General features: G+C 40.0%; 2 protein-coding genes across 2 annotated transcripts; one reads left to right on the top strand and one right to left on the bottom strand.

The window, feature by feature from the left end:
* Positions 1 to 908: 908 nt before the first annotated feature.
* LOC149190437 (uncharacterized) lies at positions 909 to 52,427 on the top strand. The gene is made up of 3 exons (XM_089410513.1): positions 909 to 918; positions 1,074 to 2,329; positions 52,049 to 52,427. The coding sequence occupies exons 1-2, from the start codon at positions 909 to 911 to the stop codon at positions 2,285 to 2,287; spliced, it is 1,224 nt and encodes a 407-aa protein (XP_089266639.1). The 3' UTR covers positions 2,288 to 2,329; positions 52,049 to 52,427.
* A 2,009-nt stretch (positions 52,428 to 54,436) lies between these two features.
* On the bottom strand, positions 54,437 to 79,405 carry LOC149190436 (uncharacterized). The gene is made up of 2 exons (XM_089410512.1): positions 79,112 to 79,405; positions 54,437 to 56,271 (listed from the first exon to the last, which is right to left on the bottom strand). The coding sequence occupies exon 2, from the start codon at positions 55,322 to 55,324 to the stop codon at positions 54,437 to 54,439; it is 888 nt and encodes a 295-aa protein (XP_089266638.1). The 5' UTR covers positions 55,325 to 56,271; positions 79,112 to 79,405.
* Positions 79,406 to 121,896: the final 42,491 nt, after the last annotated feature.

Below are 121,896 nucleotides of genomic sequence, written 5' to 3'. Positions count from 1 at the left end.
GAAGGATGACTCACGCCCATGAGGAAGCTGTCACCGCGGGAGAAAGCGGTGGAGTCGCTGGTGTACAGGGCGGCCACCGCTAAACCCAGCTATAAAACCGCAGATAATGGGCTGAGAACAGGGGGGGGAAGAAGAGAGCAGAGGAAAACCAGAAGGAGAAAATCAGGAGGACAAACCAGGAGGAAGAAAATTGACCATTGGAAGAGCTTTAAGCAGTCTAAGGTTCTGGGCACGGGGGACAGTGAGCTTCTGTTGAGAAGCTTTCTGGATTGAGCAGCCAGGCTCTGCTCAGTCTGGCTGGGTGGTATTGGTCTCCCGGAAATTGGATCAGAATAGCCACAGCATCATCAACGACACCAGTTCAGTAGCAGTTCAGGTAAGTACAAATTTAAATTCTTTACGCTTCCTGTATTTCAGTTCTGGTTATTACATATGGTATATGGTTTGTCCATTAAAACCTTAAACCTAAAAACTCTAACCTCTGAACGAAGTTTTCTGAAAGGAGAGTGTATGTAACAACCCATCTTTAAATACACATATTATATGCTCCTGAATAAAATAAATGAATAAATAAATAAAAATGATATTAATAAAATGGAATAAAAATTAAGTATTAGTATCAATAATTACTTAATCTAAAGTTCTTATTAAAAACAAACATAAATAAAGTAAAAGTATACATAAACAAACATAAATAAAGTAAAGTTATACATAAATATAAAAAAGGCAAAAAAACAACGAATATGATAAGGTACATACCAGTGTTATAAAGTTATAAAAAAATAAGTATATTATAGAGTTCAGGCTTCTGTGATCGAGCGAACAACCCCTGTAAACTCAGCAACCCCTGTAAACTCAGCTCTGGGGTAGACTTCCAGAATCAAAAATTATCACTGGTATTAACATCAATGGCCGGAGGTAATTTATCTTGGTCATAAAAGTTTATTCCGCATTTAAGATTCTTTATTATAAGTAATTATTCTGCATCAAAGAATCATTGTTTATCGAACATTTTAAAGTTTGATTTTTCAATTTTTAATTCGGCATATTAAGAATCGCTGTTTATGCTAAAGAAGAAGAGGAGCAGCTCTCGGAAAATCAGGGTGTTTCCCAGAATTTTTATTCCGCCAGCGAAGGTGAGGTCGAACCGGGAAATTTATTGGAAGGCGAGAGCTTTATTGGAAACGTCGATCCCAGGGACAATGATTTAGACGGAGCTGCAAAGAACAGCCTCAGCTTCAGTCGAAATTCAGACGGAAATGATTGTTTCTTTACCGCTCTTGCTGATAACCCCGCGGATCGGGAATCAGTCGGCTCTAATTCAGTCGATCGCAGTGGATCGGTTACTGCTGCTTCTGCTGATGATGCTGCTGAGGTTAACTTCAACTTTGGATCCACCAAAGGAATTATTCGGCTGGCGGCCGATGAAGAAGAAGAAGAAGAGGAGCAGGTGTCCGATGACGACCCCGCGGGTCGGGAATCAGTCGGCTCTAATGAAACCCCCTCGGATGGTTGTCCTAGCATACACGCGGAGATGGAGGACCTGATGCTTGCCTTTAATGCCTGGGATTTGTCTGAAGTCGATGACGAAGAAGCCCCCTCGGATGGTTGTCCTAGCATACACGCGGAGATGGAGGACCTGATGCTTGCCTTTAATGCCTGGGATTTGTCTGAAGTCGATGACGAAGAAGAAAACGAGGATGATGAACAATGGGAGGTACAGGAAGAAGATGCGGTTACTGCTGATGATGCTGCTGAGGTTAACTTCAACTTTGGATCCACCGAAGGAATTATCCAGCCAGCGGCCGAAGAAGAAGAAGAAGAAGAGCAGGTGTCCGATGATGACCCGGATCGGGAATCAGTCGGCTCTAATACCACCCCACCAGATGGCTGGCCTAGCATACAGGGAGATCCCACTGATGATGCTGCTTCTGCTGATGATGCTGCTGATGATCCCACTGAGGATGTTGACGAGGAAGAGGATGGCGAGGGTGAAAATTTTGCAGAAAATAGTGATGATTTAGGGGCTCATCCTGCTTCCAGGGCTGCGGTACAAAGCTTGATATCAATGCAGATCCGTCAGGAAGATTTTGAACCTCAGTTGTGTGTGATCTGCCAGTATCCGCTTTCCGTGGGAGAGTTCGTAATTCCGCTGCCTTGTCGGCATCGCTATCATGCGGGCTGCATTCTTTACTGGTTAGAGCGTCGAAATTCATGCCCCTCATGTAGATACGAGCTTCCTACTGAGGGTCCCGCTTATGAAGAGGATCCCGCTTATGAAGAGTAGAGGAGATGGGGCATTCTTGCGAACATAATTTGTGCTGTGCAGGTTATCATTTGATCCTATCCCGTACCCTCTTTAATTTGTTTCCAAAAATATCTCTCAATTCTGTTTTCGGTTTCTTTCTTTTGCAGTAATTTTAGAATGAACAGTCATTTGTATATTCTTTTGCCTTTTTGTGGACAGATGACCTCTCAACAATGGTATTCTCTTATATTTTGTGTTGGCTGAAAACTACTTTTATTCTGTCCTATTTGTAGATATTCTTTTGAAGTACTCCAGATAAGATGCTGTTAAGAAATATGACTTGATCATATAGAGGTACTGTGGGCTGTTTTGCTCAAGCAGTACTTTTAAGATTGATTTGATTGGGGGTAACGTTGGCAGTAACTCCAACCATAAAATATCTCAATAAAAACAATGTGAACTTTTTCTATCTGTTAGTTTATTTTTAACCAATATTTTACCTGACAACATTTTTGGTATTTTTCTGGCAAGGATATGTTTTATCTCTTAGGTTTCTGCGATTTTCATAGGTGTGTAGATCATCTTCCGGATTCATCGCATTAGTATTCAACTTCTTGGTTTACATGATGAGTTTCTTCCAAAGTTTCTTGCCTGGCCGAGAAATAGGGTTTGATTGAACATGATGAGGTTATAACATAGCTCCTTACCTGGTTAAGAACTAGTATACTTAGTTGCAGCTAAAAGTCCTTTCGAGATAGTTATTACTAACAATAAAGCAATTTATATGTACGTTGTACACAAAAAATTCCTGTTGTATTCAAGTAAAACTTTAAGAGACCTACTATAGTATATCTTAGATGGAAATAGCTATTCAGTCAGCAGAAGCGCACTGTATGAGTGGGTGGGAGTGCATCTTGGTTTGTTGGAGCAGCTTGCCAATTTGAATGATGCTCTTAAGCTGAATAGTTCTCTCGCTCTCTCTAAGATACGGGACATTGTTAATGCATTTGGAAATAGGTTTTAAGATATACAATCTGAGATGAACTTCCTCAACCTATTGTTGTTAGTTCCTAGCTGGTTGTTGCGTCTGAATCTCTAGCAGTATCTCTTACCTCTTGTACGCATTGTCTTGATCAATAAGTAATATTTATATGAAAAGCAATCAAATAGAACAGGTAACTTGATTTTGAAATCTGTCATATTTGTCTTCTAGAATCTATATTCTAGAACTGGGATTACCCTTTTTTGGCCCATATGTAACAGTCTTGATAGGAAGGAGTAGCAGTTTCATGGTCGTAGAATTTGATTTAATTTTTGCACCTTACAGTAAATACTGCTTCTATAGAGCATTAGTTGTTCATCACTATGTTTTGCTGAATCTTATTTTCTCATTGTCCATGCATGATGACAAAGTGAGAGAGAACTGATAAAAGAAATGCAGATGAGGTGTACTATTGAAGATGTGCTTTGACTTCCATGCAATCTCTTTCTTGGATATTCTTTTGGCTATAAAATTGACTTCTTGTTATTCATGAATAACCAGTTTAGACATTAAATCTTATTGTGAATTAATAGCAGACTATTTCACATGGTTTGGGTTGATAGCCATCAGGTTAAATTTATTTTATAAGTTTTGGATGAGGTTCACCATTAAATGCAGCTACACACAATATAAAATAATAAGAAATCAACATTAATAAACATATATGTGTGAGAATCATGGTCAATAAACATATATGAGGAATATAGTCATGATAAAATCCAATCGTCAATGTTGTTCTTAAAATTTAGACATACACTTAATCATGATAAAATCTTATGTTATGCTTTGTAACCAATAATTTAATCACACTAAAATCCAATCATCAATTCTGTGAGTGAGTAATTACAGTGACATAGAGTTATTGGTTATGTTAACAACACAGTTCTTTCCGAACATGAATGAAGTTTGAAAAACAAAGCAGGCTTGCAAGTGGTTGATTAAGGTTATCAAGTTTGGGCCCACATTCTTGTAATTCCATATTTTATGTTTCTTTTTTTTTTAAAATATTTGATTTTTTTGGGGTTTACAAACATGGTCACACTCAATTTCAAGGGTAATTGTACCCATTTTAGGGTATATACCTAAAAACAACATGCATGCGACTCGCAAGTCTTATTTTGCATATCCCGCATCTAGGTATGTGTGGCAAAGGGTTTACAAAGATTGTGCAGTGGAATAATAAAGGAATTGTTGCGCCGGTATTTCAATAGTAAAGAGGTTTTGCATCGATCAACGATCTATCTCATCTGCCAAACATTTCACATGTTTCATTATTTTTCTTAACATTATATAAGGCAACGAAATGGGCAAATATGATCATTTCACTTCTATATGTATAAATGATAAAGATTTCCCGCTGCAGAGCTTTTTCCTTGAGAGTGGGTGCTCATGACAGGATTCGAGAAAGCCCTGTAGAAGCCACAACTAACTCCATGCCACATGGTGACAATCGAAGGTAGGGGTTGACTGAACCATGGTTGTCTGCTTCAGTGGTGCATCCAGTAAATCAATGCCAAGTGAAAGAAGTGCATGGTGATAGATCATAGGATTAGACGTTTAGAATGGAGTATTATTCGTTTTTTTAATATAAAATTATCTAAAAACAAGCCAGCGAAACTGCATTGAAATTTATCTTTCGTTTCTAACTCAGCAGCGGTTTGAGTTTGTTGGGGTTTAGTTTGAGGTTTACTGACCCTGAATGAACTTGCAATATTTTTTGAAGTTCAAATTTGGTGAACCCTGTGACATAGAGCAGAATTACAGATAAGCATATTGTTAAGTTTAGGTATGTTCTATGCTTAGAGCAATTTATTTCAATTTTCATAGTTAGCTCAATATCTTTTCCAGATTAGCAATCACATCAGCATTAAAGTAAATGGCAGATAGAACATAAACATAAATCACAGAAGACAAGCCAAGACAAGAGGACACAAGGTGTGGTGCTATCCAGGGACAAGCCCAATGTGGGGAAACCCTTGATCAATTCTTCTTGTATGTTCTTCAATAGTTCAGCAGAGAGAGAGAGAGAGATAGTACATTTACAACAAAAGTCAACACTTTGACTTATCTAGGTAAGAGCATAGATCATCTCTAAGAAGATGTTACATGAGATCAATTGAAGACAAGCTGCTTCAATTGATTCTCTATCGTGCTGCATCTCGTCATCATGCTGCACTCATTCACTGAGTTGCTCTTGTCACGGAAATGCAACCACTCACAGTTGTACCTGTCACAGTGCACTATGCTGCACCACTCACAGTTGTACACATACATGCTGCTGTACATACTGCCTCCACTATGCTGCAATCATTACAGTTGTACCTATACATGCTGTTGTACATACTGCCTCCACTATGCAACAGTTGTACCTATACATGTTGCTGTACATACTGCTTCCACTGCAACAGTTGTACCTATACATGTTGCTGTACATACTGCTTCTGTCCCATAATATGTCCAACATATCATACCCAAACATGGCCCTGCTGTCACCTACAACAACAACAACTAGGTGACCTTTCAGGACAACAACCAACTGTAGTATTGATCCTAAACTAGGATCCAACACCCCTGCAAAACACTGTTGAACTGATATTTGTCTGCGTTTGTGACAGCCCTGGTTAGGGCATGTGCTGCAGCCCTAAACCCTTATGACAGTCCACAAACCAACCCTCAAAGGTTTGCAGCATTCCTAGTGAAGCCTCCTCTTTGTCCACGTTGCCTTCTGAGGGGCTAGTCCACCTTAACAGCCCTCTACGCAGCTCTTTCTGTGTGCTAAGGCCTGCGGCCTAGCACTGTCATGAGATAGTCCCTACGCATGCCCAAACACACCTTCTTCTTCAACGTTTTGTCCCTCTAGCTCTTCGACCTTCACTACCCAGCAACTCGGCCCTTGAACAACAACTCGGACTTGTCTTGATAGCCCTCAAACAGTCCTAGGACAGTCCGCAAATCAACCCAGCAAAGTGTCCTCTTCTTGATCCTCTCTTGCTACAGCTAGGGCATCTTCATACCATCCTTAGGTAGGGCAACGTAGGGCTTCTCTTTGCTGCGGATTAGGGCCTTCCCTTTGTTGCGGATTAGGGCTCCCTTTAGCTGCGGATTAGGGCTCTTCTAGCTGCGGATTAGGGCCTCTTAGATCTGCGGCCAGATCTCCTACAAGTTTGCGGCTAGGGCTCTCCTAGATGACCCTTCTTTGGGCTGCGTAGAAGGCATCTCCTCTAGACCTCCTCTTCCACCAAAAACCCAAAACAAGTGGAGAGTGAGATCACAAAAGATGAGTCTAAATGACTTGAAGTCCTCCTTTTTTAATACTAAAACGTTGAGCACAAGTGGGGTTTATTTGGTTGCTGGTCGACCTTGACAAATTGCCCCATAACACTAATAAATTCATATCTCCATGAATACTTATCGGAATCGGATGATCTTTAGATCAATCCTACACCTCTCGATGAGAGGGATCCAAGAAAAATATCAGCTGCCATAAATAAGATGACCCACATGGAGTTTGGCCCTAGTTGCCAATTTTAACACCCCTCTCAACTAGGGAGAATTCCATCCATTGATCCATATGTCCGACTGTACTATCTCTGCCATCAGTGCCCTGCACTGCTGAGCTCTGCTTAGTTTTGCTCTGCTCTGCTCAGTTCTGCTTTGCTTTGCTGAGCTCTGCTAAGTTCTGCTCTGCTCTGCTGAACCATGAAGAAGAATAATTGATTGAGAATGTCTCATACCATTCTCTACTGACCCAAAGTCAGTTTCATCTTACCGACCTGAAGCCAATTCTATTGATCCTAGATCAATGTCACAAGAGAGTGTCTCAAACCACTCATATTGATCCCAGATCAGTTTCGTTGATTCCAGATTAATGGAGGTCATCCTAGCATAGGGAGTACGGTAGATACAATGATGCGTCCATCGATAGTACTACTATGGTCCCTAACCCCATTTTCTTACTCATTGATCAGATGAGAGGTACTTACCATGAGTCCCAGACTACATGGGTAGGATGCCTCGACAGGAGAACTAATCATCCTGTCCATAATTGCCACGGGAGAACTAATCATCCTGGCCCACAGGAGAACTAATCATCCTGTTCCATAGTTGCCACGGGAGAACTAATCATCACGGCCCACAGGAGAACTAATCATCAAGTTCCATAGTTGTCACGGGAGAACTAATCATCCCGGCCCACAGGAGAACTAATCATGCTGTTCCATAGTTGCCACGAGGTATCACAGGGAAAGGTTGAACCTGTCACCTTGTACATAGCGCACCACCAAGGGAGGGTGAGTCGCCTTGTGGTCGTATGTCGCTCCAGTAAGTACCCCAAGCCCCCAGAGCTCCCAGAGCTCAGTGCATGCAACATGTAGGACCCTTATACGAAGGTCTCTCAACAACTCCAAGTCGTTCGGGAAAATCACAGATTTGACCTTTCCCCGGGGCTTTGACAAAGTGTCTGCAACTTGTACATCAGTCTCAATGCGATGGAGCGTCCTTGCTTATTGGCTTACCATATCCCATATAAGGTAGTATTTGATGTCTATCTGCTGGAGCAATCATCGAATACGGGATTCCTCAATAATCGAATCCCACCTGGTTGTCACAAAGAATCACAGTGGTATTCATCATGTGTACAAATAGCTCACTGATGAGCTTCCACAACTAGGCAGCGTTACACGGGATCATACTCGTAGCTATGTATTCGGTCTTGGCCATGCTTATAGCCACTGACTCCTGCTTCCTGCTCATCCATGATATCGAAGCAGAATCTAGAGAGAACCAACACTTAGAAGTGCTCTAGTGATCCTCCACATTGCTTGCCCACTCGGCATTCGAATAATCACACAACTTCATATTTTTGGCAGTGTATCTCAATCCATGAGAGATTGTGCCCTGAAGATATCTTAGAAGATTCTTGGCACCAATCGAGTGAGGCTCAACCAAATATGAGCTCACCATGCTAACTATAAAGCATATATACGAACGAAAGTTCACCAAAAACATCAATGCAGATGAGTTTATGAAACTCAGAGGCATTTCCCAAATCTGGTCTGGCATCACCACCATATAACTTTTGAAAGTTAAGGTCCTCGAGGTAGTCATGACCTTGCAGTTTACCATTCCATATCTGGAATCCAACTCCCTCTTACTTTTGCAAGTGAGAGGGTTTGCACCTGTCAAAAATAGGTCATTTCTCAGAAGGTGCCGGTATGAGAGGTCTATCATCCACAACTTTCAAACAATGGTTTGGATCGACTTCACTTTTAGTGAATCTCAGCTTCATCAGACAGCTATCAATCCTCTCATATTAGGCCCGGGGTGTTTTACTTCAAGCCATAGAGGGCTTTCTTCCACCTGTATACATGAGATTCCTAATCATGAATCTCAAACCCCTCGGGTTGTTCCAAACCTGTGGACCCGCTACATGAGGGGAATGGTCCCCTTGTAAGATTTTCCTTCGGTACATCTCAGACATGTACCTTCATGCTTTTCTTGAATTCAGGTATCCAAGTCACCATCTGACTCACATCGGTTAGGACCTCATAAAGTAGATCTCAGGTGTTATAGATGAGATATGTCATGATCCCCAATGGACCATCCTGCAACTTGACACAAACTGCCAACCCTGAACCCATGAGTAAAAGCATCGCTGAAAATTTCAGTTTCAAACACGTACCTTTCCATCGATGAATGCCACCCTGTAACCTTTGACTTCCATTGTCGAAATGGACAATAGGTTCTTCTTGTGATCAGGTACATGAAAGAGATTCTGTAAATGAATCGAGTTACCCTCATTCAATTGAGGGGTAACATTCCCTACACCCTTTCTGGGATAGGTGGCATCAGCTCCAAGTATAATCCCACGATTATTTCCATCTCTACCAAATTAGAGAAAGCACCCTTCTATCTAATGAAGTGCCTTGAAGCACTATAATCGATAAGCCAGATTCCCAAAGAATCTGAAGGAGAGGGCCAATAGAAGATAGTGCTTCTTTATCTTATCAGAAACAACGTTTGATTCTTCATACTTGGGGTTCCTTGCTTTCTCTGAAGAGTCGGCCGTTTCCTTGATGACCTACATTACCTGTCATTCCTCTGACCATTGAAGATGTCCCTGGAATGATTGTTATCATCATCAAGTGATGTGTCCCTGCCATTTGTTTTTTTCTCTCATTTTGCAGACAATGGGCAAAGGTGAGAGCTAAGGAGGAGGAGAATTCATCGACAAGGGCAAGAGAGGAGAAAAGTGAAGGAATTTAGCATCCCAAGCAAAAAATTCCTAGTTTGGACCAAGTTTCTTCAGCAGAGCGTGGTGTTTAGGTATGGGCGTCAAATTTGGCCCTATTTTTTGTTTTTTTCTTGGGTTTCTATTATCCATATATTTTCCATGATTTTTGATTAGATTTGAATGTGTTTTTTTGGTCATTTTTGTTGCATTTAGTGGAGAGGGTTTTTTGGTCAAAAATGCAAAATTTTGATTGTTAGTTTTATTTGTTTAATTTCTTCTTGTGCCCTAGTTTTTTTTCCATGATTTTTGCTTGGGTTTGAATGTGTTTTTTTTGCCATTATTTTTTTTTTGTAAGCTTGGTGGGACTACATCTTCACCATATCCAATATATCACCCCGATCGGGGTGGGGAATTGAACCAGTGGCTTCACATCAAAGAGTGCCTTAACAGAGCACCCAATCACTGTTTATCCAAGACCCTATGGACGTTTTTTTTGCCATTATTGTTGCATTGAGTTGAGGTTTTTTTTTTGTCAAAAATTTAAAATGTTGTATATAAATTTTAATTTCATTTGTTTAACTTGCAATTCTTCTTGTGCTCTAGGTTCAAACTTCAAACTTCAATCTTACATTAAAACTCAAGATTCAACAAAGTTACAATCATGCCAAGGAAATTGGACTCTATGTGGGAATTTGGTGAACTTGATGGAGGGTTTAACAGATCAAATTTGACTTGCAAGTTATGTGGGGTAATACAGATTGAAGTTCTACCTTGCACAAATTCCTGGACATGAGGTAGGGCCTTGCACAAACACAAATCCAGAAATCATCCGCAGAGCCCTCAAATCATTGGAAGAAATAGAGACAACCAAAGTGACCAAGGCAGCTCTGAAGAGTCAATTGGCAGGGGGTGGAGTGGCAAGATTGGGAGGTGACCATGAGAGTGGTACTGGTTCTTCTTCAACATCAACATCTACACTCAACCCCATAACTGCCTCATCATTTTTTTTCCTAGGACCACACCTGGAGCACAACCATCTATCACATCAACTCTTTAAAAAAGGGAGAAGGAAGAAGCTGACAAGTTGTTGGGCAGGTGTCTTCTTTGGAGTGATATTCCTTTCAACATTGCCAGGAACAATCTCTTTTTCCAGCCTATGATTGATGCTATTGCTATTGTTGGCCCGGGGTACAAAGCCCCTTCGTATGATGACTTTAGAAGGCACATTCTTCAGAATGAAAAGGTTGAATGCACTAAGATATTGGAGGAGTTTAGGGGCTCGTGGGCACACACAAGATGCACTGTGATGTCAGATGGTTGGACCGATCAAAATGGTAGAACCCTTATTAACTTCTTGGGTAATTGTCCCAAGGTGTCAATGTTTATGAAATATGTTGATGCATTTGCACAAATCAAAGATGCACGGTTATTATGTGATTTGTTGGATGTGTTCATTCAAGAGGTGGGTCCACAACATGTCCAAGTCATAACGAACAATGCTGCAAATTATGTTGCTGCTGGCAGGTATCCTAACTTGTTTTGGACAACTTGTGATGCACACTGCATTGATTTGATGTTGGGGAGGACATAGGAAAAATTCCTTTTGTCAAGGATATTGTTGAATCATCAAAAAGTATTACAAAATTTATATATAATCATGCATCTGTGCTTAATTTGATGAGAACGTTCACCAACAACGAGTTTGTGCGCCTTGCCAGTACACAATTTGCCACTAGCTTCATATCTCTTTAATCTCTCCTAAATTCTATGTGGGATGTGAAGAGAATGTTTCTTTTAGAGTGGCATGCTTTGCCATAGAGCCGCAAACTAGAGTGAGAGGCCATATGCAGGCTAGTTCCATACCGGGAAAGCTTCTGGGCAGGAGTGCAAGAGGTGTGTAGCATTACTGAACCCTTGGTAAAGGTTCTTCGATTAGTTGATGGAGACAAGCCTGCAATGGGCTACTTGTATGAGGCCATGGATAGGGCCAAAGAATCCATTCACAGCTACTATGATGATAAGGGGGATGAGGGGTTTTAGAGACAACAATTCATATGGGAAGCGATGGAACAATACACTCCATCGTCCCATTCATGTTGCAGGGATCTACCTGAACCCCACATTTTCTTACTCCTATGGCTTCTTATTTGATGCTGAGGTCATGGATGGATTCTTCACTTGTGTTCAGAAGATGGTGTCATCTCCAATAGAACGTGCAAAAATCTCCAAAGAAATGGAGATATATAGGATGGCGGGTAACACATTTATCTTTGACATGGCTATTGTGGATAGGAAGACTAAAATGCTAGGTAAGCTTTAGTTTGTTTCAAATTTCATTGCTTCTTCATACTTTGTTTCAAATTTCATTGCTTCTTCATACTTTGCTTCAACTTTCAACTTTCAATTTTTTTCTTATGTTTATCTTATTTGTTGTAGATGCATGGTGGAGAAGCTATGGTGGTAGAGTACCCAATCTCCAAAGGTTTTCCATTTGACTGCTCAACCAAACACAACTCTAGATGTGAGCGCAACTGGAGTGTATTTGAAAAAATACACACCAAGACACGCAATAGGTTAAAAATATTCCAATTAATTTTTTGAATTCATTAGATAATATTTTTTTATAATTATTAATTTATTAATGTATGATCCTTGTATAGGTTGGAGTCCTCGCGACTTAATGACATGGTCTACATCTACTACAATTTTCGATTGTGGGTGAGACAACTTGAGAATACACCTGATGTGGAGGCCATCTCATTGGATGGGATTGACACCATTGTTGCATGGAGGGTTGAGGCCAAGAGGTCTATCATGGAGTCAACCCTTGATTGGTTAAAGGAGGAGGTAGTGGAGGGGGTAGCAACTACAAAGGAGGAGGAAGAGGAGGAGGAGGAGGAGGTGACACCACCTACCATGGTCACTAGTAGAGGATGTGGTCTACCTCCTATAGCTCCTAGTTCTTTAGCTTCTAGAGCACAACAGAGTCCAATGCCAGTGCCAGCGCGAACGCCTTCTTCATCTAGAGGGAAAGTTGTTACATTTTCTCGCAAGAGGGGTAGAGGAAATCAATAGTATTAGTTATTTGGTTCATTTCATTGTATATGACATTATGACTCATGATATGAGATACAATATTACATTTTTGTTGATATTTTGAGGCTGGGTCGGGACTCGAGACTTAGTATTTAGGGCATGATTTGCTGTTATGTGTGATGTAGCACTAGACATGATATTATATATCTTATATATTAGTTCTCTTTTCATATTTATGTGTCAATGCATTTATTTTATGTTGTGGATGCTTTAGATATTAAAAAAATTGAAAAAATGATTTGTTTTTTGTATTTGCCGATTTTTTCCGATTTTGGACCATTGTCGATTTAATCTCGATCGTTATGTTTGCAACATTGTGTAAATCTAAAAGTAAATTACTAAATTGAATCCATCATTTGACATTATGCAATTAGTGAATTTAAATGCCATTGTTTAACACTGGTGATTGAATAATAGCATGAAATTAAAATAAAAATAAAAAATACTATAAGAAAATTATAATACGATCATAGTATAACATAGATTTAAAAAAAATAAAAAATATACAAACACAGATTCGAGGTAAAAAATACTAACACATAATTCATGGCGGTTGAGTGGCTCACAAAGTTTGGACAATGGCTTGGGACGACGACTCCAAGTCACAAAGTGTCAAATGATAAAATGCAGCTCCGACCTCCAAATGATAAATCACACTCCAAAATCGCAACTCCAATCCAGTGGCTCCAAGTCACAAAATGAATATTGCAGCTCCAATCCAGCGGCTCCAAGTCACAAAATGAAAATTGCAGCTCTAATCTAGCGGCTCCAAGTCACAAAATGAAAATTGCAGTGCCAATCTAGCGGCTCCAAGTCACAAAATGAAAATTGTAGTGCCAAATGATAAATGATATGCGCAACTCCAAATGTCTCAGGTCCTCGGTTGATGGTAATCAGAATCAAAACAACTCGCAAATGGAAAATGTCGAGCGACGACAACAGGAAAATCTTGAGCGGAAAGGTAAAATGTCAAGTGACGATAGAAGGAAGATGTTGGACGAAAATGTAAAATCGTAGGGTTAATGGGAAGTGTTTTAAAATTTTAATTTATTGTTTAGTTTTTAATTTTGTTCGTATTTGGCGGGGGGGATGCCTAGGCGTCCCTCTGCGTTCTCCCCCACACGAGAGACACACTTAATCACCAAAAAAACATCCCCTCGGAGTTTCCCCAAAAAAGGGGATGCAGGGAAATGTTTCCCCATGAGTTTCCTTGTCTCGGGAGCGAGGAAGCGCGCCCCACACCCTGGGGGATGTGTCCCCGTTGAACACTGGTTGTCTTCCTCTTCCTGTGTCTTGGGACACTAATCTACAAATAAATTTACACCTACAGTGATAGTCACCTTTGTTGGTTTGCATTCCTGCATGTTAAACCTATATGCTATATTGTCTTACATACTTCCTTCCTTTGATTTAACTAGAGTTTCTTGTTTTCCCAATCTCTTTTTAATTTCCATGTCCAGAATAAAATTTGCAGCATCAAGATCCTTCGTGTCAAATTTAGAGGACAACTGTGTTTTCACTTTCTAGATGATTTCCTTGTCATTTTCAATCAACAACATATCATCCACATACAAGACCAATTAAATTAGACTATCACCAACTAATTTGAAATATACACGGTGATCCGTTTTGCTCCTTGTGACAAGTCCTAATATAAATATCAAATTTTTGATACCTTATCCTTGGTGATTGCTTTAACCCATATAGGGACTTCTTTAGCTTGCTCCCTTTACTGCAAAGCCTTTTGGTTGCTTCATTTAGATTTCTTCTTCTAGATCCCCGTGTAGGAATGTTGTCTTTACATCCATCTGTTCTATTTCAAAATCAAAAGCAATAGCAACAGAGAAAAGGAATTTAATAGAAGTTAACTTGGCAACTCACCAAAGTCAATTCCCTCTACTTGGGAATAACATTTTGCTACTAACAAAGCTTTGTATTTATCCACTTTGCTTTCTGCATTAGTTTCTTCTTAAACACCTATTTGCTGTCAATGGGCTTTCTTCCAGCCAACAACTCCATTAGATCCCAAGCCTCATATTTGTCTAAGGTTTCCATTTCTTCAACCATGGCTTTTTCCCAGAGCTTTCCATCCTTTGAATCCATTTCATCCCTAACAGTTCAAGGATCATCATCAATAATAAACAAAACAAAATTTGAATGGAAACTAGTTGGAATGTACCTTTCTGTTTGCCTTCTTTCACGAATTGATCTCCTCATCATTGGAGTGTGTGGTTTTGCTTTTTCATCATCCTTCAATTCAAACTTGTATCTTTTCTTGTTCTTTTTCCCTCAATAGGACTTCTTGTTTGACAACATTTTTGATTTCTCTAAATACCACATCTTGACTATATACAACCTTCTTAGTTTCTAGGTTCCAAAGCTTATAACCTTTCAGACCATATTATATCCAATAAAGATACACTTTTCATCTTTCTCGTTTTGTTTACTCCTATTCTCCTTTGGAACATGTACATAAACGTCATAGCCAAATACCTTGAAATGTTTAAGAGAGGGTTTCTTACTAGTCCAAACCTCATGTGGAGTCTTGTCATCTAGCTGAGGAGGGTGATCTATTTCCAAGGAAGCAACGTCCATTGTTTTTGCCTAGAATTCCATGTTCCAACCCGACACCACTGAGCACGCTCCAGGCTTTCTCCATCAATGTCTTGTTCATCCTATTTTCTATTCCAATTCTATTGAGGTACTCCATATGCTTTGTTGTACTGCACTCTACAAAATTCTTTGAATCCATTCCCATAGAATTCTTCTTTGTTTGATTTTTCAGAAGAGCCTTAAATTCTTTGAATCTGTCAAAGACTTCCGATCTCTTCCAAAGGAAATAAATCCATGTATTTCTCGAGGAGTCATATATACATGCGACATGTTACACATATTTACCCAGTGATGGAACCGACATAGGGTCAAACACATCGCTATGCACCAATTGTAGTATTCCCTCTGCCCTCGTAGCACCAGAGGAGAATCTTACTAGATTCTTCTTCCCATATAAACAATGTTCACAAAAATCAAAATCCAGAGAGCAGTTAGACATACCTTCTACCATACCATTACCCTGTAGTACTCGAAAGTCCTTCTCTTCGATATGTTCTAATGTTTGATGGGACAACATAGTCTTTTCTCTAAATACTGTAGGTGTTTTTTTCCTTAGCTCCACTCTTGGAACAATAGAACTATTGTACCCATCACTAACATTGTGCTCCCCAACAGTTTGTACAAAGTTCTAATCTAAACTCCCCTCAATAATACCATTGCTCCTCGAACCATCTTGTAGATATCATTTTCAAACATTGCTTTTACACATGCATCGCTCATCTTGCTTATAGAAATCAAATTTCTATTCAATCTTGGTATGTGAAGAAAACTAGAGAGTGTTCTTAACCTTCCATCCATTTGCTTCATCTTGACTTTTTCTCGCCCTATGATTGCGGCCGTTGAGTCATCTCTCAAGAAAACATAATCACCATCATATCTATAGACTATCATACTCGCAAGACTGCTCCTTGTGAGGAGTCATATGAAAGGATGCACTTGAGTTGACCAATCGAGCCTCATGATCTACATGTGTACTTGAAGAAGCCAAGTACACATCCCCTTCGTTATTTGAGGAGGTTTTTGTTTATATAGAAGGAGCATCATCAGATCATTTCCCTTTTTCTCAACAATTTTGGATCTATAGGATTTCTTGTAATGCTCTTCTTTTCCACGTCTCCAACTTACCATCATGAATTCTCGTAGAGATTTAGAGTTTCCTCTAGATTTAGATCTCCCATTTGAGGATTTATTTTTATTTCTATTACGTGAGCGTCCTCTTACAAACAAGGCATTTGTGTTCTGACTTTCCATGTTTTTTCATCTCATCTCCTATGATAACAAGGATGAGGCTTGTTGCCTCAAAATCTAACAGGTCTTGTGAGGGGAAAACTCACAAGACAAAAACTAGATTAAGGGACAACAATCAGGTGTGGCCCACTATCACCACAACCACTACCTCTAGCTCTTTTGTGGATTTCCACCTCTAGGGAGGCTTGCTTTTTGTAGATCACTTATGAGAGATGTGCTAAGTTCAAGGAATAAGGTGACAAGACAAGCTTATAGTGGAAAAATCTTCCTAGGGACAAGGCTCAAGCAAGGTTAAAGGCAATTCACATCCTCCACTGTATAGCCTATTAGGGCACAAGTAATCTAGGGCTTGCTAAATAGCAAACCTAATGGATCAACCTAGAATTGCAAGGCCATGAAAATGCTTTCAAACAATGAATATTAGCAACTAATGGAACAAAAAGCCTTCAATAAGCCCCAAGTTGAAGCCTAGGGCAAATTAGGGCTTTTCTAGGGCAAGATCTCACTAGGGCAAAAGAATTTAGTTTTGAATTGGGTGGATTAGCCACTAAAAGGGGCGGTTTTGAGGCAACCAATGCTCCTATCAATGTTGAATCCTTTCACAAGCCAACAACTTCAACCCCAGTCCAATTCATGCCGTAGCCCTAGCTAGCCGCTTGTCCTCAAGGGGGGTTGAAACTTAGATTAGGAGAGAGAAAATTAGATTTATGGTAAATTTTGTAGGTGATCAATAAAGTGACATGTCTAGTGCCTAGTCCTTGGGATGATGGAGTCTATGGATTGTAAAATATGCTAGATGTTGCCAAGGAGTAAGGGAATGATGAAACCCTAAGTCTCAAAACCCTAGCTATTACTTTTGTGAGGGAGCAAAATCAATTGGGACAGCGAGTTTAAAGATTCACCAATGGGATTACCATTTACATTCTACTAGTGTGTAATGCATATAATGCTATCATCTAGATTCCATACATTAGTTTTCAACAATAACTAGCACAGTAAAAGTCTCAGATAATTAACCATTCCATACATTAGACACAAGAATAAAAATTTATCAAATCCAAGGCACACTTACAAGATAGAATGCATGTACAAGCCTTTATTGCTCCAAAGTAACATCTCCAAGACCAAAGAAATAACTCCAAATAACAATGTATAACATAGAGTCAGATTTCCACAAGAAAACAAGAATGCCGAAATTCTCCAAGAGGGCCAAAATAGTCCAAGTAATGATGAAAATGAAATGGAGGTGACCTCTATTTATATGAGGTCTACCTCAAGTAATTGTAGCCTAATGAAGCTGATAATAACAAGTTTGACATAAAATGAACTTTGGTTACAAGCTAATCCACTAGCTTAATGACAAATTAGACCATAAATGGCCGCACGTGTGAGCCATAGCCTCTCATAATGCTAATGTCATGCCCTGTTAGTGCTCCAAATGCCATGTAAAGGTGTAATGAGGTGCCAAAATGTGTGAAGATGCCTAAATGATCCAAAATTTGAGGGATGGCCCTCAAATCCACCTCAATATCTCCTGTGGTGTTCCAAGTGCTATTGGGGTGCTATTAAGTGGCCTCCATGGGTCTCCAAATATCAAATAAGGCCTCCTTCTTTCCAACATTAGGGCTTTCTCTAGTGCAACAAGCCCTCCTTAGTCTCTTAATGGGAGACCATCCTCATTTGGGGTCTGAATTAACTCTTGCCCATCAGGCTGTGTCAAGACCAGCTTGGGGGCATACTAGGTCCAGTGGTATCATGAAGAATTCTCAAAGCTAGGTCAAAGTTTATCAACGTCCTGGTTCCTGGAGGTACTCTAGGACATGTGTCATGTGCTATTGCTGTTAGGAGGCTCCAATTTGTCATCGCTGCATCTGCTTAAGCCATGTACTTATATGAAAGGCCTAGGTACCTGTGGAGTGGGTGCCCAAAGCCTGGGTTGCTGAACCACTTGACAAGAACAACTTAGATTCTAGTGAAAGCAACCACTCGTTAGAGACTGAGATCAATAATGCATCTAAGTGAACCAAATTTGAATGTTAAGGGAAATTTAATACTTTAAACACAAATCCATTCCAAAATCAGGACCAAGTTCTCGCAAAGGTGTTTTCTCTCGAGGTAGGGGTACCTAATGGTCAACCTTATTAGGTGCTTCCAGCCCCTAAGGGGAAGTGACATTTCCCTGGTCCACCCTTCAATTGACAAGTGTTAGTGTATAACAATGTGGCAATGGAGGGGTGAGGACTTCATGGTCAAGTGCCATGGTCAAAGGGACCAACTGATGGGGGTGTCCACATCCTAAGTGTATAAATGTGAGGAGGGAGCATTCGTGGATGCACGAGCTACCAGCTCGACTTGCTTTTTCCATGCCTCTTGTGTGCCTTTTACTTCGTCTTGATTACTTCTTTGTATTACTGCTTATAGCTCAAGGGTTAAAGCTTGCTTTTAATGGTAGTAGTTTTACTACTCAAAGGTGAGTAAGTTTATCGCTCATCGGGGTTTGGACATGCAAGGGTTCCTCTTTGATGAGTTTCTTGATTATTTCCTTGTGTTTCCGCTTATAGCTCAAGGGTTAGAGCTTGCTTTTAATGATGTAGCAATTTTATTACCCCTCAAAGATGAGTTAGTTATCACTCATCCGGGTTGGGACATGCAAGGGTTCCTCTTTGATGAAATGGAGCATCATGTGCTCAAGCATTGACTGATGGCTATATGAGATTGGTAGAGCTCATGATATGCTTTTGCCCACGTGCTGATGTTTATGCCCCAACCATCTTTTGCATTTTGATTTTTCTTTCTTTTGTTTTATTGTGGCCATGATATGCTTTTTTCTTTTCTTTAGCTGCATCAACCTCCTAGGGCAAAGTTTCTGGGCCCTACTCAAGGTATGTGAACATATGAGTGCCAAATCCCCAAGAACCAATGACAAGTTGTACCTGAAGAATGGAGGTGAGATATGGGGCTTGTAATGTGGGATGGAAGGTGTTAAGTATGGCATAGGGAAAATGGAACATGCTATCTCAATCATGGCTTTCCAGGTAGTGCCCCTCTTATAACCCAAAGGGCCTTAAGGGAGGTCCCACTGGACTAGGGTAAAAAATTAATCACCTGGTAAGGTGAGAGAACAAAAATATTGTTAACGTCTATCAATGTTCCAAATCACCTTGTTTTCCATACTAAATGCCCAAAACAAACAAGTATAAGCACCCGATTGCAAAATGATCAAAGTACCTTTTGAATAGCAACCCACCTTCCTCCAAGTGTCAATGCTGGATGGTGAGAGGCACATGGTTGATGCAAATGGCGGAGGCACATGGCATATCACGTCTAATGGTGGCTAGTAGGGGTTACTAAGTGTTTGGCTGACTGGGTGGTTGTCAACTGTAGGAGAAAAAATTCCTCCTATGGGGTTACCCATTTTGGTGGGTAATGCTACCTAGGGAAACAACCAGACTATCCCACGAGTTTGGTAAAGAACACAACAAACTAATGCATTCGTCTTCATCTGAAATCTTAATATCAATAGATAGTAGTTGACTTACCATTGTATTGAAGGTGTTTAGATGCTTTCTTACCCATCCATCCTTAGGCTATATGACTTTTTCATATTAGGGACTTAGACTGATATAAAGCCCCTAACTTGTTCCATAATGTCTTCATTGTAGCTTCTTCTGAAGAATTTAGTAATACTAAATATGAGAGAAAAATCGTATTGTGCTCTTTCCCTTTCAATCCAACTTCATCTAGTCTTTTGTTGACTTCCCCGTCGGTGCAGTATTGTCATGCCCCTAGGGGCTTTGCATGGTTACAAGGCGCTTTTGATGCACCGTGAGCATGTGACACTGACATGTTTCGCAACTACCTAATGCAGCACAATGTTATTCCACCTAGACTATGCCTCGCTATAAGTTACTTTGTTTATGTTCTATACTAGTTACATAGTGGAATCTTATACCTTCTCAATATAGAACACACAATCTTATTGTCATAATCTTATCACAATACTTCAATAAGAAAAATTAATGATATCACTTCAATAATCACAAATATGCACAATCATACATAAGTACACAATTGTTATGGGACGACCCTCTGGCCTTACTGCTTTATTATACGAATGAAAATTACATACAATAGGAAACTCAAGATTTCAACTTGTTTCCTCCTTTACAACATGTAAAAATCAACCAAATGAATAATACCAAGTTTGCCTCCGAAATTCGGTTCACTATCAATTTGTTTCTTGCGCAAACCCGTCTTGGCTCATTAATCGATTGGACTTTTCACGTTTCATTCCAGGTTTGTTCGGTTTGGTTTGTCTCTCCTAGCCTGTTTGGTCCACTATACCTGTTCGGTTCACCCGATGTTCTCTCTTACCGCAAACCTGGTCGAACCTGTAAGACTTCCTTGTTGCTCTTTTTAGTTTCAGGTTTGTACTCTCGAACTTGCTCATGCTTCCTTGCTTGCTTCCCTTCCTCTCACTCGGTTTGTCTTTGTTATAATTATATGTGCTGTGATGGGTGTTAAAATATCTTAAAACCAACTATCTAGGCAAACGAATTAGATCTAGATATTTGTTAGTAACATTAACTTTTGCATGCAAGGAAAACGAGAAAAGCAATCACACAGTACCCAAACATTTCTACCCTTCTAGATTAGTTCATCATTCAAAATTTTCTTTAGAACTTACACGAGCTCCCTTACAGGGAAAAATGGCTTTGAGAATTTAATCAAATGAACAACAGACTTGAAAATTTCAGTTTGCATGGAAATCAAGGCAAGCCTGCCCTCAAATCTGTAAGGCTGTACTGAATTTGTGTGATGGTGTGGAATCCGTACGGACGACGATACAACCTACTCTGTTAGTTGTAAAGTTTCTCTTTTCCTCGCTGCTAAATGGCTGCCTGTCCTTGTTGAAGACTGACTACCTTCTTGCTGAAACACTGTTGGAATCCTCGCCAATGGCTGAAAATCAGATGTCTGATTTTCTCCTTCACTCTCGTGACTTGTGAAATGAATGTTTAGTGTGTCTTTGTCCTTTGCCCTCTCTTTCTTTTATAACTTTGACATGAGCCAAAAACCTAATCTTTAATGGTTGAGATCTAACCATGAGATCAATGGCTCTCTTTTAATTAAATGATAAAGTGACCCACTTTAGTCACTTTATTAATTAAAAATCACTTTTTGTGTGTGTGTGTAAAGGTTTAACTTTATTTTACTGAGCAAGAGAAATACATAGTGTTTTTCTTGGTGCTATGGGTCGCCCTGTTGGGAAACCGACCCAATAACTCATGTTGAGCTCCTTGAGACTGTGCATGTTTTCCTTAACTAGTCTATCTGGCAAAAAGTACTGATAATTTAGGCCAAAGCTACAAAATTGTTGATTACAAAATGGACGACTTCCCTTTGATGGGCCAACCAGAATTTGACAAAATTGAGTAAACATCTCCATAACTTTGCAACTACATGACAAAATTCTTAATGATACATTGGACTAACCATATGCCGAGAGTCGAAGGGAGTTGGGAAGCTCTGATTGGCACGCCTTCCAGTCTGAAGTTGCCAGCTTTACGTTGTCCTCGGTTGACTTCTGAGCATTTGCAGTCTCGACGTGAAGAGCCTGCCATCGATGTCCTTAAGGCTGCAATGGAACGCGCCACTGACTTCCTTGAGAAGGATGAGTTGAATTGTCAGTCTGCTGAGATTGATTTGCCATCCCGAGAGGAAATGTGACTGAGCCCTAAACTACTTGCTGGTTTCGACGAGGCTTCTCTAAGAGGCGAAGTAAATTAAAATGGTGCTATATTGGTCAAATTATCATCCTTAAAGGTGTATCACTAACTATTTGGGCTCTGTGGTGATTATGAAGGAGTGTGCCAACACTCTTCAATAGTGAATCGTGAGTTGAGGCCACGCTGTCATGCCAGGCACCCTTGAGCATACGAAGAGGGATTAGTTTGTGCCTATTTTTGTGAATTTTTTGTTGGACTAATACCTACAGACAATGATGAAATAGAGAAGCCGACTAGAGGGTGAAATGAATGATGTAAGTCCATGGGGCCATTGTAGATACGATGACCACCCTGCAAATTGAGGAGGCCAGGGATGTGTGAGGGCCACTCCCATTGCAATGAATATGTTCCAATGCCGAGACAACTAGAGCAAGCTTACAAATGGGCCAATTGTTGATTGAGAGGAGAGAATTAACATGAGAGGCGTTGTTCCTGCTTGTTACCACAACCAGACTCATTGTTGCCTTAGGCATCGGCTCATCCTGACACCATCGGCTCATCCTGACACCATCCCTGTGCTTCTTTGCCAGAAATTGTAATGAACCATAATGAGCCTCCATCACGATCCTACGAGTGAGCGACTTGAAGAGTACAGATCTACCAAGGCTTACCAGTGTCAGTATCATTTTGAGGTGAGTGTCGGTGTGCCAAAAGATTGATTACATGGCCAGGTGTCTTTTTTTCTTCGATGTCCTTGTACACTTGCCGACTGTCGTTGATTCTATGCACCCGTGGTGGGGGGAAGAGCCCTGCATTGCGTTGGAGAGGTAAGCATTTCGTAGTTGATTTGGGATTTGTTGGGATCATTGGGCGTCCAATGGAGGGCTCTCAGAATCCAGAGCATAATTGGCCAGACTATCTACAGCGTGTTGCCAGAACGACGAATGTGAAATAATAAAGGAGCTCGAATTTGATCTAGTAGAGATGCCACTTTGGACAAATGGGCCTCTATCCGCCAACTGTTAGAGATCTTTGAGAGGGGCATTCCACAACACATTTTTTGCAGGATTGTTATGATTAGTAGGGAGTCTCCTTCGATGAGGAGTTGATGGTAGCCCTGGTGAAGTGCGGTGCTGAGGCCCTGTTCCAGTCCCCAAAGTTCAACTTCATTGTTGGTTATGAAGCCCAGCTTGCCTGCCAACACCTGGATGATCTGACCTAAATAGTTTTAGAAGACTACCATAACTTGCAGGGCCTAGGTTACCCCTAGAGGCCCCATCAAAGTTGAGTTTAATGAATCCTTGCGGAGGCGGAGACTAGGATGAGGGGTTGATAGGGCGAGGCGCAAGAGAAGTACTTTGGGGGAGGGATTGGTTGGAAGATAGTCCCAAGTTTTGAGTATTAACTGTTCTTCAGATGGGCCCTCCCAATCTTGGGGTGTCCATTGAGAAGATGCAATAATTTCTTTTAATTGAGAGAGAGTGAGGATTCAGACTGATTCTAGAGAAGCAAAGGAGGTTTTAAAAATTCTAGCATTTCGTTCTTTCCAGACGTTCCAGGTGAGAAAGCATGGGATAAGGGTCTAGACTCTATTTAACACTATGTTCTTAAAGGGAGAGTCTGTCCAATTTTCTTGAGCGCTTATGATGGATTGCAATGACAATCTTCGACAGTGAAATGAGATGGCCAAATGATCCCAAGGTAGGGAGGTAAAGGAGTTGGTTAGGAAGAGATGAGTGGAGTCCTTTGCCTGGGTCATATAAAGGGAACAGATTAAGGGGCTTGAGAAGCCATGTTTTTGGAGATTATCCCAAGTTAAGGTTTTATGCTTCATTAGCAACCATAGGAAAAGAGTGATCTTGGGAAAGTGCCTCATCTTCCATAGATGTTTCCAATTGCGGTTGGGAGAGGGAGTTGAGCTTGAGTCCGTGTCCGACACGCCTCTTTGATATTGAAGTTCCTTGAGGGTCCATTGCCCTAGCGTAATACGCCCCTATCGATGTTTATTGTGATATTTCTTGTATCCAAGACTGGTGTGAGGAGCTATTGTTCCTCTATATGAGTTTTGGCGTATGCATGGTCTTGAATTTTCCAGATTCCATGGGAGGATCGTGCCAATATAGTGCCACCACAGAAAGCCCTCGCTGATGAAATTGTTCTTGGAGTTACTGTGAGTTGGCAAGGGTTGATTGTTTTTCCACGTTGCCTTCCATATGTGAGAGCCTTTGAGATTTGCTGACATTCTGACATTTTGCTTCGTATGAATGCCCTGGGCATATTTATTCCTCCGCATTTTGCACCAAAGGGATGAGGGGTTTTTGAGCCATTTCCACTAGGTTTTTGCACTAAGGGCTTTGCTGAGAGTTTTAGGATCATGTAGGCCTAGGCCACCAGTGAATTTAGGTAGACAGTTTCTCCCAAGCCATTAAAGGCCCATTTTCGATTTAGCTGAGCTCGTCTGCAAAGGAAGTAGCGTTGGAGGCTACAAAGCTTTAGAAATAATCACTTTGGGAGCTGCTAAAGCTGAGAGTAGGTAGGAAGGCATAGCTTGAAGCACCGATTTAAGGAGAGTAAGACGACCAACCAAATTGAGAGCTCGAAAAGTCCAACTGGAGAGTTTGGCTTCCATTTTAGTCAATAGCTCTTCCCAAACCGAGAGACACAAGGGATTGGAGGTGAGGGGCATAGTTTTAAAACTAGGCTGGTCTGACTTGGAATTAGCTTGGTTGACCGAGCCATACCGCTGCCTGGACCAACGAGGTCAATTATCCGGTTCAGCGGCCGGTTCATTACCGAACCGACCGTGTTGGTCACCGATTTGGTCGATTCGGTAAAGGACTGATTGGACCGACCGAGCTCGACTTAAATCAATCGATCTTGGCGGGCGGGAAAAAAAGTGGGCTTGGCGGACTTGAAATCATTTTTTTTTGTTTAAACTATTTCCTAGCCCCTTTAACCTTCTCCCACACCTATAAAGGTGACCCAACCCCCTCATATTTCCTCACAACTATCTCATTGCATTTATGTGAGCATTTGTGAGGAGTTTGTGAGCAGTCGGAGTTGGTTTTTGGAGCAACATTGAGGAGGTTCTTGGGCAATCTTTGGAGCAACATTAAGGAGTTGGTTTTTGGAGCAACATTGGTTATGTGTTTTTGTTTAGATCTCTATATATTACATGTATTGGACAATGCACTCGGTGCCATTTCATGAGCATGATTTGATCAAGTGTTGTATTGTCTCAATTATTCTAATGCTTTGAGTTTGGAAACATGAATGAAAATATTTAAAAATATGATTTTTCATTAAAATTAAATATTTAATGTAATTTTTACGAAGATCAAGTCATTGGAATTGACTAGTCTGAGTCGATACTGAGTCGGAGTTGACCTTCGGCCAGTTTCGAGTCCAAGTCCGAGTCTTAAAACTATGGTGAGGGGTCTCCCAGGTATTTGGATGAAAGGGGAGCTCTTTTTGAAACCGAAAATGTGAGAAATGTGGATTTGTATTGCCCGAGGGGTGTTAAAAAAGAAGATTTGAGATTTGTTGTTATTTATCTCAGATTCTTAGTGCTAGAAGCAACTGAGAAAGTATCTAAGATGTGATTGAATTCCAGGGCCTCCTGATGAGAGGGATGACCCATTAATAGGGTATCGTCGACAAATTGTTGGTGTGTCGATCATTGATGATTTGAGCCAAGCGGGAGACCCATTAAGCAATTGTATGAAAGAGCATGCCTTATAGAGTGACGTAAGCCTTCGACAACCATGAGAAAGATGTGAGAGGGGGGATCTCCTTCCCTGATGCCCTGGAAGGGATGAAGGTTGGGGAGGGTGATCCATTGACCAGAATAGAGAAGAATGCTTAGAAATGAGGGACGTTACCCATGAGATCCATTTGTCTTGAAAACCATAGGGATGGAGGGTGTCATAAATGTACTACCAACTTACCTTATCAAAAGCCTTGGACATATCGAGCTTAAGAACCATATCGGGTTGTTTAGAAGATCAAAGTGAATGAATGTGCTCTTGGGCTAGAATTAGGCTATCCAAGATTTGTCTGCCCTCTACATAGCTGGTTTGTTCAGGGGAGATGATTGAGGGGAGAAGCAATTTGAGGCGATTAGCAATGGTTTTAGAAATAATCTTGTAGATTACGCTGAAGAGTGCAATGGAATGATAATCCGCTGGGGATGAGGCAGTGGATGGCTTAGGCAAGAGGGAAATTAAGGAAGCATTGAAAGCAGTGAGGAGTGAGGCAGTGAATCTTGAGTTTTCTACCACCTGCCATACATCTTGGCCCAAGAATTTCCAGCATGATTTATAAAATTTTGGTCATGAAGCAGTTGGGACCTGGAGCTCAACCTCTTGGAAAGTGATCTCTTTCATGGGCAAAGCATTTTGTTCTTCAGAAATGCGTTTAGGGATGTGTTGAGTTACTTGGTGGATGTCCTTCCGTTTGCCCGGGATCTACTCTTTGAGAAGAGATTGAAAGTGATGGGATAATGTTTGAGTGATCTCCTCACGGTCCTCCACCATTTGGTTATGTTGGTTTTTGAGTCGACTGTTGCAATTTTGTTGCCGATAATTGATCATCGATCTGTGGAAGAATTTGGTATTTCTTTCTCCTCCTTGCAACCACTTCACTTGGGATTTTTCCTTATATAGAGGATTTCTTCCTGAGCCAACTGTTCATTCAATTGAGCTTTCAGAGTCTCTTCTGAAGCTTTCAAATCCTCTGTTCGACCATTGTTGATGATAATTTGCTGCATTTCTTTCATCTCTGCATCTAGTCGTTTTTTGTCCTAGATGATACTGCCAAAATCTGTTATTTTCTAGGCCTTTAGTTTTTGCTTGATGTATTTCAGTCTTTGTTGAAAGCGGTACATTGTGCTGCTCGAGATGAATACTGATTATATACACCATTGTTCCATATTGGTTAGAAAGCTTGGATGATGAAGCCAAAATCCTTCAAATCTAAAGGGCTTGTGCTTGGGGGATGATAACCGTCCTAGACCAAGGGAGATCGGCCAATGGTCTGATCCATGACTAGGAAGGATGAGCACCTCGATACTGATGCTTGATAATAGAAAGGGATTCTGAGCAAAGGAACTGATCAAGCCGTGAGGCCACTTGTTGGGAGCCCCCTCGCCAGTTATTCCATGTATTGATGCCATTTGGGGTGGGAATATGCACCATTTTGTGCTCATCTATGAATGAGTTGAACTAGGATGCATCTTCATCTAATCTACGGATTCCTCCTTTCTTTTCTTGTAGAGAGTGGATCAAATTGAACTCTTCCTCCAATATCCATTGGTTGGGGCCTACCAAGCGAACCATTGAAGAAAGGTTGGAGAGGAAAATTCGTTTGTCCTTAGGAGAGTGAGGACCATAAACATTTGATATGAAACCACTGTGAGAGGAGCCAATAGGTTGGAAGCGGGTAGAGAGTATCCTAGGAAGTGAGAAATAATCCTTCAGGGTGATCGAAGAGGGATTCCAAAGAATGGCGATGTCACTTGATGCCTTCGTGGAGCATTGGGAGACTATTTCACCATTTTTCCAGAAGCTATTGACAGAGTTGCGAAGATTTTCATGCATGCATTTGGCTTCTTGAAGTAGCAGAATGTATGGCGTTTCTTGAGAGACGATATTCTTGAGAATTTTTTGTTTGGTTTTGCCGTTAAGGCCTCCAACATTCCATGAAATTATCTTCATCATTGGGAATTGTGGAGGGGGGAAAAGGGTGTTCAGGGGAGCTACTTGACCCGAGTTAATTAAGAATTCATCGAGGTCTTGTAAGAGTTGGCTATTTGGTTTTTCTGCCTTTTTCTTGGGCTCTTTAGTTGCAAGGGTTTGGTCTTGAGGAGCATTGCGTTTGATTCCTTGTGAAGAAGATGAAAAGGATGGTGAGGGGGAGTTACCTTGCATTCTATTGATGAGCAAATCTTGATGCTGGAGGTATGCTTGGGCTACCATTGAATCTGCGCTTTTGGGATGGTTGTCGGGTCCTTATGCTCCCATTCCTTTGTTATTTGATGGAGATCTATGCTTGGCAGATCCAAATCTAGGAGATCTTCTTCCTCCATTGGAGGGGGGGTTTCCTGATCCCCTTTGTGGTGATGTTCATGGTGCTCCATAGTTCAGGGAGTTGATGCCGCCTTTTCTTCGTTGTGTTTTTCTTGGGCCTCAGGTTGTGAGGGGGGTCATTGGAAGGTGGAGCTTTTGTGGTCCCATTTTCTTCCTTTGTATTTTGAAATATATTGTAATGATTTTGCTTTTGGGTGCCTATCTGATGTGAAGTGCCACCTCGCTTTCTTGCGACCCTCCTTCTATTGGTCACAGTGGTAAAGTCATTGCCAGAGGCAACTTGCGTTGTAGGGCCACTTATTGGATCTGGTGATTGAGTCTACTGCGCTGGACAATCTCTGAAGAGGTGGTCATATTTATGGCAGTGACGATGACGAAAGGGAATTTGCTCATAGTCGATTGGTTGCTCCCAAATGACATCTTCACAGCTGAGAAGAATACTGGCTGGAAGGGGTTTGGATAGATCTAGGTATACGCAGAGTCTGGGATACACTGTTTACCTCCCTTGCTCAGTGATGTCAGAGAGCGTTAAAACTTCCTAATTTGCTGCCTATTTGGGCAGAATCTTTGGATCCCAGTACTCGTGAGGTAGTGAGTAGAGTCGAATCCAAACTGGGAGGATGGTGAAGTCTTCCTTTTGTGGGTCAAAGTGAGGGACCCAAGGTTTCATGTAAAGCCCTGCTACATTTAGGAAATAAGGCCAACCTTGAAATATATCATCTCGATCCTGAACATTATTGAATATGACCATGAAAAAGCCTCGAGAGCCTAATTTTAGTTCGACATCCCCTTTGATGACCTAGTTCTTCTTGATCTAGTTGATCAAGAGTTTCCCTGATGGCTAGGGTCCCAGGAATTTACATATGAGTGCATGCTCTTTCATATGCTCCAATGTATATCCCGCTTTGTGAGGAGGGATCTCTAATAGAGGTGGTTTTGAGGTCTGTGCATGGCAGGGTCCAATGGGTATTGTTGATTGTCTTGCGGTCGTGGTTGCTGAGGCTTGCTTGGTGGGATCTGCATTGGTTTGCTTGCTGGAGCCTGCAACGTCTGATTGGTGTTTTGATGCCACTGCTGTGGCGGTTTGCGCATTGGCTGAGCCATTAGATCGCCTAATTGGTTGTTGCAGTGGACGACCTGCTACGATCATTTTCAAAGAAGGGCCACTGCCTACCCCCCCGATAGGGGTGCCATGGCTGTGAGAGCTAGTTTCACTGCTTGTGTTCAGAACCCTAGGTTGGAGAGAGAGCGCCCAACTTAGTCACTTAAGTTAATTAAAAATCACTTGAATAAAATAATGTTCAATTTATTAATAATTATTAAAGTGAACTTTTGAAAAAACATAGGATACTTTTAATGATGATTTCCATAAGTAGACACCCTCATGGAAATACCTGTCTGAGCTACAAACTCTAACACTCCCTCTTAGTGAGGAAGTTATTCTCCACCACTCCAAGCATGTTTGGAAACCATATGAACTTGCCCTTCGCCAAGGGCTTGGTGAAAATGTTTGCCAACTGCTCCTCTATACAAATATATTGGAGCTTGACTACTCCCCTCAACACCATTTCTTTGATGAAGTGGAATTTGATCTCAATGTGCTTTGACCTATCATGAAATGCTGGATTCTCAGAGTGGTTGATACAACTTTAGTTATTGTAGTGTATCACTATCAGTTCAAGCTTTTGATCAAACAATCCTGTGGACAATGTTGCATGAACCCCCCCCGAAAGGATCCAAACTGGGAACCGCGTCCCTTACGGATCCGTGGGGGATCTGCCATTCAGAAATCTGGAACCGCTGATCAGGCCAACAAAGACGGATCCTGGAAATGCGGAACCATGCCGACTCGATCCTCGGTTCCAGATTTCCGAACTGTGGATCGAATGGTGGATCGAGCACCGATCTGAAGGGAGATGGGTGGTTCCACAGGGTTCTATTTTTTTTTAAAGTTTTTTCTTTGACTTAAGTTGGGTTGGGGCTTCTCAGATACTCCCAAGATGCTCCCTTGATGCTCCTTAGATGCTTCCTAGATGCTTCCTCATTGTAATGTTAAATTCTTAAAGTGACATTCATTTTCATCCTTTTACTTAAATTTTTAACATTACCATGAAATGACTCAGGATGTTTTAGAGTGGTTCCAGTGTAATCGCACTTCATATGGAGAAATAGAATTTCATATCCTATTTAAAATTCAGCAGACTTAACAGTTTTAAGGGAATTCAGGATCAATGGGATTGTGGCATTTCATTAGATTATATCATGTATCAGGGTAGGTGATTGGCATGTAATCAAGAGCACCAAGCCCAATATGTACCCTAGTGTTGGTGGTGTTAATTGTTGAACTCCTTTGTCATGCCCTTAGCAAAAAATTACCTTTCAATCAAGTCAAAATCATCGATCAAGCATACTAAACTTTTTCTACCATATTTTAAGGCTTGGATTAGGTAGTTTGATAAAAATTAGGCAATGTTGACATATCCCTAGACAATCTAGGTAGAGGCAAAGGCTAGACAAAAGGAGAAGAATCTAGATTCTAGATGGTTGATGCTCGAATAATTAATCATTAATGTACAATGGGTGCCATATCTATCTTGATTTATGTACAAATATGCATGTTTCCATATCGTCTACAACTAATTTGGTATTTTGGATTTTTTAAAATATAAATGCAATATATATATATATATATATATATATATCTATATATATATAAATATGTTGCTTCAGTTTGGGGTCAGCAGTCATTTCCTAGTTCAACAAGAAGCAAACCTCAGTAGCACTGAGTTCAGCTGAGGTAGAGTACATGGTGGCTAGTCTAGCTAGTTGTGAAGCCATTTGGCTTCGCAAGCTATCGATAGGCAATGTTGAACGAAGCGGGGACATTTTTTGGAAGCGGATCCGTGGAAGCGTCATTTCCCAAAAATCTAGGAAGCGAAGAAGCCATTTGGCTTCGCAAACTACTGATAGGCAATGTTGCACGAAGTGGGGACGATTTTTGGAAGCAGATCTGCAGAAGTGTAATTTCCCAAAAATCTAGGAAGCGGAGTGGGAAGCTTACCCTGGGCGTGGACTCCCTAGACAAAAGGTTGCCTAGAAAATGAAAACCCATCCAAGGCCATAGGTACTAACTCTTCACTTTTGAGGCTTGACCTCTATGGCATGCTGAATCCTGATCATGGAGTTCGCTAGTCTTCATTAAACCATTGACTATGGTATTTGTCATGTTCATATGTGTGGCTCTAAGCTTCTTCCTCAAAAACATCTTCTGATTGATGTTCTTTCTTTGATATATAGTGACTAGAGCATCAAACATCTTCTCGTTGATGATGTGAGGGATTAAGTTAGTTTTGACCAAGTTGAGGATGAATCACATTGCCTTGGACATATTCTTGGTATATTTAGCCAAACACGTGGGATTGTTAGACTCTGCAACCTTTGTCTCCATCAAAACCCAAAGATCAACCTCCTCCAATGGATTTCACAACGTATGTTTCAATGGTATAAAATTGGAAGGGTCCTTCAACATGTGACACTATTGAAGACCAGGACTAGTCATCACTACAGCTCTGGTAACACACATAATCCAAACATATCAGTAGACTAAAACAACCTATCATAGGTTCATGATGCTTTTCTCAATTACTAATCTTGGACATGACACCCCTAAAACCTTCCAACAACTCCCTATCTTGAGTAGAAGCCCTACGATCACCTAGAAGGTTTCAAAAAACACTCTTTCTTGCAAACCTGTTGGCCCTAGAAAGCTGGAATGAGGAACTTACAAAACTACTCCTGTATGTCAGATATGAAATCTATAGGCTAACTGAAAAGTACTAACCACTGTTGATAATATCGACGATATTCGAAAATATCGCGATATTTTCGGCAAAAACGATATATCGCCGAGAAAATATCGTGATATTTTGAAAATATTGGCAAAATATCGCGATATTTTGAAAATATCAGCAAAATATTGCCATATTTTGAAAATATTGACTATGTTTAAAAATCTAAAAAATTTGATTTTTTATGCTTGCCGATATTTTCTCCAATATTGCTGATAAGATGTTTTCTGGACCCTCGCCGATATTTTGCTGATACCGATATTATCAACACTGGTACTAACAACAACTACAAGAAATTGCAGCACTCAGAAAATCTTCTCTGTTTTCTCTATGAACTTAGTAAAGAAAGCCCAACACAGTGCACAAACATTCTGGTAAACTGAACGAATAATAAAACCAGTGGGGAATCTCTACTAGCATGCCCCACTTGGTAAAACCTTAATTATATTCATGGGAAGTGTGTGCAGCCTACACACACAAGTAATTTTTTGTAACTAGAGGAATTGACAAGTGGGCCGGTTTCGTACTTGCGTGACATGGGGTCAATTCCGACCACTACCACTATAACCTCTAGGTGCCTACGTACGCCCCTTTCGCAGACACAGGTAAATCAAGGGGATTTTAACCTTGAAACTCTTGGTACGTAACACTCATTATCACGGTGATTGCCAATTGAACTACCTCTCGGGGGCTAGCCTACACACAATAGTTGCTCAAAATAAAACACCTCTCTTTAGAAAAATGTGCCATGTCTTACACTGGGAATCTCATCTGCCCTGCACTTTTCTTCTAAATCAAGAACAATTAAAGGATAAAAATATTGCCTAAAATAGTTACTTTTAAACATGAACTGTTAGTGAAGAGATAAGAACTAAGGAGTGTAGAAATGTAGAAATTTCAAGAAATTGCCTTTTATTGTAAATTTAGTAATTTCACCTCAACTTTGAGGCTTCCCAGATCGATTTCTTGTGAATTTTTAGCCTTAGGGATGAATCCAAAATATCAATTTACTGCAGCAAATACTTCACTTCCTTTGACCCAATTCACAAAGCAGCCCAAGAAAATAAATACCAATCAAGTGTACTTCAGTACCACAAAGTTTCAACCCTTCAGATACACTTTCCAAGCATATTACATATTTGTGTTAAATCACTTAACAAATCTATCTCAACGTTATGTCAAATCAGCGTGCATAACTAGTGTTAGAATCTGCATAATAATTGCGATAACTTAAGCTGAAATTCAAATTGCATACAAAATTTGGACAGCTGGAACACCTCATATATAATAGAAATAGAAGCTGAAGTGTATGTACATGCCAATAGCTCAAGACAAGCTGGTACAAGTTAAGCTCTTCAAATCCTAGTTAGGGAAACCGTAAGAAAAGCCTTAGCCACCAACTCCTCCTAACCAATAATCATTTCCAATTAACCGGGTCACTCCACCAAAGATCCTCAACTAGCTTACATACACATTGACAAGTCCTCCTTGGCACTAACACTTGCATCCAAGAAGTGTACATGATTGTCTTCCTTTATCTTCTCCACAACAAGGAAACCAAATAGCACTAGGGTTTCCAATTTCCTTAAGACCCTAATCTCCTTCTCTCACAAGAATTACAAGATCAAATGCCTTTTTTGTTGTTTCAGGGTTTATCCCAAACCCTAGTCTTGCTTGTCATCTTTAGGGAAAAGGCTTAATCCTAGCCTTTCCTTGAATTTCCTCCAAGAATCCTAGTGCCTAAGGAAAAGAGAGCAAATACAAATAAGAAGAGTAGAAAGAGACTAGTTTGCTCTAGCTTTCACGTCTCTAAGATGAGTATGTGATTAGATTAATGAAAAACAATGAATATCATGGAATGACTCCCCCCTCCCCCCTTTTATTTATATGAAAGGTGAGGGTGGTTAGCAATAACAAATGTACCTAGTCCATTATACGCAACCTAACTCTTTAAAAGATATGCCCACATTTGGATCACTCCAACTCTAGGTGACACATGTCAAGCTCCAAAGTATGCATGTCGAACAAGTTAGGCTCCAAGACTGAATGCTCCTCAAGAATTCTCCAACACTTCTCCTTAAAAGTCTCTAAAGTTCCAACAACACCTCCTAAGCCATGTGTACCTCAACTACATGATCACTCCTCAATATAAGTGTCCTCGAGTTAAATACAAGCCTCTATGCAAGTAACCAAGTGTGCCCACTCTATCTGATGCTTAATGCCCTCCTCCAAAATGCCCATTGCTTCTCCTCCATGGTGAGACATTCTCCAATGCAAGCAACCAACATTTTGATGTTATACGCTATGAAGAAAGTTACTAATCCACATGGGTCTCATATGCTCCAAGGAAGTGTGCCATATAAGTATCAAGTCAAAGCATGGAAATCCATGAGCAAGTTAACTCCAAGGTGTATGCCCATCATGGTACAACCAAGGGTAATCAACACACCATGCGCCCCACACCACATGAATCTTTCCTAGGCATGGTGTGAACACTTTTGGAGTATTCCTGAAAGCTAACACTGCCTTATTTATATGGAAATTATTTTCACCAACACTAGTATGCCCCCTTTACAACTGAATCAAAATTTCTATCTACAAATTTGAACATGTTGTATTCTTGCAATCACCCGAAACATCATCCTCCATCAAGGCATCACACCTCACCCCATGAAAACAACTAAAAGGATCGCAAATGGAAGAATCCAATCTGATATGGGCATATCTCCTAGGAGGTATTCTCACCCCTATTGATGATTTGGGTGCTCCTACATGCTCCTGTACAACTTGCATTGTTTGAGTAAGCCATCTCTACTTCCTTTGTGTTGGAGTAGAAGGTGAGGGTGTATCCATCCCCAATCTCAACTCATCCACATTTGGATGTGATTCTTCTCTAATCTTTGAATCATAGTTTAAAACAACAACCTCCTCATTTCCCCCAATCATTGAAGGAGATATCTATGATCTAGAAGACCATACATTTTCATCGAAATTCACATCTTGGCTCACCACAATCTTTTGCTGTGTTGGATCCAACAAAAAAAAATACCATCACAACATCTTGAACCTCCAAAGAACACTAACCAACTATGAATATGAAGGAACATAACCTTTGGACCACAACAACCTACCAAACTCTAACATCTTTCATATCAATTTCACAAGCCATAATCTTTAGATAACACAGTATGAGTTGTTTACGACTTCCAACAAAGAGCATCACATCTGTGTGCAAGACCTAGGCAAGTGGATTAAATGCAAGTCCATTTATGTTTCCCTTTTGATGGTTTTCTTGGAACTTAGTGTTGTGTTTGTTGTTCCATTGGGAGGTATGGCTCGTATCATGTATAAGAATGGGTACATAATAATTAAGGTCAATCCCTGCCTCTCCCGTGGATTATTAGGATGAAATATGCAGATGCTACAGAAGAATTTATTCATGGAAGGGCTGAAGAAGCAATGGTTTTGTTGAAATTTGGGGCCAGCTTCGGGATGAATTTACCCCAAAAAAAATCCAATTTCCCCAAGGAAAAGCCCAGCTTCCCCCAAGGAGAAATTGTCTTGCCCCAAAAGAGAATTCAAAATTGGATAAAAGAAATATTATTATTGATGTATTTGGCACTCCTATCATTATTATTTGATGTGACATTTATTTGGGCAAGCAATCATCAAGGCATTTGTTAAATATATTTAAATATTAAGAAGGAAAAATTTAAAGGGCCTTTTCCTCAAGTCAACCTCACAAAGAGCATCACATCTGTGTGCAAGACCTAGGCAAGTGGATTAAATGCAAGTCCATTTATGTTTCCCTTTTGATGGTTTTCTTGGAACTTAGTGTTGTGTTTGTTGTTCCATTGGGAGGTATGGCGCGTATCATGTATAAGAATGGGTACATAATAATTAAGGTCAATCCCTGCCTCTCCCATGGATTATTAGGATGAAATATGCAGATGCTACAGAAGAATTTATTCATGGAAGAGCTGAAGAAGCAATGGTTTTGTTGAAATTTGGGGCCAGCTTCGGGATGAATTTACCCAAAAAAAATCCAATTTCCCCAAGGAAAAGCCCAGCTTCCCCCAAGGAGAAATTGTCTTGCCCCAAAAGAGAATTCAAAATTGGATAAAAGAAATATTATTATTGATGTATTTGGCACTCCTATCATTATTATTTGATGTGACATTTATTTGGGCAAGCAATCATCAAGGCATTTGTTAAATATATTTAAATATTAAGAAGGAAAAATTTAAAGGGCCTTTTCCTCAAGTCAACCTCACTAATTGAAGGGTCATATTGGCACATATGACACCCCTTGGCTCCTCTATCATCCAATATAAATAAGAGGCCTTGAAGCTCATTAAATACACACATCATAAGTGCTATGATTCTTGGGATAGAGATGATTTGATCTAGCCACAGACCTGAGGGCCCTAGCTGAAGTGAAAAGCATCTAAGGAGGATGTCTTCTAATCTGTGCTAGCTGCAGCCTCTGTAGGAGCATTTCCAAGAGCAGAAAGTCGAATTGTTTGGGTCTCTTTCTGGGTTTGGAGCAGGTTGAGCTAGGGCAATTGGATGACAATATTTAAAGGAAGTTTTGTTCATAGTCTGTTGGTATAAGTCTTTGCCAATCAGGGCTGAAGATTTCTGTAGAGGGTTGAGCCCCTATAACATTAGATCAGAGGGCTATAAGGCCTGTTTTGGGAGGACCAAAAGGCCTTACAAGTGGGTGGAGCAAGGCCTAGTTTGTGTCTAAGGCCAGTGCAGGGAATAGAGGATTGAAGTGGAAAGAATGCAAAGGTTTTGAAGGAAATGAGGCTGCAAAGAATAGGATAGTCGTGCGATGTTAGGTGCCCTAACCAGGCGCCGAAAATCTCAGGTCTGAAGCATGCATAGGACCGGGAATTGAGGCAAGATGATGACACGCTAAACAAAGGTATGCTGTCCTTTCAAGGTAATGATTTGATAGGTGATGTTAATTTTTGAGTTAACATGTTCTTTGCTTAGGTCAGTTACTTCATTAATCCATTAGCCCATTATTAATTACATTAATCCATTAGTAATCACATTCATAGTTTTAAAACTCGGACTCGAACTCGGAATAGGCTGAGGGTGGAGGCAAGATGATGACACCCTAAACAAAGGTATGTTGTCCTTCCAAGGTAATGATTTGATAGGTGATGTTAATTTTTGAGTTAACATGTTTTTGCTTAGGTCAGTTACTTCACTAATGCATTAGCCCATTATTAATTCCATTAATCCATTAGTACTCACATTCATAGTTTTAAAACTCGGACTCGAACTCGAAATAGGCGAGGGTTGACTCCGACTTGGTATCGACTCAACCTAGTTGATTTCAATGACTCGGTCTTTGTAAAAAATACATTGAATACTTATTTTTTTTTTATGAAAAAACATATTTTTAAAGATTTTCATTCCTGTTTCCAAACTCAAAGCATTATAATAATAGAGAGAAGACAACATATGATCAAAGTATGCTCATGAATATATCTATTGTATCAAAATGGTACCCGGTGCACTGTCCAATACATGTAATATATAGAGATCAGAACAAAAACACATAACCAATGCTGCTCCAAAAACCAACTCAATGACAAATGCTGCTCCAAAAAACAACTCCTCAATGTTGCTCCAAAGATCGCCCAAGAACCTCCTCAATGCTGCTCCAAAGATTGCCCAAGAACCTCCTCAATGTTGCTCCAAAGACCAACTCCAACTGCTCACAAATTCATCACAAATGCTCACACAAATGCAATGGGATAGTTATGAGGAAATATGGGGGGGTTGGGTCACCTTTATACGCGTGAGAGAGGGGTAGAGGGGCTAGGAAATAGTTTAAACAGAAAAAAGTGTGATTTCAAGTTTGCCTAACCCGCCTTTTTTCCTGTAACCGAGTCCGACCGATTTAAGTTGGGTTTGGTTGGTCCCGCCGATCCATTAACGAACCTGTTGAATCGGTGACCAACTTGGTCGGTTCGGTAACAGACCGACCGCTGAACCGGATAATTGACCTAGTTGGTCTTGGTAGGGGTATGTCTCGGTTAACCATGCTGATTTCGAGTCAAGCCGACCTAGTTTTAAAACATAGATCACATTAACCATTATCATATGACAGTGACTGATGAAAGAACATCAAACATAAATGCAGAAGACAAGCCAAGACAAGAGGACACCACGATTTAGGCTTAAAGCTAGGGAAAAACCCCACAAGGGGGAAAACCCACAAATCTTTTCTTCTTGATATTATCAAATGTTCAGAGGGAGAAATTCATAAACTATGGGCATAGGTTGACCTTGTTTGGACTTAAAATATTTTTATGGTTTTTCTAACTTTGCTAAGTTTGTAGCTTGCATTTCTATTTCAAAAATACATTTAGGCATTATCAAGGGTCTATAAAAATTTAATTTCTCAAAAATTTCTCAAGCATTGTACACGTATATTTTGTAAATAATTTTATTTTCTCGAAGAGGCCAATCCATTGCCTTGCGGATGATAGGCAATTGAGTGACCCAAAATGATGTGATATTTATGACAAAACTCTACCATCCTTTTTTATTTAAAAGCTGCTGCGTTATCAGTGATTAACTTATTCGGGCAACCAAAGCGAGACAAGATGTTATTTTCAAGGAATGAAATGATTACCGCATCAGTAGCTTGTCTGGTGGGAATTGCCTCGATCCATTTCGTGAAATAATCTGTTGATGTGAGGATCCATCTATGCTGACCGGAAGAAGCGAGATGAATTTCACCAATGAAATCCAATCCCCATTGCTGGAAAGGAGCACTCACCTCAATAGGCTTAAGTGGCAAAGGCTGTAACTTCTACTTTCCTTCGAAAATTTGACACTTATGATAGCGCTTGACCATCTTATATACATCAGCGAACAATGTCGGCCAATAGTACCCTGCTCTCAGAATTTTATTTGCTGTTGACTTCCAAAAAAGGTGACCACCACAGTCTCCTTGGTGGCAGTTCTCCATGACCTTCTTTGCTTCCTTTTCCACCAAGCAATTTAACAGAACGCCACCGGGATCTTTCCAATACAGTGCGGAATTAAGAATGCAAAACTTGGCAGCTTTCAACTTGAGTGTTCTCGCTTTGTTTCTAGTCATGCCGGGCGGTGGTGACAAATTTTTAAGCACATATATGATATCTGAATACCACGGAGAGAGAGCAAACATTTCAGATACCTGAATTGATGATGCTTCCTCATTCTCATCGGACATAGCAGCGATCAGATTTATGTCCAAGGCGTGCAAGTTTGATTCGGCCATTAACTTTGCCAATCCCTGTCCTTTAACCAGCTTTGTGGGCTTTATTTCCACATCATATTCCAACAAGGCTGCAATCCATTTGCCTCGTCTTCCTTCCGGATCGGTCTGCACTAAAACATCTTTGACAGCAGCGTTAGGAACATAGGCCAAAATATGAGAATGTAGAATATATACCCGGAAATATTTCAATGCCTTCACAAGTGCAAGGGCTTGCTTCTCAATGATGTTGTATTTTAAGGCTGCATCTCTTATAGATCCGTTGAAGAATGCAATGGGTCTTTCATGATCATCTCTTTTCTGCAATAACACAGTTGCCATAGTGTGCTCCGAAGCAAATGAAAACAATATGAAATCCTGAGTGTAGTCCGGGCTGACTAGAACGGGAGCTGAAGAAAGAGCCAATTTGACTAAATTGAAATATTTTACAGCCTCCTCCGTCCACTTCACTTCGCTGTCCTTCTTAAGCATATTTGTCATCTCTCTTAGGTGCTCAGCAAGATTAGGTACAAAGCGGCGTAGAAAATCCATTTTACCATTGAAAGATTGTATCTCTTTCTTATTCCGGGGTAGATCGATTTGCTGAATTGCTTGCACACATGCTGGGTCAATACGAATGCCATCTTTTGAGATAATGTGCCCGAGTAGTTTGCCTTCCTCCATGGCGAACAAGCTCTTTTTCGAATTCAACGACAAGCCATATTTTCTGCACTTTTGAAAGACAGTTTTTAGATGGTACATGTGCTCTTCATCAAATTTGGAAAACACCGTCATATTGTCCAAGTACACAACCAAAAAGACATCCTTCTCATTTGCAAAAGCCAAGTCCATTGCACGTTGAAATGTGGCACCCGCATTCTTTAAACCGAAAGGCATTTTAGCGTAATGAAAGATTCCCCATGGAGTGGTGAACGCTATCTTGTCTCAGTCATCTTCATGGACAGAAACTTGGTTATATCCAGAATAACCATCAAATAGTGACATACGAGACGCTCCCACTACTCGCTGAAATATTTGGTCCATTTTGGGCAGTGGATAATTATCTTTCAACGAAACTTTATTGAGATTTCTAAAATCAATGCATAAACGAATCTCACCTGTCTTCTTTCGTACGGGCACCAAATTAGAGATCCAATCTGAAAATCTGATGGGAACAATGATCCCTGATTTGTACAACCTGTTTATCTCCTTTTCAATAGATGGCAGCAACTTTGGATTTAGCCTTCTCAACTTCTGTCTAAATGGTTTTTGATTGGGCTTGATGAGTATAGTGTGCTGAATTATATTGGTATCATATGTCTTTAAGTCAGAATAGTCCCAAGAAAACACATCTACAAATGAAGACAACAAACTGATATATTTGTCCTTGATCTTTGGTGGCAATGCTTTAGACAATTTTACCAATTTAGGATTAGCAGTTGTTCCGACATTGACCTCTTCCACACCCTTCTCTGTTGGCTGCAATGTTGGTTTGCGGGCTACACCATCTTGATCAAAGAGTTCTTCTAAAGGTATCAAGCCTTTAGGAATAACGTTATTCTTTAGCTGCAACATGTCCATTTGATTGATCTACACATCATCTGTACCATTACCTTTACCATCGTCATTTTCTACATCAATTGAGGTTTCTTTTAACTTACCTTTGTTTTGCAGAAAATCATCAATCTCCTCATCATCTTGGAAAACTTGCCAATATCTCTAATTGTCTGGGACAGTCGGACGATGCTTGACATGGATTTCGAATTTACTACTAGAGTTCATTGGGATCTTCAAACTACTTGCTGCCTTAGCAAGAGCATCAGCAATACAATTTTGTATACGAGGCACACATGTCAAGGTGTATTCTGAAAACAATTTTAGGATGTCTAGGACTGCATTACGGTAAGCCCGCATCCGATGATGCTTTGCTTGATATTCGCCTCTGACCTGCTTAATCACCAATTCAGAGTCGCCATATACTGAAATCCTCTTAGCATTCAGCTTTCTTATAATCTTTAGGCCAGCAATCAGAGCATACTCAGCTTCATTGTTTGAACAATCAAAAGCCAACTTGTAAGAGCATACCCGCACATTACTAGGCACTTTGTTCGGGGCGGAGAAAGGACTACGTACCTAAATTCCAATTCCAGTGCCATCATTTCCCACTACTCCATCGAAATCCATCGTCCACAAACCTTCTTCCTCCTCTTGCAAGTGTTGAAAATCTGTTTGTTGTGCTTGGTCTACTTGCTGTCCATTACTTTCAGCTGATCGCTCAACGGTGCTTTGTTGTTCTTGTCCTTCTTTCTTTAAAACTCATCTGAAATTTTCTGTTATTTCCGGAATGTCATCTGCTTCTACTAACTGACTATCTATATCATTGAAACTATCAGAATACAAAACAAAAGTCTCTAAATCTGTATGTACATAATTAATTAGATGATTTATTGGTTTCTCCTTGCTTGTGATCATGTATTTCATTTTTTGTTCCCGATACAATTTCCTCATTTGGCCAAACACCAAAATCGTTGCATAGGAGAAATCTAGCTGTAGTGTCCCTTTCAATTTCGCTACCCAAGACTTGGAAAGAAGCATGCCAAACCTGGGAGGAATATCTGCTACAACATCCATCAAAACATTCTTCATTGGGAGCTGATCCAGACTCACAACCAAGTCTTTAATGAGTCCTATACATCTTACTCTGCTGGAATCAAATGAATAGAGATCATGGTATTGCCGGGTGAGAAGCTCCGGAATCGAACATGGCATTATGTAACACAAAATCATGCAACCTTAAACTGATATAAAAGGGTGGCACATCACTATCAGGAGACTCACTATTCGATGCTGGCCCAAAAATCATTTCAGGTTGATCGTCTTCGACATTCACCATGTCGGACATTGGGTCCAAATTCAACATTTCAGATACTTGCCCTCTATAACTGTTGTTCCTCATTATTTCAGTCAAGGGGATGGATACCTTTAATTTAGAAATCTGATTCTCTAAATTAAAAGCGGGAATCTTTTCTACCTCTTTGACCGGGATTTCTTTATTTTCCTTTTCTTTCGATGCAACTTGCTGATGTGATTGTTCTACTGATGGTGATTTGCTGCTCTCCGGACCGGCCGCCTCCTTTCCTTTCCTTTGTGTAACTAATGAATCATTCTTTGATGCCTCAACATCCTTCCTTTTCTGAATTGGTTTGACAGGCACATCTCTGTTTCTAAGTGAATATCGTTGCTGCTGGGCGGACAGAGCATTCATATAGCCTCTTTGGTACTCATCTGATTCTTCCTCCAAGACGGTGTCGTTTGTTAGAATGAAATCTACATCTTTGTGTACAGCCGAACTTTCTGCATACTCCTAATCCTCAGTGACATAAATAGGCAAATCATCAGGAGTAAAGAGGTGGTTTTCTTCACCTATTATATTCCCGTCCTCATCTAAATCCGGTCCATGCACAAAATTTTGCTACAAAGGTGTTTGTATTGGCTGTTGTGTTGTCTACTCTTGGGCTCGCTGGTCTCTCTGTCTTATTCTATATCGTGGTTGTTGCTGACCAAGAAAGTTAGGATTTCTAACTTGTGGCTCCGGTTTGTCAAGTTTCACCCTTTCAAGCATCTGCTCTACCTTCCGGAGTAATTGCTCTACCGAGGAAGACTCTTCTTTTACGGTGATCTTCTTCTCTGCCTTTGCTCTAGCTCTCTTGGTCAGCAGATTCGTTTCAACGCTAACCGCTATCTTGTGCATGTCTTCCATTGCGGCCGGTTCTCTCTCTCTTAATTGATAAGCCATGTCAGCGTCAAAACCATCCGGGAACTTCACCATGGCTAGTCCCAAAGGTGGCCTTAGATGATCTGGAATTTCGTTATAAACTAAATTGAATCTAACGCAATAGTCTTGGACCGACTCACCAGCGTTTCGTTTGATTTGCTCATATTCAGCCAGATTTTGAAGAGGATTCTTTTTCACGTCCCATCAGTTTAAAAATTGTCTTTGTAGGTCGGCCAAGGTAGCGATACGTGCCGCCGACAAACCTCTGAACCATTTCCTCACTTCACCTGCAAATGTCTGTACAAAGAGTCCCATTGCCACATTCTCCGCATTGATCTCATGAAGTTCATAGAAATCTGCCATTCTGTCCACATGTCGCTGAGCAGTAATGCTGTTAGGAGTGCCATCAAAAAACGGGATTTTGCTTTGATAATCTGCGGGCATATCATCTAGAACTTGAAGCAAAACCAGGGGTGCAAAACAGGCAGCCATCACTCTTTGTGGATTTGGCCTTGGAGGTGTTGGAGGAGTGTGCACAGTTTGTAAGGGGCTAGCAATTGGAGTTTGAAGCTGAGCTATAATGTAATTATCAATTGACCAGTTAGCCCTTTCCGTCTCCAAGTCTACAAGAAATTGTGGATTGGGGACAGTATAGTCAACAGCCCTTTCAGATTTGGTCTCGAACAATGATATTTCAAACCGCAAATCAAACTCAAGCTCTTCAAGATACTCAAAAATGTCAAGACATGAATGGGATTTGAACACTGGAGTTATAGTGCTCTCTTGACGAAGGAGTCTTTGAATCAAGTTGGGGTTTTCGTAAATATGAGGAGGATCCGAATCTGGATTGGCTCTGGTATATCGTCTCGAAGCCAACGTGCTATTTTCGAAAAAATCAGAAGGACATGAACAACTTACTCAGCCTATCAAATCCTAAACTTATCATCCGAAAGCTTAGAATTATCAAGAAGTAAGGGGATTAATTTCGTTCCCCATTATGGTCGCCACTATGTTAGCACCTAAATCTGCCTTAGGCTGAAGGAAGGCAAAATTCAGGGTAACCACAAACCACGCTCAGTCTGGTAGCTAGCCCTACCATAACAGGAGAGGGCTCTCTCAGAGTCACACTCAGCGAATAAGTAAACGGAATGGTCTAAGATGACTAACAGTGAAATATTGATCTTAGGCTAGTAAGTAAATATGGATACAAGAAGCAATTATTTATGAATGACTGAGTTTCTGGGATGGTATGGGACCAACGGACAGCAATGAGCAGAGAATTTAATACAAAGGCACAGATTACTTCGTGATGCAAGACAGGCAGAAAGTCTAGCGATTTAGTTTGAAATAACGTGGAATGGAGGAATTGCTTAGGAGGGTGAAAAGGGCATAAGTACATGAATCATTTTCAACAGAAGAAGAACATTGAACATGAAATTTTCCCACATCCAGAGCAATAAAAATGAATTCTACCTTATCTAACTTAGAAAATTTCACTGGAAATGAATATGAAATGAACTGTGAAACATTACGAAATGCATATGAAACATAAGAGACACATTTGCTACACTCACAACCACATGAATCTCATGAAACAGAGCCGCTGCCTTTCATTAATCCTCTGTCAAAATATACAATGAAAAACTGAGTTTCTCTCCCACAGTCTCCCAGAAATTACAAGCCAACCAACCCTTTGCAAATGGTTTGCATACAATAAATAGACTATGCCATGAGGAAATAGAATGACCAAGAGTTGGGGAGTTTTTCAAATCATTACAAAATGGAAGTGGAAAGCCAACCATTAGTTACAGGTGCAGCGTTACAAAAATGACAAATGGCTTGGGTGACTGCTTGCCTTCCTTTGCCACTTGGATAGAAGCCAACCTTGAGTGGAAATACTTTAAATTTTGCCTTAGGTGCCGATAAAAGTGTAGTGTAGATGAGCGGGCCCACTTGGAGAAAGTCAGAAATCGAAATTTCGCGAAACGGAGGTGAATTTGGCCCTTTTCTCTATTTGCGCCGCGCCCAATTCTATATGCACCGCGCCACTTTGGAGGTTGTTTTGAGGCACCTGTAGGAGTCCAAAATGTGCCCAAGTATACTTGTTGGAAAGCCTGGTCTGTCTACTTTCCAACCCAAGTGGAATTTCTGAATTTGGTGCTCATTTGCCCCTCCAAATCTTCATTCTCCCAAGACTGCTTCTTGTGTGTCAAAATAGGGGCAGAGAGGTCATTTTTTATTGTTTTTGACCTCCTGGAGACTCAAATTATGCCCAAATTTCTTGTCCAAGCACCAGTAGTCATGATTTTGCATGCTGAATCCAAAAATGCAAACCATTTGTGATTTGGAGCTCACAAGCACAAGGAGAAAAACCCTGTTTTGTGCCCAAAAATTTGTCACGTGACCAAAATTGCCCCAATTTTTTTGAAATTTGGGTTGGAGGTTCTCTATAAAGTGCTATTCTTGGCCAAAGAGGCTTCGGCTAATATCTGAAGTCGATCGAGCTCCCTTTGCCTCTTTTGCTTCTTGATTGCCTTCCTCAATTTCGCTTTCAAATTCCTGATTCGGGCCTTGCACACTTTGTTTCGCGCCATGTAGTGGAAAGCCATGTGTCTCAGCAATGCATGGTCCTTGTCGGCCTTGTCCAGCAGCCTCTCCAAGTGCATGTTAACTCTCTCGAGATTGGCCTCCCGATCCTCATTAATCTCTTGCTCCAGTGACGTGAGTTCAACTCTTCTCCTTTGTGTAGCTTGGTGATGCTCACGAATGTTTTGTAGCTCCATGATCATTTGTCAATCCTCAAGCTGTTTGTTCCTCTGCTCCAGATATTTCATGTTCCACTTAGCCCTCTCCAAGTCAAGGGATAAGGCTTTGATCTCTGATCGCTGCTTCTGGATGATCTCTTTACGCTGTGCACTTGGCGGATCTGTATCTGTATCATCATCGTGAAGGAGAACGAATTTGGTCTCTCGTTCACCTGAAGGCCCCTCATCCTGCATTGGCTCCTTACTTTTGTCCTGTACCTGTAGTGCTGATGTCGGAAGCGAGGCCCCTTCCACCCCGGGTGGAGATAACACTCGCTTTGCTGCTGCAAATAAATGTCTAGCACCCCTCTGATATGTGATGAAAATCGGCACACTAGCAGTCTCATGGCGCTCATAATGATGAGAAGGTTCACCCTCATGCTTAACCTCTGATAATACCTATGAAGTGTTGAAGAGGTCACGGGAGATGAAATCATCCCAAGTAATGCCCTGCAATCCTAGCTGATGAACCACCAAAATCTTAATAAGAGAAAAGTGATAAACACTATTGAGTCGCTGCTGAGGGGTCTTGTGCTGCATGAAGGTGTTCATCCTCTCTATGTTCTTGCAAATGAAATATGCGATGTTCATCATCCATACCCTGGTAAAGTGCATGAGCAACCTGATGTGATAGGCATATAGACGAGAGAACCTCCCCTCACAGCTGAAGTACTTCATGATCAACTTCGTGAGTGGAGCATATTCATCTTTCAAATATCGGAATGGAAAGACTCTTGTGAGCCGCCTCAAGAAACTGGCTTTGATGTAAGGCTCATAATGTTGCCAATCAAACTTTTGTTTCTTGTGCCATGGTTCTCCAACATTTGGTATGCCGGTTGCTAATGAGATAGTTTCAGGTGTTAGTGTGAAAATGGAACCTTGGCATCAACACCACAATTATGCAACCCTAGCAACAATGGCTTTTGGTGTTTTCTTGTGGTTGGTTTTATGAGTTTTGTTGCAATTAAACATAGCCATGAACCACCATAACATTCACAAAATTTGATGAGCAAGCCATGATATAGAGCCTACCTATTGATTTGAGGGGTTTCACAGGCAATTTGAGGCAATTTGGCACGGTTTCGAGCCTTTGTGGGTGTGCGCCGCGCCCGTAGAAATTTTGCACTGTGGGGTGGCTCTGTGTGCGTCGCGCTTTGTGTGTGTGTCGCGCCCCTCTATGTGTGCGCCACGCTCTGGAAAACGACTCCCACTCACTCTTAAACATGCACTTTGCTCTCCTAATCATTTTGCAACGTTTCTCTATGACCTTGATTTGCACAATGACCTTGTTTGCTTGTGGAAACCTCTATTTAAAGGCTTTGAAGTCATGGGTTTAATTTTTTCTTCTCCAAAAACCCACTTTGCTAATGTTTCATTTTGGCTTTTCTCACTGACTTAAAGCAACACTTGAATTTCTCTTTTCCCTTTGGAATTTTAGGTCAAATGATGAAATTTTCGGCACTCTTTGCAGGGATTGCATGACAGGGCATTTGGCCATGGAAACCATGACTGCACCTGAAGAAATCAACTGACGAATTTTTTGAAAATTTATCACAAATGACACTGTTTGACTTTTCTTACAGTCGAAATTTGTCCACATGACGATGAAACTCTCTGAATCATAACTTTGTAAGGGCCTCACTCTACCCTGCATGGCTTTATTGGACATGGTTGAAGACCAAATTGATTAATCCCTAGACCTAATTATCGAAAATGACTTTTGTCCATTAAAGGACCAGACCTTGACTGTCATGGACTTTAGTGATCATTGACAAAACACCTAAGCCAGCAAGAGCCAGACATGAGGGGAAATGACTAGCATGACCTTTTCCGTCAGATTATGGCATGCTCCTAGCGAAATGCAGCTGGGTGAATGGAGCGGGACTCCTAAAAATGAAATGCATAAAGAGTTTTGATCTCTAACGGAGCACTGACCAGACCGACTCTAACAGAGCGGAAGAGAAAAAGCACTCAATGGAATTTCTCAAGGGGTTTCTAGAGCCAGTTTCAAGACCATAATTTCCAGTTGCAGAGGTAGTTGCAGAGCAGATATGTGCATTCTAGGAAGGAGTGTGAGTAGCAGAGTAGGCAGCCAAGCAAGAAAGGGAGGAGATTCCTATTTATGTTCCCAGATTTGAGTTTTGCAGAAATGGCCTCAGCAGGACTTCGAGATCAAGATAAGCTAGATGGAGCCTCAAATTATTGTATCTGGAAAGCCAAAATGACTTTCCTACTAGATGAGCATGGTCTGAAGACATGCAAAAAGAGTTATAGCCATACCTATAGACCCGCATTAGCTAGAGAACTACAATAAGGAGATGGCCAACGCAAAGAGTATGATCCTCGATGGAGTTCGAGATCATATAGTCTCGCATTTAGCCACCAAGAATACGGCAAAAGGAATGTAGGATGTTGTCGCTAGCTTTTCTAGAATCCTTCCAAGAACTAGAAGATATTCTTAAAAGAGAAGCTGAGGACCACCAAGATGAATAAGGGTGAAGGAATTAATCCTTATCTCACTAGAATTCAGAATGTCCGAGATGAGCTTGCAGCAGTTGGAGAGACACCTCTCGAGAGTGAACTAGTACATACAGCTCTCAACGGTTTGACCAAGGAGTGGGAAACTTTCGTCCAAGTTATTACTGAACGAGATAACCTACCTGGATGGGATCGATTGTGGGTCGATTTCACTCAGGAAGAGATGAGGCTTGCTCTGGTCGAGAGTAATATCAGAAGCAGCAATAGCAAAGGACCGAAGAGTGTGAAGGACAAGGAGAATGTAACCCTTGAATCGAAGGGGAAGGCAAAGAAAGGTCCCATTCTGGGACAAAGCTCAAAGGGAGAAGAAAAGAAGAAGAAAGATTTTTCAAATATCAAGTGTTTCAGATGTGGTGAATTTGGTCACTACAGTAGCCAGTGTCCCAAAAAGAAAAAGGAAAAGAAGAAGCAGGAGTAGGTAGCAGCTTCGGCTGAGATCGATAATTTGTCCATTAGGTTGGAGGACGAATTCACTTTGTATGAAGCTATACCTCTAGGAGAGAGGTGGGGAGATCTTGAGCTCTAGTTCCCAGAGTTGCAGAGATTTGCGCAGGATCCATGGAGGATAGCATCAAAGAGATGTTTCCTCGTAGATCATTACCTTAGCTACAAGGGCCCACAAAATTTCAGTAGCAAATGGATCAGTGTTCAAATGGCGCAGTCAGATATTGAGAGACAGTTGCAGGACTAGTTGCAATCAGTTATTAAGGGGAGTGTAAGCAATCAGGGAAACAGTTACTCAGTAGACAATGCAGAGACCAGTTGCAGTCAGTTATTGAGGGGTGTGTAACCAGTCAGGGCGCAAACAATTACTCAGTAGACAATGCAAAGACTAGTTGCAGTCAGACACTCAAGAGACAATTGCAGTATAGGGACACAGTTGATTCAGAGTTTTGTTCTTAGTTGCAGTAGTTGCAACAGCATGAGATCAGCTACAGAGCAAAGCAGAGTTGGTAGCAGTGCAAGAGGCACAATATAGTGTTAGTAGCAGCACAAATGCAAGGTGGTTCAGTTGCAGGGGTGGCAAATGAATCAGAGTATGCGCAATGGTAGATTGTCAAAGTTATCAGACATCAACAACATGAGGGAAGATGTTATGGGAGAGAACACCTTCCTCGCTAAGAGTAAGTGTTAGTATTTGTAGCATCAGACAAATGTTCTAGTCTCGACTTTGGTCAGACAGGTTAAGAAACACAAGAACTCAAAAACCTAGAAAACGTTTCGGGAGAAAACACCTAGAGACAACTCAATTAAATTGATCGATAATTAAAAAATACCTAAGTCTAACTTAGGGAAATCAATTAATTAAAGGGAATTAATTAAGGAAATGTGAGAATGCTCTAGAAACTCACACCGATTGAGTTTGAGATGATCTTAAGTCGTTGATGGAGATCTAATCATGGTCGTTGGTGAGCCAATGAGAGATTATAAGAGCAAGAAGATGAGGATGGAGAAAACACATCGAATGAGTATGTGATCTAGGCAAATTGAATTTCCCAGCGAGTAGAGATTCAGCCGAGAAGAGAATTCGATCCAGAGATCAGTGGCAGAGGTTGAGGAGCGGTAGCAGGGTGATCCGGTTGAGATTTCCAGTGTCGGAAGAGTCAGCTGAGAGAGGTTGAGTTATTCCACAAGAGGCTACACAAGGGCTTGCACAAAGCCTCAAGGAGGCAGTTTGAACCAGCGGAAGAGGAAGTCGATTCAGGTGTTGGAGACGGGGATAATTTTCCAGAGGGCCAGAGAATTACTTCCAGAGGCAGTAGCAAGCAGGATGTTTGATTCAGAGGAAATTTTGGGGATTGAGAGTGAGAGACTACGCAACATCTTCGCAAAGGCCTGCGCAGGGGTATTCCAGGAGCCAGTTTTTGTCGCTAGTTTGTTGCAAAATTGCTTGTGGAGAAGGGAAAAATTCCCTTAATAATTTTGCCAATGATTTCTCAAGAGAGGATTATCAATTTGGCATCCAGTTTATTGTACTCAGATTTTGCTGCTGAAGAATAATAATAAAACCCTCATCTGTTGCACCAGTTTTCCTACATTGGGTTTTTCTGGGGACAGTTGTCCAAAAATAATGGTGTCAATTTTTATTGTATGTATGCTCTATTTTCTCAGTTTCCAGTTTATTTTCCATAGTATTTTTATTGTGAAGAAATCGCAGTGTCATTTATTCATTAATTTGCCGTAACAAAATAAACTGCATAATTAATCAATTAGAAGAATAAATTTCAGTTGCTACATTTCAAGGAATTTTCAAAGGGTTCTCCCAATTTGATTTCCCAAGAAAAATCATTGTGTTGTTGTGTGACTGTTTTTATCTCTGTGATTATTCCGCTGCTTAGATGTTAAGATGTTTTGTGTCTTGGTGAAAGGAAAAGTAGTTTCTAGATTGTTCATTCAAGCAGTTGCAGAATTTCGTGGAAAATCAACATCATGATCACTCCAAGCATATTGATATTCAAAGCCATTTTTTGAGAGGTGAAGTTCATAAGGGAGCAATAGTTCTTGACTATGTTCCTTTAATTTTGCAGGTGGCTAACATTTTGACAAAGCCCCTAGCCAAGGAGATGTTTGAGATGTTGATGGAGAAACTTAGTTTGGTGGAGAACACCGTTCCCACAAAGAGGGGGTGTTAGCTTTACCTGTTGCTCCAAGCTGTTCTCCTTCAACAATAGATACAATTATGCCTCAATCCTTCAGCAGAATTTGTTTGTTGTTGGAGTGAGGGTGCACTAAAGAGATTCTACTAAGGGCGCAGTAATTTTGTAGGCATCTATTGATGTGTGTGATTTACTGCATGAGGAGCAGCTCCTACGAAAACAAATCCCAATACTGGGAAAGTATTCATCATAACCCTTTCTTCTCTTGGTCTAAAACGAAAGGGCACTTAAAGGTTTTGGTTAGACAGTTAAACATTTGAGTTCAGTGTGTTGTTTGAGATAAGTGTATAGCTGATGTAATTTTTCTTGTCTAACAGAGAGAAATGTGATTGGCAGCTGCTATTTTAGCTTGCTGTTCAAAATCCAGAAATTTGTTTTATGCATATCTAGTCTTTTCTGTTAGCTGTTTTAATTCCTTTCAAAGCATGCAGTCTCTGTACTATTGAAATTTCTGGGCAGAGTTTTCAGGACAGGCAGATCTCAAGTGAGAGACAGTTACTAGTTTTCAGAAACCTAGCTGTAGGTTCTATTTCTGCAAGTACACATCTGCTTATCATGTAATGAGAATTTAGCATCTACTATATAGAAATGTAAGTTGTCTTTTCATTTTTCTTTCTCCTAAACATTGTAGATGTTTGGAGGAGAAATTATGGCAAAAGAGCACCACATTTATAGAGATTTTCTATTTGGGTGCTTAGCCAAACGGATAGTTCCTCATGCTGCAAGTGCAATTGAAGTGTGTATTTGAAAAAATGCACACCAGAAAATGCAAGAAATTAGGAAGTTTTCAATTTAAGTTTATTATGGCTGTCTAATATTTCTCATAAATTAAGACTCTTGAGGCTCATTAATGAACTGCTAACAGGTTGGATTCCCAACACCTTAATGACATGGACAACATCTACTACAACCTCCAGTTGTAGGTGAGGCAGCTTGAGAGAACCCATGATGTGGAGGCCATTTCCGTGGATGACATTGACATCATCGCTAAGTGGAGATCCAAGGGTGGTGGCCAAGAGGCTTACTATAAAGGACGGACATGAGTGGTCAGAGGAGAATGCACTAGCGGCGGTGGATCGGGAGGATGTCCCAATGCTATTAACTTTGGTGGAGAAGCGAGGATTGAGAATGGGATAACCTTATTACTATGTCCACTACCTATACAAAGTTACAAACTGAGACAATGAGCAGAAGATGTTTTACTACAGCCATTGGAGCTTCCTCTTCCAGAGGAAAAGCCATTACATTTGGCCATAAACAGTGCGAAGGCAATCAATGGCATATCGATCAATGGAGATGACTCATGATGATGAGATACATTTATGATATTTTTAAAGTAAATTTGTATTGTGCATTCAATTTTGAATCCCAACAGTACAGCTATCAGTGTCAACAAGTGTTATTCTCAATTGACACACTATACATCTTATATACAAGTATTGTTTTCATATTTATGTGGCAATGTGAATATTTGATGTTGTTGATAGTTTAGATTTTTTTTTAAAATTAATAATGAATATATCTTTTGTATATACTATATTTTGAGTTTTTTCAATATTTCTCAAGGTTTGCCAATGTTTTCCCCAATTTTTCTGATATACAAATTCATGATCCTCAGTGATCTATTGTCAACACAAATATTTGCAACATTGATCGACAAAGATTCTATTTTCGGGATTTTCCACAATAATGATCTTTGTTGTCAAATATTCAAGATTTGACTCTGAAATTCAGATTTTCCATTTCAGATTTCAGATATTTCTGAACATTTAATTGTCTATGTTTCAACCTTAAAATGTCCTGCCGTTGTTTAAGTTGTTTCAGAAATTAGTTTAAAACCCAATTGCAAATATCAACAATATATTCTGATCCTCTCAGCTTAGCAATAATATTAACTGAAAAAATCGAGACTTTTTCAGACCTTGAATGTATCTCAATATATTCAAAAAATCATGATATATCGCTAAAAATTACAAGGCAATTGAAAAAAGCACCATGTCCACAACAGACTGTCTATAAAATCCATAGTTTTACATTTTTTAACTCGTTCCGAAAAGAATCAGGACATTGAAATCAAAGGAGAACATCATAATTTTCCATCAAGCTGAGGGGAATCAAAAGCTGCCATCACCATTAGCATATGTATTGTGGAGTGGTGATTGATACACTAATACCATGGGGACTCAGTGGAAATTGTGTAAAATGCGCTTAGAACAAAAAAACGGGTTCTTGACCTACCATGCCACCCCTTTGACCCCTACAATGGCCCCCGAATGTCAAAATCCCCTAAAATATCATCTTGGACCAATAACAGTCAAATGTACAGGATAAATTCATACTGTGTTGGTTATAGCATCCAAAAATAGATCCATGAAGAAACAAGAAGATAACTCAAAGATATTGTTAACTAACAAAAAATTCCTGTACATGAGTTATGGAGTCCATATTGGGAGATAAATTCACTTAAGCAAAGAGTCCAATTTATTATATTTCCTGATGTAAGTTTGAGACTCAGGAGTCAAAACTCAGCCAAAGATCCAGTATCAGCAGGTGATGTATCACTTGACAATGATCTTATATATCTTACATGTCAGTTTTCCTTTCATATTTATGTGGCGATGTGTCTATTTGATGTTGTTGTTGCTTTAGATATTTGAAAAATGGAAAACAAATGAATATTATTGTATTTTTTTTAAGTTTTTCAATATTTTCCAATATTTTCAATATTTTTCCAGAATGTTGCTAATAAGTTTCTTTCCAGAACCTCGGTGACATATTCGCCAACAGGATGTTTGCAACATTAGTTTCAAGTATAATTATATATTCCAGCTTTGTTAATCAGCAGGTATCTGATCAAGAACATAAAATTGTTTCCCCAATATATATATATATATAGCAATAAAAAAAAATGATGTCTCTTCAAAAACCACTTCCTCATATTTTTAGATAAAAATAAATATTCCGTATTTTAATATTAGACACCATGTGTAAGAACCATGATTCATATCATAAAAAGCAGTTCCCTAGAAATCAATAAACACTGCACTTAGTCAGGGTGACAAGTTATTTGGACACCATAGCATAGACCTAAATCACCATGAAAAAAACAACAATATGCATGATTTAAAAATGTGTCAACAGAACTGCAGAAGAGACTTGATCATAAATTGCAAGCCATCAGAATTGGCACTGCTCCAATTTCCAAAGCATAAACTAATTAGTGCATCTATCTTATGATTAAAGAACAGTCCATCTACGTAAGTGTTACCTCCTTTAGTCCCGGATTCTTCCGTCCTCTATTTAAAACACTGTTGACCTCTGAAGTCAGGCATGTGTCTTTAGAAACCGTTGATGCTGAGCTGGAAATTCCCAAGTGAACAGTAACACCATTTCTTTCCACTATTGGTGGCTTACATATAGTTCTGCTTTCTGTAGTATGCAAATCTATAGTATTTAAAGCAGCTGAAGCACCCAATGCTGAACTTCTCTTAGAAACAGTGTCCTTTGTTGAAGATTCATCAAATGTCAAAGGATGCTTTGGTTCAACCTCCTGCCCTTCAGTCTCTAATAGACCAGTGTACTCCCTTTCGTAGGTAATATACTGGGCTTTTCTCCATCCATGCAATGGAAGGAAACCTCTCTCTATGTCCTGAGATTCATGGTAAAAAGCTTCAACATATCGGTTCTGCAAATCCAAGTGTGTTTCTTCATCTGCCAAAGTGTTGCCTTCAAACACTGAGGAATCATTAGTGTCTTCTCTAACTGTTTCTACAGAAGAGCTGAGAGATTCTCCAGCATCAGAATGTACATTCTGAAATTCTTTCCCCAAAATACTATTTTGTAAAATCTCAATTCTATGAGTGTTAACAGGAGACAATAACCTGCTCTCCCCAGAAATGTCAGGAGCACTATCTTCATCTCTCCAACTACCACGCACTGAATCAAAATCACTAGAACTATCCAACTCAGAGCACCACTCTTGCTTTAATTTATGTGCTGTCCATGAAGATAACTGTGTCTTGCACACAAGCTCGGCCATTTCCTGTTCATGAGATTTAAGTTCCCTTGAATGCTTGCTCAAAGAGTTTAGAGGCACAATAACATCCTTTGTTCTTTCCTTCCTCCCCATGAAATATGACATAATAACAAGCACCTCCCTTCATGCAATTTCAAATTCTACATAGTTCTATTAACTTTCACATTAGAAGAGTCCAAATCAACCATTTTTGTCTTTTCCTGATTTCAGTGCTAGACTCGTCCTGAACAACTTGTTTGATGTATCATTTCTATAGTACCTGAACCCTGTTTTTCAAACCTTAAGCAACCTCTTTCAGTGCCCTAATGTTGTTGGAACACAAACTTAGATATGATAGTACATTGCCTAAACTCTTGAGCGATGAGGAATCTCAATCTGCAATTCCTTCCATTCAGCTGTTCCCTTACTGATGTCTCAAGTGAATGATACGATTAAGCATTCTTTATGGCTGTGGATGGCTTCCCAATGAAGCTTTTGATATCCATATCATTTGTCAATTTCTGAGTATATAAAGTAAATGCTGACAACAGATTTTTGAATTGTCGTTGTAATTACTCACATGTCATTTGCAAATTTTCAGGTTCAATAGTAATTTTATTAACAGGGTATATAACTACATAATCCTAGCATTCTAGAATCAACCATTCCATTTTATAATGGCTCCATTCCACATGATCCTAGCTTTTTGATATCCATGTCAAATAATTGTGTTAGTTTCACTTCTTCAGTAGTCTGCTTCTATACAAGATGTAACAATTCTTTCTCATTATTAGTATCAAAACCCCTTTTGAACTTCTGAACTATATCAATAACCTGGGTCATGAAATCATAAACTTGTACTAAAGTTCTAAAGTTCCCTCTGTAAATGCTTTGATGGTGAGCAAGCTTCATAGACAATGACCTCATTGACTCTGTAGGTTATCTTTCGACCTTGAAGTTTCCTGAACATTTCCTTTGGCAAAATGGCTATGAAGATGTCCTCATTAATGATAAGGAATATGCAGTAATGTCAAGTTTCAACAGCCACTGGCACAGTAAAACGCCTTGTTGTCCTTGATCACCAAACAATATAAAGAAACGATTGTGATTTGCATTACACCAATATAAGATATTATTCACACTGATATCTAAACAATTTTTCCTTTGACAAAACAACTTTATAAGACAATAACTTAAAGAAATTCACATGCACGTAGAATGATATTGCTGAGAAAAGAGCCAAAGCTTGAATGTATTATTCTACTATGTTCATAACTTCAATGCTCCTTTATACATCATAAGTCAAATAAGTGAAACACCAAGAGTCTCATAGTAAATGAATCAGCAAGAGACAACTGATTTTTATTATATTAGTCACTTAAAAAAATATGACTTATTTAACATAAATATATTTATGTTAAATATATTTAACATACCCAAGAGGGTCTTATACAGAGTCCCCTGACCCACAAACAAGGGGCTCTCATACACCAATTTGGTGTTTGGCTTGGCCATGACATTATTATTATTATTCTAAACTATATACAATAATATGATCATTATTTGAAGTTCACTCATTCTTCCTGTACAGAAATTCTCCTGTGTCATAGACAACATGTCTTGGCCAATTACCTTCCAGATCCTTTTAAAAGACCGTCCAAACAATCCTTCATCATGCATTATTCCATCAGGGATACAAATAGTGCATGGCAGACAATCACATAGATTAACATGTCCTGCCAAGGTTCTTGCTTTTAGAATCGAGAAGATAGCAGCACAGATTGCTTGTCCTGCATAATCAGGATTTAGTTGGGGCATATTCATTCTTGGTATGGTCCTGACAACGTGCGTGAGTGTGGAAAGGAGACTGATCAGCAGATCATCTTACTTAAAATTGATTTTTATTAGGCTTATGGCAGGGTCCACTGGTCTTTCATCACAAACATGTTTTCAGGGCTAAGTTTTGGTCAACAGTTTGTTTCTACGGTGAAAAGTTGAAAACACTGTTCTCTAATGGTTCTTCGGCCTTTGTCTCTATCAATGGTACTTTATCAGATAGAATTACTCTGAATAAATCCATCAGACAAGGATGCCCCCTAGCTCCTTATTTATATGTATCAATTGCGATACCCTGGTTAATTGTTTGATGTTGCTAGAGCTCGAGGTAGGATCAGGGGATTCCTATTCCAGGAGAGTGAAGTGAACACTAATCACTTTGCCAATGATTCTCTCCTTTCCATTGAGCTTTCGTAGGATTTAGTTGATGGAGCATTGGATCCTTTGGAAATATTTTGCACTGCACTTGGGACGGTAGTAAGTGATTCCAAGTCCAAGTTTTGGTTGATTCTCACTGAAATAGACCAGCATAATTGAGGCACCCTTGGCATCACCTTAGGGATGGTGACATCGTGTGTTACCTGAGGGATGCTAGCATCGTGTGTTACCTCTAAGTACCCTTCAAGGGCAACTTTTCTCTCTATCGATACGAAAATGGAGATTACAGGTACTTCAACACAAGATACCTTCATCTAGCTGGCAAACTTGTGGATATTGGAAAAATTCTCCAGGCTCTTCATGCTTGTTGTTATGTCTCTTGTTGGTTTTCTTCAACTTCTCACTTCGGTCAATTGGAAGAAATACTTAGGAGCTTCTCATGGTCCAAGTTTGGAAGTGACCATCCGTTTCCTTTAGTAACCTAGAGGGTTTGTACTCTTGCTAAACAAGGAGTCAGGTTGTATCTCATTAATATAAAACTTGTTAAATTATGGTATGTTCTATGCTTAGAGCAGTTTACTTCCTTTCTTCTTATTAGCCACTGTTTAGCAATCACATAAACATAAAGTAAAATGCAGATAGAACATTAAAAGATCAACAGAAATCAAGCCAAGACAAGAGACACCAAATGTGGCGGCTAGCCAGGGACAAACCCCAATGCAGGGAAACCCTTTGATCAATTCTTCTTTAATCTTCAATAGTTCAGCAGAGAGAGAAATAGTACAATATATCAGATCTGTAATTTTATGACAGCAGTAAGAGATGCCCTAACCAGCACTTGCAAAGTGAATCAAATGATTCACAAATAGTCTAGGATCAACCTTAGACAACCCAGCCTTCAACGGAGATGAAGGACAGCCCGAAACAGCTCAAGAAACATGGTCAAATCTGGTCAACGTTCAGGCAGCCCTGCGGTCAGCCCTAACCAGATTTGCGTTGGTCACTTCATGGTCAGTTCAGCCCTCCAAACAGCGGATCTGAATTGCGGCTTGCTTGAGGGAGACTCCCCACACAAGGCCGCAGTCAAAGGAGGCTTCACGCTGGTCAAGACTGCCCTGGCTGCACCCTAAACAGACCTGTCCCTTCCTTTTGCTGCGTCCTTCTTCCTTCCCTAGCTATTCCTTTGTTAACCCAAACAAGAAAGGAGAGTGAGAGAGAAGAAGAGATGATGAGATGAGATTAGATAATGACTCAACCTCTCCTCTATTTATATGCAACGCTGGGCATGTGTGCCACACACTTAACTGCTGGCCGACCTTGACAATTTGTCAAGTAATTAGAAATAAATTCATATCTCCATAAATACTTGTCAGAATCGGGTGATTTTTAGATCAATCCTACACCTCTCGACAAGAGGAATCTAGGAAAAATATCAACTGCCATAAATGAGGTGACCCACATGGAGTTTGGCCCTAGTTGCCAATTTTAACACTCCCTCTCAACTAGGGAGAACTCCATCTGCAATCCGTCTGACCATCGCTACTATCCCAGCCATCAAATGCACTGCCCTGCACTGCTTGGCCCTGCTTTGCTCTGCTCGAACTATGAAGAAGAAGAAATGATCGAGGATGTATCATACCATCCTCCACTAACCCGAAGTCAGTCTCAGAGTGTGTCATACCACTCTCACTGATCCCAGATTAGTATCATTGATCCTAGATCAATGGAGGTCATCCTAGCATAGGGAGTACAGTAGATACAATGATGCGTCCATCGATAGTACTACTAATGGTCCCTAACCCCATTTCCCTACTCATTGATCAAATGAGAGGTACTTCCCATGAGTCCTAGACTGCATGGGTAGGATGCCTCGACAGGAGAACTAATCATCCTGTCCACAAGAGAACGAATCATCCAGTCCAACAGTCGCCACAGGAGAACTAATCATCCTGGCCCACAAGAGAACTAATCATCTTTAATTAATGAATGAATTGAATTGATTCACAATGAGCAATGAAGCTTAATAAATAATACAGATGTATTTACAGAAATAGAAACAGCAAGTTTCTTCTAAGAAACTGCTAATAAGATCATAGACGATCTTATCCGAATGAGCATTAAACACTAAAATAGCATTATTCTAATACCCTCCCTTAATGCTCAATCTATTTACAACACCTATAGACCCTCTGAATTTTACGAACTTATCAGGACCAAGGGGCTTGGTGAAGATGTCTGCTAGCTACTCCGTTGTGGGAACATACAGCGACTAAACGGATCCGTCTTCAACAAGCTGTCAAATGTAGTGACAATGGGTTTCCACATGCTTTGTTCATTCATGGAACACTGGATTCTTTGCAAGTTTGAGCACTCCCTGATTATCACAGAACAAGGGAGTAGGAACCACCTGGGAAACATGCATATCCGCAAGCATACGTCGAAACCAAACTACCTCACAAGATGCCTTAACTGCTCCCCGATACTCTACTTCTGTCGAGGAGAGAGCCACTGCCTACTGCTTCTTACTAGTCCAGGTGACAGCACCGGATCCCAGACTAAACACATACCCAACTGTAGATTTACGGTCATCAACTGAACTGGCCCAGTCAGAATCTGTGTAACCACTGAGTGTAGGATCGGAACTCCAAGTGTACAGAAGTCCATAATCAGGAGTGCCACGCACATAACGCAGCACACGCTTCGCTGCTATCCAATGATTAGCCTTAGGAGCTGACATGAAGCGTGAAATGTAGCTCACTGCAAAACTGATGTCAGGTCTAGTGGCAGTAAGGTAGATGAGGCTGCCCACTAATTGCCTGAATAAAGTTTCATCCACAAGTGGTGAGGATGACTGAGCTGAAAGTTTGAGCCCTGGTTCCATAGGAGTCGTGGCAGGTTTGCAATCCTGCATTCTGAACCTGTCCACAAGATTTCTGGCATACTTGGACTGAGAGAGAAAGATGTTGTTCTCAGTCTGCCAGACTTCAACCCCCAAACAGTAATGAAGAAGTCCCAAATCTGTCATATCAAAAGTGCTGCACAAATCTTGTTTGATCCCATGGATCAAATGTGCTGAACTGCCAGTAATGATAAGGTCATCCACATAGACAACCACAAACAGAATATCATCACCAGTATGCTTGATATACAGGTTTGCATCAGATGGACTCCGCTGAAAGCCATGATCTGTTAGGTACTGATCAATTTTCATGTACCAAGCCCGAGGAGCTTGTTTCAGACCATAGAGTGCTTTGACTAATCTACAGACTTTCTATTCTTGACCGGCAACCTTGAATCCTGGAGGCTGCGTCATGTAGACTTCTTCCTGTAAGTCACCATTCAGAAAAGCACTCTTTACATCCATCTGATGGACTTTCCAATTGAACTGAGCTGCTAAGGCAAGGACAAGCCATATGGTACTCATCTTGGCCGTAGGAGCAAAGGTATCCTCATAGTCGATGCCTTCCCTCTGTGAGAACCCTCGAGCAACAAAGCGAGCTTTATACTTGTCTAGGGTTCTGTCAGCTTTGTATTTCACTTTATACACCCATTTGCAGCTAATGGGCTTCTTCCCTATAGGAAGATCAGAAAGAGTCCAAGTGTGATTCTTCTGAAGACTCTGGAATTCAACTTCCATAGCCTGTTCCCACTCAGGTATACCCTTAGCCTCTGAATAGGTTTGAGGCTCAAAAACAGTGTGTAAGTTAGCCATAAAGGCAAAATTTACGGTAGGTTGTTGTTTGCTCTTATTTCTGGAAGTTCTACCTTCAAGGAGCTCATTATCCCTGAGATCACCAATAGTTTTAGCCCACCATTTAGGCCGAAGAGTAGAAGTACCAATATCAGGAGTAGCTGGAGGAGGCTCAGAAACAACAAGAACAGCAATAGGAGGATTATTTTCTAGAGGAAGGTCAGGTAGTGCATCATCAAATACTGATGCTGCATTATCCCTCCCATCAGGTGGACCTAACGGAAGAAGAACATTGTGAGGCGGATCCTCAGAACACTGCTCAGAAGAAGGAGACTAAAAGAACCCTCTGTCTTCATCAAATACTACGTCCCGACTGAAGCTAAGACGACCAGTGTCTATATTTATCAGCCTATAGGCCTTGTGGTGATCACTGTACCCTGTCATCATGAGTTTCTTGCTTTTGGAATCCAACTTAGAGCGCTTAGCAGCTGGAATCCAAACATATGCAATCGAGCCAAACATTTTGAGGTGACTGATCTTAGGCTTACGGCCAGACCAAACCTCTTCTGGAGTCTTCCCCTTAACAGCCTGAATAGGTGATCAGTTAAGAAGATAGACAGCAGTAAACACTGCTTCAGCCCAAAATTTGTTCGGAACACTCCTGTGTTGTAACATGGAACGAGCCATTTCAACAACCATACGGTTGCGACATTCGACAACACTGTTCTGCTGAGGAGTGTAGGGTGTAGTTAACTGGCGTTTGATGCCATGAGTATCACAGAAGTTGGAGAAAGCAGAAGAACAAAATTCCCCCCCATTATCTGTCCTAAGAGTTATGATATTACAGCCAGACTCTTTTTCAACTAAGGACTTAAACTTCTGAAAGATACTAAATACATCAGATTTATTTTTTAGAAAGTACACCCACATCTTTCTATTGAAATCATCTACAATAAGCAAAAAATATTTGCAACCAGTAATAGAAGATGTATTCATAGGACCACAAATATCAGCATGAATTAACTGGAGTACCTTAGATGCGCGCCAAGATTCTCCATCCTTGAATGAAGACCGATGTTGCTTGCCAGCTTGACAGGCACCACACACTCCCAACTGCTGAGTCTGAATATCATGTAACCCTAACACAAGTCCTTCCCGAGATAGCTGAGAGAGATACTGAATGTTTAGATGCCCATATCTTTGATGCCACAGAGTGCTGATGGGAGAAACAACGGGCTGCTAGAGCCACTTCTGGAGAATCACCAGTGTCAAGAAGCCTGTATAGGCCATGGTCTTCTAGGCCAACAGCAACCTTAAGACGAGTTTCCCTGTCAATAATGGAACATTTGTGTGCACTGAACACTACATCGAGCTGGGGAGAGTTCCTCATAATCTGGCTGACAGACAGCAGATTAATTTCCATACCAAGGACATAGTACACATTCAGGAAGATGAGTGTGCGCCCACCAGACTGGATCTGAATTGTACCTCTGCCAACCACTGTGTACTCCTCACCTCCACCGAATACCATGGAATCACTAAAAGACGAGAAGTCAATGAACTAGTCACGCCTATGAGAGAAATGACGTGATGCACCAGAGTCAATGTACCAGGCAAAAGACGAGACATGATCTAAGGACTTCTTAACCATAAAGGCATAGAAGGCGATTCTGTCTGCTCGAAATGTTCTGCAACATTTGCTATCTGATGAGACCCTCCCTGTTTCTTCTATTCAAAAGCAATCCTCTGTCGGCAATCTTTCTTCATGTGGCCGAACTTGTGACAGTAATTACACTGCACATTTTTCTTCCTAGCAGGATCAGAAGGCTAAGAAGAGCCTTTCTGCTGAAAGGACGGAGAGGACTGATATTTTGCAGCAAAAGCATTTTCTGAGGAGGCTGATGAAGCACCACTACCAAACTGTTGTTTCCAACAATCCTGCTGCATGAGTTTGGTGCATAACTCCGGAAACTTCAGATCAACATTAGTGGAGGTAATGTTGAGTGTTTCTGTGAAGTGCTCATAAGGTTTCGGTAGACTTTTCAGAGTGATGACTACCATATCTTCTTCCTCCATGGTCCGACCAATGGCTTCGAGTTGATCTCGAATGTCTTTAATCTTGCTAAGATGTTCCTGTAAAGACATATGTTCGTCCATCATGATGGAGAACAACTGATTCTTTAGAAAGAAAGTTCTGCTCTTGTCAGATGTCTCGTGTAGTTCCTTCAAATGTTGCGAGATTTCGGCAGCTGTCTTGCCGAAAGGAATCTGTGGTAACTGATCATCAGTCACAGAGAGTTTGAGAAGCATAACAGCCTCTCGATTTCAATCATCAAATTTATCTTGATTGGCACCAGCTATACCAGGATGGAGTTCTTTGCCCAAAACGAGCTGGTCAAGACACTTATATTAAAAAATGGTCAACATTTTCTGTTTCCAGATGTTATAATTGGTGCCATTAAAGCGCTGACTGCCTTCTAACATCAGATTGGTTAGCGAGGCCATCTGCACGTTTCCCAAGACAAAAAAAAACAATAAAGAAGTCTAGTACGAATTTCAAATGCAAATGGCGGCTGATCCTGGAGAAAAAAAACTGACAGGTGCTGGTGCAATATAAAATAGAACCAGAAATCGTTCTAAGAAGCAGGTTCAAGTAAATATATAGAGCACGATCTTTTACCAAAATAACTTACCCGGCAAGAATCCCCACAGACTTTCAGTAGTATCCATCCATTGTAAAATAGGTTCTGTTTGTCTGTGACAGAGATAAAAAAATTCTCACGAATTCTATATTTTGGAACAGCAGATTTCTATATCCACAGATGGAATTACGTTAAACCTTGAGAATAACTCTCCAATCGCAGCTAGGACGTCTGATTTTGCAGCAGCTTCAAATGGAATCCACTCGGTCAAAGAAGAAGGAACGAGGGACTGTCGATCCTTTCGATTATATAATGTTGAAACGCTGTGAAATGGCGGAGATAAAAAAATTTGACCAGAGCTTTTATTTCACGAAACCCCAACTGTGGTTAAGCCACGGGAATACCAATACGTAAACAGAATACCGAGCGAGACCGTTGAATGATTATGGGCTCGATGGATCGAACAACGACGTCCCCCGTGCTATTCGTGACAGGGAAGCAAAAGATGGGCCGCCTGCTATTGGTTGGGAATCTGCAAACCTTGGAAGAGGTTCACCACCCGCCCCTCGGCCAAGCCGCTGTCACGCAGGCCGCCGCCAATTTTGCTGAGGCTGACCACTGTGTAGCCGCCGATGCTGCTGATGGCCGAGCTCAAGTGCGCTAATTTCGAAATCAAATCAGCTGAGGCTGAAGCCAAACCCGTAGATGTCGAAGTTGTGCGTGTGCATGCGGAAGCCTATGCATAGCGCATGGAGATTGAGGCCCAGCACATCGACGACGAGTCTCAAGCTTAAGACGCTGAGGTTGAGGCCAAACGTATCAACGCCGAGGCCAAGTGTGCAGCCACCGATGCCGAGCACGCCAGACAAGACGCCCAGCTTGCCGAGACTGAAACCAAGTCGGGAACTTCCGATGCCGACACGTCAAACGTGAAATAAGGTAAAGCGTGACGCCCAAAAACAAAATGACCAAGTTCCGCTACTGGCTGGAATGATTATGTGTTAATGAACATAATCGTATTCACATTCTTTCGGCTGCTCTCAACACTCGCGAACAGCAACCCCTCTTTCAACGAAAAACCCTATGAAGCGTGTTGATGCAATTCAGCTGCGTCAGAACAGTTCTCTGCTTGCGGAGTGCCCAGAAAAAAATTTCAGACTAGAGAGTAATTTCGAAATGAAGCAAGAAATTTTTCAAACATTGAAAAATTATTTCGAAGAAATACCCTAACTCTGATACCATAATCAATGAATGAATTGAATTGATTACAATGAGCAATGAAGCTCAATAAATAATACAGATGTATTTATAGAAATAGAAACAGCAAGTTTCTACTAAGAAATAGAAACAACAAGTTTCTACTAAGAAATAGAAACAGCAAGTTTCTTCTAAGAAACTGCTAATAAGATCATAGACGATCTTATCCAAATGAGCATTAAACACTAAAATAGCATTATTCTAATAATCCTGTTCCACAGTCGCCACAGAGAACTAATCATCCTAGCCCACAAGAGAACTAATCATCCTGTTCCACAGTCGCCACGGAGAACTAATCATCCTGGCCCACAGGAGAACTAATCATCCTGTCCTACAGTCACCACGGGGTGTCACAGGGGAAGGTTGAACCTTTCACCCTGTACATAGTGCACCACCAGGGGATGGTGAGTCGCCCTGTGGTCGCATGTCGCTCCAAGAAGTACCCCGTGCCCCCTTGGAGCTCCCAGAGCTCAATACATCATAAACAACACCAAGTCGTTCTCGAAAAGTCAAGAATTTGACCTTTCCTAGGGGCTTCGTCAAAATGTCGGCGACCTATTCATCTGTACCGATATGTTGGAGCCTTATTGCTCCCCACTGCACCATATCCCGAATATAGTGGTACCTGATATCGATATGCTTGGAGCGATCATGAAATACGGGATTCTTTGATAAACGAATCCCGCTCTGGTTGTCACACAGGATCATGGTGGTATCCAATGTAAATCCAAACAGCTCACTGAAGAGCTTTCGCAATCAGACCGACTCACAGGAGGCCATACTAGTAGCAATGTACTCTGCCTCGGCGATGCTCAAAGCCACTGACTTTTGCTTCCTGCTCATCCAGGATATCGACGCAGATCCCAAAGAGAAACAGCACCCGAAAGTGCTCTTTCGGTCCACCACACTGCCTGCCCAATCAACATCGGTATATCCAAGTAGTCTCACATCTCCGGTATTGTATCTCAACCCATGAGTGATTGTGCCACAAAGATATCTCAACAGATTCTTGGCACCAATCCAATGTGTGTGGTGAGACTCAACCATATGTTGACTCAACGTGTTGACTGCAAAGCATATATCCGAACGGGAGTTCACCAAGAACATCAATGCTCCGACGAGTTGACGATACTCGATAGCATTTCGTAAAACAAGTTCGGCAACACTACCGCTTAACTTCTTGAAGTCAAGCTCCATCGGGGTAGTTACGAGCTTGCAGTTCACCATACCGAATCTCTCCAATATCTTCACCACATATTTTCCTTGAGATAGGAAAATCTCCCCTGGCTTCTGCCAGACTTCTAGTCCTAAGAAATAGTGCATCAGTCCTAGGTCCTTCATCTCAAACTCAAAAGCCAACTCCCTCTTACATTTGTGAATGAGAGGGTCTGCCCCTCTAAGAAAGAGGTCGTCAACGTACAGCACCAGTATGAGAGGATTGTCATCTTCAACCTTAAAGTAAAGGTTAGGGTCGGCTTCACTCCTAGTGAATCCCAACTTCATCAAGTAGCTATCGATCCTCTCATACCACGCTCGGGGTGCTTGCTTCAGCCCATAGAGGGCCTTCTTCAACTTGCACACATGAGATTCTCGATCATGAATCTCAAATCCTTCGGGTTGCTCCACATAGACCTCCTCTTTGATCGAACCATGCAAGAACGCAGTCTTGACATCCATCTGATGTAGGTTCCATCCTTGTGAAGCAGCAAGGGCTATGATTGAGCGGATGGTGGCATATCAGGCAACAGGTGCAAATATCTTGTCATAGTCTATACCTTCCTTCTGAGAGAAGCCACGAGCGACAAAACGAGCCTTATACTTTTCCGCACTTCCATCAACTACATGCTTTATCTTGTAAAGCCATTTCAAAGTGACAACTGCTTTGTCCTAGGATCTGGGGACCATATCCCAGACATCGTTTTTCATGATGGACTCATATTCCTCAGTCATAGCATCCTTCCATACTTGATGCTTGACAGCTTCTGCGAATGACGAAGGCTCATTTTGGATGATTGTGCTCATGATGGTCAAGTATCCCTGATACCTGGTCGGCTTCTTACTTTCCCGGAAGGTTCCCCTGGGTGCAATGTGCCCTTCAACATCATCAAGTGCCCCCCTAAGTCATGAAGACCTCTTCCTAGAAGAGGAGGGCTCTTGCGGAGGGGGATCAATAGGATCCATAGGTTCTTCCACATCGGGCATCATCTCATCTTCCTTTTCCTTCGATTCCCTAGTGTCAGCTTCTTTAGATCCCCTTAGAGTAGGAAGATTGTCAACTTTGCTAAGAGCCATATCTTCGTCAAAGGTGACATCATGGCTAATCTCGACTTCCCTTTGACCAGCCACATAGATTCTATAGCCCTTAGTATTTTCGCTATAGCCCACGAAGATTCCTTTCTTTCTAGATGCACCCAATTTATTCCTTTTCTCCTTCGGCACATGAAAATATACAGGACTTCCAAAAATTCTAAAATGAGATACGTCAGGTTTCTTACCAATGAACATCTCTTCAGGAGTCTTGGAACCCAATGCTTGATGAGGGCATCGGTTTTGTACATATACGGCGGTATTTGCAGCTTCGGCCCATAGAAACTTCGGAAGTCTTTGATCATGGAGCATAGCACGGACAGCTTCCACAATCGTACGATTCTTCCTTTCCGCCACACCATTCTGCTCAGGAGTATATGGTGTAGTAGTCTCCCTCTTAATGCCAGCCTCTTTGCAAAAGTCATGAAACTCATTGGATTCATACTCAGTCCCATTATCAGTCCTTAAGATCTTGATCTTCTTTTCAATTTGATTCTCGATCAAGGCTTTGAAGTGACGAAACCAGGAGAACACTTCATCCTTCTTTTTCAAGAAGTATATCCAAGTCTTGCAAGAATAATCATATGTAAAAGTGAGGTAATATAAATATCCTCCCAAGGAGTTCACAGGCATCATACCGGATATGTCTGAGTGAACCAACTGCAATATATTGGAGGTCTTGCTTTGGCTTGAGGGGAATGGTCCCCTTTTGATCCTTCCTTCAGCACATCCTGGACATAGACCTTCTTGCTCTAATCTGAACTCGAGCATCCCCATCACCATTTTTCTCACATCGGATAGAGATTTATAATGAAGGTGAGCAAACCTCCGATGCCATAGTTCAGACTGAAGAGATGTGTCACAAGACATGACACCCAGCAGACTTCCTCCGACCTGATATAATGAATCAACTAGAAACCCAAGAGTGAAAGCATCTTTAAAGTTCTTTTTCCATACACGTAACTTGCCATCAATGAAGGCCACCTTGTAGCCTTTGTCTTCCATTGCCGAAATGGACACCAGGTTCTTTTTGAGATCAGGTACATATAATACTTCTTGTAAATGAATTGTATTTCCCTGATTCAATTGAAGAGTGACATTCCCTACGCCTTTCACGGGATATTTTGAGTTGTCCCCAAGAACAATTTCCAAGTTGGTCTCCTTCTCTATCAGATTAGAGAGCTTCTTTGTAACCAGTGAAGTGCCTTGAGGCACCACTATCAATAAGCCAATTTTCCAGCGAGTCCGTGGGAGCAATGGTAGAGAGGGTAGCTGGTAGATAATATTCATCTTGCTTATTGTTAACAACGTTAGATTCATACCTAGAGTTTCTTGCCTTCTTGAAGGGTTGTCCTCTTCCTTGATTTCTGGCATTTCTTTTACCTCTGCCATTGGACCTGCCATTCCTTTGATTGCCTTGAGAGTGATTTTGATCATCGTCATGGTGTGAGTCCCTTTTATCAGGGCACTCCCTCGCATAGTGGCCCATTTTGTTGCAATTGTAACATCGACCTTTTCTTCCACCTTTTGGTCCAGCCTTTCCTTTGGATTTAGCCCCAGAATTGTTTCTTCTTTTAGCATGAGAAGAAAAGGCAGAGGGATGGCCTTTAAGTGTGGGCATTTCTTGCTCTTCCATCCTTGTTTCTTCTTGAATGCATCTTGCCATCAATTCCTCAAATCCAGGAATTACATTATTGTTGAGAAGAGTAGTCCTGAATATATACCATTCAGGTGGCAGTCCTCCAAGAGTTGTGAGTGTCATTTCCCTGTCAGGAACTACTTCCCCAATAGATAGGAGATCATTCTTGATCTCGGTGATCCTTAAGAAATATGCTTGCATACTCTCATCTTTGCCCTTCTTAATTTCCTTCAGCTTATTTCTAAGGAACAAAACTTGATTTGCATCATTAACTTTAAATAAACTCACCAGTCTATCGTAGATTTCCTTGGAGGTGGTCAGCTCGGAAACATAGGCCACCAGGCGCTTGTCGATAGAGTCCCGAATGATCTTCCTTGCTTTGACTTCTCCCTTGGTCCACTTGTTCTTTGCAGCAGCGGATGCATTTGATGGAGGCTCAACAATTCTGCCTCTCACATGGTCCAACACTTCCTGCTCTTCTAATGTTAGATCGAGAAACATCTTCCATCCATGATAGTCAGACTTCTCATGGAGTTTGTCTTCAGCAGGGAAGTGTGCTGAGGACCCCATGACTTCTTTAAGATTGCTTCAACAGCCTTCGGTGATTGCTCTTGCTCTTGCTCTTGCTTGGGCTTTGTCTTCACCTCAGCTCCGATACCATGTTAAATTATGGTATGTTCTATGCTTAGAGCAATTTACTTCTTTTCTTCTTATTAGCCATTGTTTAGCAATCACAAAAACATAAAGTAAAACGCAGATAGAACATTAAAAAATCGACAGAAAACAAGCCAAGACAAGAGACACCAGATGTGGCGGCTAGCCAGGGACAAACCCCAATGCAGGGAAACCCTTTGATCAATTCTTCTTTAATCTTCAATAGTTCAGCAGAAAGAGAAATAGTCCAATATATCAGATCTGTAATTTTATGACAGCAGAAAGAGATGCCCTAACCAGCACTTGCAAAGTGAATCAAATGATTCACAAAAAGGCTAGGATCAACCTTAGACAACCCAACCTTCAACGGAGATGAAGGACAGCCCGAAACAGCTCAAGAAACATGGTCAAATCTGGTCAACGTTCAAGCAACCCTGCAGTCAGCCCTAACCAGATTTGCGCTGGTCACTTCGTGGTCAGTTCAGCCCTCCAAACAGTGGATCTGAATTGCGACTTGCTTGAGGGAGACTCCCCACACAAGGCCACAGTCAAAGGAGGCTTCACGCTGGTCAGCACTGCCCTGGCTGCACCCTAAACAGACTTGAGTCCCTTGCTTTTGTTGCGTCCTCCTCTTATGGTCGCGTCCTTCTTCCTTCCCTAGCTGCTCCTTTGTTAACCCAAACAAGAAAGGAGAGTGAGAGAGAAGAAGAGATGATGAGATGAGATGAGATAATGACTCAACCTCTCCTCTATTTATATGCAATGCTGGGCATGTGTGCCACACACTTAACTGCTGGCCGACCTTGACAATTTGTCAAGTAATTAGAAATAAATTCATATCTCCATAAATACTTGTCAGAATCGGATGATCTTTAGATCAATCCTACACCTCTCGACAAGAGGAATCTAGGAAAAATATCAGCTGCCATAAATGAGGTGACCCACATGGAGTTTGGCCCTAGTTGCCAATCTAAACAAAACTCCAAGGTGTTCATTTATTGGCCAAAATTCCAAATGGAGATGTCTTTTTGGTCACAAACCTTTGGTCAATTGGAAGAAATACTTAGAGGCCTCTCGTGGTCCAAGTTTGGAAGTGACTATTCGTTTCCTTTAGTAACCTAGAGGGTTTGCACTCTTGCTAAACAAGGAACCAGGTTGGGTCATATTAGCCAAATGGAGATGTCTTTTTGGTCACAAACATTTGGTCAATTGGAAGAAATACTTAGAAGGTCCAAATTTGGAAGTGACTATTTATTTCCTTTAGTAACCTAGAGGGTTTATACTCTTGCTAAACAAGGAGCTTGGTTGGGTCTTATTGATATCAAACTCCAAAGTGTCGTTCTATTGGCCAAATGGAAATGTCTTTTTGGTCACAAATCTTTGGTCAATTTGAAGAAATACTTGGGGGCTTCTCGTGGTCCAAGTTTGGAAGCGACTATCCATTTCCTTTGGTAAACTAGAGGGTTTGTACTCCTGCTAAACAAGGACCCAGATTGGGTCTTATTAATATCAAACTCCAAGGTGTTGTTCTAATGGCTAAATGGAGATTTCTTTTTGGTCACAAACATTTGGTCAATTGGAAGAAATACTTAAAAGCTTCTTGTGGTCCAAGCTTGGAAGTGACTATTCGTTTCCTTTAGTAACCTGGAGGATTTGTACTCTTGCTAAACAAGGAGCCAGGTTGGGCCTTATTGATATCAAACTCCAAGGTGTTGATCTATTGGCCAAATGGAGATGTCCTTTTGATCACAAACCTTGGAAATAGTTGCTTAGACACAAGAACACCACCTAAACAAGATCAGAAGCCAATTTTTCTGGGAAGATTACACATTCTTTGAGGTTACATTCCCCTCGGTCAAGTCATAACTACTCTGCAGGATTTTAGAAGTGATGGCTCACCTGCGTTACAAAGTATCTACAAAGGGTGGAAGAAGTTGCTATTATACACTCTTGGCATTGGTGTGGCCTTAGGAGAGGATTTAGCTCGTCATTTGATTTGGACAAAACAACATTTTACTCTTGCTCATGTGGAAAAATCCCTCCCTCCTTAAAAGACTATCCAAGAAAGGGGTTTCACCTTGAGAGACCTTTGAGATGAGACCATTGGATTGTGAAAAACTTAGAATAGTAACGAGAATTCACATTAATTCCATCAGAACATCCTATTATTCAAGGTATTTCAACAGTTGATTCCATCTGTTGACGTATACAAGCCCAATATGTTCACTCTGGGGCCTTCTTGGCAGGATTTGATGCGGAAATATGATAAACCCACATGGATCTACAGACCTATATGGATATATCAGTACCTCAATAATTGCATCTCTCTTCAAGAGAAGCTCAACAAATGTTGGAGTCCCTCAAATGCGGAAGCACAATATGTGAATCATCTCCGTGCAGTGCAACCATTCAAACTCTCCTGCAGGGTGCAAGGCTTTGTGTGGCAGCTAGTCTTTCAGGCATTACCCTAAAAGGAATGCCTAACACAGTCAAGGTTCACAAATGACACATATCTGCATTCTGGCTAGGTTGAGACACTTCACCATCTATTCTGGAAAGAGATACATTTTCTTGAGCAAGATCAACTGGAAATCTGCCCTCTTAAGTTGCAATGATTCCATTGGTCCTTTCCACTAGAAAGGGGTTTAACATTGTAATGAGTGGTTACTCTTTGTACAGAAAATGTAGTGTGAAGTAGCAATTAATTGTAGTTGATTGTCTGTTTTTTGTTTTAGAGAGCATCTGCATAAGGATATGTTTATGCATTTTAGAGTTCAAAGTGCTCTCCTTCTTAGAGATGCGCATGGTTGCTTCATTAAGGTACAATGTTGAAAATAGTAGCGAGAAAGGCCCTTCTTTAACTTGTGCCTTAGTAAAAGAGACCAAGAAGTAGTTTTTCCTTAGCATGCACGAGTTCCTATAAGTTAGGACGAGTTCCTAAAAATTAGGGCGAGTTCCTATAAGTTAGGACAGTTCATGAAGCAGTTTGACTTATGCGTGGAAATAGAAGGCTCAGTTTGTTGTCCTCTAGTGCAAGTTATTTTTGGGAAAAGACAAACGAGTGAGTCAAAACTTCTAATTTGAGGCAGGACGAGTTGCATGAGTTAGTAGTTAACTCATCAATCACTAGTTTTAAGGCGAGTTCCTATAAGTTAGGACAGTTCATGAAGCAGTTTGACTTATGCGTGGAAATAGAAGGCTCAGTTTGTTGTCTTCTAGTGCGAGTTATTTTTGGGAAAAGACAAACGAGTGAGTCAAAACTTCTAATTTGAGGCAGGACGAGTTGCATGAGTTAGTTAACTCATCATTCACTAGTTTGATTTCCAAAAATAGAACTTGCCAGAATTAGCTAATTCGAAGTGCTTATAAGGAGATCGAAAGGCACAATTGTATTCATTGTTTTGTGGGCACGAGTTGGTGAGACAAAGCAATAGAGAGCACAGGTTTGTGTGTGAGAGCTTGTGAGAGGATCAGCGTACCAAGAGAGGCTTGTGCGCCGATTTATAGGAGAATTTTCTTGGGATTTGCACAAGGAAATATGGAAGCAGGGATCAGAGTCTTGCAGGTGTTTCAGCTTAGTACAAGCAGAGAAAACCAGATTGGTTTCTATTGAAACAAGATTGTTTTGTAAGAGATCTATTGCTCACTCTTCTATCAATAAAATTCTCAATCAAATAGAGGATTTTCCCAGTTGGGTTCCCTAGAAAAACAAGTGTGTCTATATCTGTGTAATTGTGTTTTTAATTCTGTTCTATTCCCCTGCAAATTAGTGGAGAAACTATGTGTCTTGTGAATAGAAATTAGTTTTTCATAATTGTTCATTAAGCAGTTGCAGAATTTTGTGGAATTTCTACATGGTATCAGAGCAGTGAACAGAATCTAGACCAGCACACGGAGAATGCAGTTGGAAGAAGACTGTCCTGAAGTTTTTTTTTGGGCAGCAGTTTTGCAAAGCCAAGCCAAGAAGAAGATAAGGACGAGTTTTCTAGTTCTGTTTTTGTCTTATGTTCTGGAAGATTGACTCTAGGAGACATGTGCGAAGATGTTATGGACATAGTTGTCTGAAGTGTGACAGTTTTGTGATCAGGCCGCGGAGTTTTTTGCATGAGAGAAAAGAAGGTTGTCACCTTTGTTCTGGGCTATAAGTAGAGGCTAAGAAAGGGTCGAAGTTCTCTCCGTGACAAAGCAAAGATTACAGGCTAGTTGAGGAGTTAGCACACAGGTTGGGTGATTGTTTATCCACAGATTTGGAGGTGGCCACAGGCCTGAACCTTCCTCATGTCTGAACTGTAACTTGGATGTGGATTACAGTCATGTATGCTCAGAACTGTGGTTATATCAGCTGAGGACAGTGAGATAAGTAAAGTGCCTTTTTATGTTAATTGAATGCTAGATGATGAGGGTTGTTTGATGAGTATGAACAGTAGTGACAATAGCCCTAGTTCAGTGGATAAGTAGCAGATTTATCACTGATAAGAGGGTTGTGTATGTGAGCCCAAAGTTTAGTCACTTTACAGTGGGTTAAAGGATTGATGGAGGGTTGATTGGATGCCCTAAGGATTGGCTTTTAAGCAGTCAAAAAATCAGTAAAGAGGGCTAGTGTAACAAGCCCTAGTACAGTGAGCAAGTAAGCAGACTTGTTGCTATTAGTGGGAAGATTCTGTTGTGCCCTAAGAAGCATTCTTTCAGAAAGGTTGAAAGGGTGTTTAGAGGGCTGATTGTGTAAGCCCTGAATACAGCATCTTGGTGCCGCAAGAGGTCTGTAAGTGAGCAAAGTTAGACAATAAATAAATAAATAAACCTCATGTACAGTGCTCATTGGAGGAGCTAATGGGCTATTCGGAAGCAAATTCGTGTGCCCTAGTTCAGTGGGTTGCAAGAGGGCAAACCAGTGATAAGAGGGCAGTTTGACAAAGACCCTAAGAATGTGATCCTTTGGAGCAGCAGAGGACATTGTTAGTGGGCAGCTTGGAAGTCCCTAAGAGCTGACGATCTTGAAGGAGCAAGAGAGCAGATAGTGGGCAGTTTGAGTAGCCTATGTTCAGTCTTCTTGGAGCAACCAAGAGAGATTGATAGTGGCAGATTTGACGGTTGGAGATGCAAGCATTCTGAAGTAGCAGAAGTTGCAGTTACCAGCAGTAGAGGAGGCAAAGTACCTGCCAGATTTGTTCAAAGAGCATCCTTCCACATGACCGGGAACAAGAAGAATTTCAGCCACCTAAAGGAGAAGGTCATGCAGTTTCAGATTGAGCTAGGAGATGATGGTCAGTGTACAGCTAGAGGAGTTGGTATTGTCAGTTTTTAGAGGGAATCAGGAAATCCTCTTCATCTTAGAGATGTCCTCTATTTTCCAATATTAAAGCAGAATCTTGTTTCGGTAGCTACCTTTGAGGAAAAGGGTTACGATGTCATCTTCAATAGAGGTAAGGCTTACCTCCAGCACTTAGCTTCTGGATGTAAAAAGCAGATAGGTGTAAGGGAGAAGAATCTCTACGGGTTCCATGTAGAAACAGGTGTAGCCTTGAGCAGCAACGCAAGGAGAGCTCAGAGTAGAGAAGTGGTGGTTGAACGAGAGCAGGATAGAGCTCTCAAGATGGAGCCTCAACCAATATCTCAGTTTCAGTCTAAACTAGTTGGGGGATCAATTTGTCCAACTAGGGCCAAATTCCACTTTGGACAGATCATTTGCAGAAGATAATTATTGGATTGAATTCCTCTTTTCGAGAGGACCAATATCAACCTAAGGATCACTAAATTTGGATAAGGAGAAATATGTTTTTGAAGACAGACACACACATGTGCATTTGGTCAAGGTCGACTTGGGGTCAAGTTGGACAAATTGATCCCCCTCCAACGCATATAAATAGAAGAGACCTTCATCCTCATTTGACACATTCATCACACAACATATTCTTCTCTCTCCTTCATCAATTGGATTGTACAAGTCTGAGACAGCCTGTTCTTCCTTCACACGTGAATTTTTGGAGCTGATTTGACCTGCATTGACTTTCTGTTTTGGGGAGACTTTGACCAGCGTTGACCGAGGCATTTTAGGGACTGTTTGACTGCGTTTTGACCAGGAATAGGTCTGTCCAAGCAGGCCGCATTATCTGGAACAGAAACCGAGGCAAAAGGAGTTGTTTGACCAGGGTTGACCGCAGAGTTGCAGGACTGTTTTGACCACAGGTTGACTACATGATTTGACTGGGTTTGACTGCTGATTTGTTGATTGTTTTTGCTGTTGTTTGACAACCAAGGAAGACCGAGTTTGACTAAGGTTGATCAAGCTCAATAGGGACAAGTTTTACTGTTGCATTGACCACTGTTGATTTCTGGTTAGGGTTGTTTGACTGCTGTTGCCTTTTCAGATTTGCAGACCTCCATCAAGCAGATCAAATTTGAAAGTGGTATTGGATCATCTAATTGGAAAATCAAGTCACATTGACTTTAACTTCATCATCATTGTACATTATTGTACTCTCTCTCTCTGTTAAACATTTGATATTAGATAATAAGAAGAATTGATCAAGGGTTTCCCCATCTTGGGGTTTTTCCCTGGCTTGAGCCAAATTCTTGTGTCCTCTTGTCTTGGCTTGTCTTCTGCATTTATTGTTTATGTTCTATCTATAATCACTGTCAATGTGATTAATGGTTAATGTGATTGCTATTAGAAAATAAGTGGAAATTATCATTGGGCTAATAAAAAGACATTGAAGTAATTGTTGCAAGCATGGATCATACCATAGTTATCTAAAATTAACAACTGACCAGCAGGATGATGAGGAGCATAGCCTAGGGCGAGTGGAGGCAGCCACTCAATCAGAGACTCCTAGTATAGGGAGAGTTCGAGCCAAGTGGGCAAAGGATTTGGTTAAGGGAGATCAGAAGAGAGTTGAATCTTCCAGTATCACTTCCAGCCAGAGGAAGTAGCCACAAAGGTACACAGGGTACATGGCACTTATGACTGAAGTGATGGACTTGCAAAGCATGGTGGGAAAGAACAGGTCTTCAGATTAGGTTCTACAAAAGAAAGCAGGGAAGTCTTCTAGTTTAGAGGGATTCGCTGCAGCGGCAAAGAACTTGGTAGTGTTGGAGACAAATCCGGGTGGACGAGGTTCTTCTAGAAGCACCTTCCTCACTAAGAGGGAGTGTTGAAAATAGTAGCAAGAAAGGTCCTTCTTTGACTTGCGCCTCAATCAAAGAGACCAAGACGGAGTTTTTCCTTAGCATGCACGAGTTCCTAAAAGTTAGGACAGTTTCCTAAAATTTAGGACAATTTCCTAAAAATTAGGCGAGGTCCTATAAGTTAGGACAGTCCGTGAAGCAGTTTGACTTATGCATGGAAATAGAAGGCTCAGTTTGTTGTCTTCTAGTGCAAGTTATTTTTGGGAAAAGACAAACAAGTGAATCAAAACTTCTAATTTGAGTCGGGACGAGTTGCATGAGTTAGTTAACTCATCAATCACTAGTTTGAGTTCCAAAATTAGAACTTGCCAGAATTAGCTAATTCGAAATGCTTATAAGGAGATCAAAAGGCACAATTGTATTCATTGTTTTGTGAGCACGAATTGGGGAGACGAAGCAATACAAAGCACAAGTTTGTGTGTGTGAACTTGTGAGAGGATCAGCATACCAAGAGAGGCTTGTGCGCAAATTTATAGGAGAATTTCCTTGGGATTTGCGAAAGGAAATAGGGAAGCAAGGATCAGAGTCTTGCAGGTGTTTCAGCTTAGTACAACCAGAGAAAACCAGATTGGTTTCTATTCAAACAAGATTGTTTTGTAGGAGATCTATTGCCCATTCTTCTATCAATAAAATTCTCAATCAAGCAGAGGGTTTTCCAGTTGGGTTCCCTAGAAAAACAAGTGTGTTTATATTTGTGTAATTGCGTTTTTAATTATGTTCTATTCTGCTGCTAATTAGTGGAGAAATTTTGTCTCGTGAATAGAAATTAGTTTTTCAGAATTGTTCATTAAGCAGTTGCAGAATTTTGTGGAATTTCTGCATACAATATGACCTGAAGGCCTTTAGTTTTTCCCTTTTGCACATTTGTTATATCATATTTTATGTTTGTATAAGTAGTTTTTTTTTGTCAATTGGGTCTCGCCTGGACATTGAAATTTGAGAGGTGAAGAGTTATCCTCCCCGGCCAGATTCAATTCCCACAAGTGACATGTTGAGCTCTTAATGAGTATATTGTTTTAAGATCCTTGAGCCCTGTGTTGACAGAGACTCAAGCTTCTGCAAAATCTGATTAATCTTGGGTACCATTCTTGGAATGAGGGGAAGTGTCAAGCAGATGCCCACAAGATATGCATTTTATGGAAAGAGAGAAGATAGAAAAAGAACACAAATAAGGTAGCATTTTTCAAAAATAATAACCAATAATCATATGACCATTCTATTACTATTCTCTTATAACTTTTGTGCTACAATGTTCCATGCTTTCACCTCAGTCATTCGCTAATGCTATTCAACCACCCGTTTCACTCTTATGATTCCACATCATTAGTTGTTTTTAGAATCAAGTTAACTGATACATCGTTGACCTTATCTGTAATTGTCAATACAACTCCACGCCAGAAGACCGAACTGGGTCTTCTATAAGGCACTTGAATTCAATCAAATAAGTATGCATCACCCATTAAATAAGCTTGCATCCCCCATTGGGGATTGCGCTTGCAATCACTAGGAAACAAGTTCATTTTCTCCTTCCCTTCAGCTAACGAGGATAGATGCAATTGGACCAAATTCAATTCTGAATAGAACAACAATTAGGCAGTGGAAGCATACCTAAGGGGTGGATTGTCACAGACCAAGGCAGGCAACAAACATCATTCCATTCGTTGAGCAGTAAACTTCCCTCTTCTACTAAACCAAGCTATCAAATTCCACAAAGACCACCGAACAATTGACAATTTATCAGGAACGACATAATCATCGAACCTATCGCGACGCCAGACATCTGCTGAACCCTTGTGCAAGTCCTCCGGAACACCTCAATCCTTCACAGTCAATTGTCCTATGATAGCCTTTCCACGTTGATTGTGCCCTCTTATCACTCTCTAAATTATATCATAATTAGCTCCACATCTATATTTCTACAGAATATTTACGACTGGGTTTTGTAAACAGAAAGCAAATATTGTTAGAATAATGTTATAATTTAGCAACACAGATAAGGCCATACATTAAACTTCGATCGACACAAGGCACTGTATATGTTAGAACCTTGTTTGAAACGGAGAATTATATACAATATACCTCAATTGGTTAAGTTCTCAATGACTACTATCAAACTAACAGGGTTCATATGAAACTTTTGGGTATAAATCTAGATACGACTACCAGCTAGTAAAACCTATACAAACATATTTTAGTTCTGCGGGAAAATAATTTAAGGATTTTTACAGTAATTTTTCGTCTGTCAAGGAACGCAATGAAAAATTAACCTATTAATTGGAAAAATGAAATAGGAAAGCTCACCGGTTATGGAATTGAAGGCTGACCTGTTGTGGAATTGAAATGCAGCACAGTGAGAGCCGAAAGCAGAGCGCGATATGAAAATCAATGGCAGCAATCTCTGTCTGAGACGTATTTTCCTACGATTTGACGTCGCTCCGTATAAATACGTCAATTGCGCGATGATTCATTGCCGGTGTTATTCCACCCATAGATATTTGTTTTTAAAAATAAGTTTAATCCATTTCCCGGCGGGGATAAGCAACCCGTTTTCTTGGCTGGGAAATACTTCTGCGTTTAGTTCTATTTTCCTCAGTTTTGTTAGTTGAAATTGCATATTGCGAAGTATTTGTTCTTTTCTTGGAAAAGGTACGAGAACATTTATTCTGTTGTAAGAAAACATTTAGTATGTTGGTAGGGTTAACTATTTTCTTTAACTTACCTTAAAAATAGAAGTTCCTTTAAAGAACGATATTAGTGAAATGGGCTATCTAATGTCTCATTCTATACCTTTAATGACTCTCCAATAATACAACAAGCTTGGCAACATCATTATAGCAAGAAGACATCGTTACATGATTTTTTTTAATGGTTACACAATTTTTTAAATAGCAAAATTATATTTACAAAAAGTTCTTTTAATTGTTGTTATTACTAACAATCTCTATTTTGATAACAATTTTCCTAATCTCTTGCACATGCCCATTCATCATCTTTTCTACAAGCCAATAGAAGTCAAACATCACCGCAACTTCTCTACCAATATTGGTTCATGAACATGTTTGCACAATTCTCATGCGTGTGGACCTTCTTGAGAGCTACTTTGTTGCCATCAATTACACGTCTTACAAAATGATATCTTACATAAATATGTTTAGTCTTGTTGTGATAAGCCAGATTAGTAGCCAAATTAATAACACTTTGACTTTCACACAATACATTCACTTTCTCCTGCATCCCTCCAAGCTCATCAAGTAGGCCTTTCAAACAGATTGCCTCTTTACAAGCATCTGAAGCCGCTATATACTCTGCCTCAGTAGTGGACAAAGCAATTGTTTCTTGAAGGTTTGACATCCAACTAATCGCTTCACTTGCAAGAGTAAATACATATCTTGTAGTAGATCTCCTCTTGTCCAAGTCACCAGCATAGTCAACATCAACATATCCGCATATTGAACCTCCACAACCATTAAAGATGATACAATGGTCACTTGTGCCTCTCAAATATTGAAGCACCCATTTCACTGCTTTCCAATGTTCTTCTCCTAGATTTGCAGTGAATCTACTGACAACTCCAACTCCATGTGAAATGTTAGGCCTTGTAGACAACATTGCATATATTAAGTTGTTTATTGCATTTGTTTATGGTACACGAGACTTATACTTCTTTTCTTCATCAGTTCTAGGACTCAAACCCAAAGAAAGCTTAAAATGGGAAGCTAAAGGAACATTAACATGTTTCACATTGTTCATATAGAACTTTACAAGTATTTTCTCCACATACTTCTATTGTGAGAACCAAAGCTTTCCATTTTTTCTATCTCTATGTATCTCCATGGCCAAGATCTATTTTGTAGCTCTAAGATCTTTTATATCAAACGTCATAGAAAGTTGAGATTTTATCATGTTGATCTCTTCCATGAAGGCTTCACTGGGGGAGTAATATCATACCACGTGCATTCATATTGGGGATATATATTGAGGGAAAAATGACATAATATATTGGGGGATATATAGGGGGTAAAAGGTTTTTATATTGGCACGCATAAAAACCGGAACTCAAAGTTAATGAAAAAATATAAAGGGGCATAAAAAATGTTAATGAAAAAATGGATGCCCACAATCTAGTGAAAGTCGTGATTTTTTAAATTGAGAAGGATTGGGTTCGTATTGGTAGGGGGTTAAATGATGTGAATTTTAGAGGTATTTTCCAATATGTAGTCAAATTAAAGGTATTGTTTAATATGCCATGAATGCACATGATGTGTAATAGGTTCATTGAGTGAAGCCCCTGTGATCTCTTCCAAGCTTTTGCTTGCAATAAGCATATCGTCAACATACAAAACCAAGATAATGAATATACCATTGAAACCTTTAAAATACGCACAATGATCATATTCACTTCTAGTAAAGTTTTGGCTCTCCATGAAGGAGTAAAACTTCTTGTATCATTGTCTGGGTGATTGTCTTAGGCCATACAATGATTTCCTAAGCTTGCAAACTAAACTCTTGTTACGATCTTATATAAAACCTTTTGGTTGTTCCATATAGATCTCCTCATCCAAATCTCCATGACAAAAAATTATTTTAACATCTAATTGTTCTAACTCAAGGATAAGTAATGCACTTAGTGCTAACATTATACGAATAGAAATAAGTGTTACAATTGGTGAAAAAATCTCATGAAATTCAATACCTTAAAACTAAGAGTACCCTTTTTCTACCCATCTCACCTTATATCTTTCAATACTTTCATCAACGTTTCTCTTCAATTTGAAGACCCATTTACATCCAACAAGACTTCTCCCTCTAGGAAGTGCTACAAGATCTTGGGTTTTGTTCTTGGCTATGGAATCCATTTCATCATCCATAACCTTCTTCCATTTTTTACTATTTGCATCATCCATTGCTTCTTGATAATACGAAGGTTCCCCATCCTTAGTAATCAACATAATAGATTCTTCATACCTCTTGGGTGTTTTTCTTTCCCTTGTAGACATTCTAAGAGTGACTGGTTGTTGAACTTCTACAGTTTCCTTTATATCTTCTTCACCTTTTTCTTCAAACATTTCTTCTTCCTTCCAACTTTCTGAAAAAGGTTGCGCCTACGACTGAATTTGTGCCTAGTTTAAATATAGCTAAATCAAAGTAAAATATTATGAAGATTTGGCAAAATGGAAGCTTATATAAATGCATGCAAGAATGTGAAACCAACACTAAAAAAAAAAGAGGTAAAATTGGAAAACAAGAGATTAAAAAAAAAAGAGGGATAAGTCATGGTCAATGAAAAAAGACGTTTGATGACCAAAATAAGTCATGAAGGGAAATTTCACGATCAAATTCCACCCTTCATGGACATATTAATTTGACATCCGAAAGGGACTCATACAGTTAAAGAATTTTATGTTCAATTTGAACTCTTTTTTATGAATGGCTCTGGAACAAGTTATGCAATTTGTAAAGTTTAAAGATTTTGATAACAAATTATTACTTATTTTCATTTTATAGATATACCCCATTTTATGAATTTTCTTTTAAATACAAATTTTGGTTTTTTCCATAAAATTTAAATTACCTAACATAAAAAGCTTACATAGTGCTTAGTTTGTTATTATCTTAAACGTACATAGTGCTTAGTTTATTATTATCTTAAAATTTTATATTACTAGGTTCCACATGGATGAAGTAGTTTATAAATGAGTTTTATTGTAAAAGTCCATTTCTATCTATGTTATTCTTTACACATGGTGCTTGCAACTTTTATTTTAATATCAATTTAATTTTTTTAAATTTGGGATTGTGATTATTGTTCAACATACTCATAATTTTTTCATATATATTTATTTATTTTAACAACTTGATGAATTGAAAATTTAATATATTAATAAAAATAAAATAAAAAATCTTTTATAATTCTTCATTTGCCTATGACTTTTACTTTTATTCACAAACTTTCATCGGACTAATGGTCCACTTTGGCCCATGAGTGCTTGAATTCTCTACTCACATACACACATTATTAATGTTTAATTATTGCTTAGAGAATGTTTTTATACATAAGCAGACCAGATTTGTTAGAAAAGTGTAAAATAAAATATGCACAACATAACAACTTACAATCTAATAAATAAAAAAAATTAGGGAATCAGAATCGTGAGATTACTAAGTACACTAATACATAGGTCGCAGGCAATTGAAAATTTGAAATAGTTGTCAATAGTCAATAATGAACAACCCTTCGTTTTCACACATTAAGAGGTGGAAAACCACAGTCCCATTTTACATTAAATGTTAACTAATCCATCTTTTATTAAATAATCAAAATAATGTGAAACTAATAATATTTGAGATAAATAAATTTAAATGATCTTTTAAATTTTTATAAATTAAATAAAAAAAATAGATTAGACATTAAATTAATAGATAGATTTTCTTCAAAAAAAAAGTATTACGCTTTATGCCTATCCTACTTCTTTTGAACTTAAATTAAAAAAACAACTACAACATGCAAGATAATTATAATTTAGGTGTATTTTTAATGTAACATTACCTCTAGATATTACTTACATGTCATTATCCTATTTCAACCTCACGAAAACAAAAAACACCCCATTTCACTTTCACAAAAGCAGAGAAGTATGAACAATTAGATGGACGTGGGTAGTCGGTGAAAGAAAGAAAGAAAGAAAGAAATTATTTTAACGTCCATGAGGCTAAAGATAGCCTATGGGACAGATTGCTTCTTCATCTGCTTGATGTATTCAACCCTTTTTCTGTGAACCTTCATAAGAAATGCTCCTAGCTTCTCGACAAACCCCTCGCTAAATAGATTATCCCAAGAGCTAGCTGCCAGCATACCTGCATAACTTTCCCTGTTGTCTTTGAAGGCCTCACATTCTAAAATGAAATGTTTTTCTGTTTCCACTTTTTCGGAAGAACAAAATATGCATACCCTTTCCTCCCACACTTCCTTTGGCCTTTTCCAACACCTTGTTTCACAACGGAGTTGATCAGAATTAGTCCTTAACTGAGCAATAAGAATTTTGGCTCTCGAAGAGATATTGGCCTCTATGTATGCTTTTGGTTGATGACTATGAGTGGGATTAAACACTTCAATATAGTAATTTTTCTTTCTTCCTAGCTCCTTATCCCAAGTACGTTTGTGGAACTTTTCCATAACAAAAGCTTTTATCTCTTTGCTGTTTATGGGACACGCGTTCAAGCAAATACCCCATTTACTAAACCATTTGTTATTTTGTTGCATCCAAGTTTTTTTGCTCTTGCACAATGTATCATTAAAGACAACCTTAGGCCATCTACCCTCTTCCATTTGCTCAATTTGTTGGAAATAATACTGAGAGGGGGGTGAATCAGTATTATGAAGTCAATTATTTCCTTTGCAAATCCAGATCATATACGCTACTTCAGTTAGAGAAAACCGCATATATACGCAACTACGTATAAGGAAACCCGCGTATACCATGCAAACTTATGATTTACTTTATCTTACAGATGTTGATCATTAAACTGTGTATCAGAATCAAATAAACAGTAACCAGAAACAGTGAAACAGAGCAGAAGACAATCACACACAAGAACATAAGATATAAGGTGGAAACCCAATGTGGGTGATAAGCACCTGCTGCAATTCGTCTCTATCTTCTTTTTAATTAGAAACTTCTTTTTACAATGATTCTGTACTGGTGCAGTCCTTTACCAGTACGCAGGTTGCAACCTACAGAGAGCTACAACCCTCTCTTGTTCTCCAGCTTCTCCTGGAAGGGAGCTACAACCCCCTTAGCTCTTGCACTAGTCAAGATACTAGTACGTAGGTGCTGGCCTACAGAAGGCTACAACCTTCTCTTTCTTTCAGGGACCGTGTTTCATAAATTTTCAGACTGGATCCATCAATCAATCATCAAGAATTTTTCTGTATCAAACAATCTCCTTTTCACCAATTAGAACTGAATCAAGTAGACACTTCTCTGATAGCTGTACCCAGAACACAGTAACAATAGCCACACACCAAATCCTGAACCCAGAACACTGCAGCAATAAACAGAAACAGCTAGAACACAACCCAAGAGATGTACGCTACTTCAATAACCTGAAACCTGCGTGCATACGCTTCTGTGTTTAGACCAACCCGCGTATACGCTGTTTTTATTCACTGAACCAGCGTGTATACGCGCCTTCGCTTCACTGAACCTGCATACAGATCTATAAAGGATAATTCACTCTTTCAAATATTCAGACATTAATTAACCCAGATTACCAAATTTATAGATCAAGCATGCGCCACATATAACAGATCAAAATCATACAAAGATACTATTATTCAAGCCTTAAGATTATGACCCATCAATAGAACTTATCCTTCTCTTTGCGCTTAGGTTCCTCCTTCATTCAGATCCAGATCTGCACCATAACCCAATCACCAATATTTCAGATCTAGCACTTTATCAGATATTCAATAATTCAGATCATGCTTTGCCAAATGATCTCCTTCCTCTTTTATAGTCTTAGGCCTTTCACAATACCACGGTCCAAAACCATAACAAAATAATACCATGGACCCAATACTTGGGATCAACACTTCTGACGAGATACCATGGCCCAAAACCATAGGTTCAATTACCAAGGACTAAATACCACGGACCAAAAGTAAGTTCTCCAACATGTACGCGCTTTTCCTTGCGTGAAAGTGCGTGTATACGCATACGCGCCTTTGAAACGTCTAACCTGCGTATATACGCGTCTTCGTCTAGATGAACCTGCATATATATCTTTTCCTTCATTTTGAGAGCCTGAACTGAGATCTGTCACCAGAGTGAGTTGCCATCAAGGACAACACCTGTGCCATAGCTCCAAACTTATGCCATAAGGCCAACACAATTTTTTTAAATACCTTATGACACACCATAGCAATTGCTTCAATAAGAGCCGTCCCTATTTCACTTAACAAGATATCATAATAAACTTCACTTTTAATCTTAAATTTGTTTGTAATCAAACGCTTCTGAATTTTCTCAATTTGTCTCCACTGCATGTCGAAGGTACTACTAGCCCACAGTTCACAACCATAGAGAATCACCGAAATCACTAGAAGCCCAAAAAGAGTTTGAGTGGTCTTCCAGTCCCATAACTCTGCCTCTATACACCTATTTTGAAAAGCATAAAATGCTTTCCAACCCCCCAAAGTTCTTTTCTTTCTACAACCATTCCAGCTTAGATTTTTGTTGAAGTCAATTCCGAGGTATTTGTAATCCACAACTTCTTCTAGAATGTTGCCTTCAAAGTAGAACTTATGTTGGTTATGTTTTCTTTTCTTAGAGAATACCACTGCTTTCGTTTTGCTGATATTGACTTGCATCCCCACACTTCTACAAAAATGCTCAAGGGATAGTAAGTGCTCTTGCAAACCAAGAGTCGATTTAGCAATCAGAATAAGGTCATTTGCATACAAAAGAAGCCTTATAACAAACTTGCACAAATAGATACCATCACCCCCTTGCGAATTTAACCACTCCTCAAGCTTGTCGATATATAAACCAAAAAGGGTAGGAGATAATGGGCAACCTTGCTTGACCCCGATATCGCTTCTAAAACTTTCAGAAATTCCTGCTAAAGTTCTAATTTTGACTTTCACCTCTTCATACAGCCTATGCAGAGCTGCTCTCAAATGTTTAGGAACCCCAAGTTCCTCCATTCTCTACCAAAGTTTATCCCTAGGAACCGAGTCAAACGCTTTTCTGAAATCAACAAAGCAACAAAAGACTTCTTCCTTTTTCTCCCAAACTTTTTCAATGATGTGCCTTAAAGTTATGGAATGATCAACTGTGGAATGTTTAGGTCTAAAACATGCTTACCCATTAGCACGCTTATCTCTTTCTTCTGCCCACTTGCTAATTTTGTTTTCTAGCATGCTTCCAAATAGCTTTGCAAACAAAGGGTTTATCATGATGGTCCTATAATTGGAGGGATTATTATCGTCACCGCTCTTGAAAAGAGGTGAATGAAAATCTAAGTTGTCCTCTTTAAATGCAACTCAGCATAATGATATGCTTGATCTGGTTTGACGTCTTCTTATCCAATCCAGCTGGGATGCAGACTAAAACTGGGTTAGCTTTTCTGCTTTTCACGTGTTGGGCGACCAATAAATCACTAGTGTTTGGATTATTGGGAAGGACGACACTCAAACATTCAATGAATTCCATGGGAGCCTGAATGTGAAAATCTTATCCTCTTAAATATTCATATATTCATATTATGTAATTCTCTCATCTTGGAATTTGAAACAGAATTTATAGCAAAATTGTACAATAGTAATTAATTTGAAATATAATTTATAGTAAGATTGTACAGTAGTAATTAATATGCAATACTTTGAAGTCAGTTCTGTCATCATTACATAATAAGACATAACATATTTGAACCAATAATATTTGAGATAAATGAATTTAATTTTTATTTAAAATTAATAAAGTTTATTTCATAATGTTAAACTTTAAATTTTTTTAGTTAAAAGGAAACTAATAGCAAGTCAATGAAAAACTGAATATGTTATATCCTGAGAGCAACAAGTATAATAATAAGACATTATTACATAACTTTCTATTGTTACACAACTTTCTAAATGGCAAAATTACATTTACAAAAAGTTCTTTTAATTGTTGTCATTACTAACTATCTCCACCTTGACAACAATTTTCCTAATCTCTTGCCCATGCCCATCCATCATCTTTCCTACAAGCCAGTAGAAGTCAAACACCACCGCAGCTTCTCTACCAATATTGGTTTCATGAACATGTTTGCACAATTATCCTGCGTGTGGACCTTCTTGAGAGCTACTTTGTTGCCATTAATTACACGTATTACAAAATGATATCTTGCATAAATATGTTTAGTTTTATTGTGATAAGCTAGATTAGTATCCAAATGAATAGCACTTTGACTTTCACAAAATACATATCCAAATGAATAGCACTTTGACTTTCACCAAATACATTCACTTTCTCCTGCATCCCTCTAAGCTCATCAAGTAGACCTTTCAACCAGATTGCCTCTTTACAAGCATCTAAAGCCGCTCTATACTCTGCCTCAGTAGTGGACAAAGCAATTGTTTCTTGAAGCTTTAACATCCAACTAATCGCTTCACTTGCAAGAGTAAATACATATCTTGTAATAGATCTCCTCTTGTCCAAGTCACCAGCATAGGCAACATCAACATATCCGCATATTGAACCTCCACAACCATTAAAGATGATACAATGGTGACTCGTGCCTCTCAAATATTGAAGCACCCATTTCACTACTTGCCAAGGTTCTTCTCCTAGATTTTCATGAATCTACTGACAAATCCAATTGCATGCGAAATGTTAGGTCTTGTAGACACCATTGCATACATTAAGTTGTTTACTACATTTTCTTATGGTACATGAGACATATACTTCTTTTCTTCGTCGATTCCAGGACTCAAACCCGGAGAAAGCTTAAAATGGGAAGCTAAAGGAACATTAACATGTTTCACATTGTTCATACCGAACTTTACAAGTATTTTATCCACATACTTCTATTGTGGGAACCAAAGCTTTCCATTTTTTCTATTTCTATGTATCTCCATGGCCAAGATCAGTTTTGCGGCTCCAAGATCTTTTATATCAAACGTCCTAGAAAGTTGAGCCTTTATCTTGTTGATCTCTTCCATGAGGGCTTCACTGGGGGGCAATACCATACCACATGTGTTCATATTGGGGGATATATATTGAGGAAAAAAATGACATAATGTATTGGGGGATATATAGGGGTAAAAGGTTTTTATATTGGCAGGCATAGAAAATGGAACTCAAAGTTCATGAAAAAATATAAAGAGGCATAAAAAAAGTTAATGAAAAAATGGATACCCACAATATCTAGTGAAATTCGCGATTTTTTAAATTGAGAAGGATTAGGTTCGTATGGGTAGGGGGTTAAATAATGTGAATTTTAGAGGTATTTTCCAATATGTAGTCAAATTAAGGGTATTGCTTAATATGCCATGAATGCACATATATGTAAGAGGTTCATTGAGTGAAGCCTGTGTGATCTCTTCCATGCTTTTGCTTGCAATAATCATATCGTCAACATACAAAACCAAGATAATGAATATACCATTGAAACCTTTAAAATACGCACAATGATCATATCCACTTTTGGTGAAGTTTTGGCTCACCATGAAGGAGTCAAACATCTTGTACCATTGTAGTGGTGATTGTCTTAGGCCATACAATGATTTCCTAAGCTTGCAAACTAAACTCTTGTTGCGATCTTGTACAAAACCTTTTGGTCGTTCCTGATAGATCTCCTCATTCAAATCTCCATGAAAAAAATTTATTTTAACATCTAACTATTCTAACTCAAGGTCAAGTAATGTAGTTAGTGCTAACACTATACGAATAGAAATAAATTTTACAATTGGTGAAAAAATGTCATGAAATTCAAACCTTAGATCTGAGAGTACCCTTTTGCTACGAGTCTCACCTTATATCTTTCAATACTTTCATCAACATTTCTCTTCAATTTGAAGACCCATTTACATCCAACAAGACTTCTCCCTTTAGGAAGTTCTACAAGATCCTGGGTTTTGTTCTTGGCTATGGAATCCATTTCATCATCCATAACCTTCTTCCATTTTTCACTATTTGCATCATCCATTGCTTCTTGATAACAAGAAGGTTCCCTATCCTTAGTAATCAACGCAATAGATGAAGCAAAATCTTCATACCTCTTGGGTGTTTTTCTTTCCCTTGTAGACATCCTAAGAGTGACTGGTTGTTGAACTTCTACAGGTTCCTTTAGATCTTCTTCACCTTTTTCTTCATACGTTTCTTCTTCCTTCCAACTTTTCGAAAAACCTTGCATCTGCGACTGAATTTGTTGATTCGACTATACTTGTTCTTGTTCAACTTTTTCAACATCTAATTTTAAAAGAGAAGATCCATCAAACATTGTGTCCCTACTAATGATGGTCTTATGTGTAGAAGGATCCCACAACCTGTATCCTTTCATAACATCGTCATACCCAACAAAGACATAACATTTTTCTTTTGGGTCTAACTTAGAACGTTGATTCTTTGGAATAAGAGCATAGGAATTACAACCAAAAAATCTTAAATATGAATAATCACAAGACTAACCTGACCAAACTTCTTTAGGAATTTTACAATTAATAGAAACTGAAGGTGATCTATTTACCAAATAACAAGTAGTGGATATTGCTTTTTCCCACAACTCCTTCTGTAGATTAGCATTGTTGATCATGCTCCTGGCTCTTTCCATAAGAGTCTTGTTCATACGTTCAGCAACGCCATTTTGCTAAGGAGTATAGACAACATTTTTGTGTGTAACAATCCCTTCATCCTTGCAATATTGCTCAAATTCTAAAGATGTAAATTCATTGTCATTGTTAGTTCTTAAATATTTAATTGTATTGCCAGTTTTCTTTTCCACCATAGCTTTAAATTGTTTAAAAGCATTAAATACATTAGCCTTTCCTTTTAACATATAAACCCAAACTTTCTTTGAGTAATCAAAAATAAGCATTACAAAATAGGATGCACCTACATAGGACATTGTAGGAGATAGTCCCTAGAGATCGTAATGAATATAATCCAAAGCTCCTTTAGTATTATGACTTCCATCTTTAAATGTGTGTCTACATTGTTTTCCATATACACAATGTTTGCAAAAATCTAAACTCAACGATTTAAAATTAGGAAGTAATTTGTGATTTATCAGTACCTAAGGCCCTTCTCGCTCATGTGACCCAACTGCTGATGCCATAGGCAAGTATCTTCTCTTGCCTCCTCAGATACAGTCGTTGCCTCATTGACCTCAATACTTCCTTTAAGTTTCCAAAGGTTTATGATCTTCTCTGCCTTCATAACAACTAGAGCACCCTTTGGAACTCTCAACGTTCCAACTTGACTTGTAAATTTATAACCTTTTGAGTCCAATACTCCCAAAGAAATCAATTCCTTTTTCAACTCAAGTACATGTCTAACATCAGTCAATGTTCTAATCATACCATAATTCTGACATTTCCCACCGCAAAAGTTTGACAAGATACATTATTACCCATAAACACAAGGCTACCATTCACAACTTGATACGAATAGAACCAGTTTTTGTGTGAACTCATGTGATGAGAAGCACCAAAATATAACAACCAATAGTCAAAGTGTCGAGAAACATTGCAATGAGACAAAGTTTCATCTATCATACCTAACTTAACAGACAAAACCATATCAATCATCCCTGATTCGACTTGATTTTATTCCTTCTTTGGGTTTTCGCTGGACTCTTTTCTTTTCCAACAGTCCTTCCTGAAATGCCCTATTTTGTTGTAGAACCAACATTTGGTTTTGTTGACACCTAATCTTTGGGATTTAGGTAAGTCCATGTAAATATTGTAAATAGTAAAATAAATGGAATTGGGAGATGAAGAGACATTGGGAAATGAAACCCAATAGTCTCCCTCTCCATGTATATATCCATGTTCTATATTAATGCAAAATCAATAAGATACATGAATTTACTCCTAGCCTGACATGGTATCAGAGCCAGCTCCAAAATTTAGATTTATGCTTCTTGTAACTCCTCTCTCCCTTGACAAAAAAATTGTTTTTGATTCCATGCTTTGTGCATTGAATGCTCTGTTGATTCTCTGTCTCAAACCATATGCTGTTTCATCTCTTCACAATTGATTTCCTTGGGTCCTCCTTGCTCGCTCTCCCTTTGAATGTTGGACTAAACGCTGCCAAGAGAAGGATTAAGCGTTGCCTACTTGAATCACATATGTTGTGGATTTTATTGAAGTTCGTGCAATATTTTCATTAAGGTTATGAGCATTGGTATGGTGGTATTGTCGTGTTGTAGAGCTAATACTGTGAATGGTTGTGCGATGTTTAAATTTGGAGAGACCAGACAACATTCGATTGTGCCACGTTTGAAGGCGTTGAATGGCTTGAGGCCTGTTCTGAAAGCGTAAGAGCCAGCGATGTTGATGCAGTGGATACAATGTGGAATGTTAATTCTAGTCAAAATGCAGAGAGGAACGTAGAGAGAAGACCTTTTCATACCCACCTCCAGTCAGAGATCTGACTTAGCAGTGTGTTGTATTTGGAAGGTATGTTGACCGGTTTTGAAAACCATGTATGCAAACCAAAACTGTGACATGTGGGTTGAGTTTTTTTTTGTGTGGTGAAATTATTTAAGGCTATGGTCGTATGGTATTTTTTAATGGTGAACAATGATACATATGAACGGTCATCGTGCATGTGGTGTGTTTTATTTTTTATTTTTTATATATAAAATGTATATGAAGTGAAGTTTATTTTATATATGTGTTGAGTTTTTCAAAGGAGGCCTTGAGATTATATTATGAGCGGTTGGCATATAAAGGTTGTATACACTTATGAAGATGGTAACCATTTATGAAGGCATATTTGGTACACATGAAATATGAAAGTGGGTTATATGGTATAATGATCATATACTATACATAATTCTTTTATGTTAAAACAATACGTTGAGTTCTCCCATTATTAAGCACATATGTATGTTGTAAATATATTATGGAGATGTTTAATATATGGTGTGAGTAGTAGTGAGAGTTGGACCATACTTTTTTAAATTTGAGTTGAGTTTTTTTTTGGGTACATATTCCACTCCTTAATCTCTATTGCGGGAGTAGTTCTCACTGGCAAAGAGAAATATCATGAGTGGTTGAGGAAGATGAAGCACACGTTAATTTTTAATGAGATGTGGAAAGGAATTTGTGAAGGAGGAGACAATGCACCTGAAAAACCCACTTCAGACAAGAATCTGTCCATCTGGGAAAATAAGAACAACAAGGCCTATGAGTCGTCATATTTCACCATTTTCAAATGCTTTTGAAGCCTTAAATAAGTTGAAGAAATTGTATGGCTCACACTCTGAACTTGAAGTTGTTCAAATGATGATCAATTTGTTCAATATTGAGTTGAAAAATGATGACCCTCTTGCCTTAGCATCAGAAGTAAGATCCATTATGCATGACATAAAATCCATTGGTGTTGAAATAGATATTCCTCTCATAGCTTATGTCAAGGCACTATATCCCACCTATTCACATTATCTTGAGTCATTGCAAGCAAGTGGCAACCTTAAGGAGATTACCTTTGACTCCCTTGAGAAGAAGTTTGTTGAAAGAGAGAAGGATTTTGGGAAGAATACAACTCCTCAGTCTTATGAAGAAGTTGTGTGCCTTGCAGAAAAAGAGAAGAATCATGCATAAGATTCTTTTAGAGGAAGAGGTGGCCAAAGAGGAAGAGGAAGAAAGAATTTTAGAGGCAGGGGGGAAAACATTTCCAAGGAGAAAGGTCTGATATTCATTGCATACGATGCAATAGAGATGGACATGATGCTTCCACATGTAAGCTGCCTTGGGACAAAATCGAGCAGGAAAGAAATGAAGAAAAGGGTAAAACACTTGGTAAAGGGAAAGGAAAAGCACCCGAGTCCGCTCATTATGTTGTGGCACATTGAAACATTGGAGTAACTGAAGACGTATTCAATGCTTCACTTGCTTCATGGAAAGATGCCTGGTTGTTGTTTTCATGAGCAACTTGCCACATGACTTTCGGGAGATATTTCTTTGAAGAATTCACTGAAAATGTCGACGGAGCAGTATACTTTGCAGGCAAGTCAAAAATCAAGCCATTAGGGCTTGGCATCATCAGGGTCAAACTGCCTAGTCTTCTAGACTTTCTTCTACATGATGTTCTATACCTCGCGAAGTTGAGGAGAAACTTGTTGTATGTGGTCCACATACACCAGCAAGGACACTCCATTCACATATTTGATGGCAAAGTTGAGGTCTTAAAAGCATCAAATCACTCACTTGTCATGATTGGGATAGAGGAAGAAGACTTCTAAAGTTGAAAGGAACCTCTGCTCGTGCACATAACTTTCCATACAATTCTCACTATGATGAAGGTACATTTCCATCAACTATTTTATGGCATGCTAGATTTGGACACTTGAACTATGACAACCTCTATTTGTTAAATAAAAATGGTGTTACTGGTTTGCCTACACTTCCTAGGAAACTTAAACAATGTGATGTTTGTATTATAGGAAAGCACAACAAACAATATTTGCATGATTCTCATTCTGGAGCACATAGAAAACTTGAATTCTTTCATTCTAATTTATGTGTTCCAATGCATGTTCCTTTTGCAAATGGTAATAAATATATGATGACATTTATTGAATACTACACTAGAATGTGTTGGGTTTATTTATTGAAGAACAAATATGAAGCTTTTGAAACATTCAAGAAATTCCACGCATGTATTGAAAATGATGCACAATCTCATATGGGATCTATTCATACTGGTAATGGAAAAGAATACACATCAAATGAATTTTAAAACTATCTTCACCAACATGGGATCAAACATCAAACAACCATGCCTTATAATCCCCAACAGAATGGAGTAGCTAAAAGAATAAACAGGACAATCTTAAATATGGTACGTTCCATGATGTTTTTCAAGAATGTTAAACTGATGTTTTGGGTTGATGCAGTTCTATGTGTTGTGTATATAAAGAATAGGTGTCCACCTAATGTTATAAAAAAAAAGAATCCCTATGAAAAGCGGTATGGCCACATTCCTTCAGTGAGGCATCTTATGGTTTTTGGTTCTACCTGTTATTCCTTAATACCCAAGGAACAGAGAAACAAACTCGGTGCAAGGAGTCGCAAATGTACCTTCTTGGGGTACTCAAATACCTCTAAAGCATATTCTCTCTATGATGAAGTAAATAAGAATTTTATAATATCTAGAGATGTGGTCTTTCTTGAATCTTCCAAGAATGACAATCTTTTAGAATTTATACTCGGATATTCCACAGTTTCCATTTTTGCTTTGTCGACGTTTCGAGTCTAGACCCAGACTCATTATCAGGACTTGATTTACAAAGGATAGAGACAGAATAGATAAATAGGGTTCAACTGTCAAGTATGTGAGCCGACAGCCTACTAATTTGAATTAACTAGTTTTATAATATTTTTATAATTTTTTATATGAATAAACTAGTTTTATAATATTTATTTTTTTATTATTATTATTATTTTTTAATTTTTAATTTTTAATTTTTAATTTTAATTTTAATTTATTTTTTTATTATTTTTTTTAATTAATAATTTTTTATGTTTTAGTTTAATTATTTATTTACTAGGGAGATTTATGTAGTATAAAAGTTATTTATAGTTAGGATAATACTCATGTTTTAATATTCCATAATTTTTATTTTATATTTATTATTAATTTATTTTATTTATTTAGTTTTTTAGTTAAATTGTTTATGCATTAAGTTTTATATTGTATTATATTTAATAAAATAATTATTTATTCCTAATGATTTTGATTTAACTGATTGTATTTTTAAGGTGATTATGTTTATCTTATTTTTTATTTTATTTATTTATTATTTTTTTTAATTAATAATTTTGTTTATGTTTTAGTTTAATTTTTTTATTTGCTAGGGAGGTTTATGTAGTATAAAAGTTTTTTTATAGTTAGGATAATATTCATGTTTTAATATTCCATAATTTTTATTTTATATTTATTATTATTTTATTTTATTTATTTATTTTTTTGAGTTAAATTGTTTATGCATTAAGTTTTATATTGTATTATATTTAATAAAATAATTATTTATTCCTAATGATTTTGATTTAACTGATTGTATTTTTAAGGTGATTATGTTTATCTTATTTTTTATTTTATTTATTTATTATTTTTTTTAATTAATAATTTTGTTTATGTTTTAGTTTAATTTTTTTATTTGCTAGGGAGGTTTATGTAGTATAAAAGTTTTTTTATAGTTAGGATAATATTCATGTTTTAATATTCCATAATTTTTATTTTATATTTATTATTATTTTATTTTATTTATTTATTTTTTTGAGTTAAATTGTTTATGCATTAAGTTTTATATTGTATTATATTTAATAAAATAATTATTTATTCCTAATGATTTTGATTTAACTGATTGTATTTTTAAGGTGATTATGTTTATCTTATTTTTTATCTTTTATTTATTTATTTTTATTATTTATTTATTTATTTATTATTTTTTTTAATTAATAATTTTGTTTATGTTTTAGTTTAATTGCGTGGTTCTGTTCTTTCATTTTTGTCTATTCGCAATCCCTCCAGCGTCTACAGTTTGGCTTTATGTTTTGTTTGGGCTGTTTGCCTTTCCTTGTCAGCTTAAGCGACAATTTGATCACTTGGATAGATTCAGACATACAAAGTATTTTCAAGGGTTTGATAATGAGATCCCACATCTTGAAGGGGGGATCCCTATACTAGATCAATATGTGGAATCTTCTTCTAAAGCACTCTCTCCCCTGTATTAAGCCCCAACCACTGATGACACTTTGAGTGATGTGATTGACAGAATTGGGAGACTAAATCTTGATTCAACCCCAACTCAATCAACTGAGCAGACTGGTCCATCTCAGAAAGGTCATCCAAAATAACTGACAAAGACACTTGAAAATGCTCTTCCTGATGAGGTTGGAAAGACAGGAACAAGAAGCTCAACCAGACATAGTGGAGGTGATGTAGACAATCCTAATTCATTGGTTGATATGGATGTTTCTTATGATTGTGAACTAAATTTGTCTACATATTTTGAACCAACTTCCTTCAAAGAAGTCGCTTCTCATGATTAATAGAAAGAAACGATGCAAAAAGAATATGACACTTTGATAAAGAATGGCACCTAAAAGCTGGTTAATCCTCCATTAGGAACCAAACCAATAGGCTACAAGTGGGTCTTCAAGAACAAGTATAAAGTAGATGGCTCACTAGACAAACACAAATCCAGACTTGTGGCAAAAGGTTTTGCACAAAATGAAGGGGTCGATTATGAGGATACTTTTCCCCCACAACAAAATGGGCTACCATCCGGGCGTTCTTTGCCTTGGCAGCTCATAACGGTTGGAAATTCCATCAAATGGATGTAAAAATTGCTTTCTTGAATGGAAATATGAAAGAGAATGTTTTTATGTCCCAACCAGAAGGATTTGTTGTGAAGGGTCAGGAAAACAAAGCATGCAAGCTTATAAAATCCTTGTATGTCCTCAAGCAAGCACTGTGAGTCTAGTACGAGAAATTGACTAAGCGTCTTCTGAAACTCAATTTCAAACATTATGATCTTGATGATGCAACTTTGTTTATCAAGAAAGTTAGAAAAATAGTTGTATATCTTATGGTGTATGTAGATGATCTTATGATGACAAGGAATAATGAGAGCTACATTGCATCCATAAAGAAAGAACTGATGAAATGTTTTGAAATGACAGATTTAGGTTATGTTCACTACTATCTTGGTATTGAAGTAACCCAACATCCAAAGTTTATATTCCTCTCTTAGAAGAGGTACAATGGAGATATGTTGAACAAGTTTGGCATGGATGAGTGCAATCCTTTGACTACTCCAATGGAGCAAAACTTAAAGCTCACATCCACTGAAGAAAAAGAATTTGAGGATGCAACAAAGTACAAAAAACTTGTAGGAAGTCTCAACTACCTAACTACTACAAGACCAGACATTCCATTTGTTTTCGGAATCCTCTCCAGGTTTATGCAAAAGCCTTGTGAGGGTCATTGATCTATTGCAAAAAGAGTTCTAAGGTACTTGAAGGGAACTCAAGACTTTGGAATCAAGTACACACAGGTGGGTGACTTCAGCTTGATTGGATACTTTGATTCAAATTTCGATGGAGATAAAGAAACTAGGGTATCTACTTTAGGTTATGCTATGAGTATTAGATCAGAAGTTGTTCTCACATGTTGGCTCACAGGCTGAAGGAACAGGTAACAGGAGCTCGGTAGCCGCCCAAAGGCCAGCAAGCAGAAATCTACATGTCTGCATACATCTTGGATGCAATCTGTGCCCGTCAGAAGTTCCCGGGTTTGAAGTGGGCATGGACATTAATGGAAACCTCTGTAAACACTTATTACAAATTGTTTTCTGAATGCAGCTTCCGTGGAGTCATCACATAGTTTTCAAACCATTTTGTCACCCCAGTGTACAAGATGATATTTGAGTAGGATCCACCTTGCATGTCGAAGGCAACAAAGAAGGTACTTATCTACATAGCGATTGGTATAACTCACCTTTTGGCACCTTCATACAGATGTACAATGCGGAGAAGCCTCTGCATGTGTTTACCAAAGTTTTCCAAGTACAAGCTCATCATGCAAGAAGTGTCGTACCAAATCTCGGTAGGACTATTAGCTAGACTGCATCAGAAGAAGAATGCACCCTGGCCCACTCTTCCGTTACAGATCGGGTTATACGAGATAGAAAATCTCAAGCATGCGGATGTCGAGACATAAGAGTTCAAAATATTTACTTTCAGCACCAGAAGCTTCAATCTGTACGACCCGCATTGTTTTGTAAAGGATCACTACGTGAGAGTGGAATTCCCTTGGATCCACGGGGCGTGTCATTGGGCTGAGGAAGACCCATGGAGATACTGCCACAACTTCTCCAAGCCCAATTTTGTGGAATGGTTAGCAAAGTAGCATGAAGCAGCATCTAGGAGAGCACCAACTATAGCAACAATAGAGGGCAACATACCTGCACGTGACGAAGGAAAGAGAAAGATTGTTGACATCGTAGAGGCAGAACAAAGCTGCAAGTTCAGAGCAGACCCACTTGTGGAGAAAGTAGCTTTAGAGATAGAGGTGAAGAGCCGATAACACGACAAGATGACCGCGCAAAGGCAAAGAGATAATTAGAGGATAGAGGAAACAATGAAGGAGTTGCAAGAGTTGAAGGAGCAACTCCGGAAAGAACATGAGTTGCGCAGATAGGAGAAGTAAGTGTAGCAGGGACAGACACAACAAGGGGGGCAACATGCACAGACTGATGAAACTGCGCCCATACAGGTAGTAGACTCATCCAAGCAGCTGGAACAAAGCAGACAGGGTAAGCAGTTGTAGGAGCAGAACTTCGCTCAAGAGATTGAACTAGTACTTGAGCAGATGGATACAGAGATGGGGAAACCAGAGTTAGAGCTAATGTTGTATTCCAGATTTGGTACCATGCATAAGGGAGTTGTCCATATCAACAGTTAGCAGTAGCGTTGTTCTAGGAGAGCACGTATCTTGTCAAACTTGCATACTGTTGTTGATCGCATGCAAACATGGACAAGGAGATACAAGGGAGCCCCGTTACACTTGCCCAAGATGATGAAGCCCATTTTGGTTGAGTTGAAGGCACGCACCCAGAGTCAGATCTGGAACTATGAGGAACTCCCGCAACTCATCACTAGTTTGTAGGCTTCCCATGCATGGGTGTTCAGAAGCATGGATGTTGTTGTGCGCGCGCATGCGATCCCATCTATTGGGACACTCACCGAGGCAAAGACAAAGAATCAAGTATGATTAGAGCTGGACACGTATTGTGATGAGTTGATGAGCATAGTCACCAGTGTAGACTTGGCTATCAGTGCAGACACTACGCATCAGTATGTCGTTGGTTCGCCCGCTCTCAAGACAATGATGCGCATGTTATCAAACGAGTTGGAAAGAGGAGCCAAATCAATGTACCCGGATGCAACGGAGGCGAGAGTTCATCTCCAAAAAGATGTCACCACAAAGTACACGAACACCATCATAGATGATTTGAAAATGGGGCTCTCAGGCTTCTTGTCTAACTTACAAGAACCTCTCCCACTTCCAAAGCTTGAATATTCCCAAGTCTATTTGATTAACCAATTGGGAATTAAGAAATGCTTGAAAATATAGGTGCATTCTTACATTTGTTTCAACTGATTATTTGCTTTAAAATATTTTGTCTGTGTTGTAAGTTGATGTGCTAAAATTGATGTATGACTACATGTAACAGAAAATAAAGTAGCGATAAACAATCACACAGAGACAACAATTTAATTAGGAGTTCACCCAAAACTCTTAGGCTACGTCTCCGTGAGCTCTAGTCAGCTTGACTAGGCTCTCTGGGATTATGGTGTAAGTCTTTTTTACAAGCTCATGGCTTAACTCCTGCTGTTCTACACAAAAACAGTGGGTTCATACACCATTTTATCCCTTGGTTCTTGAAGCTCTGGCTCTTGACTCTGGCTCTTTGACTCTTGGTTATGGCTCTTGGCGCTGACTCTGGCTCTTTGGCTCTGGTTCTGGCTTTTGGCTCTGACTCTGGTTCTTGGCTCTTCGCTCTTCACTCTGGCTTCTTTGGCCCTCTGGCTATTTACAACTCTCTTTGGGCTTTTCACTTAAACTCCAAGTGACTCCTTTGGCTTCTGCGTTGTCCCTTTGGCTTCTCTGCTACCTCCTTTGCCTTGGTTTCCTGCCTTGGCTTCACTTTCAACAACAAAAACCCCCAACAATCAACAATAGCAACTAACCTCCGTCCTCTATCAGTATGCACTTTTTAAGCCAAATCGGCGCTGTTGGTTCATCTTCCCTCTCGGGCTCTCTGTCTTCTAACCACAATCCGCTCAAATCCCTTCTCTGAGTGTTAGCAATCATTGCTATACGACCTTAGGGATAGATGCCAACTATTCCACAATGGAAGGAACTATCGGCGCTTTAAATTCTTCGGAAACAGTCGTTTTCTGTTAACACAGGAAAACGCTGCAAAACACGGGAGAATCCGCAGAAAACATTGTTCCTGGACTTCAAATTTTCATAATCCTGCTTCATAGCACTATCGGGTTCGCCCTTAGTCGCTGTCGCAAGTCGCAGTTGGCCTGTTCCCTGGTTTCCCTTTGTATTTCAAAAATACGTTAAAACAATGACACAAAGAGAAAATGGCTCCCTCCGGACTTGAGACAATATACATTTCCATTCATGAACCCTTTCGGGTCTGGTTTATTACATCAACGTTTTATCCTTCGCATTTCATTTAATAAATGAAACATGCGAAAATGCATTAAAAATGCCCTTTGGCGGATCTCAAACCTCATGGAATAACGTTTATTGTCCCATCGAGTCCATAATATCGCATTGAGCATATATATGTATATGTATATGTATATGTATGTATGTATGTATGTATGTATGTATGTCGGCCTCGCTCCTCTGTAATGTGCCAAAGCGATACTGTGATCAGATTGCACAAGCCTGAAGTCTTTCCCATATAGTATGGTGTATGCCAGTGCCGATTGCGATTCGCCGATATCGGTGATCGCGATATTGCATCGGCCTGGTCCCATCGCACGTTATGCCTTCGACTGCCTCTGCCTGTCACGGCCGATTGTGATTGCCGATCAGATCTGGACCATTAATCAGCCAGATCTGACGGCCCCAGTTCGCTATTGACTTAAGCCTCTGATTGGCTTGATTTCATGGTTTTCTTCATGTTTTTTGCCTCTTTCCCAAGGAACAAAAGGGGAACCTCTTTTTATGATATCTCCTTCATCTGAAGTCTGTTTTCGCCCATTCAAGTTACGTTGGATTCAGAATGAGGAGATCTCTGCAATGAGACTATTTCTGAGAGCAGCTTGTGATTTTCATTTTCCTCTGATTTACAGAGGATTTGTGCCATTTGGCACCTTTTACCTCTTATATGAAGTCTTTTAGACTTAGAGGTTTATCTAGGATCCAATTTTGGATCACACCTTCCCACTAAAAGAACTTTTGGTCTCGAAAAGATTGATGTACTGATCTGAACAGTAAATGGGAGTGACTCACCCTCTTCTTTCAGCCTCCCTACACTTGCCTTTGCATAGTGCCTCTGAACCAAAGTTTCTGACCACTTCCCTTCTTGGATAGGCTGGTCTTCCTGGGAAGAACTATCTTCCTCCTTGCCTTCCTGCAAAAATTCTACTGAAATGGTCACAGAAGGTAGTTGGGGCTTCTTTTCCTTGATCATAGATCCAAGGTGGCTCAAACAAATGTGAAGTACATCTGCTCCACAAACTTTCATTTGTACATGTTTGACAAGTTGCCAACAACAACTGTTAACAACAATAGGCATACGAACAACAACTAGATGGACCAAACTCCTGCTTCAACAAAAGAAATAGATTTCACATTTTGTGAACACCTCCATGTCTTATATCTGCATACAAATGATGGACTAGATAACAAGCCCACAAAACATGCCTTTAACAAATGACCCTTCAAGTCAAGCATGTAGAAAAAGACCATTAGGACTCTTTTTCAAAAGATGAAACTTTCATCATTATCTCCATTTGGAAACCAAGTTACTTCTTCCAAGTCAACATGGCATCACATGCATGTCAAAGCAATCAACCCTGCAAGTTAATTACACATACATGTTCAAAAACAAGCAAAATCATCAACATCCCCGTGTTCATGCATCTCAAGCTCATGCATGCATTTCATCCTTCAACTTCCACTTAAGCATATTGTACTTTCGAAGCTGAAATGAAATATAATGTAGATGCATCAATAGACATGCAATCTCAATCAGATAAGAACTCTAACCGTTCCTTACCAATCCCTTTCAAAGGTACTACCTTTGTCTGCACATCAGCATCATCATGTGAATCATTCTGAGACACATCATTCATGGAATCTTCACTTCCATTTCTACCATCTTCTCCTTCCACTTTCTTCAGCTTTGGTGGAAGCATTATTGGATTTAGAGTCCAACATTTTACAGCAAGATGTCCTCGCTTATGGCAATAAATGCACTGCATGTGCATCCTCTTGACAACATGATTTGCCTTGTCCAATGGACCTTTGGCTTCTTGCTTCTTTTCCTTCTTCTGCTTCCTGTATGTGGCCATTCTCTTCCAACATCTAGAAACATTATGGTTATCCAAACCACAAAAGGAACAAGCAATTCTTTCCCCATCTCTATGTGGAAATTTATCACGCTTTGTAAAATCAAAGGGAAAATGTTTGGAACCAGATTTATACCTTTCTCTTTCACCTTTATTGCCTTCATGAGGAGGTGAAGCAAATGAAGAAGTGGCTCCCTTTGGAACACCATCAATCTCTTCAAGGCTGTTGGAGTCTCCCCAACTCTCTGGTTCAAGTGTGTGCTTCTGAACACCTGCATCTTGCAATTGATGTTTCAAGCTATTGTATTCCTCTTGAATACAACCTTCACACTTATGAGGTAGAGGACATGAACTGAAACTCCTTCTTGGGACTGTTTCAATGGCCTTCATGGCAGCTTTGGAACTATCTCCATAATATTGTCCATAGCAGAGACCCAGATATTTAGGGCTTTCCTCAACCATTATTGGTTCAACAATACCTTGTGCATGCTTACCCAAGCATTTTCCTTCATAGCCCATCTTGGACATTAGCTTGGAACCTATGCCTCTTGTATGTTTTTCAAAAGAACCAATATAAGCATTCTCATAAGAATTTGAAGACAAACTGGAATGGTTTACCTCTTCTTCAAGCTGATACTTGACTAAGGGTTCTTGGGCAACAAAGAGCTGTGTCTCCAACTCATGCACCTTTTCCAGCTTCAGATTTGCAGTATGAAGCTGGCTTTCCACTTCCTGCAATTTGTTAGAAAGCAACTGCTTCTCTTCCTTCATGGAATTCAGTTGTTCTCTAAGTATGATGCTCTTCCTTCCATCCTCATACATTTCTCTCACCATATCCATCATGGTGGACAACTCTTGCTTCATGTCTTCATCAAAGAATCTTGTGAAGAGAGCAGAATTTGAGGACCCACTTGTAGAAGTTGTCATTATGCCAATGAACAAAAAAAACTTCAACAAGATAAATAAAGAGCTTATTTAAGCAACCTTTTGCAACAAACCTCTTGTGCTTTAAGGATTGCCTTGAGGTCCTTGGGATAGAAGAATGCCTTCAACTCTTCTTCCTTCTTGTCCTTCCTAGACTAAGTTATCAACAACCTTCCCTTTACCTTTACAAACTCAGAAAATAGTCAGTCTACAAAACAAGCATACAATCAACCTCTTGCTGTTCAAACACCTTTCAGACAAGCAGTGTTTGCTTTGTCAATCAAGCATTCTGATATAACCTTCCTTGAAGGTGGGGTTAACCAAACTTAGGCTCTGATACCACCTGATCTGAAAATGGGGCTCTTAGGCTTCTTGTCTAACTTACAAGAACCTCTCCCACTTCCAAAGCTTGAATATTCCCAAGCCTATTTGATTAACCAATGCAGAATTAAGAAATGCTTGAAAATATAGGTGTATGCTTGCATTTGTTTCAACTGATTATTTGCTTTAAAATCTATTGTTTGTGTTGTAAGTTGATGTGTTGAAACTGATGTATGAATACATGTAACAGAAAATAAGGTAGCAATAAACAATCACACAGATACAATAATTTAATTAGGAGTTCACCCAAAACTCTTGGGCTACGTCTCCGTGAGCTCTAGTCAACTTGACTAGGCTCTCTGGGATTATGGTGTAAGTCTTTTTTACAAGCTCTTGGCTTAACTCCTACTGTTATACACAAAAACAGTGGGTTCAGACACCATTTTATCCCTTGGCTCTTGAAGCTCTGGCTCTTGACTCTGGTTCTTGGCTCTGGCTCTTTGCTCTGACTCTGGCTCTTTGGCTCTAGTTCTGGCTCTTGGCTCTGACTCTGGCTCTTGGCTCTTGGCTCTTTGCTCTGGCTTATTTGGCCCTCTGGCTGTTTACAGCTCTCTTTGGGCTTTTCACTTGAACTCCAAGTGATTCCCTTAGCTTCTGCGTTGTCCCTTTGGCTTCTGTGTTGCCTCCTTCACCTTGGCTTCACTTTCAGCAACAAAAACCGCCAACAATAAAAAACAGCAACCAACCTCCGTCCTTTGTCAGTCTGCGGCTTTTTAAGCCAAATCGGCGCTGTTGGTTCATCTTCCCTCTCGGGCTCTCTGTCTTCCAGCCACAGTCCACTCAAATCCCTTCTCTGAGCATTAGCAATCATTGCTAAATGCCCTAAGGGATAGATGCCACCTATTCCACAACGGAAGGAACTATCAGTGCTTTAAATTCTTCAGAAACAGTAATTTTTTTGTTAACACAGGAAAACGTTGCAAAACATGGGAGAATCCGCAGAAAACACAGTTCTCGGACTTCAAATTTTCATAATTCCGCTTCATAGTACTATCGGGTCCGCCCTTAGTCACTGTCGCAAGTCACAATTGGCCTGTTCCCTGGTTTCCCATCGTATTTCAAAAATACGTTAAAACATTGACACAAAGTGAAAATGGCTCCCTCCGGACTTGAGACAATATACATTTCCATTCACGAACCCTTTCGGGTCCGATTTATCGCATCGGCACTTTGTCCTTCGCATTTCGTTTAATAAACAAAACATGCAAAAATGCATTAAAAATTCCCTTTGGCGGATCTCAAATCTCATGCAATAACGTTTATTATCCCATCAGGTTCGTAATATCACATCGGGCATATATATATATTTATATATATATCGGCCCCGCTCCTTTGTAATGTGCTGACGCAATACTGCGAAGCAATAAGTCGCAATCAAAAATCGCACAAGCCCGAGGTCTTTCCCATATAGTATGGTGTATGCCCACGTCGATTGCGATCTATCGATATTGGCGATCGCGGTATCGCATCGGCCTAGTCCCATCGCACGTTATGCCTCCCACTGCCTCCGCCTATCATCGCCGATTGCGATTGCTGATTGGATCTGGACCGTTGATCGGTCAGATCCGACGAACCCTGTTCGCTGTTGACTTAAGCCTCCGATTGGCTCGATTTCATGGTTTTCTTCATGTTTTTTGCCTCTTTCCCAAGGAAAAAAAGGGGAACCTCTTTTTATGATAACTCCTTCATCTGAAGTCCATTTTCGCCCATTCAAGTTGCGTTGGATTCAGAATGAGGATATCTCTGCAATGAGACTATTTCCGAGAGAAGCGTGTGATTTTAATTTTCCTCTGATTTATAGAGGATTTGTGCCATTTGGCACCTTTTACCTCTTATATGAAGTCTTTTAGACTTAGAGGTTTATCCATGATCCAATTTTGGATTAATAGACTACCAAGCTTGGCATCAATTCGTCGCCATCGACCATCATGAGGATGTCGAAGAGTTGGTCTTCGCATAGTTGTGTGAGTCTTAGTGATGTTTTGCATCGTTTGCTCAAGCCTATTTTGTGTCACATGGGTACATGTGTAGATTGTATGTAACATCTTGTAAAGTGGGAGTTCAAGTGTCGATAGTTGAATGTAACAGTCATAGAGTAGTTGATGAGTCATGAGGCTAGGTGAACATTCACAAAGGGGAATGTCAAGGGTCACCACACCCTTTGCTATTTATAGTTCCTCATAACTCATTGTATATGCTTTTGGTCAACCAAGCTTCTGATAGGAGTATCTTAGGGAAAGCTTGGAGAGTATTGTAATGAGCCTTGGCTTCTCCACAGTGCAGAGCTAGTACATCTCTTTGGAGGAGTAGGCGGTAGTGACTGTAATGTTTTGTTATCGGGACTAGTGGTCGGTCATGGTTGTACTGTATGATTGGAACTTTCACTTCTTAATATAACAGAGCCAACACGTTTCATGCATATGTTGTTATTGTATTTCAATTAACTTGTTTACTCTAATGATATATGTATTTGTTTGCTTACGCATGTATGTATAGACTCTTTCTGTATATGTATGTATGAATCTTACTGAGATGTGTTGTTGGTTTAACCATCACTTTGGATTGTTGGTTCACCTTCCTTCCAATTTGTGGTGTAGCTTCGCTCGTGTGTTCCCTTCCAATCTGCATGTTTACACAGGTTCCCAAGGGGCACACTCATTCCGCCTTCCGTGTGTTAGAACCATTCATGCACCTTCCTTGGATTGTTGCGCATGTCACACCCTTTCTACCAACAAGGACATCTTACTTACCTCTACGCACAACCGCGGTCAAGGCAATACCGTACGACCCACTGCTAGGACTCCTACACCAAATAGTCTGAGGTCTAGTTGGGACTTCTTACAGGGGAGATCTCCTGACATGTTGGCGGGTCCAACACCATCAACATTTCTGGTGCTAGAAGGAGGGCCAAATGACAAGCTATGTTCTCTCATCCTGTTTTGAATCTCCGTACATCTATCATGGATATTGTCACACTCATCCCTCTGCGACGTTTCTCGCATGCCGAACCTCTCGACATCATGAGGGTGTTTTCTGATCTCTTATCTGATTTCACGTATGATGGTGAAGGCAAAGTGGCTTGGCGTGCATAACTTCTATGCATTTCTTGATAATGCAGATGAATGCTCCGATGAAGAGGCCAGCCTGTTGCTTGCATACACACTTCGTGAATCCCCACAATGGTGGTGCTAGAGTTTGCCACTCGACAGTGTGCACTTACTTGAGCATTTCTATGATATCATTGGATCTACTTTCCATCATTTTGATCCATAACCTCTTGACCAAAAACTGTTACAACAAAGGAAGACCCCACAAGAATAGCCTATGGATTTTTGGGACCGCTTCCATGTGTTACAATTTCAAGCTCCGAAAAGTCAGATGAAATTCCAATATCTCATGGATAGATTTGAATATTGTCTTACCAAATCTGTCAATCCTAAGAAGAAGTTCAAGCCCAAGCCTCGCTCAGCATACTTCATTGATGGAGTTGTGCAATCACAGATGGACACATTCGCTGTCACAAGTGATTATCTGTCGTCCCCTCATCAAACACCTCCACCACTGCAGAGTGATGTGGGAGAACATTCGCACACATCCGTTCAACTGTCACATCCTCCCAACATCATTTCTCTCAATTTTCGTGCATGGGCTGTCACATGCATGTCTTACCTCAACCCCCGTCTTCGTGTTCTACTGATCCTCCGGATTGCATTGTGTTTTGTTCTTCCATTTCAGACTCTACACCTGTTGTGAATGAGGATCAAGCTATCTACGGAATCGTTGTTGCACAACCAACCTACGCTATCATTCATGAAGAGTATGACTGAGAGCCTGAGCATCAACCCACTGCGAAGGATGATCCTCTTCTGTGTGCGCCTCCTTCATTTTTCTCTGACATATTTGGTGATTCTTCCATCCATGATTTCACATGTGTATCTCTGTCTACGAATGCACCCATTGTTGATCATTTGTAGAACACACCGGATGTCATTCCATTATCTTACAACAGAGAGGACAAATTATTATTTGAAAATCCACTTGATTTTTCATCTACCTTTTCTAGAAATGCAGAGAGTGAATTTTTTCACTTCTCATTTACCCCTCTGTTTGATTCATCAGATCATGAGGATGCCGATGAAATAATTGATTTTGCTGATCATTGCTATCATGATCTATTTACCCCCATATTTGATCAAAATGATGATTTTATCGTTGTTGATTTTTCAAAGCCACCTGTTTATGATGATCTATCTGTCGACGAAGTCAAAACCCCACAGATTGTTGAGGCACTTCAGCCCGAGTTGATGGTTATGTCAGGCCCTCGCTGTTGTGAGGTTGGTTTCACTTTCAATTAGGAAATTGTTGAAACACCCAAGGCTCCTAATCACTCATCTGTATGCATTGAAGATAAATCTCACACACAGATTATACTTTCTCCACTTGAACTACACGATCCCATCACTAATGCATTGGAGGAATCTTACATAGTAGGCACACGTGCACGATGCGAGTTGTCTTTGTTTCTTTCATTTTCTTGCATGTCATAGTAAAGAGTATGCGTATGCTTAACAGCTGCACACATTGTCGCACAACACCATGGTAATTCCATGGATTGCATGGCATGCACTTGCACTCACTTATGTTTTGTGGACGTGTTTAAACTTGGAGTGTGTTTGTCTTCATTATTATATCTTTCTTGTTTGTTGGTTCGCACAATTGTATTGTTTGCAAACCATATTTTCACCAACATGGGTCGACAATGTGCCGGTGACTGCATTGGAAGTATCACTTCACGTGAGTAGACCCAGGCGCCATTAGCTTAGGAGTAGGAGTAGTGTTTGTTTTTCGTTTGTTTGCTTGCATGCATGTTTGCTTCTCACTTTGCATGATTGTTTGTTTTCTTGCTTGTTTGCCTAGTCGCTTTGCTTACACATTTACTTCTGCTTTTGATTTGTTTTGTTGTTTGCCTGTTTACGTGCGAAGGATAGTTTCACATGAAACCATGTGTGAATCTTGAAACAAGGCAGGTAAAGTACAAGAGGACTTGTGCAGTTATCTGTCGTCTTGCCCTTGTATGAAGAACTTGTTGTCTTTAGTCCATGATACATCAATGGAAAATACGTGTTGTTCGAAGTGAACCTTGGTGAAAACACAAGGCTTGCACGCTAACTAGTATCACCTACTCTAGTTGGTTGTTTTATCCTTGTCAGCTCAGTCAAGTAGAGAAAGGTGAGGGGGAAAACCTTAACAAGCGCGTCAGAGGTGTATACAAACTACTTCTCTGAAGGAACAACCTCTTCTACTCTTAATAAGTCAGGATCCCTCTTCCGCCTCTGAAATGAATAAGTGCTATGCACAGTTACAAAAAATGAAAAATGAAAAAAAAATGTGAAATTTTTCAAAAAATAAAAAATAAATAAGGCGAAAGAAGAGAAAGGCTTCCTGCGCAGAGAGGTGATGCAAGTAACTTCGTCGGGGTACTGACCAGGCTTGTTGGCAGTGGAGCGATGCTCGTGTTCCTACGTGACTCCACCGGGGTACTGTCCAGGCCTACTGGAAACAAACCAACACTAGAGATGAAACTAAAACTCGGACGACCATATGTCATGTGCACCAATATACCCATCATCCCCAATTGAAAGAACTATGTTGAATTGGCTTGGAATGTGTGTCGACCGACCACGAGCTTGGTAGATGCTACATCTTACAATTAAGCAAGTTGGGAAACCAAGACGAATAAAGAACTGAACAATACTTCCGAAGGTGTTAGACTTGCTTTTCACTAACAAGGTATGTTCATAGAGGTGGAGTTCTACCAGTGAGTCGCCAAGTGTTGTAGCGGCTATAAACACACTCCATAATTTTGCCTTAGCTTCGTTTTGGCACCTCCCTACCAACCATCATTAGCAGCATGTCTTGCATTGTCAAGTACGTAGGCTTCATTGGTTTCTCTGTAGCTTTCTAGCTTGTGCATGTCAGTTTGCTTCACTCCCTTCACAGGCTGCCATTCTAGACTTAAGCTACTTGTTGGCTAAGCATCTCCCTCAAAAAATTGTGCAATTCTGGAGGGGAAGTAGCCTTCCCTCCAGAAATTTCACAAATCTGATGGGGTCAGAAATTGCGCAATGCAGTCAGATAGGCTTCCTTGAGAAAACTGCACAATCTGGCCCAACACTGCAGCTCAGCCCATAAATTGCGCAATTCTGGGCAGCAGTCACCTGCTGACCCCAGAAATTGCTCAATCCCTCTGAGAAACCCATCCCAGCTCAACTCAGAAATTGCGCAAATCCCTCTCTTAGTTTTGCAGGCTCTTGCATGTGCCTTCAGGTTGACCTGTTCCACCCGGGACCCAGCAAACTTGATTTGCATGCATGGCTTGATTTTCCTGAAATAGCAAAAAGCAACATTCAGAAAGCATCCCAATATTTTAGGGATCTATTTTTAACAACAAGAGGTTACATGCAAAGATCGTTTTAGAAACTTTCTTCCAAGTGTCAGTTTTTCCTAGATTTGTGGCATGCGCGTCATGAGCCTCAAACTTATTTATTCGACGATTCAGAGCTCATTCTTCACATCGATCTTGGAGCTCTGACATCCCACAACACATCTAGGAGTCTTCGGCACATCCAACTCATCTATTTCCAGGTAAGTCTACTTCACCTGTCTTTTGAAGCATTTCTATCGCTTTTTGTGTTTTGGCTTGTGTGAGTGTTGTCTGCTTGATTTCTATGAACGCTTGCTGCCGTTTGCATGCATGTTAGCCAGTACAAGCACGGTTTCAATTTTCGTTTGCATCTCACTGCTGTCGCATGCATGACACTGTTTTGCATGGACAATCGTCAATTTGGCGACTCGTTTCACACACATGCATGTTTTCCATTTTTTGGATCTTGCATTCCCTGTTTGCATGCATGATCATTCACTCTTGCCTACACTCAGTTTCGCCATGCATTTAGATCTTCATATGTTTTCAGTCACTTGTCAACGGGTCTAGGCAAACTTGGCCCAGGCCCTGCGTTGCCTGGAAAACATTGCGAATTTCTCATAGGGAAGGCTCTGCCTTCCTCCCAGAAAATGCACAAATCTGGACAGGCACTCTCCTCCAGGCTTGCTTTGTGCAATTCTGAGAGGTAGTTTCTGTTGGCCCATAAAATTGTGTAATACATTCCTTAAGGCTACATGCTTTGCTGACTGAAGTTGCGCATTGTGCAATCTCAACACCTAGTAGGACAGTGTGGATTGCGCATTCCGCAATTCCAGCAGTCAACCAACCTCTCTATAGTCTGGACTACTTTTTGTGCAGTTCCGACATTCAGTCTCCCGGCCTCCCAGTGAAAATTACGCAATCCTTGCTGGCAGTCTCCCCGGTATGTTACATGTCAGTCCTCAAGTTTTCTTTGTTTTGAACTGACAGATTTCTTTCCATGCATGTCGCCATGTCTCTAGGTATAGTAGGTGTTCGTCAGTCTCTCAGTAGTTTAGGTTCAATGGCTTCCAAGAGAGTAGGGTCAAAGGACACCGATGAAAGCGCAATTGGAGAAGTAGTTGAGCAAGTGTCTATGAGTTTTCCGATTAACAAAGACACCAAATTGATCGTAGACAAAGACATCAAGCTGAAATGACAAGACATCAATGATGCATTCTTAGACACATTTGAGGAAGATCTTGAAGACTACAGGGCCTATGTGAACATTCACAAGTCCGACTTGTACTAGATTGCATGGAGGTACCTCGTGTTTCCATGCGCGGACATGATACATTGGATCGTCTTGCACACTGATCTCGAGACGATGGTGTTAAGCAGTTTCAGCGGGACAAAGATTGCTACCTTCAGGGCACAGGACTATCAACAGATGTACCACTTGCCAAAGCCAGGGATCACAATGGAGACACCCTTGAGCATACCCAGTAGTTGTGCAAACTCCAGGTATACCGTGAAGATATGGTGAAGGAGCCAACCAAGTTCAGGATGACACCCAACCAGATTTGCAAGACGAAGATATTGCGGAAGGCATATCAATACTTGGTCATTTTTGCATGCCGCTTGTACGACCAAGAGAGCACGAAGACCTTCCCGCAGTGTTGGGTGATTGCGTTGGACCAACTGGCCAGTGAAGGCAAAGCATGCAACTGGTCCAACATGTTGGCTCACAGGCTGAAGGAATAGGTAACAGGAGCTCGACAGCCACGCAAAGGTCAATAAGCAGAAATCTACATGTTTGCATACATCTTGGATGTAATTTGTGCCCGACAAAAGTTCCCAGGTTTGAAGTGGGCTTGGACATCAGCAGAAACCTTTGTAAACACTTATTGCAAACTATTTTCCTAATGCAACTTCCGCGGATTCATCACACAGTTGTCAGACCATTTTGTCACCCTGGTGTACAAGATGATATTTGAGCAGGATCCATCTTGCATGTCGAAGGTAATAATGGATGCATTGATGGACATAACGGATTGGTATGCCTAACCTTTTGGCACCTTCATACATATGTACAGTGTGGAGAATCTTCCGCATGTTTTACCGAAGTTTGCCATGGACAAGCTCATCATGCAAGAAGTGTCGTACCACATCTTGGCAGGACTGTCCGCTAGATTGCATCAGAAGAAGAAGGCACCCTGGCCCACTCTTCCATTGCGGATTGTGTTGTATGAGGTATGAAATCTCAAGCATGCTGATGTTGAGACAGAAGAGTTCAAAAGATTTACTTTCAACACTAGAAACTTCAATCCATACGACCTGCATTGTTTTGTAAAGGATCACTACGCGAGAGTGAAATTCCCTTGGATCCACGGGGCATGTCATTGGGCTAAGGAAGACCCATGGAGATATTGTCATAGCTTCTCCAGGCCCAATGAAGCGGTCGACATCGTTATGGAGTGGTTAGCGAAGCAGCGTAAATCAACATCTAGGAGAGCAGCAGTAGCAAAGGGTAACATACCTATGTGTGACAAAGGAAAGAGAAAGATTGTTGACAGTGCGGAGGCAAAACAAAGCTGGAAATTTAGAGTATACCCACTTGTGGAGAAAGAAACTTTGGAGATAGAGGAAAAGAGGTGACAGTGCAACAAGAGGACCCCGCAAAGACAGAGAGATAAACAGAGGATGGAGGAAACAGTTGAGGAGTTGCAATAGTTGAAGAAGCAACTTCGGAAAGATCAGGAGTCGCGCAAATAGGAGAAGGAAGTGCAACAGGTACAGACATAGCATGGGGGCACAACATGCACATACTGATGAAACTGCGCCCATACAGGTAGTAGACTCATCCGAGCAACTAGAACAAAGCAGACAGGGTGAGCAGTCGCAGGAGCAGGACTTCGCTCAAGAGATTGAACGAGTACTTGAGCATATGGATACAAAGATGGAGTAGCCAGAGTTAGAGCAAGACATTGACCTCATTCCTTACCACCAAGAGGTCGACCCACCGACTTCACTAGATCCGGAAGCAGAGCAAGTCTTGAGCAACCAAGGAGATACTGATATCCTTGGAGACAATCCGGAAAGAGAGATGCACAACATATCATTCGATGAGTCACAACATAGGGTTGTGCAATCGTGCAGAGTGTCTACTCCGGATATCCACACATCTCCTGCACCGTTTGAAGAATGAGTGATCATATTTGATGTGCGCAAGCATCCACTAGCATTGGAAAATGCTACTAGAGCATATGTCGAAGCCACTAGCTCAAGCTTCTTGATAAAGGAGAATAAGCGAAAGGTAAGGAGTTACAGACAGCCAAGTAGGGAGGAGAATAGGTTACAACATCTGTCGAAGCAGAGTTGAAGAAGGCGATATTGGATGAAGTATCATCTCTTGAGAAATTCATGCAGATGTTGTATTCCAAATTTGGTACCATGCATAAGGTAGTTGCCCATCTCAACGGTTGGCAACAGTGCTGTACTAGGAGAGCACGTATCTTGTCAAACTTGCATACTGCTGTTGATTGCATGAAAGCATGGATAATGAGATACAAGGAGCCTCGTTACACTTTCCCAAGATGATGAATCCCATGGCAGTGGAGTTGAAGGCATGCATCTGGAGTCAGATCCAAAACTATGAGGAACTCCTGCAGCTCATCACTAGTTTGCAGGCTTCCCATTTGCGAGTGTTCAGAAGCATGGATGTTGTTGTGTGCATGCATGCGATCCCATCGATTGGGACACTCACCGAGGCAAAGACAAAGAATCAAGTCCAACTAGAGTTGGACAATTAATTTGATGAGTTGATGCACATAGTCACCATCGCAGACTTGGCGATCAGCACAGACACTATGCATCAGTATGTCGCTGGTCTGGCCGCACTCAAGACAATGATGCGCATGTTATTAGATGAGTTGGAAAGAGGAGCCAAATTAGTGTACCTGAATGCAACGGATGCAAGTGTTCGTTTCCAAAAAGATGTCACCACAGAGTACACGGAAACCATCGCGGACTACCAAGCCTGGCATCAGTTCGCCACCATCAACCATCGTGAGGATGTCGAAGAGTTGGTCTTCCCACAGTTTTCTGACTCTTAGTGATATATTGGATGGCTTGCTCAAGCCTATTTTGTCTCACATGGGTACATGTGCAGATTGTAAGTAACATCTTGTAAAGTGGAAGTTCAAGTGTCGATAGTTGAATGTAACAGTTATAGAGTAGTTGAAGAGTCATGAGGATAGGTGAACAATCACAAAGGGGAATGTCAAGGGTCACCACAACCTTTTCTATTTATAGTACCTCATAAATCATTATATAGGCTTTTGGTCAACCAAGATTCCGATAGGAGTATCTTAGAGAAAACTTGGAGAGTATTGTAACAAGCCTTGGCTTCTTCACAGTGCAAAGCTAGTACATCTCTTTGGAGGAGCAGACGATAGTGACAGTAATGTTCTGTTATCGGGACTAGTGGTTGGTCATGGTTGTAATGTATGATTGGAACTTTCACTTCTTAATATAACAGAGACAACACGTTTCATGCATATGTTTTTATTGTAGTTTAGTTAACTTGTTTACTTTAATGATATATGTATATGTTTGCTTACGCATGTATGTATAGAATCTTTATGTATATGTATGTATAAATATTACTGAGATGTGTTGTTGGTTTAACCATCACTTTGGATTGTTGGTTCACCTTCCTTCTAGTTTGTGATGCATCTTCGCTCGTGTGTGCCCTTCCAAGCTGCAGGTTTACACAAGTTTCCAAGGGGTGAACTCATTCCACCTTCCGCGTGTTAGAACCATTCATGCACCTTCCTTGGCTTGCTGCACATGTCACACCCTTGCTACCAACAAGGACATCTTACTTAACTCTACGCACAACCATGGTCAAGGTGATACCATACGACCCACTGCTGGGACTCCTACACCAAATGGTCTGAGGTCTACTTGGGACTTCTTACCGGGGAGATCCCCTGACATGTTGGCGAGTCCAGCACCATCAACAGTTGTATATCCACCAAATGCAATTATCCTAGAAGTGTGGATATTGAATTTTATATAACTGTAATAATGAATCTCACCAAATGTCTGATTGATTTCAACTTTGGACAAAGTATCTTCCATGTCATTCAATTCCCTATGTATGTGAAAAAAAGTCACTAGCTGAAATAAATCAATCAACTGCTAAATCCTCTAAAGCCAATTAGTCAACAACTGAGGATTGAAACTAGTTCTCTTAGTAATCCACTCAATTGTAACAACCACACCCAACTTACCCCATGGGTGTGGCTGCTACTGCTAATCTGACTCATCTTATGTCTATAAGGGGAATGAGATTATATGATATTATTTTTTCTTCTTCTTTTCCTTACACTCACACACTCAAGATCCAAAACCGACATGATCCAAAGCTAACCTACGCCCATCCAAATCTAACGGCCACGATGAGTGAAGGTCGATTGACAATCGTCATCCTATGTGCTCCAAATCTAGGGATTACGTTGCGTTAACTTGCCTGAGCATTAATTTGGCAAAGGGGTGTCACAATTAGATTTTTGACCCATGGTTTCGAGGCCCGCATTGGACGGTCCACAACAATTGCACCACATCTAACAACCCACAATGATTGTGCCACCCCTTCCTCCTCCTTGCTGACATCACGGGGTGGGGGTGTGACAAACAATATCCATCATTCGATTTATGGTGATCTCCACCATTCATTGACATGATGGCCCCGCCATGTCATCCCAAATTTTTCCTCCCATTACTTCCCTTTGCTGCTCCTCTTACACCTTTTGGGTGGGGACCATCAGGACATGTCATCCTTGTTGCTTCACCCCGACATTCTTATAGCTAGCACATTTTTGTATCATTGGTATGAGACCTTTGGGTCTACGTGGACTAGTGTGCCTCACCTATGCACATCCCTAGCTCCTGGTTGGTCTGCAGGTTGCAGCGTGTCGTCATATGACGCCAAGTCACCCCAATGCTCTCCCACTGCGTCTCGCATCCATCCTTCAGGAAATTCTTATGAGCTAATTTGTCTCGTGGCCCACCCCGCATCAATCCTATTGCAGTCAGGGCTACGTGGAGGCTACCTTGTTCCGACTCCACGGCATCCCATTCTTTGCTGCAAACTTCCCTTTTTTTGACTTACGGGGTTTTGGCCTAAAGGCTGAGCTATCATATGGGTTCCACTACGACCAATAGGAAGGATTCCCACCTTCGAGATGTGACCCAAGTGGGATTGATGCCTCGAAAGCCCTGCCATTACTTTTTTGGAGTGAAAAGAAACCTTCAGGAAAATTCCTCTAGGCCACATCATCTTCATCTTCCTTCGTCCAATGGTGTTAAGGAAAATCTGAGTGCTCCAATCAGGGGCTTCCACCACTAGGTTTTCCTAAGATTTGAGGATAAGGTTTATTCAATTAAATTGTAAGTTAAACCTTCGCTTGGATTTGCCGCAATGCTACTCTAAGAAAACTCTGCCCTCAAAGCATGGTTTTTCTTATGGCTCAGCCACATTGGCTTTGCAATGGTTTGGATCTACGCCAACGATTCACCAAGACCACTACGGTTTGCTAAGGAACCTACTAGTGCTATCCTCTTGAGATTTTGACAAAGTGACTCCAATGAGTTCCCAACCTTCAGATATTCGCTGTATAGGGACAGGGAATTCCAAGCATGTCCGTGCTGGTATTCTTTTGGACTCCCCCTGCCAAGGACTTGCAATGAACTATGGAATGGCCTCCACCTCTCCTGCCACACACCAGGAGCTCCATGCTTCAAAGCAAGTCTGCATACAACTCCATGGATACACTAATTTGTTTCAAGGGAATTTGGCTATTAGCACAAGTGTGTTTCCATCAACACCAATGCCCTTAGGGCAAGGGTGCATACTACCGAAAATGCAAGGGTAGGGAAGTATTCATGTAAATATCACCGGTTATCAGGGTTGAGGAGGAAATAATCCTCGACAACAATATATTACCCTAACATATTGTAATAAGGGCTTAATGCCATCACCTTTAGTTCATTATCCACAGACCCTGTCAAGCAGGTTGTCTCCAATGTAATCATTTTACATAAAATGAAAGGATTCATATATGGACTAATATCATGGTTGAATCTAGTTCCTGTGAACCATTTCGATGCCTTTAAGCATTATACATTTGGTTTTCCATTAGGTATATCAATAACATAGTCTTGTATTTCATAAGTCATACCAATACAAACTAGAAATGCATTATACTCATGTTCATCACATTTATAGGCACCATCCCAAGTCCAGAAATGAAAACACATGCTCATTACAGTTATAAGCACCATTCTAGCCCATAAATGCAAACACATACATGCATTATCAATTAAGCAAATGCAAAGAGAGCATTTATCTTCTAATTTTTAGGGAAATTGAGTCTAGGACAAGAACTCTCCACCCAACCATAGACAACTACAGCCAATCTCACTTTCAACTGTCACCCCCAAGACAAATTCCAAAGACAGAGGTGCTTGCTTAGAGATTGAAACACTAATTGTCAGCTAAAACAGGGAATCCAGAGGACGTCTGTAACAACCTTGGTTAAAAATACATGTAAATATATATAAGGCCACAGTTGATGGGACACGTATTCCAAGTTGAATGTTGTGGAAGACATCCTAGTGTGGTTGTTCGTCGATTTATTATGGCTAAGGAAATTGGCAAATGATTTGGAAAGGCATACTAGATTTATTTGGAATTTATTTACGAAAATAAAGGAAATTAGAAGAAAAGGAAGGTGAAAGGTCACAGGTTGCATGTGAGGAGGAAAATGAAGGAAAATAATGGAAATTGAAGAAAATAGAGGCCTCATTAATAAAAAGGCTTTTGAGGATCAGTTGGAAAGCTTTTGCTCAGAATTGGATCAAGAAAGACAAAGAAGGCAAAGAGGAAGCAAAAGACCAAGGAAGAACAAGATGAAGAAGCTACAACAATATTCTCTGTAGGTATCGATTTGCATGTGTATTTTCCTTGCTAGATTTGGCATGCATGGTATTGCATGTGGTTCTTTTGTTGTCACGGCATGGATTTTTTGAGGTGTGACAACATTTTTAGCCTAGCCTTGTCATTTCCGAATAACCATGGTGTGATGGGGTTCTCATATTTAGGTTGAGCTAGATTATCAGATGGATTTGAAACTAAGTGAGGTGGATCTCCAAATGATAGAGAACATTTCCTAGTGATCCCTGAACCAGACTATGGATCACGGTAAAGACACTGGCCTAGTGACCCCTGAGCCAGAATGTGGGTTGCGGTAAAGCCAAGATTGTGTTGCCTCGGTGGGCCTAGGAATCTGTGGCGGTGAATGGCAGGATATACGGTAAAGCTAAGAGGTGGTATGCTCGCCATAGGGCCTAGTAATCCAGGATTTGGGATATGTAGTAAAGCCTAGAGAGTGGGTCTCAGTTTAGGGCCTAGTGATCCGGGTTTGGATTGAGGTAAAGCTTGAGAGACTAGGAGACAGGAAAATTCGTCATGGTGTAGTTGGATAAATTCGGTGGCATCCATGCTTGTTTGGCCTAGTGATCAGGTGGAGAAAATGGTAAAGCTTATTATGACATATTTATTGTGTTGGCCTAGTGGTCCTAGATGGCTCAAGGTAAAGCCTCGTTTCTATTGATGAGGGCGAGGTGATTTAGCCTCGAGATGCCCTGGTTGGTTCTTTTTGTTTGAGTCCTACATTCATGCTTGGAATATGGCATGTGGGTGAATGGCTGAAGAGAGATTTGGCTCAGCCATTCTATGGTCAGGTGGAATGTGGTAGTCCCATCCTGGGTTTGGATTTTGCATTAGTAATGAAAGATTATTTCTCCTTGTATTTCTATGAGTATTACATTGATTTATATGTGGATCATATGGCTGTGATTTCATTGGTATTTCTGATCCTATTATGATGGTTATGTATTTGTTTTATGACAATGGCTATGTATGGCTCTCATCATGTTTTTACTTGTAAATGAATGGACAATGTATCTATGACCTAATAGATGATAATGCAACAAATGGTATGAGTGAAAAATGGTTCTTAGCGATTCTAAGATAAGTATGAGATACCTATGCTTAAATTTGTTATTTACACTTGTAGATTACATATTTGTGATATGTTTGATGAAATGTCTATCATGGCTAGTAGGGGTCTGGTTAAGGGCTTGTTCAATTATTTGCTTTTGCATCATTGTTTCCCTGTTATCTTACTATTTTGAAGGTGTCATTCAATTATGGGCAGTGACCTGGGCTCTGGGCCTAAAAAAGTGGCTCAAATCTTGGGGATGCTGGCACAACACTGAGTAAAATTGTCCTTGGACGCTAACATGTCTTGTCATGAGAGTGTCCAGAGCCTCTTGGACATTGGCAGGCCTATAGCATGGAAGCATCTGGGGGTCAAGTGGTCCAAAATCTCAGCGGGACCTAGGGGATGGTTAGCGGAAAGGTTGGGATGGTTCCTAGGGGTCCTATTGTTGATGTTGAAGGTATGTATGATGTGTTTCCATTAGTTCCACTTCCTTAATGTGACTTAGGAGGTCGAGTCATATCATAGTGACTTATCATCACATGTTTACCCCAGTTGGCTGGTTACTTTGGTAGATGTGGGAGGAGGGTGTTATAGAGTGGTATTAGAGCATGGTTCACCCCTCGGACTAAATGGGAGGTGTGTAGGCCATGCATTCATGTCGGTTGCATATGTGTTCCTTATGATTGCATTCCACGTGCTTGTTGCATTTACACGATGTTAATCATGATGGTAGTGATGTCTCCATGTAAAGGTTGATGGTGTTGTCGTCATGAGTGTATGGTTGTATATGCATGTGTTATGCATGACGGTGTCTATATATGGTTATGCATGCATTTTCATGGTTATGGTTATGCATGTATGGTAGGTCAGGCATGCATTGTGAGGTCATTGTATGCAATTAGGTCATCATGATGCTATTGGTATGTTATGATGTTAATGTGTTGAATGAGGTAAAGCAGGAGATGCATGTCATTAAAGTGAAGTTGTAACATTAGACCTCGAGGCAAGAGCATGTTGTCATACAGGTTTATATGTTGGGATTGCAAGTATGTAGGTTAAGGATCATTATATGCACTAGGGTTATGTGTATGCCTTTCATTTGTGTTATGGTTACATACATGATAGACGCTAGTTGATTATTGTAGTCATATGCACATGTGTCGGATAACCAAGAATGATAGTAACCTGTGGTTGTATGCATTGCTATTGTTGTTTTATGTTAGATAACTTGATGATTATGTTATACGTCATTGATGAGTATGTTATAGGTTAACCTGTTGTGGTTATATGTTAGTAACTTGATGATTAGGGTTATTACGTTAAGGTATTGATGTTATATATATCATATTAAGTTGGAATGGTCTATGCGAATGGTTAGGGTTATGACATTCATGTATGGGTTAATATGTTGTGATATTATGTCATACTAATCTAGACTGACTATGCAGATGTGATTATTATATATGAATGATAAATGTTTATGAGCTTATGATGTGGACATGTTAGCTAGTGACTATTATGGATATCATGACCTTATTTATGGGTGAGTTGATATGTTGTGAAGTTATATCATGCTAATCTGGATTGATTGCACAGACAAGATTGCCTCCCCTAAGATACATTAAGGTATGAACTTGCTTATGTCATCTAGTTGATTTATTTAACATGGTATGTTTGCAAGTTGGTTGAATGTTTGGTGAATTGCATAATATGAATATGTGTTCAAATGATATTGTTTTAAGATGATTGTACTAACACATATGTGTTGAGACAGATGATATGTACTTGAGTGTAGTAGGTGACAATTGTAGCATTATTTTTAATGACTATGAGTTGACTATGGATTGTGACATGATTGTTAGTCTTGGTAAAGGTTTATTTCAAATTGATAGTTATGATTCTCTTAATATTTGGAACATGTGGTTGACATGTGTAAACAGACATAAGAACATGCTTGGTGTTAGCGTGACAAGGTAACAATTGATATGTTTATATAACTAACAGTTGGGTGATGTGATAATACATAGTAAGCCTTGATTGCAACAATGTAAAAAGGTAAAAGAAAGGAATTGGGAAAAATTCCTTGGCTATGTTTGGAAACCCTAATTCCAAACGAATGAGTGCTTTGCATTTAGTAAGTCTTAACCTTAATCTTTTCTGACATTATGTGGATATGTGCTAGTTTCATGAACATGTATTTGACAAGTATATTAGCTAGTTTCTAGCTACATGTGGATCTGTTAAGGGAATTGGAGTCCCTTAAGAGATGGCGTGGATGTTTTCAGTTGCAAGCAATGTGCTTGGCACAACAAGGTAAGGTAACTAATGTGTTGTTATGTTTATTTATGCACTTATAGTTATGTGTTGATGGCAATATGATGCAGGGGATTGCATGGAAAAGGAGATTTCCATGAAATCTTAAAGAAGGTTCAGGTTGAGCTTTCCCTTGGAAGCACTGGGAACCATGGGGATTGAGTCATCATGTCTGTTGTTAGTCTTGTGCTTTTG

The sequence above is a fragment of the Pinus tabuliformis genome, chromosome 3_1 (assembly GCF_031772625.1).
Source record: "Pinus tabuliformis cultivar Carrire ecotype Pingquan chromosome 3_1, CPIR1, whole genome shotgun sequence".
In the NCBI taxonomy this organism is placed as follows: domain Eukaryota; kingdom Viridiplantae; phylum Streptophyta; class Pinopsida; order Pinales; family Pinaceae; genus Pinus; species Pinus tabuliformis.
This window is presented reverse-complemented; position numbering and strand designations above follow the sequence as displayed.

What these genes read in the sequence shown, in the direction of transcription:
- LOC149190436 (XM_089410512.1), bottom strand. Translation starts at nt 55,324, where the DNA reads ATGTCATATTTCATGGGGAGGAAGGAAAGAACAAAGGATGTTATTGTG.